This window comes from Balaenoptera borealis (assembly GCF_965194805.1).
Source record: "Balaenoptera borealis genome assembly, chromosome: 20".
NCBI lineage: Eukaryota > Metazoa > Chordata > Mammalia > Artiodactyla > Balaenopteridae > Balaenoptera > Balaenoptera borealis.
This window is the reverse complement of record NC_138879.1, coordinates 24,144,402-24,283,371: the sequence shown is the minus strand read 5'-3', so window position 1 is coordinate 24,283,371 and position 138,970 is coordinate 24,144,402. Positions and strand designations below refer to the sequence as shown.

General features: G+C 51.6%; 4 protein-coding genes and 2 long non-coding RNA genes across 11 annotated transcripts; 2 read left to right on the top strand and 4 right to left on the bottom strand.

Annotated features, from left to right (window-relative positions):
* Positions 1-12,874: 12,874 nt before the first annotated feature.
* Positions 12,875-18,099, bottom strand: DLX3 (distal-less homeobox 3). The gene is made up of 3 exons (XM_082373601.1): positions 17,538-18,099; positions 16,306-16,496; positions 12,875-14,713 (listed from the first exon to the last, which is right to left on the bottom strand). The coding sequence occupies exons 1-3, from the start codon at positions 17,860-17,862 to the stop codon at positions 14,366-14,368; spliced, it is 864 nt and encodes a 287-aa protein (XP_082229727.1). The 5' UTR covers positions 17,863-18,099; the 3' UTR covers positions 12,875-14,365.
* Positions 18,100-61,347: 43,248 nt separating this feature from the next.
* LOC309618266 lies at positions 61,348-70,759 on the bottom strand. Its single transcript, XR_014238390.1, has 3 exons — positions 70,600-70,759; positions 64,689-64,939; positions 61,348-62,845 (listed from the first exon to the last, which is right to left on the bottom strand). It is a non-coding gene; the product is annotated as an uncharacterized lncRNA (long non-coding RNA).
* Positions 70,760-70,905: 146 nt separating this feature from the next.
* Positions 70,906-98,867, top strand: ITGA3 (integrin subunit alpha 3). Of its 3 annotated transcripts, XM_082371736.1 has the most exons (27): positions 70,906-71,022; positions 71,457-71,664; positions 78,989-79,116; positions 79,442-79,521; positions 81,322-81,571; positions 83,095-83,181; positions 83,543-83,750; positions 84,208-84,404; positions 86,114-86,202; positions 86,329-86,465; positions 86,633-86,719; positions 87,666-87,733; positions 87,809-87,945; positions 88,542-88,691; positions 88,783-88,880; positions 89,183-89,330; positions 89,601-89,669; positions 90,286-90,365; positions 90,475-90,552; positions 91,604-91,706; positions 91,813-91,995; positions 92,177-92,299; positions 93,040-93,153; positions 94,110-94,208; positions 97,300-97,425; positions 97,801-97,942; positions 98,699-98,867. In XM_082371736.1, the coding sequence occupies exons 2-26, from the start codon at positions 71,459-71,461 to the stop codon at positions 97,909-97,911; spliced, it is 3,156 nt and encodes a 1,051-aa protein (XP_082227862.1). In that variant the 5' UTR covers positions 70,906-71,022; positions 71,457-71,458; the 3' UTR covers positions 97,912-97,942; positions 98,699-98,867. The 3 variants fall into 3 exon arrangements, with proteins under 3 accessions (XP_082227862.1, XP_082227863.1, XP_082227861.1); XM_082371737.1 differs by lacking the exon at positions 70,906-71,022 and having other exon boundaries at positions 71,039-71,664; positions 97,801-97,932; XM_082371735.1 differs by lacking the exon at positions 70,906-71,022 and having other exon boundaries at positions 71,039-71,664.
* Positions 98,868-99,890: 1,023 nt separating this feature from the next.
* On the bottom strand, positions 99,891-103,863 carry LOC309618267. The gene is made up of 2 exons (XR_014238391.1): positions 103,113-103,863; positions 99,891-101,696 (listed from the first exon to the last, which is right to left on the bottom strand). It is a non-coding gene; the product is annotated as an uncharacterized lncRNA (long non-coding RNA).
* Positions 103,864-103,940: 77 nt separating this feature from the next.
* Positions 103,941-120,126, top strand: PDK2 (pyruvate dehydrogenase kinase 2). Of its 2 annotated transcripts, none has more exons than XM_082371744.1 (11): positions 103,941-104,160; positions 106,016-106,157; positions 113,291-113,362; positions 113,710-113,894; positions 114,372-114,461; positions 114,665-114,742; positions 117,138-117,214; positions 117,306-117,404; positions 117,577-117,684; positions 118,352-118,465; positions 119,038-120,126. In XM_082371744.1, the coding sequence occupies exons 1-11, from the start codon at positions 104,043-104,045 to the stop codon at positions 119,176-119,178; spliced, it is 1,224 nt and encodes a 407-aa protein (XP_082227870.1). In that variant the 5' UTR covers positions 103,941-104,042; the 3' UTR covers positions 119,179-120,126. The 2 variants fall into 2 exon arrangements, with proteins under 2 accessions (XP_082227870.1, XP_082227869.1); XM_082371743.1 differs by lacking the exon at positions 103,941-104,160 and adding an exon at positions 105,452-105,619.
* A 257-nt stretch (positions 120,127-120,383) lies between these two features.
* On the bottom strand, positions 120,384-135,949 carry SAMD14 (sterile alpha motif domain containing 14). 3 transcript variants are annotated; one of them, XM_082371741.1, is made up of 10 exons: positions 135,380-135,949; positions 131,859-131,913; positions 126,804-126,970; positions 126,083-126,371; positions 125,276-125,363; positions 125,112-125,186; positions 124,508-124,667; positions 123,178-123,297; positions 122,935-123,090; positions 120,384-122,079 (listed from the first exon to the last, which is right to left on the bottom strand). In XM_082371741.1, the coding sequence occupies exons 2-10, from the start codon at positions 131,899-131,901 to the stop codon at positions 121,924-121,926; spliced, it is 1,254 nt and encodes a 417-aa protein (XP_082227867.1). In that variant the 5' UTR covers positions 131,902-131,913; positions 135,380-135,949; the 3' UTR covers positions 120,384-121,923. The 3 variants fall into 3 exon arrangements, with proteins under 3 accessions (XP_082227867.1, XP_082227868.1, XP_082227866.1); XM_082371742.1 differs by lacking the exon at positions 131,859-131,913; XM_082371740.1 differs by lacking the exons at positions 131,859-131,913; positions 135,380-135,949 and having other exon boundaries at positions 126,804-130,344.
* Between the last annotated feature and the right edge of the window lie 3,021 nt (positions 135,950-138,970).

Sequence of the window (138,970 nt, the reverse complement as noted above, 5' to 3'; positions counted from 1 at the left end):
GAATGAGGATGCCAGGAGGAGAAACGCCTTCCTCTTCCTCCCCACCGATGCCTTCTCCTGCCCCTCGCCACCCACCCCATCTCCACCGGCTCTCTCGGTAGCCCCAGCCACAGATTCCTCCTCTGGGTCTTCTCTGAGGCCACAGGTCCTCAAGGTGGCTGTTCCCTCCCACGGCAGGTTGCACACTCTTCTTTCCACAGACCTGAGATAAGATCTACCGCTCCATCTCGGAAAGCCTCCAAAGGCGAGATTAATTGGACAGCCCAACAAGAGTCACATCGTTAAAACAACAGCCCAGATTGTAAACTTAAGTAGCAGAAGGAGTATAATTACTCTTCCAGCCAGCGGCCAGCTGAGCTGACAGTGCCCCCTCTTCCCTACACCCATCCATCCTCCCTTTCCAGTGGAAACAGGAATCCTTGTCCACTTGGGAGCTGGTCCAGTTTCCCTGGGCTCCTGACTGCTGATGGGAATGAACTCCAGTGGAAGAGGTACCCCATTCCCTTCCCACAAACCGCTGGAGCTGCAGAAAGGGAGGCTGTGGTTTCTTCCTGTGAGGACACCTCTCTGGGAAAATTGGGTCAATAAGGCAGGGGGGACACTACTGAATGGTTTAGAACTGGGGTTTTGGCCTCCAAAGAGTCCTGCTCTGCTGTGTGACTTTTGGAAAGTTGCTTAACCTCTCTCTCAGCCTCCTTTTTCTCCCCCCTACGATGGGAACACTAATAGGACCTGCTTCCCAGTGCGGTTGTGATGATGAAATGAGATGGTGCTTGTAACATACTTGACATGGTACCTGGAACATAGTAAGCACGTAATAAATGGCGTTTATAGCTGCTGTATGATTATCGAAGAGGAGAGGTCACAGCGATGCTGAATTCTTACCGCCACGGCCATCCATTCACCTCCTGCCTCCAGCCCACCTGCCTCCTCAGGGCAAGGAGGAGAAAAGGGGCTGGAGACTAGAGAACTCCACACATCCCGGGTCATCACCTTTGAGAGAAGGACACAGGCAAGGTCCTAAATGCAAAAGCGCCGGGATCTAGAAGCAGCTGAGCCTGGAGCCCACTCTCTCACCTGCACGGGTCTTAGCCACAGGAAAGCTAACTTGGAGCTGTCCTTCCCTCTCCCCACGTGCTATTTTAAGACATGTCCCCCATCTCTCCCCCAACAAAATGAGATTCAATTAATTCAATTAAAGCAATTTTGGGAGCAGCTCCTGAAGGCTTTCAATGCGAGATAATTACAAGTAATTTGCCGCTGCGAAGAGGAAAAGGGCACACTGGGTCTGGGGGGAAGGAGTTAGCCCCCTCCCCACCAAGCACACACAGATCTAGAGGGATTCCACACTGCCATCTGAACTGCCCTCCCATTGGCCAAATTACTTGCAGGTGGGAAGAGGGAGCTTGTGGTGGTGGGAGGGGGCTGGGAAGACCGAGTGACAGACCGCCCCTCCCCCACCCCACATCTGCCCTGCAAGGTGGGGTGCGGAGCTGGCTGTTCCCCCGACAAAATGTCTGCATAGCCCTAGCAGCTGATTACTCAGCTCCAAACCTCACTTGAGTTTGGATGCCTGAACTTGCCTCTGGGACTGTATCCAGAGTCAATGGAATGTTATCCGGGTAGCTGAGGCCAGTGTAGATGAGGTCTTAGAGATCAAGGACTTCCCCAGAACTTATAAAGGATGTGGGCAGAGCAGGGAAAGGCCAGAGAAGACATACACTGACTTCTTGCTTCCAAGGAGGTGATGATACACCCACTCTCTCTCCTCCCCTGATCTGATAATCAGCTTTCTAGTTCTGCCTGGCATCTAACCTCCTCTCTTGCATTGTAGTGGTGGCAAATCTCCTCCCAGCTTTCTGTCCTTGGGACCACTGAAGCCTCTTCCTTCAGAGAAGCATCTTGCAGGTGTTTCCCACCCCTAATTCACCTGGGATAACTCTTTCCTTGCCAGGGCTCATTTGGCCTGGGAGGAGGTGGAGGTGGGTGTGGTGCCTAGAGGGGACTGGGGTGGAAGGTAGGAGGCTGGGACCAGTGTGTGGGGATGGGCTTCAGGCCTCTGCAAAAACTCCTCTGAACTCTGTTCCCAAAGTACCTGGTTTTCAAGGGTCGAGTGTCCCCCTTCACCTGGGAGCCCCTGTTCCAAGAGATGAGTAATGTTTTAACAATAAGGGTGGAAAAGAAAAATTCACTGACCCTAAAGTATTTCTCTTTCATATCTTCCCTTCTCTCCCATCTGTCTCCTGGCTTCTCCCATCTGTCTCCTGGCTTCTCCCATGCCAAGGAGGAGTGAAGAGGAGGGGCCCTTCAGCTCTAGTCTCCCCTCTCCAGCCCTTTCTCCCACCCCTTCTCTGAGTAGCATTGCTGTTGGACCTGGGACAGCCAGGGAGAAATCCTATCAGCGAGCCCCTGGGCGACTACTGTCTCTCCCCTTCCAAGATGAAAAAAGTTAGAGAGAAAAGTGGCTGCCTCCTCATGCCTCCCCTTCCCCCTTTCCTGGCCAGCCCGGATTGGTTAAAAGGGGGGAATTAAAGTTTCTTTTACCCCAAACCTCAAAGTACAAAGGCCCCAGACAAATGCACAGAGACAGGCAGATGCAAGGACCCAGGCACAGGGACATCATAAGGGCACACACATTGCCATAGAACAAAGTGCATGCACACACACAACAGCATACATGGAGTGGGCAGAGCTGCATGCGAGACACACGTGAGCATGTGTACAGGAAGCCTTCCATGGTTGTACATGGACATATACAGAGAAGTACACTCCCAGGTTATGTATTCACAGAGTGAAGCACAACACAGAGGGATGAACCAAGAAGGAAATGCCCAGGGACTTAAACACATGCGAAAATCGACTGAAACATCCCCAGAAATGCACAGACTAGCTTCCCTATGTGTGAGCTTCTCCTGCTCCCTTCTCATTCCCACCCCCTTTTCCTGGCTGTCCATCTCCTATTTTCTGAGAATATTTCCCTGGTAAGCAGTTGGGGAGAGAGACTGAATGGCCAAGAACCTGATAATTTGATTATAACTTTATTTTCTTTGTTCCCTGAAGCCTTGCCTGCTTCCTTTCCTGAGCTCCAGCAAGAGCTCCCGTCCCAGCCCTTCCTGGCACATCCTGTGGCTCCCAGATGTAGCCATAGATTCCAGCCCTGGCACAGAAACCCAAAGGCTGTCCTCTCGGAGGGCTCCACTGAACCCTCTGCGCCCCTGCCCTGACAGCAACTCAAGGAGGAGGGATCTCAGGGGTCACAGGGTGGTGAGGGAAGCACTGCTTTGGTTACTACTTACTGTGTAACCTTGGGCAAGTTACACACCCCCTCTGAAGCTTAGATAATTTCTCTTCCTAAATCCTGTGTGTGTGTGTGTGTGTGTGTGTGTGTGTGTGTGTGTGTGTGTGTGTATAAGGGGTTGATGTGTATCCACCACCACTTTCCACTCCAGTCTGGGGCATTGTAAAGCACAGCCTGTCTCTCCCATCAGACTGGAGGCTCCCGGGGTACAGGGCTTTGCTTCTCCCCCCAGAATGGATGCCTTCTGCAGCTCTTTTCAGTCCCCATAGTTTGATGTCTCTAAGGTACTCAGCCCCAGTGGCATCCTGGGGGACGTGTCTGCCAGCCCAGGAAGGGAAAGGAGTTGGCTTCAAGCTTCCTCCAAACACCAAGGTTTCTGATTCAACTCTGCGCAGTGCCAGGCCTTCAGTCTCTCTGGCCCCAAAATGGAGAGATTACTTCATTTGCAGGGGAGGGTTCTACTGTCTGTGGAATATATGTGGAATATATTCCTCTGAGCTTCATCTGAACCATGCCCTTTCAGAGTTCAGTTGAATTTTGGGTCAGATCCTTTGGCCAGCCTGTGGACTTCCACTCTGGCTTGTAGCCCCCATTCTCTCCCCCTCCCCACTTCAAGCTGATGAATAACATACAGGCCAAATCATGAGGCCAGGAGCATGGCATCTAGATTATCCCACTCCAGTCATGAGGCTCCCTGGAGGGCATCATTCCTTCCCCTCTCTGCTCAGGAATCCCCTTGGCCCAGAAGCCTATCCCTGCGATCATCTTTTCTGTCCTGTTTTGCCTGACCCATCAGGACTTGTGCTTCTTCCTCAGACTGGAGGTTGCCAGAGAGCAGGGCATTGGCCTCCCCTCTCCGACTGGGGGGCTCTCCCCTCAGTGGTTCCTTTCTCTGCCTGACCACCCCTTCCCCAAGCCTGGTGCTCCCACTCTCTTTGGGGTGGAGGGCCTCAGTGCGTGGGGCTGGGCAGAGGAATAAGTGTGAATGGGGACATGGGATCCTTGCCCAGGTCCCACCCCTCCCACTTCCCACCATGCCTGCCACAGAACCACCAGACCACTCCTCTCAGGCTGGCCCCAGGAGCTGCTTTTTCTGCCCCTGCAAGCTGGGGCCTGCTGCAAACTCCTCCTCCCAGCCCTGGAGCCACCGGGAATTCTTTGCTCCAACAGATCCTGGGGGAAGCCAGACTGTGGAAGGCTGCTGACATGCCTCTGCTGGGCTCCTGTCACATTCCCCAAGCCCAGGGGGATCAGCTGGATCCACCAATGCAGGCTTCTTCCACCCCTGGTGACGTCCTCAGGTCCTCCTACCTCCTTCTCCAAAGCCTGAATCTGCCGTGGGACCATCCCTGGCTTCAACTCCCTCCCACTCCCAGCCCCTTGGCAGCCCCATCCAAACAATAAGAATTATTCCCCCAGCCCCTTGGAAAGTAAAATGTGTCTCCTCATCCAGAGAAACTTCATGGAGTCTCTGGAATGCAGACACACAGCTGAGAGGCCTTGGGCAAGTCACTTTACCTTTCCGGATCTTTATTTCCTCACTGTGCAGTGGGGATAATGATCAGAATGATATCTCAGAAGGTCATGGAGGGGCTTCCCTGGTGGCACAGTGGTTAAGAATCTGCCTGCCAATGCAAGGGACACAGGTTCGAGCCCTGGTCCGGGAAGATCCCACATGCCGCAGAGCAACTAAGCCCGTGCGCCACTACTACTGAAGCCCACGTGCCTAGAGCCTGTGCTCCGCAACACAGACAAGACACCGCAATGAGAAGCCCGCACACTGCAATGAAGATAGCCCCCGCTTACGGCAACTAGCGAAAGCCCGCGTGCAGCGACGAAGACCCAACGCAGACAAAAATAAATAAATTTATTAAATTTAAAAAAAAAAGGAAGAAGGTCATGGAGACAGGGAGAGTGCACTCTTGGTGTATTGTGAAATACACCAGGTATGGCAGGGGATTCACCAGTTATGCCAGGGGATACACCAGGTATGCCAGGGGATATGGTGACCTATTCCTTTGCCCCAGTTCCCCCAACCGCCTAAATCCTCCTCTGTCCCACCAACTTACCACATAAGGGTGAAGAGTATAGTCATCCCCAGGAACACGCACACAAGAAAAAAATGAAAGCCAGAGGCCTTAGTTCAAGTCCAACTCTATGACCATGGGCAAGTTCCTTTTCCCCCCCTTTTTCTTTGTTTTAATTGAGGTAACATTGGTTTATAACATTATATAAGTTGGGGACACTTCCTAACCTCTCTGTACCTCACCTTCCTCATGTGGGAAATGAAGATAATAATTAATAGCATGTGCTTCTTAGGGTGGTGAGAACTAAATGAGTTAAAACAACAAAAGGCACTATAACACAGTCAGGATTCAGCAAGGATTAGTTGTTAGTATTATCTCTGACTGCCAAGCAAGAAAAACCTTCTCTGTCCCTGAGATGTCTTGTCCAGATTTCCCTGTTCCTCTGTTGGTCTCCACCTGTGAGCAGAACCCTAGTCTGATGGTCTTCCCCAAACACCCCACAGCGAGAGGGGTGGGCTGGACAGAAGCTGCTTTGTGAAGAGGGGAGGAAGTTGTGCAGGACACTGGCTAAAGGGTGAGGACTTCTGACTGTGCTTCCAGGACAGCCCTCTGAGCAGCCCAGGTGAGAAGGTGCCTGAAGAGGTGAGATCATCCCTTCCCTGCCTGGATCATAGTTAATGCAGAGGCGAATGAAGTTCCTGACTTCTTCATTCATGAAAGATTACCTCTACTATAACCCCAGAATCCCTCCTGCTAGACAAAAAAAAAAAAAAATCAGAGAAAAAACAAAGGATTTCTTTTTACTGATATTTGATTGTATACCTAGAAAACTCAAGACATCTTAGGGGGGGAAAATCTTCCAGAAGTAAGAAAATTTTGGTACAGTGGCTGGATACAAGATAGATATAGGACGCTGTTCACTAGTCTTACGATAAATGAGGGAAAATATTCCTGTTACAATGGAAACACCAATGAACGAACCACTGCAAGTATACAGATGTGGAGAAGCAGCTCTTTAGCTGATTAGTAACTGAGAGATACAGGCGTACCTCGGAGATATTGTGGGTTCAGCTCTAGTCCGCCACAATAAAAATGAATATTGCAATAAAGCGAGTCCCACAAATTTTTTGGTTTCCCTGTGCATAGAAAAGTTAGGTTTACACTGCACTATAGTTGCTCACACTATACTGTAGTCTATTAAGTGTGCAATAGCATTATGTCTAAAAAAAAATGTACCTTAATTTAAAAATAATGCTTTTGGAAAAATGGTGCTGATAAACTTGCTCAACTCGGGGTTGCCACAAACTTCAATTTGTTAAAAAAAAAAATTGCAATATCTGTGAAGTGCAATAAAACGAAGCACAACAAAACAAGGTGTGCCTGTATTAAACCCTGCCCTCTTCCCTTCTGCTGGTGCTAAGGCCCAGCACATGGGTCTGTCCTGGGTGGCTGTCCTTCCATTACATCTGAAGCATGTGGCAGACTTAGGTTGGAATCAAGAAAGGACTTTCCCAGTAGAGGGAGGAATTCTATATGAGACTTCCCCTCATTAGGAGGAAGGGTCAACTTTGGGCCCATTGAGGGCACCTAGAACTCCCAAGGTCAACTGAGGAGACTCTTAACTGCATACAAGCTGGTTTCATCTAGAACTGACAGTATAGTTTATTGAGCTCCATCACTGGGCCAAGCTTTGTGTTAAGCCCTTTAAATGTGTTATTTAATTTCCTCAGAAATCCTGAAAGATACATATGATTAGCTCCATTTTATAGATGAGGAAAGTGAGCCTCAGAGAGGGCAAATGACTTACCTGAGGATACACAGTGAATAAGCGTCAAAGTCAGGGTTAGAGCTCAGAAGTATCCGTACGTGTGCCTGGGTGTTTGCACATGTGTGTCCTACTTTATGACACCTTGGTGTCTCTAAGGGCACAGGGCAGATCTGGGAACAGGAGGGAAAGCTGAGCCTGGCCCCCTCTCTGCTTTCTCTCCATTTCAGTCTTAGAGGCCATGGGGTGGTGAGAGGCCCACAGGCCAGGGATTCAGAAGGCTAGACTGGAGGACTTTAGGGGAAACTATTAACCTCTTGAACCGCAGTTATCTCACCTGGGAAGTGGGATAATAATGGCACTGCCCTTGCCAGGCAGTTGAGACGGTGCCTGTGAAAGCACCTGGCACAGGGCTTGGTGCACAGTAGGTGCTCCATTAGCATCTTCACTGCTCAGATCTTGGGAGGATCTGAGTCTGCACTTGGGAGACTTCCCTTCCTTACCAGCCAGCCTCGTGCTTCCTCTGGCCTCCTGCTTTCCTCAGCTTTCCCCCTTACCCTCCCTTAGCTGAGGGCATGTCACCCCCCCTCCCCCACTGGTGATTCCTGAGCTCAGGGCAGGCCTGACTGGCCCCAGGGGTGGGCATGGGACAATGCCACACGCGTTGCATGATGTGGCCAGACGCCCTCAGTGCACAGGGAAGGGCACGCTGCTGCTGCTGCTTCTGCCACTGCCAATTGCCAGGTGCGAGATGAACGGCCCAGAGTCGGGGGATACCCCCTCCGCCGCCCCACCTAATCCTCCAAGGTGTGGAGTCTCTGGTCCCTGCCTACTCAGCAGACATTGCCAGTCCTGCTCCCATTTGCGCCAGGAGACAACCCAGGAATTTGGGCCTTGAGGCCCCGCCCCCTCTCAGTCCCCTCCCCAGCTTTGCCTCCTACCAGGGTGTCTATCCCAGCTGCCCTGGGTCCCTAAGTCACTCATTCTCTCAGACAGCCCACCTCGGGGCTCAACAGGCCAATTCCACACTCTGTCCTCTGCCAGGAGGTCTCCTAAATTCACTGCCCCTCCTTTGCTGTGTGACCTTGGGCAAGTAACACAGTCACTCTGGGTTCACTTCCCGAAGAGATGATGCCTAGTGAGGGTGCAGTCACTGTTAGTTCCTGCAGTTGCTCAGAAGCAGCGATTGGTGATTGGGTGCTGGGTGCTCCTCGCATTGTCTTGGTTAACCCCCAACAGCCGAGAGAGGGGGGCAGTTATCACTCCCCCCTCAGCCCCACACTCCCTCATCTGATGGGAGTGGGAGGGATTGTGTGAGGGGTCCCAAGAGCTCTTTTCACTGACTCATCTGGGCAGTTGATGTCCACTGAGCATCCTGCCCTCCAGTCAGCGCTACGCACATGGGGTGGATACACCAAAGCCCCCGCCCTCACGCTTGATATCCCAGTTCAAACCCTGCCCAGCTCTGCTCCCCCAGGACCTTGGTATAAAAGATTTCCCCAGGCCCCTTGCTTTGCAGCCCAGCAACCCTCCCCAGGGTGAACAAAAATACTCCACGTGGTCCATGCCCAGTGCTATAAGTGGGAGGCGAGACAGTAAAGGTGAGGCACAGGCTCTGCCTCCACAGAGCTAGGACTGGGGGCCTGGAAAGAATCACTCAGCTAGCAGTGACCAGCATGGCTGAGTGACAAAGGAGAAAGACAGGGGCTGGAGGTCCAAGAAGGTTACCCTGAGGAACTGACTTCTGGGGGAGGGGGACTGGGCCCCTGAAAAGAGCTGGAGGCTGGCCTTCCTGACTCCCTGGCTCCAGCCTTCTCTGCCATCCCCCCAACCTGCTCCCTCTGGCCCAGGCCCCACCAGGGCCCCCATAAACACTGTCCTCCCGCCCCCCCTTCCCTGGGGCCAAGGAAACTCATCTCCAAGCACTTTTTGGCTTCTGAGCCTCCCAGCCTCAGGCTGCTGGGTGGCTGGTAAACAGCTTGTTAAGGTGATTAACGCTGCAATTAAAGCTGGAAAAACCGAGGCCAGGGTGCTGGCTGAAGGCTCTCCCTTCTCCTCCCCCTCTCTGTTCTCCCCCTGCCCTCCTCTTCCATCCCCTCCGGGCTTGGTTGACGCAACTCAGCCTGACTTGGCGAACCAGAGCCCTCCCTTAGGCTGGGAGGCTGCACACCGAGTGTCCAGTTGGTCTCAGCTGCCCAGAATCCCTTCCCTGCGGAGGTTGGGGGCCCTGCTGGCCTGGGGAGTAAGTGGTAGTGATGGTGTGCTGCTGAGGCGGGTGGTGTGCAGAGGCTGATTTGGGGTGAGGTCTCTAAGATCCACTAGTGCCTGGGACCCCTTAAAGGGAGGGGCCTCAAGGACAGGGGTAGAGACCATCCTTCTCGTCCACTTCCGCAAGTGAGAAGGGCAGGGGCCGTCTCCTTCCAGTCGAGGGGCAGGAGTTTCCTTTCTCCAGGCTCTCAGAGTCAGGGTGGCTCCCAGCGCATCTGAGGGGCTGGGAAGTGCCAGACCCTGAGCCTTGCATCTGGAAAAGGTTTTAAGGACCCACTGGGTCCGTGCCTCCCCTCCCTTCAGCATCAGCTCTAGCAACCCGCGAGGGCCCTCGAGGCTCCTGCTCTCAGGCTCCCCCACAAGCCTCCTTCCTCTGCACCCCATGAGTCCTAGGAGAGGAGTTATTCTGCAGGTGGGGTCTCCAGGGAGTATGTTCCCAGACCCCCATCTCTGCCTGTCATGCTGCCATCCTTCTTTCAAGGCATAATTCAAATCCCACCTCCCCCATGAAGCCTTTCTACGTGTCCTTCCCACCCACCACCAACTGGCCCTGCCCTTTCCTCTGACAACCCATCCAGTCTCTCTGACTGCGTCAGGTTTGTCCAGCTGGGGGCCTGTCCGGGGTGGGCCCTGCTTCTGGCCATGGAGCTCGTAGCCCAGATCTGTGCCTCCCTTCCCCAGGCTTCAGTCATCTGTGGTACCAGCTCCTAGAACAGTGCGTGGAATAGAGCAGGTGCTCAGTAAATATTGGTTGAATCCTTTTCGGAGTGCACCTAGAGATCGGTGGATCGACCAATGTGGTAAGTGCAGCCGGGGGCCTGGGTCTGAATGAGGCACATTGAGGGTGGGATGGGGCAGGAGGATAAGTGGGCAGTAAGCCCCATCTCCCCTGTCACCATCGTCAACAGCAACTTTGATACACCGAGCAGTACGCACCATGTGCTGGATGCCTTGTGAAGCGTTTTACACATATTATCCATTTAGTCCTTGCAACAACTACCTGCCAGGCAGGTAGCATTATTCCTATGTTACAGATGAGAAAACTGAGGCTTAGAAAGGTTAAGTGACTTGCCCAAGATCACACAGTCAGTAAAGTAGTGGAGGCAGGATTCACTCCAGGTCAGCTGACTCCAGCGTGCACATTCCTGACTACAGCATTAAGCTTTTCCAAGGATCAGCCCTGGGGAAGAAGCCCAGCCCCGCCCGCCTCCACTTCTCCCAGGGAAGGACTCAGGGAGGAGGGCTGGAGGGTTGGGGTGGGCACAGCTGCCCAGCTCTCTGACACTCTGCCCTGGCGTCTTAGTAACCTGAGCTGCAGAAAAGCCCATGAAGAGCACCCATTCTCCAGACAGACCAGGGTTCAAATCCCAGCATTGCCATGTATTAGTTATGTGAACTTGACAGAGATTGGACCTCTCTGAGCCTCAGCTTCCCCATCTGAAAATTGAGTACTATACCACCCCCCTCCCTGGCTGTTGCGAGGATAACATGCAAAGTGCCTGGCACAGAGTAGGAGTTTAGCAAATCCAGCCCTTATTAAGGTTTGGAGAACAGTGATCCTCAGGGCAGACTGGGGTTCCCTCGCCCCCCTCTTCTTCCCTGAAGGCTGTCACGAGGCAACAAGTGTAGTCAAGGAGCACCTGGCAGAAGATGGGCTCAGCTGCCCCACCTAGGCACTCTGCCAGGTCCCCCACCCAAGTCCCTGTCCTTGTGGCTCTCCTACCCACCAGGGCTGGTGAAGAGGGCCACCTGCCTGGCCTGGAGGTGAGGAGAGGAGGAAGGGGAGGTGAGGGGCGGGGCTGACCCTGAGGGAGGTCACCCGGGCAGTTAATCCAGCCTGACAGAGCAGGGATGAGCAGGGAGGAATTAGGGAGCTTACAACATCCTTTCATCCCGCAGCAGCCCGCCCGCCAGCCTGCCCGCCCAGCCTCCCTCCTTCCTTCCTCTCTCTTTCTGCCCTTTTTTTCCCTCTCCCTCCCTTTGCTGGCAGCCCAGTCCTAATAAAATGCAGTGTCTCCAGCAAGTCTGCCCGGCTGCCGCCTCGCTGCTCCTGCCTGCACGCAGCCCTCAACCCAAACTGCTCAGCTCAGCCCCGCCTGGCAGCTGCCACTTAACCCTTGCCAGCCTGGCTGGCGTCCGTGGGCTGGAAGCCCTCCTCCCTTCCCCCACCCTCGGGCGTGGTGGGAGGGGAGGCCTATTTTCTGAGAGGCAGAAGGGTGAGGTGAGGGTTGGAGGGCCCCCATGTTCTGGAGCCCTGCTGCTCCACAAGGCCCTTCTGTCTTCTGCCTTCTCATCCTTATCCTGCTTTGTGCCTCACCGTAGCCACAGAGGCCAAAAGGGTGGGGATTGTTGTTCCCATTTGACAGATGAGGAAACTGAGATTCTGACAGAGAGGTTCCAGGCTAAGCTGGGTCACCTTGGCTGCTGGGTGGTGTTGCTGACTCTCCATCCTAGACTTTTTCCAGTACAGGGAGCTGCCTATGCCTGTGTGTGTGTGTGTGTGTGTGTGTGTGTGTGTGTGTGTGTGATGCTCGGGTGACTTGAGCGATGCGTGTGTGCACCTGTGTACCCCTTGGAATGTACGATTTGTATATTTGTGTGACGCTACCATGTCTCAGGTGTGCGTTTGGATCTGTGTACTGGCCTCAGAGGGCAACACGTTTGCCTGAGGTGGGAGTCCGTGTATGTGTGATGGTAGAGAGATGCGTTTCTTGGTACGTGTGTGTGTATAAGCGAGAGAGGTGGCTTCACAAGCGTGTGCGTGCATTCACGCTGTCTCCCATCTGTGCCAAGACGTTTGTTCACACACATCCCACTCCATTCCTACTGCCACCTCCAGCTCTCTGTCCCCAGAGTCTCGGAGTCTGGCAGCTGGAAGAGGAGGGTGGCGGCGCTGCTGGCCCAGGCCGGCAGCCGCGGCAGCAAAAGGGCTCTGAGTCAGGGCCCGAGCACTCCCAGGGAAGGTCAACATGGAAACCCCTTGTCTGTTTCCATGGTCCAGCCTGGATCCCAGTGGCCTGGGGTCCCTGCCAGCTGTGGGAGCAGTGGTGTTCCCCCTGCCTGAGGCCTCACCCTCACCCCCAGCTGAAAGGGATAGACAGGAGGGTGAGGGGCCAGGGCGTGGAGGCAGGGGGTTTACACGCGTGTGCAAGCGTGTCTGCATGTGAGCCCAAGATCAAAGAGCGGCCCTGAGGTGACCCGGCGGCAGTGTCAGATGGCTGCTGGCTGGCAGGGGATGTCAAGCCACCAAGCAGAGTGGAGTCAGGGGGGCCAAGGGCTGGGAGCCTCCACTCCCCAGACCGTGGGGGCAGCCATGGGGTCAGGAGCACCTACTACCCAGGGCCAGGCTCAGCCCAGTCCTTGAGCCCAGAGCCCCAGCAGTAGGTCCCCAGGGCTCTGACTCCCCCAGGAGACCCTGGAGGCTCAGAGGGCCTTCCCCACCAAACACCTTCCCCAACTCCCGGCCCTCCGCCGAGAGCTGCCTGCCTCTAGCCTCCAGTTCAAAGAGCTCAGTGGTTATTTTCTTCTTTTTTATTAATGTTATATATAAAGATGGGTCCAATAAGAAAGCAGAAATGAGAAGACTGGGAGGGGGTGGGACTTGGCTTCATTCCTCTACCCCTGGGGTGGGACTCTTCGAGATCCACCACGTCTCTCCTCTCGCCTGTGCCTCCCACAAACCCAAATCCAGCCGGAGCCCACATCTGTTTCTCTCAGCTCACGACGCACAGGCAGGTACATCCAGGAGGAAAGGGCCACATAAATAGGAAACCACAGTAGGGAGGAGGCTGCTTCTCTCTGTTGCTTTAAAAAAAATACATACTATATATATAGCTACAGTCTTCTACCTCTCCTTTTCTTCCATGTTCGACCACATCAGGGGTGGAGGACGGTTAGCTCTGGGGGGCGTCCGGGCCAGGAAGGGGCAGTGCCACTGACCCTTCAGACAGCCACCCCCTCACCCCTAAAGGCACCGAGTTATAACCCTTCCCTTGTGCCCCATGCACGTCACCCGACATTCTCCGCCGTCTTGGCGGGAATTATCTGTTTCCAAGGCCACCGGAAAGGGGGTGTTTTGGGGTTTGTCTTGCCTTGGAGATTTGGGGTTTGGCGCCAAAACTGCCAACTCACTGGAGGAGAGGAATAGGTGGGGTGCGGGCGAGCAGAGGCACCCACGCAGGGGAGATTGGTCCTATCTGTTAACAATGCCCTTTGTCTTCCTATTTTTCAACAGCTTTTGAAACCAAAGTTGTGCAAAGTCCTGTACATGGAAGAAGAAATGGGTCCTCGGGAAGGATGCCTGGGATCCACCCCTCCTCTCCGACCAAAGCGGGGGAGGGGAGGTGCTCCTTGAGTTCTCTCTAAAGCCACAAATATTAAAAGCTTCCCTTACTTGGGGGCTTTTCTTTGGTTGAACCCTCAAACCCTAATTGAGGGCTAAAAGTTCAGGGCAGGGCTCGTTGAGGTCCCCACCCTGAGTCCCAGTCTCAAGGTTCAATGTCTTTTTGGCGGAGGGAATGCTCAGTTAAGGGGCAGCCCAGGTCCCCGTGGCAGGAGCTTAGGCCTGGCAGGTCCCAGAATCCACAGTGCCTGGTGCCCCAGCCCAGGCCTGACCTGAAGACGCTCCACGGTGTCCCCAGTGCCCAAGGAATCCAGTCTAGGGACTCGGTACTAAGTTTTAGAATCTGGAAGGTGATGAGCCATTTAAAGCCAATCCAGGCTCTTGGAGCAGAAGGGAAACAGCTGTCCCAGCCGGAGTGAAGTTCCCAAACATCTGGAGGGGCACCCCAGTGTCTAGGCAGGGGAAGGGAAATTCAGGGGGCATCCTTGGCCCATGCAAATTTCATCTGGAAGCTCTTGGGTCCCTGGAGGAAGGGGCAAGGGAAGGGGGAAAAGGGGTGTCCTTTCCCCTGTGCTCCCCGATGATTCCTGAGTGTCGGCTAGGACGGAGGCGCCTTCTGCTTGGTCCTGGGGTTCCTTCGTGAGAGGTTCAGGCCAGGGGGGTGCTCAGTACACAGCCCCAGGGTTGGGCGGGGGCCCGGGGGAGGCATGGTGCAGGGTGGCTGGTTGAGGCGGCTGCTGCTGTAAGTGGGGTCCACTCAGGTTCTGTGCATGGTACCAGGAGTTGGTGGGGTCGTCCAGGTAGCTGGGGGAAGCACTGTACGGGAGCGGCGGGGGCAGCTGGCTGCGGGCAGGGGCTGGAGTAGAGTGGGAAGACGTGTCCCAGAGGGCGGGTGACGGTGGTGAGTTGCAGGCCATGGAATCACTGTTATTGGGGCTGTGCTCCAGGGGCGCCTCCCCGTTCTTGTACAGCTTCTTGAATTTGGAGCGACGGTTCTGGAACCAGATTTTCACCTGCCCCAGAGAAGAAAGGGGGAGCTAGTTAGCCTCGCAGAACGCTGAGTGAAAACCCATCAGGGAACCCAGCCTAGAGAGGGCAAGGCCAGCACCCACCGTCACACAAGACCCAGGCAAAACCCAGGCACCCGAACCCCCAGGCCAGCATCATTATTCTGTCGGGGACGGAACTTCGGCCAGGAACTTCTGACTGCCTAGGTCCAAATTTTGCTCTGCCACTTACTAAGCGTGGGACCTTGGGCAAGTTACTTAACCTCTCTGGTTCTTGCTTTCCTCATCTACAAAATGGGGATGATGGCAGCACTATTACCTACCTCATAGGGTTATTATGATGCTCAAATAAGTTAAGACAAATAAAGAACTCAGAACAGCCAGCCATACTACTGACATAGTAAGAACTGAATAAAAGGCAGCCCAGACGGGAGATGGGCGGTTTGTGGTATTTTGTTCACATTGGAAACCCATAAGCAGAGGTGCACAGATACCCAGAGACAAATGCACACCCACATAAGCATCTCCATGCACGGCAATGTACACACTCACAGCTTCACACACGAGACACCAGGCTATAAAGATACACACATGCACAGATACAGCCAGATAAACACCCTGCAAACATGAGCACCCACGTTCACACACTCAGGAGCCCTCCAGGGCTGGCTAGTGGGGGTGACCTGGGGACTCAGGAGCAGGTGAGCCATGATTCCCCAAATTTCCCTTGGGGTTTCTCCCCCTCCCCCTGCTGCTCTCCACCCCATGACTGGTACAAACAATGAATCAGCTCCTCACCGGGTGACCCAGATTCCCAGCGGACCAGGCCCCACGCAGCCGCAACCCAGGCCCGCCTGTCAACACCTGTAGGGAGCCAGGCGTCCGCCACTCCTCCCCTGAGCAGTGACAGGCTGCTGGGGGCTTTAGGGACAGGCTGGGGGTGGGGGGAGTCCCACCTCTGAGTTCCTGTCCCCCTTTGTGGGGAATCTCTGTTCCTGGCTCCCGGCACACACAAAGGGGTGGAGCATTTGGGTGCTGAGCAAGAATGCAGTCTTTTGATACAAGCACACATTTTTGTACATGCACTCACCCCTGTGCCCAGTCAAGTACATCTGCCTTGCCATCTATAAGCACAGTGACCCTTGAAAGGTCTCACTCCTTAAGTGTGCTTTCCCACATGTACACAGATCCATTAGCCTGTGTGCAAATATACATGCATACACGTATATGTACACCTCTTACACACACATGCCTGGCCTGGGGGGAGACACGGTGTAGACTCCTATCAGTGACCAACCCTGTGAGTGACCCACACTGTTGGGGGCCTGTGGGAGCTGGCGATTCTGGGGTACAGGGAGGACACCTCTCCTTGTGAGAGACTCAGTCACACAGGTTCACAAATATGCATGCCTGTACACGTGCTAATGCACAAACTTCCAACAGAGGTTGAGATCTGGGGTTCCCTCCACCCACAGGCAAGGGTTTCAAGGCCCTGCGGGGAACTTAAGAGGCCATCTAGGCTCAGCAGCGCCTGGGGAGTCCCGGGGTCCCGCGGGGCCCCACCGAGTCCTCGCGGCCCTCGACCGCCCACCACTGACCTGCGTCTGCGTAAGGCCCAGCTGCGCGGCCAGCTCGGCGCGCTCGGGCAGCGCCAGGTACTGGGCCTTCTGGAAGCGGCGCTGCAAGGCGGCCAGCTGGTAGCTGGAGTAGATCGTGCGCGGCTTTCGGACCTTCTTGGGCTTCCCGTTCACCATGCGCACCTCGGCTTCCGGTTCCTCCTTCACGGACACTGCGGGCAACGCACGGGGCAGTGGGCGGCTCAGCCTCGGCCTGCGACCCCGGTGCCCTCATGGGCCCCGCGGGACACGCCACCCTCCGGCCCACCTACTCACCCCGGGGCTTCCCGGTTGCTCGCTCCGCCGCCGGCGCCCCGGCTGGGAGCTGCGGCCACAGCGCCGGGCCGGCGGCCGCCCGCGACGCGGCGCTCCCCCGCTCCCAGCTCCGCGCCCCCAGAGCGCGGTCCCGGCGCCAAGCTACCACCGGACGCGCACAGCCGCCGCCTCGCTCTCCGCAGCTCCCGCCACCATCTGCCCGCCGCCCTGTCACCCGCACCACGCCGTCGGTCGCTTCTCTCCCTCTTTCCCTTCCGTCCTCCCTTCCTTTATTGTTCTTTAAACTTTTTATTTTAGAATAGTTTTAGATTTTCAGAAAAGTTGCAGACACATCAGACGCCCTTCTTCCTTCCTTTCTTCACCCTTTCTTCTGTCCCTTTCTTGTGTCCTTTCTCTCACTTTGTCTCTCCACTTTTACGCTGACTCCACTTTTCTCTTTTTCAGTTTCTCCACTCTCCGCTGCTGCTTCCTTCCCTGTTCCGGTAATTCTGAGGGGTCTCTCTCCGTGTCCCCCTCACCTTTCTCCCTCCCCCACCCCAGGCCAGATCCAAAGAGGGGTCGCAGAGCTTCCAGCGCCCGCTGCCTACCCGCCAGCCCTCTACAGCCCCATGGAGGACCGCCTGCTGAAGTGCCCGGAAAGCACCTGGAGCAGGAGGTTCTCTGACATCCACAGCCCCTGCGTCCTCGCCTCGCTCACCCGGATCCTCACCCAGGACCACGGCGCCCCGCACGCACCACGCCCCGAAGGCGCGCAGTCTCGGGACTGGAAGGTCGTCTGTCCCCTCTGGGGGTCATCTAGCCCACCTTCTCTAACTTCGGACAGTACATTTCTTACCCGGGGCGCGTCCCTAGATTTCGGCTCCAATTCCTCGCCTTTCTCTCGCTCGCTCGGGAACCTCCGCGTGTCCCCCACTCTCCCGCGACCCCGTGGTCCTCACCTGGGTCCTGCGCGGGCAGTGGCTGTTCCCGGTAGGCTCCGTATTGCCGGTAGGAGGTTCCGTAGGTATACTCGGACTTGGGCGAATACGCGCCCGTGCCTGCAAGCCCGTTGAGGTTGAACTGGTGGTGGTAGGTGTAGGGGTTCACGGTCTGGCCATAGGGCTGGCCCGAGTAGTAGTCGTGCTGGGGAGCGCTGTAGTAGCCCAGGTCAGTGACGGAAGACTCCGGCAGGGTGGGCGAGTCCTTGGAACCCGCATGGCAGCTGAGCGAGCTGGAGATATCGGTGAGGATGCTGCTGAGCTTGCGATCGAAGGAGCCACTCATCCTGGCGGGCGCCGCGCCACCCCCCGGGCTGGCCTCGGCCGGAGCGCCGGAACGGGCAGGAGCGCGGGGGAGGCGGAGTAGACCAGGCGGGGGTGCGTGTCCGGAGGGCGAGGGGAGGGCCCGGCAGCGTCTCTGGGGAGGGTCGGCCGAGGGGCGCTTAGACCATCGCCGGTCTTCCGGCGGTCGCGGCGCGTTTCTCGTCGCGTCCCAAGCCACAGTCAAATGCTGCCAGCTCCGCCCGGCCAGCGGGTTATAGACTCAATAGTGGAGTCGCAGAGGGAGGCCCCAGCGCTCTGATTGGCTGCAAGTCTTGCCTTCCAGGCAAAACATGCTCTTGAGCTCTTTCGTTCCTCTCTCTCCCTCTCTCTCCCTCTCTCTCTCTCTCCCTCATTCTTTGTTGTTACCCAACACACACACACACACACACACACACACACACACACACACACTCACACAGACCCCTCTGTTCCTCCTCCTGTGGATCCCTCCCTCAGCCCAGATAAACCCCCAGTGTCTCTGAAGGAAAGAGTGGGAGGAGGGTGTCTATCTGTAGAGTCCCCAGGATCCTTCAGTCTGTCTCTCTCTCTGGCTGTGGGTGGAAGGTGGGCTCAGGTGCGACAGAGAAGGAGGGGAATTTGCCTATTGGGTATTTGTGGAGGGAGGTGGTCCAAGGTGTGTGTGTGTGTGGAAATGACAGGCAGACAAACATGCCCAAAGTAGAAGGACCCAGGGCTCATGATAATGTTCTAATTTCTTTTAAAATCAGAAGAAAGGAGAACATTTTAGGTTGAAGAAAATGGTTGAATGTATATTAATATATTTATTATCTTTACAGCAATGCAGTCATAAAGTGTAATTTTAAAAAAATATTCTTAATGGAGGAAGGGGCCCATCAGGCAAAAGTGCCTTGGGCCTATGAAAGTCATCATTGGGTCCAGGGAGGGTCCTATTGGAGAGGGCCTGGTAAGCAGGTGTGTGGATGAGGGGCTTATGGAGAGGGTGGAGGTGCACAGCCTGTGTGTGGCGATGTTAAAGCTATCTCTAAAACTTTCAGAGATGGCCTAGGCTTGCTGGAGGGAACAGGGAACCTGGGGTCCCCATGAGGATGGGTGGGACACAGGCTGGATATCTGTGTGCTTCGCTAAGTTTGGGGGCAGATTCTGTGTATTTGGGACAGCACTGGGGGAGTGTGGGCATTTTTAGAGATCAGGTGTAGGGGACGGGTGTACTTGAGGTGTGTGACGTGAGGATTTCAAGTGTTCCGCAGAAGATACAGAGTTCATTTACATGCAGAGAATGTATGTGAGTGCAGGAGTGTGAGTGTGAGAAAGTGTACCAGTGTATATGGGGGTGCTGTAAGCAGTGTGAGTGGAGGACCATGGGATGGGGTGTCTGTGTGTCAATGTGTAGTTGTGAACCTATGTACATAAAACTCTCAACACCTTCCCGATCTCCGGTAGTTGGGAACCATGATGCTCCACTGAACCCCCTCCCCCCAAGAAAGCTCTGAAGAAGAGGCTCTGCTCCCTGGGGACCCCCACCTCCTAGTTCTGTCTGGCCCACAAGGCCAGGCCTCTAGGGCATCCAAATTGTTCCCAACGTTTTTAGCCCATTTATCCATTCCACTCTCAATTCTGTTCTCCGCCTTTCTTGGTAGGGGGAGGGGGAGCTCCTCCAAATATCATTTCCTAGCCGCATAGAACATTCACGCAGGGCTCCCCGTCAATTCTTCTCCTGTCCCCTTTCCCTGCCTGGCCGGCTGGCGCGTCCCAGAGACACGCAGTGCCAGCGCGCCACCTTCTGGTCAGTCCTGGCCTCTGCGGCCTCCCCAAGTCTCGCCCATCCCCGAGGGAGGGTCTCCTTCATAGACTCTGTCCGCAAGAGAAGAGTGCAGGGGGCTCTGTGCCCCTTGCCAAAGTCAGACCGCCAGGGCGGGCTGCCAGGGTTCTAAGGGCTTTGAGAGCTGCCGTTGGCTGAGACAGAGGGCTACAGTCCGCCGAGGGGCAGGAGTGCATGCCAGGTCCAGGTGGCTCCAGGGAGGCCGAGGCGTGGGAAAGGTGGGGGCGGGGGGCGGGCTAGGGGAGCGCTATCTGTCTATCTCCGCGTACCCCCAGCGCCTATCGCCCACCGCTCCGAGCCCGTGGCGGGGCGAGTTACCACCTGCTCGGGATGCCCTCTGTTCTGTTGCCAAGAGGACGCCTAGAGAGCCCGCGGCGCTGGGGGCAGGAAGGGCACTGGGCAGGCCGGCTCCCCCTCCCAGGATGAGAGCGGGGGGAGGCGGGCAGGGCCTGCTTTGGAGCCCCCAGCTCTCCAAAGCGTCGGATAAGCCCCTTCTCGGGGGCTCATTCATTCATCCATCCATCAACTGAGACAGAGAAGGGCCAGATAATTCAGAGAAAGCAGAGAGTCGATATTCCTCACGCGGTTCTCACAAAGGCCTCACTCCCTTCCCTCCTCACTGCCACTCCCGAGTAAAGTGAAGGAGCACTGGGCTGGGAGTCCGGAATCCTGGAATCATGAAAGGGTGGTGGTGATGGTGGGTTATGTTAGGATAATTTCTATGCTGCATTCTGCTCTGAAAGTCCAAGAGTTCTAGAAATGGATTCAAACTGCAGCATTAGGGACTTAAGAGAGCAATTAAACAATTGTTTGGTAATGTGAGGTTAGTATCTGGTGCCCCATTGCCTTCTGTGCTCCAGGACACCAGGGACTGCATCTGTCCAGTTCACTACTACCTTCCAGTTACCTAGGGCCGGTCCTGGCACACACAACCTCAGTGCTCAGTAGATGTTTGTTGAATGAATAACTGAGACTCCCTAATACTGGAGAGGGGCTGAATCATCTTGGCTGGGTATGCTTGTGGGGTTAGGAAAAGGGGCGGCATGGAGCAGGCACCGGCGTCAAGCTGTCCCACTCTAGGGTAGGAGCAGGAGCAGCTTCCCAGATGGGGCCATATGGCCCCAAAGGAGCCTGTCACGCCAGCAGGACTGGAGCCACCAGCCACTGGGCTGGCACCTGCCAGCTCAGGGTGGCGAGGTTGCCAGAGGATACAGTGGGACCGGTGCCACCCACTGCACCTCGCCTGAGCCAACAAGATGAGCAGGTGTCAGTCTGGCCAGAGTCCTGCCCCTGGTGGAGGGGTGATGGAGGGCAGTCAGGTGCCTCTGGGAGGCTGGTGGGAGGGAGAAGGGGCAGTGCTGGCCAATGCCCAGGTCAGAGTCCATGGCCCACCCTCTCTCTGGCATGAGAACAGGTACCTGTTGAAGCAAGCTGTTCCCTGAAGCCTAAGTATTATGCCACCTGGGCACGGCCACAGCAACTGGGCTCACAGAGTGCCAGGTCTGAGGGGAGGAACTTAGGAAGGAGGACAGAAGCAGAAGGTGAGCCGGCCAGCCCTTGCTCTCTTCATTGCCTGGTGAGCTGGCGCCATCTAGTGGTCACTGTGAGGAGGTGAGTCCGGCTCTACTGGGGAGACCTGGGAAGCGGGCCACCTGTGGGACCCCACCATCATATCCAGAAGGAATGTTATCTTTACTTATTGTAGGAGCCCTATCAATGCTAAATATTCACTTTCATCATCACCTTGCCTTACTCTGCAGCTGCCGCCTCTCCCTCCTCCCACGCATCCTTGTCCAGCCAGTGGCTCCTTCCTTTAGGTTTCTCATTAATAAATCAAAAAGTGGATTATTAGATGGCCTCTGAGGTCCCTTCAAGCTCTGATGTTCTAAGATTTTTAATTCTAGAACTCTTGTCTCTTAAGGGGGAAATTCCCCCTACCTTTTCACCAACTCCCTTGGAGATCCACCCCAGGCCTTCAGCACTTTGCAGCCTGGATGTTTTTCTTCCTTCTGGGGTCCTTCATCCATCCAACAAATCCTTCCTGAGCTTCTACCATACTAGGTTCTGGGGATGGAGTAGTGAACAAGGCACACACAATGGCCTCCTCCACGGATCCCAGGGTTTAGTGGGGGAAGTGGATACACATGCAGCCAGTTTCACTACAGTGAGTGTGGTATGTGCTGGGATGGGGGTAGCACACGCTGCTGTGACAGCCCAAGGGGGCCCAAACACTTTGTGGAGGTGGGAGGATAGCTGAGCTGAGGCTTGAAGGATGTGTGGGCCTTGGCCAGGAAAAGCAGGGATGAGGGGATGGAGAGCGTTCCCGGCCAAGGAAAAAGCCTGTGCAAAGGCTAATGAGACTTCCTGGGGCATGGCTCTGGGGCTGGAGTGGAGTCAGAGCCCCAGAACACAGAGCCCCTGGGACTCCAGAGCAGGAGGGTGGGCTTTATCTGGAGGCTTTAGGAAATCACTGAAATTTTTTAACCAGGGGAGATTGGATTTCCATTCCAGAAGGGTCCCTCTGGCAGCCGTGTGGGGTTGACGCAGAAGGACAAGACTGGAGGCTGGGAGGCTGCTGCAGAAGCACGGGAGAGGGGGGAGCTGGGTCTGGGTTAAGGAAGAGGCAGTGGAGGTGAAGAGAAGTGGGTGAATTTGAGACATGGTTAGAAGGTAGAGTGATAGTACTTGGCTTCGAATGACAACGAGCGGGGAACAGCAGGGAATAACATTCAACTTCTGACTTGGGCAACTGCGTGGAGAGTTGGGACCATTCTCTGAGAGAAAGAACACCAGGGAGAGGGGGTGCTTGATGGGGAAGAGGATGTGTCCTGTTTTTTTCAACTTCTCATTGGCGTATAAAATTTATGCAGAAAAGTGCACAAACCACAATCAGGGATTTGCACAAGCCAAACATGGCTGTGTAACTAGCGCCCAGGGTGAGTACCAGGTTGAGAAACATCACCGGCGCTCAGATGCCCCCTCCTGTTCCCTTCAGCTACTGCTCCCCAAGGTCTTAACTCCTAGCACCACAGGTCAGTTTTGCATATAATTGGAAGTGTACAGTGTGTACTCCTTCATGTCTGGCTTCTTTTGCTCAACATAATGTTTGTGAGATTTATCCATATTGTTGGATAAATCATTCATTTTCAGTACTGCAGGCGGATATTCTAGCATATGAATGTGCCAACATTTATTTATCTGTTCTACTGTTGATGGGCATTTGGGTTGTTTCCAGTTTGGAGTCCTCAGGAACAGTGCTCCTGTGAGCGTTCTTGTACATGTGCTTTGGTGCACATATGTATACACTGTTGTTGGACACGAGGAGTGGGATTGCGAGCCACGGCGTGGGCGTGCATTCTCCTTTAGAAGATTCTGCCAAGTAGTTCTCCAAAGTGATTGTGCCATCAGCTCCATTTTGATCATGCTGAGTCTGAGTGTTTCTGAGACATCTAGCAGGAGCTGTCCAGCAGGCAGTTGGCTACATGGATCTGAACAATCAGTAAGGAAGCTGGGATTGAAGATGTAAACTGGGGGCTTGGGACAACTTGTGGTAAGTGAAGTTTGATGGCATGGGTCTGATGGTCCAGGACAGGGGGGTGGGGAGAGAACAGAGGGTCGAGGGTCTCAGGGCAGCACCTGTGAGAGAGTGACCAGAGAGTGTGAGGCAATGCAGAGGGAGGTGGCCCTGAGTTTGTGGGGGGCTGGGAGAGTGTTTCAAGGAGGACGGAGTGGTCAGCAAAGTCAAATCCTGCTGTGAACGGCCAGATGGGGACTGAGATGTGCCCACGGGATGACATTTGGAGGCATTTGGTGATATCAAGGAAGAGTGGGTTCAGGGGAAGGGAAGTTTATGGCCGGCTGAAGGGTAAGTGGGAGGGAGGGTGTGCAGAGAACAAGTGAAGTTTGACTCTGAAAGGAAGAAGAATGGAGAGGGTGGTTGCTGGAGGGCATTTGGCACATGGGGAGGGGTGTCTGTGAGCTTTAAATGGGAGGAAGTCTGTTTAGAAGTCAATTACAGCAGCCAGTAGAGAAGACTTGGGAAAGGATCTGGAAGCCCACCCAAGGGGTTAGACTTACAGCAAGTTCTCTCTTCAATTGAGTCAAGAGGAAAGATGACCCGATAAGAGCTAGCTTTCACTGAACATTCTACGCATATGAGTTTGTTCACTCCGCCCACCACCCTATGAGGTGGACACTCTCATTTCTACCTTTTGACAGAGGGGGAAACTGAGGCACAGAGAAGCTAAGTAAATGCTGGATTCACAATTTGAGCCCAGGCAGTCTGGCTTTTAACCTCTGTGGGTCATGCAGGCACACTGGCAAGTTTGGAGTCAGAAGGTAATTTGATAGAGTTGGGTACTGGACACATGGGTGTTAGCTACTCCGTTCTCTTGTACTTTTCTGGATGCTTGAAGCATTTCAGAGGAAACAGAGTTGTTCAAGACATTTGGGGGTTCCTGTATAGGTGTGTATGCAAAGTAGGTGTGAAGTTAGTAGCTGAGGAGAGGGGAGATGGTGGATGGTCCCAGAGGTTTAAGGACAGTGGAGAAAGGTAAGTAAGTCCCAAGTGCAGATGCTGCCATGGGGACCGGGAAGAGGACTGACCAGGGGAAATGGAAGAATATCCAGGGGCCCCAGAGCCCTCTTGCTTGTGAGAGGTCATGGGGTTGCAGTGACCCCAGGAGGCATGGTGGGGGTCCCAGGTGCTCAGCACCAGCTGTGGGCAGATTGTTGACCAGGTAGAGGTTGCTTAGCAGGCAAGGGAGGAGCGGACATTAGCGAGGGTTGGTTGCTCAACTGGTTTCCAGGGGACTCTTAAGTTGGGCAAGGAAAGAAGTGGAGGGTAGAGTGATTGGCGGAAAGTGGAGGAGAGTCCAGGCTGGGGTCCCCACGAGGTCAGAGGGAGGCAGCAAGGAGATCACAGAGGGGACGCTCTTGTGGTCAGAGAGCCAGAGATTGGAGTCTATTCAAACTGCGGGGGAGGGGACAGTGGGGAGAAAATCTTGAATGAAGCTGGGGAGGGAGGGTACAAATATAAGAGTTACACCACACTTCTCAGAAACCGTGCGAGCAAAATCAGAGTGGGGTGAAATCTTTTTTCAAGTGTGGAAAGAAAAAACGATAACAACATAGAATTTTTTTCTTTAATTAAGTAGCGTTGATTTAAAATATCATGTTAGTTTCAGGTGTAGAGCAAAGTGATTCAGATATATATATTTTTCCAGATTATTTTCCACTATAGGTTATTACAAGATATCGAATATAGTTCCCTGTGCTATACAGTAAATCCTTGTTGCTTACCTATTTTATGTATAGCAGTTTGTATCTGCTAATTCCATACTCCTAATTTATCCCTTCCCCCTCCCTTTCCCCTTTGGTAACCATAAGTTTGTTTTCTATGTCTGTGAGTCTGTTTCTGTTTTGTAAATAGATTCATTTGCACTATTTTTTAGATTCCACATATAAGTGATATCATATAATATTTGTCTTTCTCTGTCTGACTTATTTCACTTAGTATGATATTCTCTAGGTGCATAACAATATAGAATTTTGTATCTAGTGAAATTATCCTTCGAAATTGAACATACATAAAGACTTTTTCAGACAAACAAAAATTAAGGGAATTTGCTGCCAGTAGACCCGTCTTGGGAAAAAACGTTAAAAGAAGTTCTTCAGAGAGAAGGAAAATGATAGATATCAAAAACTTAGTTCTATAAATAGAAAGGAAGACCATTAGAGGAAGAATAAGTGAAGGCAAAATAAATATTTTATTTTTATTATTCTTAATTGATCTAATAGAAAATGGTTTACATAATAATAGCAACAATACTGGGTGATTATGGATAAATGAAATGAATTACAGCAAAGTTATAGGAGACAGGAGGGAGGAATAGGGAATACTCTGTGATGACGTACCTGTACTAGCTATGAAGAAGGATAGTGTTATTTGAAAATGGACTTAGATCACTTAAAATATATATTACAAACTCTAGGGCAACCACTAAAAACATTTTTAAAAGAAGTATAATTGGTATGCTAAGAGAGAAGAGAAAATGGAACCATATAAAATGTTCCATTAAAGCCAGAGAAGGTAAAAAAATAGGGGACAGATTAAAAAAAAAAAACACCAAAAAACAAAAAACAGAGAACAAGTACAATAAATAGAAAAGAGCTACAAATATGGTAGATATTAATCCAACTATATCAATAACCATTTAAATATGAATGGAATAAATACACCAATGAAAAGATAGTAACTGACAGAGTGGATAAAAAACAACACCAAACTCTATGTTGTTTACAAGAAACTTACTTTAAACATAAAGATACAGTAGATTAAAAATAAAGGAATGGAGAAAGGTAACCATGCCAACACTAATCAAAAGAAAGCTGGAGTAGCTATATTAATTTCAAACAAAGCAGAACAAGGAAAATTATCAGGCATAAAGAGGAGCATTATATAATGATAAAGGGGTTAATTTTCCAAGAAGACATAACAATCCTTGAAGTACATACATCTAACAGAATTGTCAAAATATGTGAGACAAAAAACAATTGAACTGCAAGGAGAAATAGACAAACTCACTTTTATAGTTGGAGACTTCAACACAACTTCATTAGTAATTGAAATTGAATTACTAATGGCTTTGAAGAACAGCAAGGGGGCCAGTGTGGCTGGAGAGAGAGTGAGAGAGAGTGCTAGAAGATGGAGTCAAGAGAGGTGATGTGGTAGGGGTGGTGGGATTATGAAGGACCTTACAGGATATTGTAAGGACTTTGAATTTTGCTCTGAGATGAGGGGCCACTGCAGAATTTTGAGCAGACCAGTGACACAGTCTGACTTGTTTTTTGTTAGAATGTGTCTCAGTTTGGACCTTTTCAAGTTTATCTTACTTGGAATTCTTTGAGCTTCTTGGATGTGTAGATTCATGTCTTTCACCAAATTTAGGACATTTTTGGATGTTGTTTCTTCAAACATGCTTTCTGTCCCCCTTCTCCTCCTGGGACTTCCATAATGCATGTTTGTATACTTGATGTGTCCCACACGTCTCAGGCTCTGTTCGTTTTTCTTCATTTTTTTCTTCCTTCCTGTCCTTCATCCTGGATCATTTCAATTGACTTTCATTCACTGACTCTTCTGCTTGCTCAGAAATACTGTTGATCCTCTCTAGTCAGTTTTTCATTTCAGGTATTGTATTTTTCAGCTCCAGATTTTCTATTTGGTTCCATTTTATAATTTCTATCTCTTTACTGATATTCTCTATTTGTTTCTACACCATTCTCTTGGTTTTCTTCAGTTCTTTATCCATGCTTTTCTTTAGCTCTTTGGGTGTAATTTTTAAAACAGTTGATTTAAAGTCTTTGTCTAGTAAATCCAATGTCTGCTTCCTTAGGGATGGTTTCTGTCAATTTCTTTTCCTGTGAATGGGCCATATTTTCTGTTTCTTCGTATGCTGTGTAATTTTTTTGTAGTTGTTGAACAGTAGACATTTTGAATTTTATAATGTGGTAACTCCTCTGAAAATCAGATTCTTTTCTCCTCCCCAGAGTTTGTTGTTGTTGCTTGTTGAGGGATATAGTCATCCATTTGTCTAGTGACTTTTCCAAACTATTTTTGCAAAGACTATGTTCCTTATGATGTGTGGTCACTGAAGTTTCTGTTCTAATATCTCAGTGATCAGTCAGTGACTTGATCGTTTTTTTTAAAACTATGTTTTTAATACTAACTTTATTTATTTATTTATTTATTGGCCACATGGTGTGGCATTTGGGATGTTAGTTCCCCGACCATGGGTCAAACCTGTGCCCCCTGCATCGTGAACATGGAGTCTTAACCACTGGACCTTCAGGGAAGTCCCAGTGACTTGATCTTAAATGTCAACATTTAGCATTTCCTTTCTTTTTTATGCCCTCCTCTGAGAGCTGTAAGTTTTTTGCTAGATTTCAGAGTTCCAAAAAAGTTGATTCTGTCAATTGTCACTGGTTGCTTCAGTGGGAGGGCTGATTTTTGGAGCATCCAACTGTACCATTTGCCTTGATGTCATCCCTGATTTGTTTTTGAAGCTTACTCTCTCCAAGATATATTGTTAAGTAAAAAAATAAAGATGGAGAGAAATGTGTATAGTATGTTACCAGTTACCTAAAAAAGGGGGGAGTATATTTGCTTATAAACAGTGAAAAGATAAACCGTAAGATTAAAAAAGAATAGTTTTTAAAAACAGAACTACCATATGACCCAGCAATCCCACTACTGGGCATATACCCTGAGAAAACCATAATTCAAAAAGAGTCATGTGCCACAATGTTCACTGCAGCACTATTTACAATAGCCAGGACATGGAAGCAACCTAAGTGTCCATCAACAGATGAACGGATAAAGAAGATGTGGCACATATATACAATGGAATATTACTCAGCCATAAAAAGAAACGAAATTGAGTTGTTTGTAGTGAGGTGGAGGGAACTAGAGTCTGTCATACAGAGTGAAGTAAGTCAGAAAGAGAAAAACTAATACCGTATGCTAACACATATATATGGAATCTAAAAAAAAAAATTGGTTCTGATAAACCTAGGGACAGGACAGGAATAAAGACACAGACGTGGAGAATGGACTTGAGGACATGGGGAAGGGGAAGGGTAAGAAAGGACGAAGTGAGAGAGTAACATTGATATATATACACTACCAAATGTAAAATGGATGGCTAGTGGGAAGCAGCTGCATGGCACAGGGAGATCAGCTTGGTGCTTTGTGACCACCTGGAGGGGTGGGATAGGTAAGGTAGGAGGGAGCCCCAAGAGGGAAGGGATATGGGGATATACGTATGCCTATAGCTGATTCACTTTGTTATACAGCAGAAACTAACACAACATTGTAAAGCAATCATACTCCAATAAAGATGTTAAAAAAAAGGATAGTTTTTAAATGAATCTTTAATGAATATAGATACAAAACTCTTTATCAAAATATTAGCAAATAGAATTCAGCATTACATAAAAGAATTATACACCATGTCCAGGTGGGACTTATTCCAGGGATGTAAAGATAATTCAATATTCAAAAATCAATCAATGTAATCTACCATATTTACAGGTTAAAGAAGAAAAATCACATGATCATATCAATTAAAGCAGAAAAAAGCATTTGACAAAATTCAGCACCCATTCATGATGACAATTCTAAGCGAACTAGGAGTAAAGGAATTTCCTAAACTTGCTCAAGAACATCTACAAAAAAAAATCTGTAGCTAACATCATATTTAATGATGAAAGACTGAATGCCTTATCCCTAAGATAAGGAACAAAGTAAGGATGTGCACTCTGTCACTGCTACTCAACATAATGCTGGAAGTTTTAGCCACCTCAGTAAGGCAAAAAAAGGAATTAAAAATAAATACAGATCAGAATCCAAAAATATATTAAAAGGATCATACACCATGATCAAGTTGGATTCATTCTGTGGTCACAAAGATGGTTCAACATATGCAAATCAATCAATGTGATATACCACAATAACAAAAGAAAAGACAAAAACCACAAGATCATCTCAATAGATGCAGAAAAAGCATTTGATAACATTCAACATCCATTCATGATAAAAAAAAAAACTCTCACCAAAGTGTATATAGAGGGATTATATCTCAACATAATAAAAGCCATTTATGACAAACCCACAGTCAACATAATACTCAATGGTGAAAAGTTGAAAGCCTTCCCACTAAACTCTAGAACAAGACAAGGATGCTCACTCTCACCACTTCTTTTCAACATGGTATTGGAAGTCCTGGCAACAACAATCAGACAAGAAAAAGAAATAAAGGTATCCAAATTGGAAGGGAAGAGGTAAAATTGTCATTATATGCAGTTGACATGATACACTATATAGAAACCCCTAAACACTCCACACAAAAACCTGTAGAACTAGTAAATGAATTCAGCAAGGTTGCAGGACACAATATTAGTATACAGAAATCGGTTGCATTTCCTTACACTAACAATGAAATATCAGAAAGAGAATGTAAAAAAAAAAAAAATTCATTTAAAATTGTGTCAAAGGAAATACCCTGGTGGTTAGGACTCCACGCTTGTCAGGGAACTAAGATCCCACACGCCACATGGTGCAGCCAAAAGAAAAAGTGTCAAAAAAAAAAAAAAAAAAACAAACTAAGAATAAACCTAATCAAGGAGGTGAAAGACCTATATGCTGAGAATTATAAAACATTGATAAAAGAAACCGAAAATGATTCAAAGAAATGGAAAGATATCCCATGCTCTTGGATTGGAAGAATTAATATTGCCAAAATGGCCATACTACCCAAAGCAAGCTACAGATTTAATGCAGTCCCTATCAAATTACCCATGACATTTTTCACAGAACTAGAACAACAATCCTAAAAATTTATATGGAACTAAAAAAGACCCAGAACTGCCAAAGCAATTTTGAGGAAAAAGAAAAAAGCTTGAGGCATAACCCTCCCAGACTTCAGATAGTACTACAAGGCTACAGTAATCAAAACAGCATGGTACTCGCACAAAAACAGACATATAAATCAATGGAACAGAATAAAGAGCCCAGAAATACACACGTACACCTATGGTCAATTATTCTTCAACAAAGGAGGCAAGAATATACAAAGGAGAAAAGAGAGTCTCTTCAGCAAGTGGTGTTGGGAAAGCTGGACGGCCTCATGTAAACCAATGAAATTAGAACACTCCCTCACACCATATACAAAAATAAACTCAAAATGGTTTAAAGACCTAAATATAAGACATGACGCCATAAAACTTTTAGAAGAGAACATAGGCAAAATATTCTCTGGCATAAATCATAGCAGTATTTCTTTTTTTTTTTTTTAATTTATTTATTTATTTATTTTTATGACTGTGTTGAGTCTTCGTTTCTGTGCGAGGGCTTTCTGTAGTTGCGGCAAGTGGGGACCACTCTTCATCGCGGTGCGCAGGCCTCTCACCATCGCGGCCTCTCTTGTTGCGGAGCACAGGCTCCAGACGCGCAGGCTCAGTAATTGTGGCTCACGGGCCCAGTTGCTCCGTGGCATGTGGGATCTTCCCAGACCAGGGCTCGAACCCGTGTCCCCTGCATTGGCAGGCAGATTCTCAACCACTGCGCCACCAGGGAAGCCCCCCATAGCAGTATTTCTTAGATCAGTCTCTGCTCCCTAAGGTAAAAGAAATAAAGGCAAAGATAAACAAATAGGACCTAAACAAACTTAAAACCTTTTGCACAGCAAAGGAAACCATAAACAAAATGAAAAGACAACATACGGAATGGGAGAAAATATTTGCAAACAATGCAACAGACAAGGGGTTAATTTCCAAACTATGCAAACAGCTCATAGAGCTCAATATCAAAAAAAAAAAAAAAAACCCACTAAAAAAATGGGCACAATACCTAAGTAGACATTTCTCCAAAGAAAACACACAAATGGCCAACAGGCACATGAAAAGATGCTCAACATCACTTGATTTGGTTTGATGCAAATCAAAACCAAAATGAGGTATCACCTCACACTGGTCAGAGTGGCTATCATCAAAAAGTCTACAAATTATAAATGCTGGAGAGGGTGTGGAGAAAAGGGAACTCTCCTACATTGTTGGTGGGAATGTACCTTGCTGCAACCACTATGGAAAACAGTATGGAGGTTCCTTAAAAAACTAAAAATAGAGCTACCATATGGTCCAGCAACCCCATCCCTGGGCATATATCCAGAAAAGACAAAAACTCTAATTCTAAAAGATACATGCTCTCCAATGCTCATAGCAGCACTATTTACAATAGCCAAGACATGGAAGCAATCTAAGAGTCCATCAACAGATGAATGGATAAAGAAAGTAAATATAATGGAATATTACTCAGCCATAAAAAGAATGAAATATTGCCATTTGCAGCAACATGGATGGGCCTAGAGATCATCATACTAAGTGAAGTAAATCAGACAGAGGAAGACAAATATTATATGATATCATTTATATGTGGAATCTAAAAAATAGTGCAAATGAATCTATTTACAAAACAGAAAGAGACTCACAGACATAGAAAATAAACTTATGGTTACCAAAGGGGAAAGGGAGGGGTGGGAGGGATAAATCAGGAGTATGGGATTAACAGATACACACTACTATATAAAAAATAGATAAGCAACAAAGATTTACTGTATAATACAGGGAACTATATTCAATATCTTGTAATAATCTATAATGGAAAATAATATGAGGGACTTCCCAGGTGGTCCAGTGGTTAAGAATCTGCCTGCCAATGCAGGGTATGCAGGTTCGATCCCTGGTCCAGGAAGATCCCACATGCTGCGGAGCAACTAAGCCCGTGTGCCACAATTACCAACCCTGTGCTCTAGAGCCCACAAGCCGCAACTACTGAGCCTGCGCGCCACAACTACTGAAGCCCATGTGCTCTAGGGCCCACATGCCACAACTACTGAAGCCCATGTGCTCTAGGGCCCACATGCCACAACTACTGAGCCCGCGCTGCAACTACTGAAGCCCACGTGCCTAGAGCCTGTGCTCCACAACAAGAGAAGCCACTGCAATGAGAAGCCCGCGCACCACAATGAAGAGAGTAGCCCCCACTCACCACAACTAGAGAAAGCCTGCACACAGCAACGAACACCCAGAGCAGCCGAAAAAATAAAAATAATTTAAAAAAAATCTTTTTTAAAAAGAAAAGAATCTGAAATATATATGTGTATATATACACACACACACACACACACACACACATATATATATATGTATCTGAATCACTTTGCTGTGCACCTGAAACTCACTATTATAAATCAACTATACTTCAATTAAATAAATACATACATACATACAGAGCAGAAAGGAAGAAATAAAGCTGTTCCTATTTGCAGGTGACATGATGTATTACAAGGAAAATCCAAGGAATATATTTTTAAAAACCCTCCTAGAACTAGTGAGTGAGTTCAGCAAGGTCACAGGATATAAGATGAACATATAAAAATCAATCGTACTTCTATATAATAGGAATGAAAACTGAAAGTAAAAATACAATACCATTTACAATTGCTAAAAAAAGAAATACATAGGTGTAAATCTAACCAAAAAAAGTAGATGTAAATGTAGCTAACGTTGTGTCGTCAACTGTGATTTGTGGTTCACACTAATGGATCGTCATCATTGCATCACTCTGAGTGACGGCACTGAAGTGAGTAACTTAAGAGACTTTAGCAGTCTGCCTTTGACTTGGCCTGTGGATTGAGATGGTGATAGTCTAATTTTTAACAATGTGAATATTGTGACCATGTATTTTAAGAGTTCAGATAATGAAGATGAGAATAATTACAGTGCAATACGAATGACACCACCAGGTGAAAAAGGCTAAAGGACTGTGATTTTTTTTTAAATTATTTATTTTGAAGTCTACTTAATTTACAATATTGTATTAGTTTCAGGTGTACAGCAAAGTGATTCGGTTATACATATATATGTGTATATATCTATATTCTTTTTTTTAAAAATTCTTTTTCATTATAGGTTATCACAAGATATTGAATATAGTTCCCTGTGCTATTCAGTAGGACCTTGTTATTTACCCCTTCTGTATATACCAGTTTGCATCTGCTAATCCCAAACTACCAATCCAACCCTCTCTTGCCCCCTCCCCCTTGGCAACCACCTGTCTGCTCTCTGTCCCTGATTCTGTTTCTGTTTCACAGATAGGTTCATTTGTGTCATATTTTAGATTCCACATAGAAGTGATATCATAAAGTATTTGTCTTTTCTCTTTCTGACTTACTTCACTTAGTATGATAATCTCTAGCTGCATCCATGTTGCTGCAAATGGCATTATTTCATTCTTTTTTATGGCTGAATAGTATTCCATTGTATATATGTACCACATCTTCCTTAACCATTCATCTGTCGAACATTTAGGCTGTTTCCATGTCTTGGCTATTGTGAATAGTGCTGCTATGAACATAGGGGTGAATGTGTCTTTTTGAATTATAGTTTTGTCTGGATATATGCCCAGAAGTGGGATTGCTGGATCATACGGTAATCCTATTTTTAGTTTTCTGAGGAACCTCCATACTGTTTTCCACAGTGGCTGCACCAACTTACATTCCCACCAACAGTGTAGGAGGGTTTCCATTTCTCCACACCCTCTCTAGCATTTATTTGTAGACTTTTTAATGATGGCCATTCTGACCGGCATGAGGTGGTACCTCATTGTAGTTTTGATTTGCATTTCTCTAATAATTAGTGATGTTGAGCAGCTTTTCGTGTGCCTATTGGCCACCTGTATTTCTTCTTTGGAGAAATGTCTCTTTAGGTCTTCTGCCCATTTTTGGATTGGGTTGTTTGTTTTTTTGTTGTCGAGTTGTATGAGCTGTTTGTATATTTTGGAAATTAACCCCTTGTCAGTCGCATCTTTGCAAACATTTTCTCCCATTCTGTCGGTTGTCTTTTCATTTCGTTTATGGTTTCCTTTGCTGTGCAAAAGCTTGTAAGTTTGATTAGGCCCCATTTGTTTATTTTCGTTTTATTTCTATTGCCTTGGGATACTGACCTAAGAAAACATTGGTACAATTTGTCAGAGAATGTTTTGCTTATGCTCTCTTTTATTTATTTATTTATTTATTTATTTATTTATTTATTTAATGGCTGTGTTGGGTCTTGGTTTCTGTGTGAGGGCTTTCTCCAGTTGCGACAAGTGGGGGCCACTCTTCATCGTGGTGCGTGGGCCTCTCATTATCGCGGCCTCTCTTGTTGCAGAGCACAGGCTCCAGATGCGCAGGCTCAGTAATTGTGGCTCACGGGCCTAGTTGCTCCGCGGCATGTGGGATCTTCCCAGACCAGGGATCGAACCCGTGTCCCCTGCATTGGCAGGCAGACTCTCAACCACTGCGCCACCAGGGAAGCCCCGTTTATGCTCTCTTTTAAGACTTTTATGGTGTCATGTCTTATATCTAAGTCTTTAAGCAATTTTGAGTTTATTTTTGTGTATGGCGAGAGGGTGTGTTCTAACTTCATTGATATACATGCAGCTGTCCAACTTTCTCAGTGCCACTTGCTGAAGTGACTGTCTTTTTCCCATTGTATATTCTTGCTTCCTTTGTTGAAGATTAATTAAGCATAGGCATGTGGGTTTATTTCTGGGTTCTCTATTCTGCTCCATTGATACATATGTCTGTTTTTGTGCCAACACCATGCTGTTTTTTTTTTTTTTTTTTTTTTTATTTTTTTTTTTATAGTTTAGACTAACTCATATTGTTTATTTATTTATTTATTTAATTTATGGCTGTGTTGGGTCTTCGTTTCTGTGCGAGGGCTTTCTCCAGTTGCAGCGAGCGGGGGCCACTCTTCATCGCGGTGCGCGGGCCTCTCACTGTCGCGGCCTCTCTTGTTGCGGAGCGCAGGCTCCTGACGCGCAGGCTCAGTAATTGTGGCTCACGGGCCCAGTTGCTCCGCGGCATGTGGGATCTTCCCAGACCAGGGCTCGAACCCATGTCCCCCGCATTGGCAGGCAGACTCTCAACCACTGCGCCACCAGGGAAGCCCCACCATGCTGTTTTGATTACTGTAGCTTTGTAGTATTGTCTAAAGTCTGGGATGGTTATGCCTCTTGCTTTGTTCTTTTTTTTCAGGGTTGCTTTGGCAATTCTGGGTCTTTTAGGGTTCCATATGAATTTTAGGATTATTTGTTCTAGTTCTGTGGAAAAGGTCATAGGTAATATGATAGGGATCGCATTAAATCTCTAGGTTGCTTTGGGTAGTATGGACATTTTAACAATATTAATTCCATAAGTTTGTTTTCTATGTCTGTGAGTCTGTTTCTGTTTTATTCATTTGTACTATTTTTTAGATTCCACATGTAAGTGATATCATATAATATTTGTCTTTCTCTGAATGACTGTGTTGTTTTAATGACAGATAGAAAGACACATACAACTGGAATGGGGAGGTAAATAATCAAAACAGAGAACTGCACAATATGCAGAAAAGAATTTGGGCTTGAAGAAGGGGCCGTGAAGCAAACACAGAGACTCATATATATGGAATCTCAACAAATTTGGGATGAGTCAGGCAAGTAATTATAAATCAATCAAAAGTTTTTCATCTCCCAAAAGACACAATCCTCAGTCACAAATAGTGGCTCGGGCATCCTACACGAATGAACAGGTATCATCATATAGTTTCCTTGACGGCTCTGTGAAACTGAGTGAAGTTACATTACCTGATTCAGAGAGTGCAACTAAAATGTCCCCTGGGAGAACAAAAGGGGATGTTTCGATAACCTATGTCATGACCTCCAACAGTAGAGAGCTGATTTTGTTAGATCTCACCAACAGTCATGCCATGTATATCAAGTCTGAATCATGGCAACAAAAAGATGTTCCACCCCAGCTCTTAGGTACCTTGATTTGAAAAACGGAGTTTCAAATGGTCATCTTGATTTCTATGAAGGTTTTTAAAAATCCACAGAAAACACAAAACTAAAGGTTGTTGATATCTTACCCATATACAAACTAATCTTGCTCATCTATCTTGGGTATTCAGCAGACAGGGCAAATGTAAACTTTGGCAAATTCCATTCAGTCTGGAAACTTCTTACCAAAAAATAGAAAAGATCTTACCTGCTAAATGGACCGCACCTCCTGTGCACAGTGCTGTTGAAAGGAGTGAGATTTACTTTTCTGTGATATTGAGGTTTTCAAAATGAATTTTTTTCAGTCACTTTTCAGTTTTCTCAAAATGTGCAGAAGCAGTTAATGAGATCACTTCCTCAGACATATGCCTACAAAACAGCTCAATTGCTGTCCATGGCAGAGATATTAGAATGTTGACCTGCTGTAAAATCATATTTTTGAAGAGTGAGATAAAAAGAATGTCTCTAATTTGGAAATACATTAAAGAGGAGCATGGAGAAAGGGATTACAGTAAAACAGATGTTTATGCTGTTTCTCCAGAACTGCTTGATGATCTTTGAGAGGCCATGAGGAGCCTAGAAAGGGATGAGCCAACTGCATCTGAGTTGTTCAATGTCATTCGTAGGTTGTGATAAAAACTCATTTACAGAAAAAAAAAACCCTCATACTTTGGAAATAAGACTGCTTCAAGATTTTCTTAATTTCTCTACTAAAACTTTAACTTATTTGAAAACTGTATTAGTCTGGGTTCTCCAGAGAAACAGAACCAATAGAACATTAGATAGATATCTAGACAGATTAGATAGATAGATAGATAGATAGATAGATAGATAGATAGGTAGATAGATAGATATGGGCATCCATATCTATCTATATCTATTTATCTATATATAGATATATACTTATTCATTATAAGGAATTGGCTCACGTGGTTATGGTAGTTGAGAAGACTTCTGTATCTGTAGTCAGCAAGTTGAAGACCCAAGGGAGATGAGGTATGGTTCCAGTCTGCATCCCAAGACCTGAGACCCAGGAGAACCGATGGTGTAAGTTCCAGTCTCAGTCTGATACTCAGGCTTTCAAAGGACTGGATGAGGCCCCCCACGTTGGAGAGAGCAATCTATAGAGTCAGTTTACTCAGTCTACTAATTCAAAGGCTAATCTCATTCGGAAACACCTTGACAGACACATCCAGAATAATGTTTAACCAAATATCTGGGCACCCCAAGGACACAATCCAGCTGACACATAAAATTAACCATCGCATAATTTCAACTTTGATTTCACAACTTCAAATTACCTCTGTGCTTTATTTTCCCTGAGAAAGAAGCTAAACTTCTGGTGACATCTGGGTATTTAAAAATGATGGACATTTTGGATACGGTTAGTCTATATGATGAATTCATAGATGCAAAAGACTGGATTGATAAACAGCTGGTCGACCAAAAGTCTATAGATAAAAGTAGGACATTTCTCAAGAGCTATAAACTGATTTCCACAAGTCTAAAAACCTGTTGTTGTCAGTAAGTAAAATCCTAAGTATTCCACTCTCAAATGTTTATGTTGAGAGGATTTTTAGTTTCACGTCATCGTACTGGACTGACACAAGGAATCAGTATAATGTGGGATTGATAAGAGCAGAGCTGTAGGTCCAAGTGAATTTTACATTTGCCTGTCTGGAGTTTGCACTATTACATAAAAGAAGAGAAGGCCATCCTAAATAAAGACCTCAGGCAGTTCAGTTACTGGAAGAGAAAACAGAAAAAGTCAAATTACCTTACCATGCCATGGGACAGGAAGAAACATGTCATTGCTCTTTTTTAAATTAAATATGGGTAATATCTGTTTAATTTGTCCTATTATATTTCTGTTCTCCTTTTTAAAAGCCTCACATTTATGTATCTTAAGAATACACAGTAATAAGGACTTCCCTGGTGGTGCAGTGGTTAAAAATCCACCTGCCAACACAGGGGCACAGGTTCGACCCCTGGTCCAGGAAGATCCCACGTGCGGTGGAGCAACTAAGCCCGCATGCCACAACTACTGAAGCCCGCGCACCTAGAGCCCTTGCTCCACAACAAGAGAAGCCACCCAATGAGAAGAGCACTGCAATGAAGAGCAGCCCCCACTTGCCCCAAGTAGAGAAAGCCCGCGCATAGCAAAAAAAACCCAACGCAGACTTGTACAAGCCTCTTAGACAGCCTAATCCACCAGAGGGCAGACAGCAGAAGCAAGAAGACTACAATCCCGCAGGCTGTGGAACAAAAACCACATTCACAGAAAGATAGACGAGATGAAAAGGCAGAGGGCTATGTACCAGATGAAGGAACAAGATAAAACCCCAGAAAAACAACTAAACGAAGTGGAGATAGGCAACTTTCCAGAAAAATAATTCAGAATAATGATAGTGAAGATGATCCAGGACCTTGGAAAAAGAATGGAGGCAAAGATCGAGAAGATGCAAGAAATGTTTAACAAAGATTTAGAAGAATTAAAGAACAAACAAACAGAGATGAACAACACAATAACTGAAATGAAAAATACACTAGAAGGAATCAATAGCAGAATAACTGAGGCAGAAGGACGGATAAGTGATGTGGAAGACAGAATGGTGGAATTCACTGCTGCAGAACAGAATAAAGAAAAAAGAATAAAAAGAAATGAAGACAGCATAAGAGACCTCTGGGACAACATTAAACACAACAACATTCGCATTACAGGGGTCCAAGAAGGAGAAAGAGAGAAAGGACCCGAGAAAATATCTGAAGAGATTATAGTCGAAAACTTCCCTAACATGGGAAAGGAAATAGCCACCCAAGTCCAGGAAGCGTAGAGAGTCCCATAAAGGATAAACCCAAGGAGAAACATGCCAAGACACATAGTAATCAAATTGGTAAAAATTAAAGACAAAGAAAAATTATTGAAAGCAGCAAGGGAAAAACGACAAATAACATACAAGGGAACTCCCATAAGGTTAACAGCTGATTTCTCAGCAGAAACTCTACAAGCCAGAAGGGAGTGGCATGACATATTTAAAGTGATAAAAGGGAAGAACCTACAACTAAGAGTACCCTACCCAGCAAGGATCTCATTCAGATTCGATGGAGAAATCAAAAGCTTTACAGACAAGCAAAAGCTAAGAGAATTCAGCACCACCAAACCAGCTCTACAACAAATGCTAAAGGAAATTCTCTAAGTGGGAAACACAAGAGAAGAAAAGGACCTATAAAAACAAACCCAAAACAATTAAGAAAATGGTAATAGGAACATACACATCAATAATTACCTTAAATGTGAATGGATTAAATGCTCCAACCAAAAGACACAGGCTCACTGAATGGATACAAAAACAAGACCCATATATATGCTGTCTACAAGAGATGCACTTCAGACCTAGGGACACATACAGACTGAAAGTGAGGGGATGGGAAAAGATATTCCATGTAAATGGAAATCAAAAGAAAGCTGGAGTAGCAATACTCATATCAGATAAAATAGACTTTAAAATAAAGAATGTTACAAGAGACAAGGAAGGACACTACATAATGATCAAGGGATCAATCCAAGAAGAAGATATAAGAATTATAAATATATATGCACCCAACATAGGAACACCTCAAAACATAAGGCAACTGTCAACAGCTATAAAAGAGGAAATTGACAGTAACACAATAATAGCAGGGGACTTTAACACCTCACTTACACCAATGGACAGACCATACAGACAGAAAATTAATAAGGAAACACAAGTTTTAAATGACACAATAGACCAGATAGATTTAATTGATATTTATAGGACATTCCACCCAAAAACAGCAGATTACACTTTCTTCTCAAGTGCGCACGGAACATTCTGCAGGAATGATCCCATCTTGGGTCACAAATCAAACCTCAGTAAATTTAAGAACATTTAAATCATATCAAGCATCTTTTCTGACCACAACGCTATGAGATTAGAAATGAATTACAGAGAAAAAACGTAAAAAACACAAACACATGGAGGCTAAACTATATGTTACTAAATAACCAAGAGATCACTGAAGAAATCAAAGAGGAAATCAAAAAATACCTAGAAACAAATGACAATGAAAACATGACGATCCAAAACCTATGGGATGCAGCAAAAGCAGTTTTAAGAGGGAAGTTTATAGCAATACAATCCTACCTCAAGAAACAACAAACATCTCAAATAAACAATCTAACCTTACACGTAAAAGAACTAGAGAAAGAAGAACAAACAAAACCCAAAGTTAGTAGAAGGAAAGAAATCATAAAGATCAGAGCAGAAATAAATGAAATAGAAACAAAGAAAACAATAGCAAAGATCAATAAAACTAAAAGCTGGTTCTTTGAGAAGATAAAGAAAATTGATAAACCATTAACCAGACTCAAGAAAAAGAGAGAGAGGACTCAAATCATTAAAATTAGAAATGAAAAAGGAGAAGTTACAACAGACACCACAGAAATACAAAGCATCCTAAGAGACTACTACAAGCAACTCTATGCCAATAAAATGGACAACCTGGAAGAAATGGACAAATTCTTAGAAAGGTATAACCTTCCAAGACTGAACCAAGAAGAAATAGAAAATATGAACAGACCAATCACAAGTAATGAAATTGAAACTGTGATTAAAAACCTTCCAACAAACAAAAGTCCAGGATCAGATGGCTTCACAGGTGAATTCTATCAAACATTTAGAGAAGAGCTAACACCCTTCTCAAACTCTTCCCAAAAAATGCAGAGGAAGGAACACTCCCAAACTCATTCTATGAGGCCGCCATCACCCTGATACCAAAACCAGACAAAGATACTACAAAAAAAGAAAATTACAGAGCAATATCACTGATGAATATAGATGTAAAAATCCTCAACAAAATCCTAGCAAACAGAATCCAACAACACATTAAAAGGATCATACACCATGATCAAGTGGGATTTATCCCAGGGATGCAAGGATTCTTCAATGTATGCAAATCAATCAGTGTGATACACCATATTAACGAATTGAAGAAGAAAAACCATATGATCATCTCAATAGATGCAGAAAAAACTTTTGACAAAATTCAACACCCATTTATGATAAAAACTCTCCAGAAAGTGGGCATAGAGGGAACCTACCTCAACATAATAAAGGCCATATATGACAAACCTACAGCAAACATCATTCTCAATGGTGAAAAACTGAAAGCATTTCCTCTAAGATCAGGAACAAGACAAGGATGTCCACTCTCACCACTATTATTCAACATAGTTTTGGAAGTCCTAGCCACAGCAATCAGAGAAGAACAAGAAATAAAAGGAATGCAAATTGGAAAAGAAGAAGTAAAACTGTCACTGTTTGCAGATGACATGATACTACATATAGAGAATCCTAAAGATGCCACCAGAAAACTACTAGAGCTAATCAATGAATTTGGTAAAGTTGCAGGATACAAAATTAATGCACAGAAATCTCTTGCATTCCTGTACACTAATGATGAAAAATCTGAAAGAGAAATTAAGGAAACACTCCCATTTACCATTGCAACAAAAAGAATAAAATACCTAGGAATAAACCTACCTAGGGAGACAAAAGACCTGTATGCAGAAAACTATAAGACACTGATGAAAGGAATTAAAGATGATACCAACAGATGGAGAGATATACCATGTTCTTGGATTGGAAGAATCAATATTGTGAAAATGAATATACTACCCAAAGCAATCTACAGATTCAATGCAATCTCTATCAAATTACCAATGGCATTTTTTACAGAAGTAGAACAAAAAATCTTAAAATTTGTATGGAGACAGAAAAGACCCCAAATAGCCAAAGCAGTCTTGAGGGAAAAAAACAGAGCTGGAAGAGTCAGGCTCCTGGACATTAGACTATACTACAAAGCTACAGTAATCAAGACAATATGGTACTGGCACAAAAACAGAAATATAGATCAATGGAACAGAATAGAAAGCCCAGAGATAAACCCACGCACCTATGGTCAACTAATCTATGACAAAGGAGGCAAGGATATACAATGGAGAAAAGACAGCCTCTTCAATAAGTGGTGCTGGGAAAACTGGACAGCTACATGTAAAAGAATGATATTAGAACACTCCCTAACACCATCCACAAAAATAAACTCAAAATGGATTCGAGACCTAAATGTAAGACCGGACACTATAAAACTCTTAGAGGAAAACATAGGAAGAACACTCTTTGACATAAATCACAGCAAGATCTTTTTTGACCCACCTCCTAGAGTAATGGAAATAAAAACAAAAATAAACAAATGGGACCTAATGAAACTTAAAAGTTTTTGCACAGCAAAGGAAACTACAAACAAGATGAAAAGACAACCCTCAGAATGGGAGAAAATATTTGCAAATGAATCAACGGACAAAGGATTAATCTCCAAAATACATAAACAGCTCATGCAGCTCAATATTAAAAAAACAAACAACCCAATCCAAAAATGGACAGAAGACCTAAATAGACATTTCTCCAAAGAAGACATACAGATGGCCAGGAAGCACATGAAAATCTGCTCAACATCACTAATTATTAGAGATATACAAATAAAAACTACAATGAGGTATCATCGCACACCAGTTAGAATGGGCATCATCAGAAAATCTACAAACAACAAATGCTGGAGAGGGTGTGGAGAAAAGGGAACCCTCTTGCACTGTTGGTGGGAATGTAAATTGGTACAACCACTATGGAGAACAGTATGGAGGTTCCTTAAAAAACTAAAATTAGAATTACCATATGACCCAGCAATCCCACTACTGGGCATATACCCAGAGAAAACCATAATTCAAAAAGACACATGTACCCCAGTGTTCCTTGCAGCACTATTTACAATAGCCAGGTCATGGAAGCAACCTAAATGCCCATTGACAGATGAATGGATAAAGAAGATGTGGTACATATATACAATGGAATATTACTCAGCCATAAAAAGGAACGAAATTGGGTCATTTGTAGAGACGTGGATGGATCTAGAGACTGTCATACAGAGTGAAGTAAGTCAGAAAGAGAAAAAGAAATATTGTATATTAATGTATATATGTGGAACCTAGAAAAATGGTACAGATGAACTGGTTTGCAGGGCAGAAATTGAGACCCAGATGCAGAGAGCTAATGTATGGACACCAATGGGGGAAAGTGGCAGGGGTGGTGGTGGTGGTGGGATGAACTGCGAGATTGGGATTGACATGTATACACTAATATGTATAAAATGGATAACTAATAAGAACCTGCTGTATATAAAAAAAAGCCGACGCAAACAAAAATAAATAAATAAATAAATAAAAATTTTTTAAAAAGAATACACAGTAATATAGCCCACAGAATTTTAATATCCAATAACGAGTTTTCAGGAGTTAAAATAAATTTATAAAATTATATGAGGACAAAAAGATGTTATAAAAATATTGTTATATTTTTCTCGCACATAATTGTTTGTTTAATTGGTCTCACTATCAATTAGTACTAATCTCCTCTTTTAACTAGTCCTATTGTTTTTTTGTTTACATAACAGCATTTATGGACCAGAAAAGTAAATAACAGAGAATAACATATAATTTCAAATAAATAACTATTTTCATATATTAATGTTAAAGTCATAAAACATGTATATACTATATATGATTTTATTATGCTCTTATACATTTTGTCTGGTATGACTGTGTCCCAGGTTGACTTTAAAAAATTGGTCACCCATACATGAGGTGATTCCCTGCCTCTGAAAGCCAGGGCCCACCCGGGTAGAATTCATTTCACAGAGCTCAGATGATGTCGCCAGGTCCACTCTGTTTCTCTGTCTGCTTTCTCTGGTTCCCCCTGCAGCCTGCGCTTACATTATCCTCACCCAGCAGTCCTAGCCAGGAAAGTACTGGGACTGGGTTTCAGCACATGCCCTGGACCACTTGCATGGTGGTGTTCAAAGGGAGTCGCCAAGCCTGGATGTGCTCACCCGAGTAGGAGGGAGGCTGGAGGGAGTCAGCTCCCTCAAACACTGGTTACGGGAGTGGAGAAGTGCTTCCCTAAAGGGAAACTGAGGGGCTCTTACCAGAAAGGGGAATAGATGATGCGCAGACAAAAGCATCCTCAGCTGTCCATTACCCGGTCGGCTGCGAGCCAAAGTGCTTTCCACTAAATCGTTTTTGTCCAGCTCCCTGGAGCCAAACAAACACGCATCCAATTTATCACTTACCATATTATGTTGAGATGATCTATCGATGTGTCTCTCTTACCGATTTGACAGTGAGTTTCTCAAGGTCAGGGACTACGTCTGATTCCTGCTCTGTCCCCAGCGCCTTGCACTCAGCCAGGCACATGGTAGATGCTCAGTAATGTCCTTGGGATCCTGCTCTTGCCTCTGTTCTCAGCTCTCACGTCACATGTGCCTCGCACAATCTCTTCCACTCCTATGGCGTTCAATCTGTAGCTCCAGCACAGACCTTCCCCCTGACTTGGTTGTCCCAAAGGCAGCTCAAACTCCATCTGTTGGAAATTGAACTTGCCGTCTTCATCCTAAACATTCTCCTTCACTGCTCCTCTTCTCAGCAACGGCACCATGTCACTCAATGTACTACGCTCCCATCTGCCACAATCAGTCATTCCCCGAGTGTTACTGATCCTGCCTCCCAAATACCTGTCAATTTTCCCACCGTTCCCATCCCACTGCCCTGCCCCCCACGCCGCCCAGGCCTCAGCATCCCTCCCCAGATGTCCTGCACCAGCTCTCCCTCAGCCTGCCCCTCCTCTGTAACCATACTCCAGCTCAAAGCCCTCCGGTGCATCACCTTCACCTTCAAGCCCACACCAGCAGCACTTCAACCCTGCAGGCTCCAGCCCTGCCAAGATCCTTGCATTCCCTAGGGGCCAGCTGGGAACACGTGCCCCTCTAGGTGTCTGTCCTCCTTCTTCAGGTGCTAACCCCCTCTTGTCCTTGGAGACCAAGCTCACCTCCAAGAAGCCTTCCATGATACACAGCCTGGTCCCCTAGCTGAGAGCCTTGCCTCTGGCTTCCTAGGTTCTCTGAGCTTTTCTCTTCCCTACCTGTGTGCCCGCTGTTGTACTCGACAGCAATTTGGCTTCCTGTGGTAAAACCTCTTGGTTAGACAGGCGGTCTCTCTACTTACCAGTCTCTCCCTCTAGACTGTGAGTGCCAAGAGGGCAGGATGATACCCCTTATCGCTGGGACTTCAGTCAGAGTTTATCACAGGGTTGGCACATAGTAGGTGCTCATTAATTGTTACATGGATGATCGGCGGACCAGGGACAGCAGAGATTGGCTAACTTTGTAAAAGGCCAGGTAGGAAATATTTTAGTCTTTGCAGTTCCTATGGTTTCCATTACAACAAGAAAACAGTCACAGACAATAATAAATAACATGTGTTTGCAAAGTCAGGCAGCAGGCTGGATTTAGCCTGTGGATTATAGTTTGCCAGCTCCTGAAATACAGGGATGAGCTCTCCCAGTGCCTGGGGACAACTTCCACCTCACTTTCGTGCCCAGTAAGACCCATGCCTACTTGCTGTTCTGACCAGCATCCCTTCTCAGTCCAGCTCCCAAGGCCCTTCCCCCACCTTCCGCTCTCACCCTCCCAACCCATTCCACTCTCTGTGACTCATCACCTCCTTCAGGCTCAAAGCTACCTGTGACTCAGAATGCAGCCTTCTTTCCCTGGGGCTCCTCCTGCCCAGACACTGGGACTCCCCATCATTCCCACCTTGACACAATGACTACCACTTTGGACAAAGGAATGACAAGCAGATATTTACCATGAATAGCATTTCCTTAGCTGACCAGAAGCACTTTCCTTTGCAAAGCAGTTTACCTGCAGTATTCCACTCTTTTGTCAGCCCCTGCCTCTCTTAACCTTTAGCTGGGTTCCCTGAGGTCTTTCCCCTAAAGGCTTGGCTGTCCTGGTCCCTGCCCTGGCAGAGGCATGGCGTGCCAATCAGCAGCGTTGGTCTCCAGGAAGATGAGCACTTGGAGAGGGTTAGTTGCCTCTCCAGAAAACCGGGGAGGGACAGGTGTAGAAAAAGCATGGGGGGTTTTGTTTTATGATAGGCTGGGGGGGTGGAGAGAAGATGTTAGCCAAGGCATCCGTCCTTGCCCAACCCCACGGCCTAGGCTGAGCTCCTGATTAGGCAGGTGGCAGGAGCATTTATGTGAGAGACTTTGAGCCTCTGAGCCCCAGCACAGCTGCTGTGGGGCCCATGCATCGGAGCTGAGCACCTCTCTGGCACCCAGGGGCTGGCAGTTTGAGGAGCACTGGAAGACAGCACCCTGGGAAGGACACTGGTGTTCTCCCCAGGGCACCATCCAGTCCCCTTGGTGTGGTTTTGTGGGCAAAGGAGCTCAGCTGGAGGGATGGAGTGGGGGAGGCGGAGCAGCGTGGGTGCAGCCGGGCACCCACTGCTCGGGGAAAGGTTTGCGCTTATTCCTGGGCTTCCCCTCCGGAGATTCTGCTGTCCCCAGTAAAAGTGGGGTCTGTGACCAAGGGGGAAGGGAAGAGTGGTTGTCAGGGGTGGGCAACCAATGATTTCACCACACTGGGGTGTTTCCTTACAAGGACAGAAAGAAGGGGACATCTGAGAGGTCACCATTTGTTCTGCAGCTGGCCCTGAGGGTGAGGAGCAGGACAAGGAATGGAGAGGATGGAGACAGCTACGGAAACTGGGCCAGTGGAAGGAGGGGAGACACGCCATAGACGTCAGCCAGGTATGGGGAGGCAGAGGCACCCCCAATTATACAGATGGGGCAGCTGAGGCTCAGAAAGGGCCCGTGACCTGCCCACAGTCACACAGCAATGCCTCCCATCTCCAGGCCGGGCATTTCCCCATGTTAGAGCTGCCGAGTTCATCACAGGCCCTGGTGGGTCCCCATAGCTATGTGCTCTGTGAGGTGAATGGCAGTGTGTCTCTGGGCTCTGGGTGCCCAGTGGGGCTGCCCAGACCCTCCAGAGCAGCCTGGAATCTGCCTTCTTCCCTCTGAGGAGGAAGAGGCCAAGTTTTCTCATACAAATGGAGAGCGGCAGGAGCCAACAACCCATCCTGGCACAAACCAGCCAACTTAATATATTTAGAAGTCGAAGGAGAAACCGGCAGACAGACAGAATTCCTGCCAGTCCAGGGCCTGGCCCCTCCTCAGGCTGACCATCCTGTCTGGATGAGGGGACAGGAGCCCTCTTATCCTCTCAGTCTTTCTCTGTCTTGAGGATAAGAGGTCAGATCATAGGATTTTCCAAGGGGCAAAGGTGAGGGAGAAATCTCTTTCCTTGGAGATTTTTAAAAATAAGAGAAAACTGCCTAAGTGTGCTGGAAAAGAAGGGGGTGTGGTCTGGAGGCAGGAGAAGGGTCAAGGTGGCCCTTGGATGAGTCTTAACCGTTGCAATCCAGGCTTCTGCGGTTTGGAGAAGGGCGATGCTGGGCCCTGACCGCGTGCTGCAGTTAGCGCAATAACCACCAGGTGGCAGGGCTGTCCATTTCTAACGGATGAGGACTCCGGCTGCTGGGAACTCAGATGGGTTACCGCATTTGTTTATTCATCCATCATTTATTCATTCGTGGTTTTTATTCCCCAAGCACTTTGGACTCCTCATATGTGCCAGCAGGCATTGTGCTAGGTGTCAGGAGGAAACAAAAGTGGCCGAGACAGGGGCTCTGTTCTAGGCATCTCGCTCAGCTCCTCTCTACTCAGCAGCCCGTCCCACGCGCAAACGAGGGTCAGTAAGGGCAGCTAGGTGTCTGTGGGTCAGGCCTGCTGCCTCGGTCGCTTCCTACTGCAGCCACGTGGGATGGTGCCCCTTGCCTCTGTTCTGCAGCGAGAGCCAACGGGCAGTGGGCCCTGAGCGAGGTTTGGATGGCCTCCCATCCCTGTGTCAGGTCGCTCGCAGCAGATCTCAGGTGTAGCCGCACAGAGATTCCCGGGGGGCTGCGGTTTTCTCTATCTCTGTTCCTCCTCCAACCAGGCCCAACCTCCAGCCACCAGCCCCTCCCCTCCCCTGGTCCTCCCATCCACGGCTCTGTTCTGGCAGCTTTCCTCAGAAATGTGCATCCAGAGAGCAGAAAGTGGGCCCCTGGAGCAGACCCAGGTCTGCTGGGTGCCCTGGGGTCACTGTGCGCCTTCTGCCTTCCTGAAACCTGGCTCCTACCCCACCCCCGCTCTGGGTAGCCAGGGCCAGTGTTTACCTCCAGAGCACTGGTCTCCTGTGTGCTGGAAGCATTGAGTCTTGGCTCTTTACTCCGTCTGCACCTGAGATACAGTCTCAGAAGGGCAGGGACTTCGGCTTGCTCCCCATCAAAGCCCCAGGACCTTGCACAGTGCCTGACACATAGTCACCTCAACAAACGTGGGCTGGGTCACTCAATGGAGGTGACGGAATGCAGCTATGCAAAGGCTTTGAGGTCTTCAGTGGGAGGCCCCATGGATCCACAGGAAGGCAGGTTGGGCAGGTGTAAACTTGGATGCTAAGAACACACCCGAGAGGGTCCATGTGTCCAAGTAACTGCCTTGAATTGAATCGGAGGACCCCCCTGGACCAACCTCAGTGAGGACCGCAGGAGCCCCAGTCTGCTCCTTATGCTCCGGAACTCCAGACCCAGCAGGGGTGTGGTAGCACCCACTGGGGTCACTTTTTGGACAGGGCCCCCAGATGGCTTCCTTGACCAGCAGCCACGGAGCCCTGTCCTCTGGAATAGTGCCAGCCACTGTTTGGCCTTGCTTCCCACTCCCCTCTCTTCCTGCTCCAGCTTCCCTGGCAACTGGGAACCCCCTCACTCAGCCCAGCCCCGTGCCTTCTGACTCATGGTTCAGCTCAGCTAGAAAGCATCTGGCCATGCCCACGGCCCTGGCATCTGGCCCGTTGCCCTACATGAGGAGCACCCCTCCCTCACACCTTCCATGCAGTTCCTCCATTAGAATTATATCTATTGGAAACTTCCCGACTCTCAAGAAAATCCCCTCTGTAGGTGGGGGTGGCAAAGCACCCCAGCCCCAGTACTCAGTGCCAGGTAGAGTGGGAGTCCCGATCTTATCAGTTCATCACATTCCTAACATTCCCCACGGGCAGGGGAGGAGGGGAGGACAGAAGAGGAGAATGCTGCTTGACTTCAACATCCTGTGTCTCTGTTTGCTCCAGTTTCTCCCCACAACCACCACCCCCAGCCCAGGGCCCAGGTCCCCTCCATGTGCCTCCCAGGCCCTCGAATCTTGGACCCCATGTCTAGTTCCTCATCCTTTTCTAGTCTCTTCTGAGAGTTCCCCCAAAGCCCCCTTCCAAACTGCACAGGACCAGAAGTGAGGGCCAGCTCCTCCACCCACCTCCCACATCCACCAGCCCCGGCCCCCCTTCCTCTCTTTCCAGAGGAGGGGCTGCCTACCCACCTTCTTTACACAGCATCTGTGGATATTCGGACAAAGTTGTCCTTTACCTAAAACACATACACATCCCTCTGCCCTCTGGCCACCTCCCAACTCCTGACCAGAGAGCAGTGGCTGAAGGGGGGCTGGGATACAGGAACCCCGAGTTCTAATTCTGGCTCCTGCCAATAACTTACTGACCTGAGGCTTGTCACCACCCTGCTCTGAGCCTCAGTTTCCCTGAGGAATGACAGGAATGGACTTGTGGTCTCATGTTTCTGAGCCTAAGGGGAACACCTACTGACCCCTTAGACTAGACTAAAGCTTGGTGGAGGACTTGAAGGGAAGTTATCAAGGAGGTGCTCCCCCTTTGGAGACAACTCCATTTTGGTTTTTGAGTGAGGAGCAGGCCATTCCCAGGGGTGCTCCTCCCCCAAGTGTTCCCCACCCCAGGTCCTCCTCCTCTTGTCAGAAAAATGTGTCCAAAAAAGAAGTACCATGAAGAGTATCTCCAAACAAACACACACACACACACACACAGAGCCAACATCAAGCTTCATGGTGAATTACTGAAAACTTTTCTACGAGATCAGGAATGAGACAAGGATTTCACTATCACCACTTCTGACTAGCACTACACTTGGAAGTCCCAGACAGGGCAATGAGGCAAAAAATAAAAGTTATAAGAATTGTAAAGGAAGAAATAAAACTACCAGTATTTTTGGGTGGGGAGGGGTGTTGAATCATTTATCTTATTTTTCTTTTTATTGAATGAAAGATTCTTTAAATTCTATAGTGCTTTACAATTTTCAAAAGTTTCACACACATAATTCATGTAATCCCATAATAACCCTTTTTCTCCCTACCCTTAAATTGCCCCTCCCCCCTTCCCTCTCCCCACTGGTAACCACTAGTTTGTTCTCTATATCTGTGGGTCTGTTTCTTCTTTGTTTTATTCACTAGTTTGTTGTATTTTTTAGATTCCACATATAAGTGATATCATACAGTATTTGTCTTTCTCTGTCTGACTTATTTCATTTAGCATAATGCCCTCCAAGTCCAACCTTTGCTGCAAATAACAAAATTTCATTCTTTTTTATGATTGAGTATTCCATTGTGTGTATATGTGTGTGTTTGTGTGTGTTTGTGTGTATCACATCTTCTTTATCCATTCATCTGTTGATGGACATTTAGGTTGCTTCCATACCTTGATAATTGTAAATAATGCTGCTATGAACATTGGGAAAACTACTAATATTTAGATGACATATGATACACAGACAAAATCCATAAAATATACAAAATATTAGACTAAATAAGTGAATTTAACAAGGTCACTGGATACAAGATCAGTATAAGAAATCAAATGTTCTTCAATATACTATCAATGTACAATTAGGGAAAGGAATTTTTTAAAAAACACCATTTATACACCTTAAGATTAGCAAATACCTACCTAGAAATAAATCTAACCAAAATAGTGCAAGAATAGTCAATACACAGAAAACCACAAAATATTACTGAGAAATACTTTAAAATACCTAAATTAACAGAGGGGTATACCATGTTCATGGATTGGAAGACTAGATATTGTAAAGGTGTTCATCCTCCACAAATCAATCTATAGATTCAATGCAGTCCCAATCAAAATCCTAGTGAGAATGTGTATGTGTGTGAGTTTGTGTGTGTAACTTGGCCAGTTGAATCTAAATTTACTCCTATAAAAAATAAAATAAAATTTATACAGAAATGCAAAAGACCAAGAAATGCCAAGACACTCTTGAAGAAGAGCAAAGCAAAAGAACTCCAGCACCAGATATTAAGACAGCGTGGTATTAGTGCAAGAATAGACCAGATAGAACAAAATACAGAGCCCCAAAACAGATCCATACAAATATGGCCACTTGATTTTTGACACAGATGATACTGCTATGCTATACTGGGGAAAGAATGGTCTTTTCAAAATGGTGCTGGGTCAATTGCATATTCATTTGGAAAAAAAGTATCTTTTAAAAATTGAAGTATAATGGACATACAACATTATATTAGTTTCAGGTGTACAACATAATGATTCTACATTTGTATACATTGCAAAATGATCACCAAAATAAGTCTAGTTATTATCTGGAAAAAAGATATCTTGATCCCTATTTCACGCCATACCAAAAATAAATTCAGGATAAGTTTAGTTCTAAATATAAAAGGTAAGGAAACTAGAAGAAAGCATAGAATATCTTCATGCCTTTGGGGTGGGCAAAGATTTCTTAAACAGGACTCACAAAGTACTAGCCATAATGGAAAAAACTTGATAAATTATTCTCCACTAAAACTAAGAACTTCTATTTATCACAAGTCACCATTAAGAAAGTGAAAAGGCAAACTACAGAGTTGGAGAAGATATTTGCAATGTAAAGGGCTTGTGTCCAGGGCTTGTCTTGCAGATCAATAGGAATAAGATGGACAACCCAACAGAAAATGGGCAAGAGGCTTGAATAGGCACTTCACAAATAAGGCTTTGCAAATGGCCTGTAAACATATGGGAAATGCTCAATATCATCGGTCACCAGGGAGATGCAGACACCATAAGGAGCTAAAATGAAAAAGACCGACACTATTAAGTATTGGCAGGATGTGAAGCACGTAGCACTCTTGTACCCAGCCAGCGGGAGTAAGTTGGCACAACCACTTTGGAAACCTTTATGGCAGCATCAACTAAAGCTGAACTTATCCAACCCCTATGGCCTAACAATTTCCCATCTGGGCATGTATCCAACAGAAAAGCATACATTATGCCCCAAAAGACAGGTGTAAGAATGTTCACCACGGCACTATTGTCAGCAGCCACAAATTTTAAAAGCTGGATGTCCATCAGCAGTAGAATAGACAGATAAAGGGTGGTATGTTCATATGATGGTGTATTATACAGCAACTCAAAGGAACAAACTACAAGAAACAACATGGAGGATCTCACAAACTTAACGCTGAACAACAAAAAAAAGCCAGACACAGAAGAACACATATTGTATGATGCTGTTGATAGAAAGTTCAAAACCAGGCCAAACTACTTTGTGGTGGTAGAAGTCAGGGTGGTGATTACCTTTAGGGAAAGCAGAGATTAGGGGAAGACAAGAGGGGCTTTGGGGGATGCTGGAATTAATCTTTTTTTTTGAGCTGCATTCTGGTTACATATTGTGTTCATTTTTTTGTTTCAGAAGTTTGATTTTTTGTTGGTGTTGGCCGTGCCATGTGCCATGGGGGATCTTTTATTTATTTATTTATTTATTTGGCCGCGCCGGGTCTTAGTTGCAGCATGCGGCATCTTTGTTGTGGCGTGTGGGGTCTTTAGTTGTGGCATGCAGACTCAGTTGTGGCATGCATGTGGGATCTAGTTCCCTGACCAGGGATCAAACCTGGGCCCCCTGCATTGGGAATGCAGAGTCTTAACCACTGGACCACCAGGCAAGTCCCACATATTGTGTTCATTTTGTAAAAACCCATGCACTTTTCTGTCTGTATGTTACACTTCAATAAAACATTCACATTACAACAAAATTAAATGGTGGCCCAGAGAGAACTGTGAACTTGCTCAGGGTCACACAGCTCTTAGACCGGCAGTTAAAGTCCTAGGTTCTTACTCCTGCTTTGTTCCCCCACCCCATCTATGTGGAGTGGGAAGAAAACAAAACCACAGTTGCTGTTATAAAAGCTGACAGCAGAATTCCCCTGAGAGGAGGCTCTGCTTGGGAAATAACTTGCTGGGCTCTCTCTGGGCATGAAAGGAAGAACAGCATGGCCCCAGCTAATAGCCTGGAGCACTCTGGGTTTCAGGAGAGAGTTCTTGAAGAGAGATGTGGGTGGGGCGGGAGGGTGGGGGGAGACAGAGAGACAGAGAGAGGCTGAGAACCAACAAGATAACAAGATGGTGGGTGACCAGGGCGAGATGAAAACATGGCGGCCGGCCGTGAGAGGAGAGGGCAGCCGTGGGGCTTGAAGACCAGTGGTATCTGATATTCATCACTCCCCTCCCTCCTCCAGCACCCCCACCCCGCAGGAATGATCCTCCACCTTCACTGCCTTGGGTGACTAGTATTCAAGGAGGAATTAAGGAAGGAGGGTGTGCATTCCACACCTGGGCTGACAAAGTGCAGGGCCAACAGCCCACAGGTGAGAGGCAGAGAAGACGTAGAGAATTCAGCAAAAGCCAGACCCTCGGGGTGGGGGGCTCATGCTGTTCCAGTATGATTTTTAATGTGAGAAGGGGAAGGGTGAGCCTAAAAATTTGGAGCACTCGAGTTCCCTGGGTGACTGACCCTTGGGTTTCATCTGAACCAGGCAGGGGAGATTGGATGTGGTTTAGGGCCCATTGCACTCAGCTAACTTCCCCAAGCCCTTTCCTGCCCTGGTGCAGGCTGTAGAAGGTCAGACCTTTCAGCCAGATGTTACACAGACACACAAACACCGTGGAGGATGTCAGTGACCAAAGGCCAAGATGGCTGGAGGAGGCCATGGAGATTCACATCGCTGACATCTGGGAGCTTGAAGGAGCCCCTCTTCCCAACCCACCCCCACCCCTGCCCTGTCCAGGCCTATCCTTGGGTGGAAGGACTCTGACACTCAAAGAAACAGGGGTCTAAGGCCCCAAGGGAAGAGTCAGCAATCCTGAGGAGCTGAGACTGAAGGAGGTGGGGGGGGGGCTTCAGCTCCCCCCAGGGCAAGTGGGAGGACGTTTACCACAGTATCTCCTTTGCCTCTCACGACTTAGAAACCCCAGTCACCTGCAGTAGGTCTAGTTTGTTTGCCCAGAGGGGCAGGACCTCTCTTCTCTCAGACCTGTCACTCACATGACCCCAGTCGATCAGCAGGAAGGCTGCAGGAGGCAGTACTAGACCATTTATTTCGCACTGATGAGGCTCTGAGAGGCTCCAGCCCAGACACAGCTGGGAAGTCATGGGGGTGCAGGAGAGGCCGGCCCTGGGTGAGGTGGCAGCAGGGCAAGGAGCGTGCTTTGCTCCTGGTGGTTACGGAGGCTCCAGGTCGGTGTGGGAGTGAGGGGGCAGCAGGGGTGGACACAGCCCCCAAGAGACATAGGACCCTCCTCATCGAGGCCCATCTCCAAATGTCACCTCCTCCAGCAGGCCTTCCCAGATGCCCTCCTTAAAGAGGCTGTCCCCATTCTCATCCCCAACCTGCACTCCCAGAACACAGGCACACCAGCCCCCCATGTGAGTGGTGGTCCTGCTTTACCTGTCTTCCCACTGAGCACTGACTGACCTCTGAACAGCAGGGGCAAGGGCTCCTCTGGGTCTCCCCCAGGCTGCCAAGGTGCGCTCTGCACAGGGCAGGTGCTCACCAGCACTTTCTGAGTCAACCAGAGAGGGGTCCACGCCACCTGGAAGACTTCCTGAGGGAGGGAGCCCAGGAGAGGCAGGAGGACCTTCCAGAGTTTAGGGGAGAAGAAGGGGTGCTCAGATCTCCTATGACACCCATATGCCCACTGAACCCTGATTCTAGGGCGGACCTGCCCTTGCTGCCCTGGCTGGGGACCAGCCTATCCCCATAACTAGTCCCAGCCAGGGAAGCCCAGGTCTGGGGAGGAGAGGCTGTGACTGGGCAGAGGGCCCGTCCTTCCCTGGAGCCCTTGGACCCACAGGGTCTGGAGTCTCTCAGGCCCACAGCGCCCCCGACGCTGGCCAGAGCCGAATGGGGCTCCCTAGGAGGCAGGCGGTGAGGCTTGCCCCTCTGTCCCCAGGGATGTTCGCAGGGAAAGGGTGGCCTTCAGGGAAGGGGAGCAGGTGTTTACCTGGTTGGGAGAGGCTTGGCTGAAGTTCAAGTTTAGCTACTTAAACATGCCAAGGGGGAAAGAGATGTTGTTTGCTCCTATGTTGCTGCCTCAAACCTCCCAGGGCACGGGTGGGGCCGGATGGGACCGAGAAAGCTGAGTGTCTGGGTCCTCAACACGCTGTGGGGATGCACGACCTCTTCTCCTGGCCTGGCCCCTCCTCCCACCAGACCTCTCTTGGGTGGGTGGCACCTGGATTCTTGTCCCAGCCTGTCTGTGCAGAGATGAGAGATGAGGAGAGAGGGGACAGAGAGGCAGAGGAAGACAGGACTAGAAGGCAGAGGTGGGTGATGGGGGCAGAGGAGGGGACAAGGGAGAAGGCTCCAGAAGGCACTCAGGCAGAGGCCCTGGGAGTGGAGCAGGGCTGCCCATTTTGCTGGCCCAGAGGGAGGGAGCTACACAGGGCTGGCCCCTGTACACTGCCCAGAAAGAGTATCGTAACTTTCTGGGGGCCGGCCCCTGCCTCTCGCGCCCAAGGGCAGTTCTGAGGGTGTGTCTGAGGCTGCCGCGCAGGATGGGGCGGTGTGCCCTGGGTGGGGACCGCCTGTGAGGCCGACAGGCCTGGGACGGCACCCCCAGCCCTGTCAAGCTCCTTGATTGTTTTTTCCTGTCAGCTCTGCCTTCAGGGACGGCCTCCCGCCCAGGATGTAAGGCAGGCAGCAGCTTGTCTGACCCAGCCTGGCCCTGGGGGAGCCCCCCCTCCTAGGGGGCTGAATAACCTGAGCCAGCGTGACAAGAGAGACTCTTCCCACCGCCATCCTGGGGGCCAGGGAGGCCCCCCTCCCTGCCCCCAGCTCTCCAACCTCTCCTCTGAGAGCAGGCCGGGAGCCTTTGGGATGCAGCCAGATTCCTGCTGGGCTGGCGGGCTGTGGGAGGATGGGCAGGGGGCTACTGATCTCTGCATCTCCCATCCCCCTCAAAGGGCGAGCCAGGCTCCTGCCTCCTCTGGCTTCCCCTCCCTGCGTCCAGGGCCTGCTTGCCTGAGTGAGACAAGAGTAATGGATGCAGCCAGGGCCTGACCCAAGTTCCTTGGCTCTGGGCCCAGCGCCAGGAACACAGTCCGTAAATATTTGGGGAGTGAATGGTGCCCGCCCCTCCCCACACAGCCGACTCACATAGCCACAGAAGGCTTGCAAGAGAAGGAAGCCTTGGTGTCCGTCTTCATCAGCCTTGCTGATGGATGTTCTTTCTAAAATCTAGCCTCTGTCCTTCAGGGGCCCCTTTACTTGGTATTGGGACCGAAATGAACTGGTCTGGCCTTTGGAAAGTTAACCATGGTCCTCACCCTGCTCCACTGTGCCCCCTCCTGGACAGTTGTCTGCCCGCTGTCACCCTGTCTGGAAGGGCTCAGCCCTGGGTGGGTGCCCCAGAACTCCTTGGGAGTCCCCTTTCCTGCCCTACCGGGAGCCTGGAGGGGAACAGCAGCCTTCAACTCCCCCTCTCCGGTGGCCTCAGATCAAGACAACAAGGATGTCTTTTGAAGGAAGTCTCTGGACAGTTCCCATGCCAGGCAGCTGGGAATTGGAGGGAACCAGCAGCCGCAGGCTGCAGGGGGATGGCTGAAGTGGTCCCACGGTGCTCCCTGCCCCCACTCCTAGAGCCTTGGGACAGGCTATGGAGCAGGAAAGCTGGAAGTCAGGGCGGGCAAGAAGGTGCTCGTGTGTGCTTCTCCAATTTTGCTCTGTTGGTCTGCCCTCACTTCATGATACTCCCTTGGCCCACTGTCTTGTCGTGTAATATGCATGGGATAGAGTATACAGTAAGTATTCAATAAATGTTAACCATTATTACTAAGACTTTTTTTTTTTTTTTTGACTATACTTTATTTTTTATTTTTTATTTTTTTTCACACACACACTGTATTTTATTTTTACAAGAGATAAATCGACTGACACCAAGCATTGTACATGGATGACCACAACAAAAGCAACAATGATTGCAATTACCAAACATGAAACACACTCATACTATGTCATAGTATTGACATTCAGTCCAGTAATCCTCCACTGTAACAGCTCCTTTACTTTGCAGTGAAAATTGGTTTGTATATTCTTTGCCTCTGAGTCCTTGTGGAATTTTTTTTTTTTTTTTTTTTAAATTCAGACAGAAAGTCACAAAAATTATACTCATCCTCATCAGTTCACTCAGTCCCATGTAATTAATGTTTTTTTTCATCTTGATCTTTTGTTAGCACTTTTATGAGTTCATCAGTTTTTCATTAGAGTTCTGAAAATGCTTATTCATTCAGTTCAGCAGTACAGTCCGTTAACTAAGACTTTTAAGACTCAAAGACCAAGCTCTCCACGTTCCCTCAGCCCTGAGTTCTGGGTGTGCTTCTCACTGCCTGGGGGAAGGAAGGCTGTGTAGGAAATAATATACTTTGGGACTGGACAAACCCCTGCCCCAACCTGCCTGCCCTGAGCAGGCCGACCTGCTCCCATCCACTGTTGCCCTCCCCACCGGGTTCTCATGGGACCCCAGATCTGGGGTCTTCCTCCATACTCCTCCAGCCTTGCCAGCCTGGTGCCCATCCCACTTCCAGGAAGAAGGACATAAACACAGCTGAGAGAGATTAGAGCCCCCAGCATCCTCTCCGGAAGCACCAGGATAGTTGGGGTTCCTGTCTGGGGGGTCTGGGAATTCCTAGGGCTTGTGTTAGGGAGCCCAGGGAGTAGGGAAGCACCCCTTCCAGGAGCTAAGGAGAGGGGGAGCAGGGTGGTCCCACCCAAAGGTGGTGTTCAGACCCCTACCACCTCTGTCTGCATACCTAATGGGTGTGAAGGGGTATCTCCTTGTGGTTTTGATTTGCATTTCCCAGATGACTAATAATGTTGAGCATCTTTTTTAAAGCGCTTATTGGCCATTTGTATATCTTCCTTGGCGAAATGTCTATTCAGATGCTTTTTAACCACCTTGCTGGCACCAAGCCACTAGGCTGTCCTGCCTGCATCCATTCTCCCCGTAGCAGCCTGTCCTTCGCTAAGTGAGGCTCTAGCCAGGCTCTTCCCTGCTTAAACCTTTAATGACTCCCCACTGCTTGCAGCTGAACTTGCCAAACTGTGCTCTGTAAAAAGCGTTTTGGGAGAGGTCAGGAGAGGTTCCTTTGAAGATGGTTCCATGGTCACATTATGGTCACAATTTGGGGAAATGCTACGTCCTCTCACCCATGCCAGGAGTTTGCCAACACATGTTGGCCCAAGGAAGTCCCAAGGCAAACATTCCCCTCCTTAACCCAGCATTTCCCAAATGAATTTGATGATAAATTCACACTCTCCTCACCTTGTATTTTCTTTTTTACAGCTTTATTGAGATATAACTCACAAATCATACAACTGACTCATTTAAAGCATGCAACTGAATGGTTTTTAGTATAGTCACAGAGATGTGCAGCCATCACTAGTATCAGTTTTGGAACATTTTCATCACCCTCAAAAGAAACCCCATACCCCAACCTGCCCCCCTTATCCCTCCCTCTCATCTCTGGGCAACTACTAATCTACTTTCTATCGCTATATTTGCCTGTTCTGGACATTTCATAGAAATGGAATCATACTAGATGCAGTCTTTTGTGACTGTCTCCTTTCACTCAGCAAAATGTTTTCATGGTTCATCCATATTGTAATGTGTATCAGTACTTCATTCATTTTCGTGGCCAAATAATTGTCCGTAGTGTGGATAAGCTACATTTTGATTCATCACTTGATGGACATTTGTGTTGTTTTTACTTCGGAGCTATTTTGAATAATGCTGCTATGAACATTCATGTACAAGTTTCTGTGGGAACGCGTGTTTTCATTTCTCTTGGGGTATATACTTGGGAGTGGAATTGCTGGGTCAAATGGTAACTCTATGTTTAACTATTTGAGGAAATTCCAGACTATTTTGAAGCAATTGCATCATTTTACATTCCCACCAGCAGTGTATGAGGGCTCCAATTTCTCCACATCTTTGCCGACACTTATCTGACTTTGTGGTTCTAGCCATCCTTGTGGGTGTGAAGTGGTATCTCATTGTGGTTTGATTTGCATTTCCCTAATTATTAGAGATGTTGAGCATTTTTCATGTGCTTGTTGGCCATTTGTATATCTTCTTTGGAGAAATGTCTATTCAGATCCTTTGCCCATTTTTAAACTGGGTTACTTGTTTTTTTATTATTGAATTGTAAATGTTATTTATACATTCCAGATACAAATCCCTTATCAGATATATGATTGATATTTTAGTTCATTCTATGGGTTATCTTTTTGCTTTCTTAAAGGTGTCTTTTTATTTATTTTTATTTATTTAGGCCATGCCACGTAGCATGCAGGATCTTAGTTCCCCTACCAGGGATCGAACCCACGCCCCCTGCCGTGGAAGCACGGATTCTTAACGCTGGACCACCAGGGAAGTCCTTAAAGGTGTCCTTTGAAGCACAACTTTGATTAAGTTCAGTGTCTCAATCCATTCTGGCTGCTATAATGAAATATCTCAGACTAGGTAGCTTCTAAACAACAGAAATTTATGTCTCACAGTTCTAGAGGCTGGAAGTCCAAGATCAGGGTGTCAGCATGGTCAGGTGAGGGCCCTCTTCTGGGTTGCAGACTTCTTGTTTTAGCCTCACATGACAAAAGGGGCTAGGGAGCTCTGTGGGCCTCTTTTATAAGGATATAATCCCAGTCACAAGGGCTTTGCCTTCATGTCCTTATAACCTCCCAGAGGTCCCACCTCCGAAAATCATTACCTTGGGCATTAGGATTTCAACATATGAATATGGGTGGGGGGGTGGGGACACAAACATCCAGACCACAGCATTCAGTTTATCTGTTTTTTCTTTTGTTGTTTGTGCTTTTCGTGTTACAACTAAGAATCCATTGCCAAATACAAGACCACAAAGACTAACCCCTATGTTTTCTTCTAAGAGTTGTATAGGTTTACCTCTTATATTTAGGTCTTTGATCCATTTTGAGTTAATTTTTGCATATGATCTGAGGTAGTGATTCAACTTCATTCTTCTGCATGTGAATATCCCAGTCCTCCCCTGCGGCCCCCCTTGTATATTTACAAAACCTCCAGTAGCATCTCATGGAACCCTGGTGCTTCAGGGAACACCAGTTGGGAACTGCCAACCTATATGATCAGGTCCAAGTGTCTCAGCCTAGCCAAGGCCTCTCACCATCTGCCCCCAACTGGCCTCTTGCTGTTCCTTAGACTTGCACTGGGTTTTTCTGCCTCCAGGCCTTACTATATACTGTTCTAACACTTCGCCCAACCACTATCACATTCACACACATCATCCACCTTTTCCTACTGAAATTCACTTATCCTCTAAGGGATAATAATAGCTAACATTTATGGAGCACTTGCTACGTACCACTTTCCTAAGTGCTTTATTTGTAGTATTATCTCATTTAATGCTTACACTAACCCTATGATGTATATACGCCTATTATCCTCATTTTATAGGTGAGGGAATCGAAGTTCAACATGGGTAAGTAAACTGCCCAAGGTTGCACAGTTAGCAAGTGATGGAGGGAGAATTTAAACCCAGACCGTCTGCCTCCAGAGGCCCTGCTCTAACAAATCACTGCCCGCCAATCAACCTTCGTTCATCACCCCCACTCTGCCCACTACTTCACTGGTACCAAAATATATTTACTGAACTCTACTATGTATTTTGCTGAAATACCAAGTTAGCAAATGAGTAAAAGAATGAATAGAACTGCATTGTCAGAGCTGGAAGGGCCTCAAGCTTCCTGGAATGTGGGGTACACTCCAGGATAACAGGCCCTGTGACTCACCCGGGGTCACAGGTGGGGCAGAAACCATAATCAGGATGAGGTCTCCACCTCCTGCCGGTAGTTTTGATGCCATGCCTGCTGTGTCTCCATTCAATACACATTTACTGAGTTCCTTGCCTGTGCCAGGCCCCAGTCTGAGCCCCATCTGAGACAAACAGAACAAGACCCCTGGGACCCTGCCCTGTCTCTCTCCCCGGGGACAATGGGGCTTAGGCCTGGCAGGGCTCCTCCCGGGTTTCAAGGGCCATCCCCTGGGTTCCGACCCAGCTTTCCCTGTTCCCTTGGAGGAAGCGCTGAGAATGGGAGATGGCAGGCAGTCAGGGGCACAGAGCTGGCCGGGAGGAAGGGCCCCAGGTCCAGTTCTTTTCCTGGCACCCTTGTTTGCCGCGTGCCCCTGACTTCCGGTGGTTGTTTCCGCCCCACCCATAACCTCCCTGGCTGAGTGGGCAGCTGGCCTGGGACTGGAATTCTCCCACCCTCCTCAATTTCAGCTGTCTCTTGGATGGGCAGTCCCTCAAAGCCCAACAGACATGGATGAGAATCTTGCTCCCTCCACCAGCTGCATGACCTTGGGCCTGTCACTTTGCCAGTCTGAGTCTTTGTTTCCTCTTCTGGAAAAGGGGACAATGGGACTGACCTCACAGGTTTGTCATGAAGAATAAAAAACATAATATACATAAGGGGCCAGGCACAATGAGACTCCCAATACAAAATGTTATCTCTTTTCTCAGCCTAGCTCTTCCCACTTTCCTCCTCCAGGAAGTCTTCCAGGATGCCCTCTTTCCCCTGTCTCCCCATCCCTGTGTTGGGGTCCCACTCTGAGCCCTGGGGAAGGCCAACTGGGCTCCTGTGTGATGGAGGTGCTATGATGGGGTTCTCCAGGTGCTGATATCTCCACGAGCTCTCAAGTGTCCATTTCTCTCACATGGACGTGTCCATGTCTCATAGGGAATGGGGCTGAAGGGGACCCACAGGGAACTTCATGAGTTTTTCAATGGACCAGTTCAATTCAATGCACATCATTGACCTCGACTCCAAGCAGAGCACTGTGGTAGGAGCTAACGGCAGGGTGGAGAGAAAGGGGGTCTGAGCTTACTTTTCCTGGAGTATTGAGCTATAGGGGGAGAGATAGCCACTGCCACCCCCACACCCATCGCAATAAAAAATAACATTTATTGAGCTATTACTATGTGATAGACATTGTGCAAATTCTTTTACTCTCCACAACGACTCTATGCTTAGGGTGCAATTTTAAACTCAATTTTACAGATATAGAAACTGAGGCACAAAGAACTTAAGCAACTTTGCTCAAGTGAATAAGTGACATCTGGCCAAATGTGACACATGCTCTATCAGAGGGAGAAACAGGGTTATGCTGGAGCAGAAAGCATCCACTGAGATCCAGGGAGCCTGGGAAGACGATGGGTTTCAGCTGGCCTTGAAGGAAGAGGGGCTGTTCATGGGCAGGAAGAAGTAGGAGCGCTGCTTGCAGGCAAAGGCCTCAAGAAGGGGGCGAGCAGGCATGTGGGGGATGAAGATCTGCCTGGCAGCTGGGGCTGTGTGGGGAGGACGGGAGTGCGGAGGGCAAGGGCAGAAGGTGAGCAGGACGGTCATGGAAGACCTCAAGCCCCCGGCTGAGGACCTGGGCTTCAGGTTTGGTTCTGCAAGGCATCCAAGGTAGTGTTTTCAGTGGAGTCAGATCAGAGGAGAGGAGGAGGGCCTCCTGGGGCCAGGTGCCAATGGTCTAGGGGGAGAGAAGGGAAAGGTATGGTGGGTAGCCCGATGCCAGGCGCTCCCCGTGTATGATCTGTTAGCCTCCCAACAGTCCCTAGAGTTGGGCATGATCATCACCTCTTTGGAAATAAACTGAGGCTCAGAGCTGACGAGAGGTGGGTTAGCGGCTAATGGCATTGGGGTGGGGGCCCCTGTTCCCTAAGGTGAGGCCAGGCCCCAAACCATGTCTGCCCACTGGCGGCGAGGGTGGGTGTGCAGTACTCTGAGGTCTTCTCAGGGTGTCTGTGGGTGCAGGGAGGAGGGTGGGCATGGAATGAATGAGGTGGGGCTTCTGGGGTTACAAATGGGGTCACCAAGAGAGCTAGAACAACAGGGGGCCAAAAGGAAGGAAGGGCATAGCTGAGGGGCTGGAGCCCAGGGTGCAGGTGGTGAGAGGCCTACGGGGGTTGGGACCCCAGGGGTTATCTTCAGTGAGTTTGTTGTGGGCCCGGCTGACCACACAGAACCAGGCTGGCATGGCCTGATCAACAGCGGAGCTCAGGCTGGTGCTCTTGGGGGAAGGCCTAGGTTTGGGGTACAAACCTTGGGGTCCCTCCTGGACTCTGGCCTCCATGTCTATCTCTAGCCCTGCCCTGGGGCCTCGGACAGATTGCCAGCCAGACCTGCACCTCCACCTAGGAGGCCCTAGAGGTCCCCCAGACTCGCTGGCTGTCTTTACTGCTGACTTCTCCCGTGTGCCCTGCATCCCATCGCCACCAACTCCTGCCCACACTCCTCATCCAAATATCTCGACAGTCCACCTACATCTCTACAGTAAGGCAGCCCCTCACCCCTTCTCACTTCTATCCCCACATCAGCCCCCAGATGGGTCTCCCTGACTCCCAACCAGAGGAAGCTTTTGAATCCACAAAGGCTGTCAGCTTACTCCAAGGCAAGAACCCCTCATTTCTCTTCAGTTCCAAGGCCAGCAAGCTGATGCCCAAACTCCAGGCTCTAGTGCATTCCTGAGCGTGTCCCTTACAGCCAGCTGTACTTGTGATTGCTGCCCACTGTCCTACCTACTGCATCTCAGTGCCCCCCACCTCTCCACACTCCACTCGTAAGTTCCCTTCTCAGCAGCCATGGCGGACTGTGCTCTCACCCTACCTCAGGGCTACACCTGTCAGGGGCGTGACCCAGAGCAGTCCAGCCACTTAGGGAGTGACCTTGACATCCTCCAAGCCCCATCTGACTCTTTACCTCAGATGAGTCCCTGATGCCCAGGACAATCTCCCAGAGGGAAAAGGCCAAGCCCCTCGGGGATCGTTTTACAGGAAAGTGAAATCTCCATCATTGCCCTCATCATGCTAACAGTTAAGCGAAGGGGGCAGTGCCAGGGCCTGTCTGGAACCCCTGCCTGCCCCGCCCACTCCCCACTAAATCATTCTTTGTCCCAGCTCTTCCCCCAGCACCATTTCCTCCCTGCCCCCCACCCCCCACCCCACCTTCATGGCTGCCTGAGTCATTTATACCCCAGGGCCCTGGTTTCTGTGTGCGATGCTGTAACATCCTGCCCCATCCCTGCCAGGTAGGGCTCCCTGCCTTTTAATAGCAACCTTCAGGAAACAGGCCTTAAGCCACAAGAAGGTTGCCCAGTGGTGAGAATTTCTGTGATCCTGGCAGGAAAGGAGAGGGCCATGAGGAGGAGGAACTTCTGCTGTCTCCCAGATCAGAGTCCAGAAGGGTGCCCTGCCTTGCACATCAGACTCTGGGTCCTGAGAGCAGGCTTGCACCTTCCCCCCTCAGTCTGCCTTTTAATCTACTCTTTAGCTCGCTGAAACGTGCAAGCAGATTTCAAATTAGCGGTAACTCACCCCACTGCCCTTCTTGCCGCTGCTGGCCACTCAGGGGTGAGGTCCCAAGTGAGGGGCTGGTTGGGGACGGGGCGGTGCTGGGATGAGGGGCGAGAGCTGGGAGGAGGCTACAACCTGTGTTACTCAGGGCCCTGGCCCGTCCGGAGCAGGCGGGGAGGAGGAAGTGAGTCAGTGGGCACAGCAATTCATGCCTCAGAATTCTGACTTTCCTTTTCAACCCACTGAGCCAAGACGTTTGTCCCAACAGGATCCTGCAGTGGGGGAGGGGAGGGGAGGGGAGGGGAGGGGAGGGGAGCAAGAGGATATTTATGAGACAGAGCTGGCCTCTCACCCACCTCTACCAGGTTCACTTTTTTAGGGCCATAAACAGTATGTGGCCAACTGAATTCAGCCAGACATGCAGTGGTTGAAGACCTACTGTGTGTGAGGGACTGTCATGGGTGCTGGAAATACAGGTGTAATTGACAGTGAGCACAACTAGTACTTAGTGAGCGACTTCTGGGTCCCAGTTCTGCTGTTTTTCAACAAACCTGGGAGTCTGGTATCTGTGTCCAATTTACAGTGAGGAAACTGAGACTAAGAGGTGAAGGGACTTGTCCAAGGTCACAGCCCTATCAGTCTATAATCATACTATGAGCCCAGCCTACAAGTCAGTGCAAGGCCTGGAAGATGCAAGAGTGATTACATCTGTGTGTGTGTGTGTGTGTGTGTGTGTGTGTGTGTGTGTACACAGGGGTGCAGGGGGCAGGGGTGAGGGAAGAAAGTGAAAACTCATGAAAGATTCAAAGAACAAGTGGATATTTTCCAAGTGAACAAGGGGGTGTAGGGCATTCCAGGCAGAGGGATCAGCCTGTGCAAAAATCAAGTGGCACGGACCAGCCCTGGCGTGTCTGTGGAATCCTGCCGGGGGCAAGGCACCGCGACAGAGGCTGTTACAGGGGAGCAGGCTGTGGGGACAAGGCGGAGGTGCTGAGCCAGTTCTGGACGCTCAGAATCTGGGAAGCCTGTGGGTGGCCAGCTGGAGGTGACTGGCAAGAGTTGAACATCAAGGCTGGAGCCTGGAGGTGCTTGGGTGGGGGTCATAAGCATGCAGGAGAATGGTTATGCACAAAGGGTGACCTGGGGAGGCAGAGGGATGAGCGTGAACAGCAGCCCAGGGTGGGCTGGTGAATCTCGCAAGGGGGTGAGGGTGCTGGGCAGAGATAGTGAGGGAGGAGGGCCAAGAGAAGGCGCAGAGGGCAGTCAACAAGGTCACGGCTGCCACCCCAGAGAGGTCAGGGGCAAAGAACCAAAGACTACTACCGGGCGTGCCCCTCAGAGGAGGCTGGTTCCCAAGTGGATAAGGTTTCAGTGAGATGAGGGGGCTGAAGCCAGGCTGGGGAGGTAGAAGGGACCAAGACAACCCAAGGGCAGAATCCCTACTCCAGGGAGAGCAGACAGGTGACTGATCTCAAGGATGTGACTTCTAAGCTGTGTGTGTCCTGGAAGAACAGAAGGCAGCCAAGATGACTGGGGGATGGGGGAAGCGGGGTGCCTGGTGGAGATATTCACACCTCTTGCACCTTGGGCATCTCAGTATTTTCAGCTGTAAAGTGGGAGACATCTCCACCTCATAAGGTTATTAGAAGATAACATACATAAAGGGCGGGACACACAGTAGGTGCTCAATAAACGTAAGCTTCCCTTCTGAATTCAAATGTTCATAAAACATTCAGAGACACATAGTCACATAGGCAAACAGGTATGAATGTGCAAGGGACCATGGGCACAGATACATGTTCCAATCAACACGTATATAGGAGTGCTCCATGGACAACCACACATGGCCCTCCACCCTTAGCAGTATCTCTAGGAAGTTAGTAGGAGTGTGTGGAGGAGGTAGATGAAGCCCCCCACCTGTCCAGATTTCCCACCTGGCCAAGAAGAATCCTGCCAGTAAGAAGGCATCTCCCCAAGAAATGGCAAGGCCCTAGGGGGCTGGTGACTCAGCTCAGCTGGGGCTACCAAGTGGGCCCCCGTGGCCTCCCAAACTTGAAGAGGCCACCTTGGCATGAGGTAGAGAATGCTATAGAGTCCTAATCTCCCAGCCAGGAGGGCAGGGCTTGTGCAGCAAGGCCAGGTCGTGGTGGGCAGCAAGGGGACCATGGAGAGGGTTGAAGGAACTAGAAAGACAAAGGGGTTGGCCAGCAGGGAAGTTTCCTGATGTCTGCAGCCTGCTTGCCAGGCCCCTGTGGGGGTCACTGCCCATTTATCCCTGGAACCCCTCTGCTCCTTCCCTCCCCCACCCACTGCATACCCCACCACACATGTACCTGAAGTCCAAGTCAAATCAGCGCCCTGGGTCCTTCTCATTCACTCTCTCCCTCCCTCTCTCTGCCACTGTCCCTGCTCAGCCCACTTCACCCATTGCCTAAATTATTACAGCAGCCCCTTCCTGCTCCCCAGCCCAGTTCATCTTGGCAATGCCAACTTCATGCTGTTGCCAAAATGTTCTTTCTAACACCCCCATTGTTCCATAATCAGCAGCCCTGAAACATAATGCAATGTGGGTTTAGCCTGTTTAAATTTGAGAGCTTTCAGAACATGAGGCCAGGATGAAACCCTGGCCTCCTGAAGATGCTCTCGTTCATCTTTGAACCCCTGAGGGTTCTCAGCTCTGTGCCAGTACATAGCAGGTTGTCAAGGAATGCTTGAAACTGACAGATTCTGAGCCGGAGAAGTTGCCTGGCCTGGATGCCGTCCTGCCCCCACATCTGGGGCACAGGAGAAAGGAAATCTGATAAACCCATTCATGCTTCACTGCTCCTCCCTCCCTCCCCAGCAATTTGCATTTTCAATTCAAGTCGGAGATAGAGACCTGAGTCTTAGTTCCATACCTGAGATCTGGTCCATTTAGTTCAACAAATACTAGGAGCCTTGGGACACAAGGGATGCCAGGTGAGGAATAATAAGGGATTCCTTCCAGCCCTTTCGTTTCACAGATGGGGAAACTGAGGCCTGGAGGAGGAAAGGAACTTGCGCAAGGTGAGAGGGCAGAAGACAGCCTGAATCCAGCCCTCGTGGAACCACAGTTCCACTCCATCCATATCTCTCCATCTCTGCGCTGACCTTCCTGTGAGAAGTGAGTGAGCAAGTGGTCGGCTCTGGGAGAGGGAGATGGGGAGGTGGGGGAGTGTTGTGTGTGTGCGGGGGCAGCAGCAGAGGAAGGCTGGTATGAACACACTAGGCACTGAATAAATGGAAGGTGCCTTTACAGAATATGACGTTGTCATGTTACAGCTGGGAAAACTGCACCCCAAGTTAGGCCCCAACTCTTCTGCGTTCCTCTCTTGAGGCTCCCTCTTGCTAATAATCCTTTCCTTCTCACTTGTCCAGATATTCCTCCTCCAGGAAGTCTCCCTGACTCTACAGCAGAACCCACAGTTTGTATGTTGTCATGTTTGCCCACAGAGGCAGATGGACCCCATCCAAGATTTGGTTCAATGTCAAGACTGATGATGCCACATGCACACTAAGAGGGAATGAAAAGGTTTATTATTTACATAATTGAGGTCTCTGGAGGAGCAGGGCTGGCTTCAGGTCCAAAATGGCTTGAGAGAGTGAGGAAAGGAGATTGGCCTGGGTTTTTACTGTGGTGAGGGAGTGAGGCCAGGTGAGCATTTGTGAGGAAAGGGGCTTGCATAGTTCGAATCTCCCATGGACACCAAGGGAGGCAGCACAGCACCCAGGCTTTCTTATGAGCTTGTCCAGGTGGGAGGCACAAGGGGAAGAGGGAGAGGGGACGGCTTAAAAGGTGTCAGCAGTCAAACATCAAATAATGGGCTCAGACTCCTCATTACACATGTTATTCTCCGTGTTTACATTTCTAGGTGGGTCCCTTCTCTACAGGGAAGGGTTGGCATGATAAGGTCAACTGAGGGATGAGATGAGGCTGTGGATGGTAATGTCACTTACATCAGAGGATTTTGGACCTTTGGCATGAACTGGGGATTTCTCTTTCGGCATCTCTCCAGCCCAGAGACCCTTCCAGTCCCTTCATCCCTCCATTCCCATTCCATCTCCCCCAGATCTGTCTGACACTCCCCCACATTCCTTAGCTTGGGCCCTCCCCCTACCAGGCACCCCTGCTCCCGCTCCCACATTCCCTCTGGACACTCCCCCAGAGTGGAAAAACCATCCCTCATCCCTTTCCTGCTCCCAGCCCTGGGATCGGACATGCTGGTCATTCCTGTTTGGGATGGCCAAAGAGATAACACCTGGCATGGAGCCCATCTGTCATCACAGAACTCTCAAAGCTGTTTCAGGTGGGACCCCTGTCCACACTGAGTGTCCACCCTGGCCCCTAGGCTCCTGGTCCTAGCTGTTTCCCCCTTCTCTAAGAATGAGGTGGAGGACCCAGCAGCCAGTTGGAAGGAGAGCAAGGTAACTGTTCAACTTCCATCCTGGTCAGCTTCCTGTTACTTGGCCCCACATGTCCTAACCCCTGGAGGCTCTGGGCCACAAAGCAGATCATGGAGAGAGGCTGGGCAGCTCTGAGAATCAAAGCTTGGGAACAAGTGCTGCTCCAAGGGCAGACAGGGATGAGTGTCCTCTCCCCAAACACCGCAGAGAACGCTGCTATCACAGCTGCTTTTGTTTAGGTATGTCTGGCTTTCTGACCAACATCTGGAGTTTGTCTCTTAAAGACACAGCTGTGGCCAGTGGCCTCCAGTCCTAGCTCTACCTCCCATGAGCTGCGTGACCTTGGACATCCAGGTTCCTCCTTAAGTCCAATGAGGAGTCAAATGAGGTCGGGAGAATATGAGAGTCTGCAGGTGAAAGGATTCATAAGCACAAGTTCATCCTGAGTCCCTTCCCAGGCTCTGAATCTAATTTTGTACTCTTAATTCTTTATCCTTTTCCTTAAAGAGGGCTCCAAACTGGACAAGCTTCAGGCCCCACAAAACCTAGATCTGCCCTGAGTATGGTACAAATGTTAATTATTAGCATAAGTGGTCAAGAAGGGCCCTGGGCTCAGATAACACAGGATTAAAATCCGAGTTGCATAGCCTTCAAGTTGCTTAACCTCCCTGAGCCTCAGTTTTCTCATCTTAAAACAGAGATAACACCTCAAAGATTGCCGTGAGAATTTAATTTAATAATATTTGTAAAGCACTTAGCATAGTTTCTGCTGCACAAGCACTACTATATGGTGGTTTTCTTATTTTCATAAACTCTCAGAGATAGGAGCTCTAAAATGAATTTCAAGGAAGTAAGCGCTGAGAACTGAACTCCTGGACCAAAATAAGAAAGCTGCTTTAGCCTAGAAAAAAGAATGGTCAGGGGAAATGGGTCTTTGTGCTGCAATAAGGGAAATCTTAGTCAGACCCAAGAAAATACAGAGTGATCTCTTGAAGTTCCCTTTCAGTTCGATTCTTCTGCGGACAACCAGACCTTTGGGCCTCGCCCACCTAACTCCTCCACCTGGCGCCGCCCACTACACACCAGTGGGGGCTGGAGTCCCCGCCGTCTCCAAACACTCAGTTGGAGCCTGCGTGGTTGGAGGAGGCCTTTGGGATTCTGCTGTGCTGGGCCCTGAAGGCAAGGGTGGATGAGAAATGCGTACAGTCTGGGCCCAGCTCCCTGGCCACGCAGACACTCTAAAGAGAAGGGACTTCTTTCCACATCGACCGGATATTCATGATACAAAATAGATATCAGAAGGCGCAGCCCTTTGGGGAAAACGCTGCCTTGTTGCTAATTACAGTTAGCGATGCTTGGTTATTACCAATGCTAAATACCTGTCTGATTTTGTTGAGACACCATTCCCAGCTCTGATCAGGGTGGGTGGGAGCGAGTGGGCAAAAGAAATAAATCTTGACAAGGACAGTGAAGGGCTGGGTACGAGGAAGAACGTCCAGAGACCGCTAACCTTCTCGCAGGGGCTCACAGCGCGGCGGAGGCGAGGGCATTCCAGCCAGTGGCTTGCGGATGTCGGCTCCCAGATGCGCCAACGCCGGGCCTCTCCAGCCGGACCCACAGAGGTGGCCGCGTCCGGAACGGCCTTTCCAGCAGCTGTAGCCTCCGCAGCAAAGCAGCGGGACAAATCCCACCCCCGGCCCCGCCCGTCCAATCCATCTTGCTCGGGAGGCGACGCTTCTCGGGAGAAACAAGGGCCGGGGAGGGGTAATCCAAGCCTTCGGGGGCTCCGGACAGGTGTTTGGGGGAGAGGGCGGAGCCGGGTTAGGGAGGATGGAGAGGGAGGGGCGGTGCTGCCCCTTTAAGAGGAGGCGGCCGAGCCGGGACCTTTTCTCTTTCCCCGGAAGGAAAGCCTAGACCCGGCTGGGCGCGCAAGGTGGGGAGGTGCGGGGCTGGGCGTGGAGAGGCGGGGCGCGCGCGGGGGAACCCCTCCTTCCCGTCCTCCTTGGGGTCGACCGGTCTGCCTGCCCAGATCCGCTGCCGAGCCCGGATCGGAGGCGACAGTGCGGCCAAGTGGGCGCGGCCGGCACGAGCTGGGGGGCAGGGTGCCCGGGGCAGGGGAGCGGTGACCCGGGACAGTGCAGGCGGGAGAACAGACCCGCGGACCTCAGAGGGGAATCTGAGAGCTCAGACCGTGAACGGACGTGAAACTGGCCAGGGCTGGGGGCCAGAAACTGGTCAGCGCTTCGGGGCTCAACTAAGCGGACGCCAGAGTGTTCTCCGGTGGCGCGGGGGAGCAGGTGAACAGGTCCTCACTCCCAGCTCCACGCCCTCACGCGCTCTCGCCCGGGCCCCGGCTCCCGTCCGCAGCCATGGGCCCCGGCCCCAGCCGCGCCGCCCGCGTCCTACGCTCGATGCTCTGCGCGCTCGCCTTGATGGTGGCCGCCAGCGACCGCGTCGCCTCCGCCTTCAACCTGGACACGCGATTCCTGGTGGTGAAGGAGGCCGGGAACCCGGGCAGCCTCTTCGGCTACTCGGTCGCCCTCCATCGGCAGACGGAGCGGCAGCAGCGCTACCTGTAAGTGAAACTGGCCGGGGTGGGGTGGGCGAGTGTGTGTACAGGGTGCGGATCCCGAGTTGAGTCCAAGCCCTGGGCCAGCTGGCTTCCAGGCTCGCAGACCTCCAGCTCTGGGGAGCGACGATTAAGGGAGCGGGGACCTAGGCAGCCCTTCTGCTGCCGAGGCTTGGCGGGAAGTAAAGGGATTGGGTGTGGGATGGGGGGGCAGTAATTATTGGCAAGTGCTGACCCGGGCAGAACGAGTATAGACTCAGCCCCTCAGGCCTTTAAACCTCTCTTGAGAGTAGAAGTGGGGGTCCCCGTTTCCTGAGCCCCCTCCCATTCTGTGAACTGAGTACTTAGTATACCGAATGCCTCTTCTCTCCAGGGCTGGGAACTGGGGAAAACTGCAAGATAAACACCTTTCCCCTTTCCTGGGAAGAACCTACGGGGACATGCATTTAAGTCCGCCCCCACCTCGCACATAGTCTGCGGCCCACCAGCCACACCCTCGGTAGAACCACACTGAAGGGCCTTCTCAACTGCTTGGCGGTTGGAGAGTGAAGAGATGGGCGAGTCTGGGCGTTTGGAGCTGTCCAGGCGCTCCTTCTGACCCCTTGAGGATGAGGAAGTAGAAGTGAGAGGAGCAGCTGTCCCAACTCTTGCTTGGTCTTCTGCAACCTACCCCCACCCCCAGCAGTGATGCCCTCCCACCAGACATCCTCCCCGCATTCCACGGATTCATGTTGAATCTTCAACCCTGAGTGTGTTTGTTTTGGTCTCAGGAGGGAAATAGTGTTTTTCTCTTTCTTCTGTTCTCCTTCCCCAACAGCTGCAAGGAGAAGGAGGAGAAAGAGCTAGGCAGAGGGGAGAGAGGGGAAGGAGAGCATCCAGCTGCTTGTGTTGCCACCCCCGCCCCCCTTACTCATGCCCAGAGGGGCGTGTCCAAGTTTGAGAAGTTTCTCTGCATGGGCTCAGTGTGCTGAGGTTGGCAGTTAGGGGAAGAGGGCAGCTGGGGAAGGTGAGGCTGCCCCAGGAGGGAAGGTTGTTAGGACGGGACAGGCAGGCCCTCTTTGGGCAGTAGCTCTCCTGGTTGACCTACTGAGATGTCAGACCCTGCTGAGCAAGAGGACATGGTCAGATAAAGGGTGTGTTGAAACCTTTCTCAACTCTGGCTGGAACCTGCAGAAACTTGAGGAAGTTGGAATGTCCAAAGTTCAGACTGCCCCAGCCTTGTTCCCTGCCCTCTGGGCCCAGCCCCTGCCCAGGCCACCTACCTACTTGGCCTCAATTCCATCTAGCTTCTGCAGAGGCTAGGGCCACCACACCCTTCCCAGCCTGGCCCCAGCAGCTGCGGTCTGGCCTTAGCCACTCCTCCATCTTTTGGAGACCCTAAGTGACCATCAGCACACGTTTCTATATTGGTGCTCTTTCTGCCGCAGCCCAGAAAAAGATTTTCAGATTTTCAATGCTGAATCTGCATGATATAAGGCAATGTAGTGTAAAGAGAATATCAGAAAAGCAAGGGTAAATAATGGAAAGCTGGAGTAAATAATAGATTCTGTAATAACCCCCCCCCCCTTTTTTTTTTCCGCTATGTGACCTTAAGCAGGATATTTCCCTTCTCTGGGCCAGTTTTCCCCAAGGAGAGGTTGGGTCTGGATCTATATACTCCTTCCTGCCTCTGTTGGCAACTTGGCATTGCGGAGAAAGAAGAGGCTCCCAAGTCCCATTGCCAGTTTCCTGTCTTGAATCTGTCTCTAATACCTGAGTCTTAATTATCTTACATGTCAGGGGGAGGGGAACCACATGCCTTCTTCATGGGGTGATAGTGGGCTTTTAATGAGATAATTTGTGTAAAATGCTCTGCATCTGCCTACTTCTCCCAGGAGCAGCTGAGGCCTCTTGTGCTGAAGCTGGGACCTGGATGCACCCTCACTAAGCAAGGACCTCACCCAAGATGGCTGAGCAGAGGGGTCCTACTTCTCTTCCTGGGCGGCTAGAGATGACATTAGGCCTGCCAGGAGCCCAGAAGTTTCTAAAACTAATGAATCTCGGAGAGGCAGGTAGTTCTAGACAGCGTTCTGGGTGACTCACTTGGGTATCCTCAGACTTTTCCAGGGGTGTTTCTACATCTTGGGTCATCTCCTCAGCTCACTGAATTCTGCCCCATGACCCTTTGGGAGAATCAGCTGGGCCAGCTGGGCTTAGCTGCAGCCAGCTGTGTAGCCAGATGTAAACAGCTGCCTGAGTGCACAGCTCAGGGGAACCAGCAAGTCAAGTGGCAGTTCTGTTAGCTTCAAAGTCCCTTTGGAAAAGGGGGAGGGTTCATGCTCCCGAACAAAGTCTTAGCCTGGAGTTCACCGAAGGTTTTTCAGGAGATGCAGGGATCCTGGAAAGTGTATGCAAAATCTTGCGTGTTTGTGCATTGTTCTGGGGCCTGGAGGAGGGGAGAGCATCGCTTTCATTATATTCTCAAAGAAGGCCTTATTCCAGAAAATGGTTAAAAACCCAGGTGTGTCTTTGTTCCCCATCACCTTCATCTCTAGACTGAGGTTCCATGCCCACAACATCGGAGGCTTACTGAAACCCCGACCCCAATTTCGCAGTCTCTGGAGTGAGGGGTCAGGAGCAGGACAGGGAACCAAGGTTCTCTGGGCTTCTTCGTGAGATACATGAGGACCCCTGGGGAAGCAGAGGGACTGTTCCTCGGGGAGATGGTCACTGACCTCCCCCCCCCTTCCCCCAGCAGCTGTTCTGTCATTCCCTCCTGGGAATCCAGGTGTCCTGGTCTGGCCTGACCTTGTGGGCTATGGGAGATACCTCTGGGGCTCTTGCCTGGAAATGAGGGTGTCTGGGAAGCCTGGGGCGGGGGTGGCCGCAGCTCCTGGAAGATGAGCTCATACCTGAGGTAGGCAGGAACTAGGCTTACTTGCTCTCCTAAAACATGTTTCCCTGGGCAGAGCAGGTACCTGGCAGCCTCCAGGGCTCGTGCCAGAGGAAATGGGCATAGCAGCTGCGGCTGCAAGCAGAAGGCCTGGATGCATCGTGTCCTTTTTCTCTGGCTCGCTCCAATGACCAGGCCAAGGCAGAGAGTTTAAAACTGGGCAGGAGGTAGGGGAAGCCTGATCTTGTAGAAAATGAAGTGAAAGGAGCTTGGTCAGAACTAAACAAAGAAGGAAGAGGATGGCGGTAACAGCAAGGGAGATTGAGGTTAGATGACATGAAGAATGCCCTAAGGGATCAAATGTGGAAAAAATACTAAGGAGCCAGGGAAAGGGAGAAGAAATGAGAAAAACAGCCTTGTTCTTTATTATTGGAGACTTGAGCAAGGCCTCTTTCTCCTGTCCTCTCTCATTCTCTCCCTTTCTCCAGCTTGTTGCTCTGATTCTAGGGCTGAGTCACCAGAGGGGAAAGGGGGCTGGGGGGCAGCGTAAGGAGAAGTAAGGCGGGGATGGAGAGGGCTGCAGTTTCAGCTACTGCAGGAGAAGCCTCTGGGGACATGGATAATTCAGTCAGGAGGATTGGCACAGAGCTGGGATCCAGGCATCTGAGAGCTGCCCCCAACCCACCCCAGGGCTCAGAGCTGGAGTGGGCCCCTCCCAACTGGCTTCCTGGCCTAAGGAGTAAGGCATGGGGGCCCGCTGCCTGAGTGCTGGACCCATTGCACCCTCCTTGTTAACTGAAGTCTTTCCACTGGGGCTACCCCAGTGCCTCCCTGAGGTGAGGAGTCTGGGAAGTTGAATCTTACAGGCTGTTTCTCTGAGCATCACCCCACCCCAGTATCCCTCAGGGGGCCTTCTTCTCTGGGGTGAGCCAGCCTGGTGCCCTGACACCCCTGGGCCCCATTCCCCTGCCTCCTCTGATTCTACTGCTTTCTACTTGGCTGTTTCATTAGCTTTGAACTGCCCCAGGAAGAGTGATGGGGCAGGAGTGAGAAAGTGCTTCTCCAGAACTTGGAGCTCAGGGGCCTCCACAAAGGCCAGGAGGGGCTGTCTGGCTGGAGCCGAAGGATAAGGTGAAGAGGCAGCTGTTTGAAAGCCCCTGAGAGGTCATTTTATTCATCTCCCTACCTCCTGGAAGGACACCTACTCCCACCCAGCCCAGCCTGACTCCAGGAAAGAGGCAGTCCGGTCTCCTTTCTTCCTCGCTCCAAGAGCTGGGCAAAGCATCCCACTTAGCATCCCGCTTCTGGCTGCTGCTGGGAGGGTGACCTCAGTGGTGGTTTGGGAGGGATCAGCTTCTGGACTCTTTGATCTGGACCAGATCCAACAGCAGGAGCAATGTGCTCATTTGCATAGTAACTTACATTCATTTACATACCAGTAATATCTTTCCCACCCTCTGGATTTTCCCACACCTGACTGTGGCTGGAGGAAGCTGGACCCGGCCCTCTGTACACCCTCCTTCCCCCATCTACTCCCAGTCCTCTGGCCGTAGACGCATTGGATCCTGGGCTGGGAGCCAGAGGGCCTTAAAGGGCCTCTAAGCGGGCCAAGTAGGAGCTAAAAATACTCCAGGGAGGTAGGGGGTGCTCCCTGTGGAATCTCTGGGGAGGGAGGGGCCTGGGATGCGGGGCTGGGATTAGGACCCTGCCCCACCGCCCATCAATGGGCACAAGGCTGGTGCGGGGTGAGAGTGGAGAGGGTATAGGTGGTGAGGGGATTTATGTCAATCCAATTGCTGTTCATGCCCAGCTCTGCCTGCTCTGTACCACAGGAGGCAAAGAGGAGGGGTCCCTCAGGCCACTCCCTCTGAGATGAGGGAGCTGGGAAGGCGTGGCCACCCTTTTCCTCAGCCGCCTCCCTCCCACCCTGACCACTTGCGCCCGGAGAGCTGTAGGCACGGCGACACTTCCCTTGCATTGCACGCCCTAGAATGCAACGTGGGCTCTCCAGGGACCCCTTGCCCACTGAGGCCTGGACCCACCCCTTCAAGTTCATTGTAGCCAACCCCCAGCTGCCACCTCCAGCCAAATCTGAGCTCCCACCCTAGAATGACTAGCTGCCAGTGCCCCACCCCCACCTGACTGATTGCCTTAGGCCGTGGAAGTGTTACTTCTGTCTCATCCTCTGCCCCATCTAAACACCTGAACTAGTCTGCTCTGTGCCCTCTGCCTCAGGTCCCCTAACCCAGTGGGGCAGAAATTCCTGGGTGCCCGGAGCGAGGCCTGGGGGTGTGCTAGGGCCAGTCCTGGTGCCACAAGAAAGCAGAACGACAGTGCTCACGTTGGCCTCGGCTTCATAGTCAGGAGGCCCTTTTAAAGAATAAACCCACTTTTTCCCCCAACAACCCTGGAGGGTGGTGGGACAGCTGCTGTCCCATTTTACAGATGAGGCACTCACAGCTCAGAGAGGGAAAAGAAATTGTCCCTTGAGGCAGAACAAACCTAGAACCAGGCCCTTCAGCTCCAAGGCTGAGATATTTCTTTCCCACAGGCAGCAGCTCCCCTCTCGCACCTGTCCGGCTGGGGGCAGATGTCCATGGGTGGTCAGGCAGCGGACTCGCTAGGCACCCTCCCCAGCCCAGACAGAGGGTGACTAACAGGGCCTGGCTGCCACACTGGCCCCCTGCCAGCCTTTCTGCCGGAGCTCCCAGCCCTGCTCTGCTTAGAGAAGCTATACCCCTGCCCCCAGGAACCCTTCCCCAGGGTGAGGTCTGAGCTGAGGTGTGAGGTGCAGGCAGAGGTCCCCTTCCCGGCACCCCCAGGCAGCACATTCCTGACACCCAGTGGGCCGAGGCACCCAGGCCCTGGCATGCCCACTCCCTGCAGCCCTCACTCTCAGGTCCCAGGCAGGAGCTGCAGGCAGGGCTGTTGCTCTGCACATCCAGACTCTGGCAGGGGGCCTGGCACTCAAGTTCTGAGCTGGGCACCTCAGGTGACAGCATTGCTGGGGCCGGATGGAGGGGTACCTACCTAGGAGGTGCCTGCCACCCAGGAGGCTGGGTCCAGCAGGACTGAGGAGGTGGTCTTGGCGGAACGTCCAGAGGCTGCTGACAGATGATGCTGGGAGAGCAAGGGGTGGTAGAGCTGGGTTCTCAAACTGTGGTGTGAATATTTGGGATGCATGTTATTTATGCAGGTTCCAGGGCTCCACCCCCAGATTCAGTTCAGGTTGTCTGTGGTGGGCTGAGGAATTTGCCTTTTTAACAAATATCGCAGGGATTTTTGATTCTGGTGGTCCAAGAACTGTCTTTTGAGATAATATTTCAAGGCTGATCACCCGCCTTCCTCTCCTCTAGTCACCTCTCTGGTATGGGAAGGGCTGCTAGAGCCCTAAGAATCCTTGCAGGGACTTGCAGTTGGTGTCCCTAAAGATGGGTTCCAGGCAGGCTGGGACAAGGTGATTTATAGTCCTCACCCATCCCCATTCTCATGCCCACCAGCCAAGAACTCTGCCCTGGGGCCACATTGTCCAAAGTGTCAGGTACCCAGCTCCCCTGCCACCACCCCTATACCTCATATGTCTGTCTCAACATGGTAGGGAGCGGGAGAGTAGACATCGCCCAGGTCACTTAAGGGCCCTGCTGACCTCAGCTCACCCAGCTGTGGTTTAGGGTCAGTTGTCCTTTCCTGCCCACATTCTTCAGTGCCCGCCCCCAGATCTAAGTCCTCAGATGGCTTAAAGGGGTAGGACCCAGGTCTCCAAGCACCCACCCCTTCCCAACACCTCACACAACTTCTCCTCAGGCCCCTGCAAGTTGAACCCTGTGCCAGGACTCCTCCAGCCTTGCTCTCTTCCCCCCTACCTTCATCTCAGAGGCCAAGCATTCCTTCCCAAACCCAGATCTGATTATGTCACTCAGATGCCAAAACAGTCCTTCCAAAACCCAGATCTGGCCATGTCGCTCCCTTGCTTAAAATCCCTCCATGGCTCCCTTTCGCACCCTGCCTCTTGTCCCTCCCCGTGTTTCTGGCCTCCAGCTGTACCGAGGGCCTTGCAGATCCCTGAGTCACTCTCTTGCTCATACTTCCTGGCTCTTGCACATGCCAGACCTTTGCCTACAGAGCCCCTCCTCCCCTTCTTCACATGGTAAGCCCTGGTCATCAGACTCAGGCCAGGGTCCCTTCTTCTGTGGGCCTCCCTGATTGCCCCCCACGCAGAGTCTGGGCTGGTTTGCTCCCCGCTTTCCTCTCATGAGGCACTGACCACAGGTGTCTGTCTCCTTGCCTGCCTTCCCCTACCCTGGGCACTCCTCGAGGGCAGGGGCGGGGAGCCATTCATCTCCCGACGGCAGAGCCTGGCACAGAGCAGATGCTTGGCCCATGCACGTTGAGCAGGGAGTTGTTTGAAGCGGGCTTTGGAGACTGTGAGCCCGGGTCTACCTACCTTCCTGCCCCCAGGCTCCTGGCTGGCGCCCCCCGGGACCTTGCTGTGCCTGATGGCTATACCAACCAGACCGGTGCTGTGTACCTGTGCCCACTCACTGCCCACAAGGACGACTGTGAGCGGATGGACATTGCAGAGAAAAGTGAGGAGAGGGCCTGGGAATTGGCACTGGGTCAGGAGCCTGGTGGAGGGGGTAGCACAGAGAGAATGACCGGAAGAGACAGGAGGCTCACCTGGGGAGCTTCTAGTCCCTTCTCGCCCAGCCGGGAAGAGGGGGTCCTAGAGGAGAGTGGGACCAGACGGGATTTGTGGAGCTCCGACTATGATGGGCTGGAGAAGGCGGGGAGGGAGGGCTGCCCTGCTGGAGTGGAAGATCCGGGAGGGACCAACCCCTGCCCTCTGGAGGCTCTGGACGCTGGGAGGGTGGGGTGAGGTGCCCTGGCTCATGACCCCTCTCATGCCCACAGGTGACCCTGACCATCACATTATTGAGGACATGTGGCTCGGGGTGACTGTGGCCAGCCAGGGCCCTGCAGGCAGAGTCCTGGTAAGTGGGTGCTCACCGTCGGTCCCCCCCCGCTCCAGCCCTCTCCTTCATCTCCCAGGAGCTTCGGAGGGAAGCAGAGGGCAGGAGAAGGGTCCGTTGTGCATGAGCTGGAGCCTTGCAAATGTCCATTTCTGTGGCTGTATGTCTCCACGGCATGTGTGTCCCTTCATCCTGCACTTGTAGCAGGGGGTGGGGGTGGGGAGGGTGTCTGGCGCTCTCCAAGGGCCAGCCTGGGTCCTGTCTGAATCACCCACTGCACCCCCCCCCGGGGGGGGGTGCTCACCCTTCGTAGGAATGAGCTGAGGGAACTGCGAGATGGAAAGGGCAGAGAGGGCCTCAGGCAGTGCGGCCTGGGCGCGCTCCTCCCCTCCTTCCGGGGAGGCCGGCTGGCGGAAGAGGTGCAGTCCTGCTGCCCCAGCTCACCCGGCTGGGGTTTGGGGGCCGCTCCCTGCTGTCAGCTGTCACCTCCTGCACGCATTCATCGGTGCTGGCTCCTGGGATCTCAATTTCTGAGTCCCAGATAGACAATTTATTTTTCATCTTTAAATTCATGTAACATTTACATACAGTGAATGTACAGATTTTGCTTCAGTTGCGTTTTGACAAATTATACCACTGTGTAACCAACACCCATTAAAGAAATAGCATATTTACATCATTCCAGAAAGCTCGCTCCTTTCCAGTCAACCATCACCCCCATAGCCGTCACCTTTGAACACTGTCATAAGCTCCGGGTTTGACCAGTTCACTGAAACACCCTTTCTAGTCTTTTGTTAAGGATGGTGTGGGTCCAGGTTTCCACTTAAGTCAGTTCTAGATCCTGGGTCCTTCAGCAGTTTTCTGCTCACCCATCCATTCATTCAGTCCGTTTTTGGTGAGCACGTCCTTCGTGCCCTGCACTGAGCCCGCACTACAAACTTTGTAGTGACCCGGGACAGGCTCAGGCCAGCACGAGCATGGGTTTGGCTCACAGCTGGACGGGGACACAAATGGCAAGCAAACAAGAACTAGGCCTGGTTCTGGGTTTCCCCTGGCCCCGGGCTGTTTTACAAATACCCTATTCTGATTGATTTGCCCAATAACTCTTTATGGAGCACCTCCCACGTTCAGGGAGAAGCTTCAAGAGAGGTGGCACAGCCTGATACTTAAGAGCTCAGACCCCGGAGCCCGACAGCCTTCGTTTGAATATCCCCTGCCTCTCTCTAGATGTGAGATCTTAAGCAGGTTTCTTAGTTCTCTGTGCCTCAGTTTCCTTATCTAAAATGGGGAAGATAATTATCCCTACTCCATAGGGCTGGTAGGAGGCTTAAAAGAATTAATAGGTGAAGAGCTCAGACTTGTGTCTGGCATACAGTAAGCACTCAGTAAGTGTTAGCCGCTGCTGCTATGGTTGTTGTTGTTATTCTAATATTGATCCTTTTATTAAGAGGGCAAGGTCATCAGGGGACAGCAGAGAAGCAAATTCCTAACCTGCTCTGTGTCTAGCTCCTTTTAGACCCAAGGGCCTGAACCCCACATTCCCTCATCCTTTTCCCTTTTTGTTTTGCCAAGATATCTAAGCCACTCTCAAATCCAGTACCTTCTGGTCTTCCAAAAAGTGTTCCCAGCCTTCAGAGCAGGTTTTTGAATTCTGGAAAGGCAATGCAGGTCCAGGCATCACTGTGGGAAGAAAGAAAAGCCGGGAGACCTCTTTCCACTAATCTCCTGCAAAGCCAGAGGTGCACAGGGCTGTGGAGACACTGCTCCTGAGTCCCTGCCGCGGGCTCAGCTGTGTGCGTTGGTGGGGGCTGGGGTCCCCAGGTCTGTGCCCACCGCTACACCCAGGTGTTGTGGTCGGGGTCGGAGGACCAGCGGCGCATGGTGGGCAAGTGCTATGTGAGGGGCAACGACCTGGAGCTGGACCCCGGTGATGACTGGCAGACCTACCACAACGAGATGTGCAACAGCAACACCGACTACCTGGAGACCGGCATGTGTCAGCTGGGTGCCAGCGGCGGCTTCACCCAAAATACCGTGTACTTCGGCGCTCCTGGTGCCTACAACTGGAAAGGTGGGGACCGTGGGGGAAGGGAAGAGGAGCAGAGGCCACCACCCCTGTTAGGCCCTGGGGCAGCCTGCCAGAGCCTCCACACGAGGGGGCAGAGGAGAGCATTCGTTTGCCAACGTCAGCAGCTACCTCGACCTCTGCTATTTTAAAGTGCTTACTAGGTACCAGAGGCTTTACACCTATTATCGTAATTAATCTTAAAATACGAGTATTATTATACTCATTTTACAGAAAATTGAGCCTCAGGGAGGTGAAGTAAATCACCCAAGGCCAACAGTAAGTTCTGAAACCTGTATTGGAATGCAGGTCCATCTGACTCCGGGTTAACCATTTAAAAACTTAAAAAATAAAGCACATTCCTGGTACAACTACTAAATGGTACAGTAAAATAAAGAGGAAAAGTGCCCTTCTTCTCCCCCATCTTCCTTGTCCCATTTCCCAGTGTATACGGCTAAGTGTCTTGTGGATCCTTACAGACTTATTTTAGAATGTATAGGTATCTTAACACACACACACACAAAATCACATTAAACATACTGTTCTGCTACTTCCTTTTCACATATCAATAAACTGTGGGCATCTTTTCATGTCAGTACATACAGGGCAATCTTTTGGGAGGGCTGCAGAGATTTCCTTGTATCCAAAGTCATGCTTGTATCTGCCACACCACATACTGCCTCTCAGGAGTCTGACGGCTCACACCCCCTCCACCTGCCTCTCTCCACCACATAGGCTGTAGCAACAGTGGCCCCTTTTCCCTTACTGCACCTACTATTGCAGAATCAACAGACAGAGGGAGCCCAGAATCTTGTTTTGTTTTTTTGAGTTGCAGTATAGTTGACATACAATATTTTGTTAGTTTCAGGTGTACAACATAGTGATTCAACATTTAAGTACATTATAAAATGATCACCCCTATAAGTGAAGAAACAATCTGTCCCCATACAAAGTGATTACATTATTATTGACTATATTTCTTATGCTCTATGTTACATCGCAATGATTTATTTATTTTGTCCTCTTGACCAACAGGTAGCCCAGGGCGTAGTCACAGCTCTAGGCTTGCCTGAGGCCGAGGCCTCTGCTCACCGCTAGTCTTACCTCCCACCCCTTGGTCCTTTAGAATCTTGGCAGGGCCACAGGTACTCTCCAGCAGCAGCCCTGGGGAGCAGGGTAGGGGTAGGCAGCCTGAGTTTGGGGGCAGGATTAGGAGGAGATAATGGTGTGGAGTCTGGCTTTGGTGTCTAGGGTGAGGGAAATGTCATCTAGTATCCGGGTGCCTGGATGACTGGATTCCAGCTGGACAACTAGCTCTCCATCCCTGAGCCTCACTTTTCTCATCTGCAAAATGGGGGTCATCATTTTACCTCACAGAATTGTTAAAATAAAGAGGAAGTGATTTGCAAATGGCAAAGTACTCACAAATAAAAGGGGTTATTATTATCCTTATCTGGAGGTGGGGGGCCTGGACAGAGTGGAGGAAAGGAGTGGTGACTTATACTCCTCCTCCTCAAATCCTTGTGAAGGAAACAGCTACATGATTCAGCGGAAGGACTGGGATTTATCCGAATATAGTTACAAGGACCCAGGGGACCAAGGCAACCTCTACATTGGTGAGTCCAGTTGTGGTGGCCCTTTGGGTGGAGAGGAGGAAAGGGGCTCAGTGGCCCTCTCACCTTCAGTGTCTGGTGGAAGAGTGAGGCCAGGGTGCAGTGCGACTAGCGGCATTTAGTTCAGCTAGCACACAATTATTGACCACCACCTGTATGCCCCCAAGATGCAGAGTCATGACCCTCGTGGAGCTCACGGTCCAGTGTGCAGGCAGGACTGGGGGCTGGGCATCCAAGGTCCACCTTCTTGCCCAACTTAGAATAGAGGAATAGAAGATAATAGGGGGATATTGGGAGATGGGTCCAGAGTAGAAGGGGACAAAACTTACTGGAGCCTTGATTGACCACCTTCCCCGCTTCCCAGGCTACACGATGCAGGTGGGCAGTGCCATCCTGCACCCCACGAACACCACCATTGTGACGGGTGCCCCTCGGCACCAACATGTGGGCGCTGTCTTTTTGCTGAGCCAGGAGGCAGGTGGAGACCTGCGGAGGAGGCAGGTGCTGGAGGGCAGGCAGGTGGGCGCCTATTTTGGCAGCGCCATTGCCCTGGCAGACCTGAACAATGATGGGTGAGAATCCAGGGACATTTCTCTGGGGCCAGGAGAATGGTGAGGGGGGTGGGCTTGCCCAAACCAGGGCAGAGAAATGGAGGTTTGCAATTGTGCATTTCTTTGCATGCTGTTTGCAGGGATTTGCTAGTCAATTTTGCATGTTGATTTGCAATCAGACTTTATGGGATTCTGGGTGCTTGCATGTCAATTTCATGAGGCTTGCACCTCTTCGTCTATGCCTGTCATTTGTATGGCTCTAGTGGATGTGGGCTGTTTGGGTGTGATCTGTGTCTACATGGCTTCTCCACACATGTGTTTTCTATTAGACGAGTCACAATGACACTTCCTTGTCCTTCCCACGACCTATGGCCAGAGGCGCCATTTGTAGAGTCATGTGCCCTGCCTGGCACAGTTGTGTCTGCTAAATAAGAGTTATGCTGCATGTCCCATCTCCACCTTCTTCTCTCCTGTGCAGGTGGCAGGACCTCCTGGTGGGTGCCCCCTATTACTTTGAGAGGAAAGAGGAGGTAGGGGGTGCCATTTATGTCTTCATGAACCAGGCAGGCACTTCCTTCCCGGCCCACCCCTCCCTCCTTCTTCACGGCCCCAGTCGCTCTGCCTTTGGCTTCTCCGTGGCAAGCATCGGTGACATCAACCAGGATGGATTCCAGGGTATGAGCCAACACTCCTGCCCCAGCATCCACTGACTGAGAGCCAGCTGCATACCAGGCTTGACAGGGTCCGAAGAGAAGACAGGCTGGGGCCCAGGCCTGGGGCGCTCACAGCAGTGCTGGAGACACAGCGTGCAAAGGGAGCCCCCACAGAGGCGAGCTTGGTAGACCTCCTGGAGGAGTGGACGTACCACCAGGCATCAAAGGCTGGGCTGAGTGTGCACAGTGGAGGGAAGAGAAGGGGCACAATATGAGTGTGGTACACTTGCCTGATGTGCTCAAATCTAGTAGGTGTGGGTTGTTCACATCAGAGGTGAGGCTGGAGAGGTAGTGTAGGGGTGGGGTGGACGCTTTGAAAGCCAGGCAGAAAAACTAGGGCTTTATATTTGGGTTATGGCAGAGGGGTGTCCAAAAAGATTTGGGGGCAGGGATTTGATATGATAGCTTGGTACCTTGCAAGATGATTCTGGAGGGAGATGTGGGATGGATGGATGTGGGGAGCAAGGCTGGGGGTGTTAAGATCAAGAATATAGTATATCAGGTGTGGGACGTTAAGTGCTGGGACAAGGTAGAAGTCCCAGATATAGGGGATGTCGTTAGTGCTCTGCAGGACTTGGGGACCAATCAGACCTGGTGTATCAAGGAGAGGGACAAATCAAGGGGTTGAGCCTGGTTGCCACGGGATCACCTGGCGTACCCGTAAATCATTTCTCTGACAACCTCAACTTCCCAGAACATACCTGAAAACCAAGAGGAAGGCAGAGGCGCCGCTAAAGAGACCAAACAGGTGCTAGAAACTCCAGTTAATGAAGCCCAAGCACTTACTGATAGAAGAGTTGCCCAGTTGTCACTCAGGACCTACTTACTTTTCCTTTTCTAACAAGCTTGGCTTTCTGGTTACCTAGACCTTATCAGATCAAAAGCAGAAAACTAGAAAGTTTAAGAAGACAAAACGTTTTGGATTTATTTGTGGAAATAATGGTTCGAATTAAAAAGCCTGGCCAAAAAAAAAAAAAAAAAAAAAAAAAAAAAGCCTGGCCATTTTAACAAGTAAAGTTCACTAGAGTGTTGTGATTAAAATCCCAGCCCCCACACAGAGACAGACATGGGCTTAGAGCCTCTTCTGTACTCCTTAGCTGTGTGACTTTGGGTTTCCTGAGCCTTTTTCCTCATCTATGAAGTGGGGACAGTAGTACCTACTGCCAAGAGAAAAAAAAAAAAAAAAAGTAGTACCTACTGCCAGTACTCTTGTGAGGATTGGATGAGATGAGTGCTTGATAACTGCGTGGCAGAGTCACCAATGGGGAACACCTGCTTCTGTGACCCTGCTGGTAAATGTCATTAGAAGAACCAGGTGTCTGGGGGGGCGGTTGGTGGGGGAGAAGGAACGCACTGCAATAAGGGAAAACAAACAACAGCCAGTGGTCAGAAATCTGGGGTTGAGGCCTGCCAGAGACTTTAACTTGCTGTGTGACTTTGGGTAAGTCACTTCCCTCTCCTGGGCCTAATTTCCCTCATATAAAAGAGGCAATTGGGCACCCAATGGTCCCAGTTTTAATCCTGAGCCACAGAGCTCTGTTCCCTGATGCTCTGAGCACTGTCTGACAGGGAGGTCAATGCCACGCTGGACTCTGTGGCCTGGAGCACAGGGTTGGGGAACTGTGGGGCCCATAGTACACGGGGTGACCCTGTACCGTCTCTCTTCCCCAGACGTTGCCGTGGGAGCCCCTTTTGAGGGCTTGGGCAAAGTGTACATCTACCACGGCAGCTCCAGGGGGCTCCTCAGACAGCCCCAGCAGGTATGGATGGACAGGGATGGAGGGGCCCTTCCTCCTTTCCCTCATCCACTCCTCCCTATTCCCCCTGGGCCCCACTCCCTGGAGCCTACCCCAGAGCCTGTCCCCACCACTTCCCTCTGCCTCCAGGTAATACACGGAGAGAAGCTGGGACTGCCTGGCTTGGCCACCTTTGGCTACTCCCTGAGTGGGCAGATGGATGTGGATGAGAACTTCTACCCAGACCTGCTGGTGGGGAGCCTGTCAGACCACATCGTGCTGCTGCGGTGAGCCAGGGCAACAGTGGATGGGGGCCTTTCTCTCCACCATCCCTGTCTGCGTGGAGCCCCAGCTCTGTCCACCTTCAGCGTCATGTCCATGCAAACCTGAGCCCCGACCCCAGCCTGGCCTGGGACAGGCCAGAGGCATTGACGTCTGTGGGTTTTCTATGCAGGGCCCGGCCTGTCATCAACATCCTCCACAGGACCTTGGTGGCCAGGCCATCTGTACTGGACCCTGCACTCTGCACAGCCGCCTCCTGGTGAGACCCTCAGGCCCCTGCCCACCCATTCCTCCTGATGTATGGGAAGACTCTCCCAAAACCCTCCCCTGGCAACTCCTGATATCCCACCATTAAAGGGTTGATTCTTGGGTAAGCATGGCCCTCCCTACTCAACCTCATTAAAAAGCAAAACTCCTTGCAGGAGGTAATGGGTGAATTGGGGGTGGGGGCAATAGGGCACGGTGGTTGGGAGTGGGAGCTCTGGACGGCCTGGTTCAAATTCCAGCTATGCCCATTGCAATGGTGGGGATGGGCTCTGGGGAGTGAGATCCTGGAAGAGGAGGGAAGAGAAAGACACTTAAGTGATGGGATGTGGGGAAGGAGAGAGAGCCACCTTGAGCAAATTAATCTCTCTGAATCTCAGATTCCTTGCCCATAAAACAAAGTTAATAACCAATTCACAGGGCTGCTGTGATAATCAAATGAGATAATATACAAATAGCCCTTAGCATGGCTCTCTATAAACCCTAAGTGCTCAAAAAATGTTAGTTGCTAAGATGGTTACAATAATGATGGTGCTGACCCCAAGGTCTGTGTGTGAATGAGGGTCCTGGATCAGAAGGCAGGGGGAGACAGGGCAGGGAAGCGGGGGGCGGGGTGGGGAAGGAGATCTGGACTGGGGATCCTGCCCAAGACTGGGCTGGGCCAACAACTGACTAATGACTTCAGGCAACTCCTTCTGCTCTCAGGGCCTCCGTTTCCTCATTGGTGCCCTCTAACCCTGTTTTCTATGGCTCTGATGAGAGTGGGGAGGGAAGGGGCCAGGGACACCCCAGCCCAACCCTGTGGACTCCCCAGTTTTGTCCCTGCCTTTTTCCTGAAGGGCCCTGTTCCCCCTTGCCCAGGAAAGGGGGTGAAAGCCAGGGCCTGGATATCTGGGTCCCACTGTGACCAGACCCTCCTCCATGTCCCCCACCCTCAACAGTGTGCAGGTAGAGCTGTGCTTTGCTTACAACCAGAGTGCCGGGGACCCCAACTACAGGCGGAACATCAGTGAGTGCTGGGCTGCAGGGCGAGGGGGAGGGCATGCTCACCTGGTCACTTGCTGACCACACTGTGCACCTGCAGCCCTGGCCTACACTCTGGAGGCCGATCGGGACCGCCGCCCACCCCGGCTCCGCTTTGCACGCAGTCAGTCAGCTATCTTCCATGGCTTCTTCTCCATGCCCGAGATGCGCTGCCAGACGCTGGAGCTGCTCCTGATGGTGAGGGAGGGGCGAGGGGTGGCACATGGGCTCCATGGTCCCAGGAAGAGGTAGCCAGAGTCCCCAAGGTCAAGGGTGAGGGAGTGAGGTCTCCCCAGAGACAGAGGTGGCAGGTCGGCCTGGAAGGCCATAGGTAAGTAGAGGGTACAGTGCACAGCACCCAGCCCATGGTAGAGGGGAGAGAGAGACCCTCGGAGTGCGGATGGGGGCCACAGTGAGGGTGTGAAATTCTTGCCTCAGCTCACCTCTGGGGAAAAGGCATCCGTTAGTAGGGGCAGGCTCAGGCTCTCTCTGGGACATCAGGGTGAGAAGGGAGAACTCAACCTGGGAACCCCAGGGATGAAGGGAAGCTCAACTCTCCCCCAAGAGGGATCCCTGGAGAGGAGGAGCCCCACCTTCTCACTTGTGGGTCAGGGTGGTACCAGTGGGGTCAATTTGGTGATCAGACGGGAGGGGGTTCAGCCTTAGAGGGGGTTTTCAGGGTTGAGGCGGGGTGGGGGCCTTCAGCTCCTCCCTAGGGGTTCAGGATGGTGTGAGGATTCAACTTGGTTTGGAGGGCAGTGCAGAGCTGGGTTCAGCTCACCTTCCTTTCCCAGGACAACGTCCGTGACAAACTCCGACCCATCATCATCTCCATGAACTACTCTTTACCTTTGCGGATGCCTGAGCGCCCCCGACTGGGGCTTCGGTCTCTGGACGCCTACCCGGTCCTCAACCAGGCACAGGCTCTGGAGAACCACACGGAGGTGGGTGGGGCCGAAGGACAGGGGCCCGGAGAGCTATGGGGCGAGAGGGCGCTGTGGGTGGTGGTCCCTCCACGCCTCCGACCACCCCCAGGTCCAGTTCCAGAAGGAGTGCGGGCCGGACAACAAGTGCGATAGCAACTTGCAGATGCGGGCGGCCTTCGTGTCTGAGCTGGGGCAGCGGCTGAGCAGGTGCGCTCTGGACCGCGGGGATTGGCCAAGGGTGGGGCGGACTTCACAGGCTTTGGGGAATTGAGGGGCGGGGCCCTATTGGTCTGGAAGAGGGGAGAGAACTGGTAAGATCTGAGGGGAGGGGTCTCAGAGAGAGGCGAGCCGGAGAGGAGGGACCTTAATTAGCGAGGTGGGAGCTGATAAGACTGGCTGGCCTTCCCTGGCCAGAAAAGGGGCTTTATTCTGGGGGGCGGGGCCTAACAGGTCTGGGGCGGGCCCGGAGGCGGGGCTTTGGGCTCAGCCCGGGGCTCCTCCCCTCTCAGGCTCCAGTACAATAGAGACTTCCGAAAACTGCTGCTGAGTATCTACCTGACCAACACCCCGAGCCGGGAGCGGGCTGGGGAAGACGCCCACGAGGCGCTGCTCACCCTGGCGGTGCCTCCCGCCCTGCTGCTGTCCTCAGTGCGCCCCGTGAGTGCCTTCCGCCCTCTCGGAGCCCAATCACGGCTCCACCATGTATATGCATCCTTCATACATGTCGTGTACATGTGTTGTCATTTGCCATGTGTTCCCCCCCCTCCCCAACTCCTGTAGGCTGGGCTTCCTCAGGTGCCTGCAGCGTCTCTGCTGCTAGGGGAACTCGGTTCTCAGGCCTCTAGGGCTTCAGGCCCTGTACCACAGGAGAGGGGCGGGACAAGCCCTAGTCTGACCACCCAGATCTGATTTGTCTTCTTTCTTCAGGCTGGAGCCTGCCAAGCCAACGAGACCATCGTTTGCGAGCTGGGGAACCCCTTCAAACGGAACGAGAAGGTGAGCGCCGACCACACCCTTCCCAGGTGTGGGGTCCCAGGCTACTCCTCTGATGAGTTCCGTATCTTCACTCTGCCTGCCTGCTTCCCAGGCTTCCTTGAAGCAAAGAGCCAGAGTGGAGGAGGGGGGGATACAGTAGGGGGTGGGGAGAGACCCAGAGACAGAAAAATGGGGCCACTAGGGAGCTATGCACAAAGCTAGAGGAGGTGGAGGTGAAGGTGAGGAAACCGATTTTGCTGAGCACCTACTATGTGCGAGGCCCTGACCCCAAGGCTGTGCTTCGTTTATATGATATAATTCTCACAACCTTCTGAGGAGGTAGATGCTGATTTACAGAAAGGAAACATGGGCTTAGAAAATTTCAGTGATTGCTCAAGGTCATGTGACTCAAAAGTAGCAGAGCTGTTACTAACAGAAGAGAATGGGAAAAGGGAAACAGATGAGGCTAGGAAAGTGGAAGAGTGGAGACAGGTGGCAGTGGGAGACCACACCCTGAATGGGAGGAGGAGGCCAGAGAACCAACTCCTTAGCGTAGCATTCAGCCCCTCGCTTCCCCATGGCATCACCCCTGCCTGGCCCCAAACGCCCCTCTCTGCCTCCCTCACTGTCATGGCAGATGGAGCTGCTCATCGCCTTCGAGGTCACTGGGGTGACCCTGCACACAAGGGAACTCCAGGCACAGCTGCAGCTCTCCACGTGAGTGACCTCGAGAAGCCAGTCTATGTCAAGGTTGAGATGTCCTGGGCCCCCCCACCCCAGCCTCAGCTGACACATTCCTCCCCTACCCTCTGTATTCTTTCCCCAGGTCAAGTCACCAGGATGACCTGTCACCCATGACCCTGACTCTGCTGGTGGACTACACGCTCCAGGCCTCGCTCAGCATGTGGGTACCACTCCCCCCAACCCCAACCTGCTGGGCCTGAGCTAGGGTCTCCCCTCCCTAAGGTGTCTCTCAAGCTCCTCTGAGACACCTCTCTTGGCTTAGAATCCTTAGGCCAAGACATAACAACATCACTATCATTATTGTTACTATTATTATTATTCTCCTTGCAAAGCAGGTAGCAGTGGAGGAATCAGAAACTCTGGGGCTAAGGTGTTGGTGTGGCCCTACCATTTCATGAGAGCTTGTTGTGCTAAGGATTTTTTTTTTTAAACATCCTTATTGGAGTATAATTGCTTTACAATGGTGTGTTAGTTTCTGCTTTATAACAAAGTGAATCAGCTATACATACACATATATCTCCATATCTCTTCCCTCTTGCTTCTCCCTCCCTCCCACCCTCCCTATCCCACCCCTCTAGGTGGTCACAAAGCACCGAGCTGATCTCCCTGTGCTATGCGGCTGCTTCCCACTAGCTGTTTTACGTTTGGTAGTGTATATATGTCCATGCCACTCTCTCACTTTGTCCCAGCTTACCCTTCCCCCTCCCCGTATCCTCAAGTCCATTCTCTAGTAGGTCTGTGTCTTTATTCTGGTCTTGTCCCTAGGTTCTTCATGACCATTTTTTTTTTTTTTTAGATTCCATATATATGTGTTAGCATATGGTATTTGTTTTTCTCTTTCTGACTTACTTCACTCTGTATGACAGACTCTAGGGGAAGCAACCTAAGTGTCCATCAACAGATGAATGGATAAAGAAGATGTGGCACATATATACAATGCTAAGGATTTTATATACATCATCTCATTGTCTTCTCACAACAGCCCCATTATATAGTGACCCTGCTTAACAGATTAACCCCACTTTACAGATGAAGAAACTGAGGCTCAGAGAGGATAAATAACTTGCTTGAGGCCATACAGCTAGTAAATGCTAGAGCTGGGGTTTATCTCAGGTCTGCCTGATATCAGAGGAGTTGTAGTTAATCTTGGTGCCCCCCCCCGCAAGGGCCCCTCCCATCCCCTGTGACTCCAGCATCTTTCTTACCCCTAGGGTGAGTCACCGGCTACAAAGCTTCTTTGGGGGGACAGTGATGGGCGAGTCTGGCATGAAAACTGTGGAGGATGTGGGAAGCCCTCTCAAGTATGAGTTCCAGGTAAGGGGACATCTGGGTCCAGGGTCTGAGGGTGTGAGGGTGGGGGCTGGTGAGATGGAGGTGGTTTTCCAGGAGACAGTGGCCATGACACCCCTTGTACCCACAGGTGGGCCCAGTGGGGGAAGGGCTGGCAGCCCTTGGTACCCTGGTCCTGGGGCTGGAGTGGCCCTATGAAGTCAGCAATGGCAAGTGGCTGCTGTACCCCACGGAGATCACGGTCCACGGCAATGGGTCGTGGCACTGCCGGCCACCTGGAGACCTTGTCAACCCTCTCAACCTCACCCTCTCTGTAAGGACACCAGGGGAAGCGTTCACTTGCATCTCATTTCCTTTGCAAGCTGCAGGGCAGAAAGGCCAGCGTCTTCCTCTCCCTCCCCTCCTACATCTCTGGGACCTGCCCCTCCACCTGCCCTTTCGTCCTCTCCTCACCTTTGATCCTCCCTCCAACAAATCGCCTCTTCCCCCTTCAGGTTCCTGGGGACAGGCCGCCATCTCCACAACGCAGGCGGCGACAGCTGGACCCCGGGGGAGGCCAGGGCCCCCTGCCTGTCACTCTGGCTGCCGCCAAAAAAGCCAAGTCTGAGATCCAGCTGGTGAGTGACCAGGGCAAGGTTGGAGGGGATTGTGCCCACCCATCACAGGGTGGGTGGGCACCTGGGGACACACGAAGCAAGGGAGATAGGTGCTACGCTCCAGGAGAACCCAGTCTGAGGAGGTGATGTGGCCCCTGCCTTCAGGAGCCTCCAGTCAGGGGGAGGGACTCATCTGCTGCCCTCAGAGGGACCCCGCTGCCCTTGCCTTGTGTTGGGGAGCAGCCAGTACGGTGGACTAAAGGAAGAAATACTGATTCTGTTCCCAGGAGCCCCCACCTGTTGGGGGTGATATAGCTGCTCAAAGATTTGTTCATTAGGGCTGGGAATGGGGAGAGGCAAGATGAAGATGGGGTGCAGGGCGCCCTCTGTCACAAGGGAGAGGGGAGCAGGCCTGGGCAGCAAGTTGAGGTCTAGCTGGGTAGAGAGGGAGGAGTGGCCTTCCAAGTAGAGGGAGCCGGCAGGAGCAAAGGCTCAGCGTGGGAAGGCATTGGAAAGGTGGCGTTTGGGATTGGGCCCCATTTACACGAACAACGATCAGATTTCCCGTTCTCCCTGTCGCTGGCATCTATGTATGCTTGGCCCAAAGAATGTGCCTTAAACACATAAGTGCAGTGTGCATGAGTGAAGGGATTAGGGCAGGCCCCTTCAGGTCAGCCATGGGTGGGACAAAGCCAGGGGCGAAGCCTGAAGAATCTAGAGACCCAGACTGTCTCGTGTTCTGTGTTCCCTGCCCACCTCAGAGCTGTGGCAGTGACCACACCCGCTGTGTGTGGCTGGAGTGCCAGATTCCTGATGCCCCCGTCATCACCAACGTGACAGTGCAGGCACGAGTGTGGAACAGCACCTTCATCGAGGTCAGTGCCGGGGTCTGGAGGTCTCCACTACCACCCACCCGGGCAGGGAGAGCAACAGGGAGAGGATGAGGCCAGAGTGCATGTGTGTGCCCGAGTGTGTGTCAGTGACTGCATGGAGATTGATACATGCTGGGTTGTGCACCTGTTACTGTGTGCTGTGTCAGTGTTAGTCTGTGCATCTGTGTGGGGGATATGACATAATTTTGTCTCTAGCCAAGATGACCTTCTCTCACATGTCCATTATTCTGTCACGTGTCCATTACTTTCCCATCTCCCTGCTTTAGCCCATGCTGTTCCTTCCCGCTGGATGCCAGCTCCCCTCTGTTATCTCTGCATGTAAACTTCTGTTCAGGCTTCACAGTCTCCCTCAGAGACCACCAGCGAGGTCTTTTCTGACTTTTCCAGCTGAAAATGACCTCTCCCCTCTGGACACCCACAGAACTTTCTCAGAAACCACGCATGCCACTTACCATGCTCTGCTCTGGGTTGCAGTGCCAGCCATCTCGTGCCACCTAGACCAAACTTTTTCTGTAAATGACTAGATTAAACATCTTTTCAGCTCTGTGGGCCACGTGCTTTCTGTTGCAACTACTCAGTTCTGCATAGTAGCACAAAGCTGCCACAGACAATACATAGATGAATGGGCGTGTCTATGTGCCAGAAATACTTTATTTACAAAAGCAGGTCATGGGCCAGATTTAGCCCACAGGCCGGACCTAGACTGTGACCTTCATTGTCTCTGCTGTCCCCAGCATCCAGCACAGGACCTGATGCACAGATGAATGAATGACGTGTGTTCGTGTGTGGAGGAGAGGCCTGGTGTCAGGTCCTTTTGGGTGCTGCTTAAGGATAGGGGGATGGTGTCCTGGGGGTTGTTGTTGACCCTGAGGGAGGGTCAGGAGAGAGGCTCAGAGCGGCTTCAGCTGCTTCTTTTGACCCATCCTTCCTCCCTCCAGGATTACAAAGACTTTGACCGAGTCAGGGTAGCCAGCTGGGCCACCCTGTTCCTGCGAACCAGCGTCCCCACCATCAACATGGAGAACAAGACGGTGCGGGTGAGTGATCGTGCTAAGGAGACAGCAGCGCCTGGCCAGGGCATGGGAGAACAGGGCATCTTTTCAGAGCACGTTCACACGCTTTAGCTATGTGGTCTCAATCTTGGCAGCACATTGGAATCCTCTGGAGGACTTCTGGTGTCTGGACTACACCCCTGATCAATGAAATCTGAGTCTGTGGAGGTGGGACCCCAGTGTTGGTATGTTAAAAAGTACCCCCTAGTGATTCTACTGTGCAGCCAGGGTTGAGAACCTCTGCTTGAGCTCATTTGATCTGCACGACATCTCTGTGAAGATGTTCCATCTCTGTGGAAACTTGAAAAGAAAGTTCCCAAACTTGATTCTGAGTTACATACGGAAGAATAAATATGACAAAATTGCTAATAATTTGTTATGAAAAGGATATAAGTGGAGATATGAAGGGGATAGGTATAGGAGGTGAATGAAGTTTTGGTTAAATACATTATGGTACATTTCCTAAAATAAATTAAGGTAGTATAGGAAGGACCAGAAAGATCAATGGAACAGGATAGAAATTTACTTTATTATACAGATGGCATTTTTAATCAGGAGAAAAAGGTAAACAAGTAGTATTGGGAGAATACATTTGGAAAGTAAAGGCAAACCCCTGCCTCACACCATAAACAAAAACACATTTGAGTTAGATTAAATATTTAAATATAGGAAATAAAATCTATTATACCAGAAGAAAATTCAGGAAATAATTTAATAATAAGCTTTAATTATGGAGAAAGGGAGTTATTTTATTAAACCCAGAAGTCACAAAGGAAAAATTTGACAAATTAGACTATATGAAATTTTATTTTATTTTTTATTTTTTAAATTTTTATTGGAGTATAGTTGATTTACAATGTTGTATTAGTTTCAGGTGTACAGCAAAGTGAATCAGTTATAAGAGACTATATGAAATTTTAAATCTGTGTACAGCAAAAGAGATGGTAAGGAAACTAAAAAGGCAAATGATATATTGCTTTTTTAAAAAGTTTATTGCATACATGACAAAGTATTGATAGACATATTTTTAATATGTAAAGATAAAGGGCAGCATAGAGATAAACAGGCAGTGTACATAGAGTGAAATACCAATGTTCAATTCAATAGTAAAGAAATCAAAATAATAGCAATAAGATTTTTTTCCTATCATATTAGAAAATATTAAAAAGAATAATGCTGTCCGGTGCTGATGAGGTAGAAGGAAATGCTATTGATTGGAATATAAATTGATGGATTCTTTTTGGAGATGAATTTATCAATATCTATTGAATTTTTAATTGCACATTTCCTTTGATCCTGCACATGATAATATATCTTAAGGAGCTAATAGGACAAGTTTGCAAACATAAATATATGGGGATATTTTTAAAGCATTGTTTATAATGCCATAAGATAGGAAACAATCTAAATGTCTTTCAGTAGGAGATTGGTTCAATAAATTATGGTACATTTCCTACAATGACTATGCAGTCATCAGAAGAGATTAGGTTGATCTTTATTAATTGACATCGAAAGATAATGAAAAAGGTCGCAGAAGAGTGGGTAGAGTACACACAGATCCCATTTATGTGGAAGAAAAAATATATATGTTTAACACATACGTTTAAAAATATGGAAAGAGGACTTCCCTGGCGGTCCAGTGGTTAAGACTCCACGCTTCCAGTGCAGGGGGCGCAGGTTCAGTCCCTGATCGGGGAACTAAGATCCCACATGCTGCACAGCACGGCCAAAAAAAAAAAAAAAATATGTATATATATATATGGAAAGAGATTCAACAAAATGTTGAAGATAGCTTTTTCTATGGAGTAAAATTACTGGGAACCTTTAATTTTCTTCATGTCATCTTTTAAAAAAAATAATCAAAATAACTTTTTAAGAAATAATAATAATGTAGCGTCAGAAAAAATATTTTTCTATATATAAATGTATATTTAAAATATATGAAATAACTTCATATTATAAAACATATATAATAATATATATATTATATATATATATATCTTCATTGTAGGGGAAGAAAAAAATTGTACTATAGGCTATGCACTCTTTGTTTTTTTGTAAATATTTATGGAGTGTTGCTGTGTACCAGGTATTGCTCAAAGCAGTTTACTCATATTAAACACATTTAATCCTCTCCAGCAACCTATGCTGATGTAGGTATTATTAGCATAATCCGCATTTTACAGATGAACAACAGAGAGGTTAAGTGACTTGCCCAAGGTCACACAACTAGTGAATAACACAGCTAGGGCTTGAACCCAGGTAGTCTGGCTCCAGAACCCATGCTTTTGGTTTTACTTTTGGTTCTCTACTGTATTATGAGGTAGGCATTATGATCCCCTTATCAGAGAGCATGAAATGGAGATTCAGAGAGGTGAAATTACTTGTCCAAGGTCCCACAGCTTGTGAAGGATGGAGCTGGTACCCAAGCCCAGATGTGTGGGTCGCAAACACAGACTCCAGGCTGCCTCCCAGATCTGAGGCTGCTCCTGTGGAGAAAGGGGAGGATGGAGGAATCTGCGGCTGTCAGTGGGTGGGCAGGGGCTTTTCCAGTCCCTGAGTGCCCCCTACTGGCAGTAGATCAAAAAGCAGGGTCCTGCGCAGATGTACTAGAGAATGAACTTGAGGACACCGGGAGGGGGAAGGGTAAGCTGGGACAAAGTGAGAGAGTGGCATGGACATATATACACTACCAAACGTAAAACAGATAGCTAGTGGGAAGCAGCCGCATAGCACAGGGAGATCAGCTCGGTGCTTTGTGACCACCTAGTGGGGTGGGATAGGGAGGGTGGGAGGGAGGGAGACACAAGAGGGAAGAGATATGGGGATATATGTATATGTATAGCTGATTCACTTTGTTGTAAAGCAGAAACTAACACACCATTGTAAAGCAATTATAGTCCAATAAAGATGTTTAAAATAAATAAATAAATAAAAATTTGAAAATAAATAAATAAATATGTACAACTAAAAAAAAAAAAAAATAGCAGGGTCCTGGGTCCAGCTGGAACAGCAGGGATGAGCTCTGGGCCTAAGGGCATGGATACAAGGCTGAGCCCCTTCTCACCCCCTCCAGTTCTCCGTGGACATTGACTCTGACCTGGTGGAGGAGCTGCCAGCCGAGATCGAGCTGTGGCTGGTGCTTGTGGCTGTGAGTGCCGGACTGCTGCTGCTGGGGCTGATCATCCTCTTGCTGTGGAAGGTTAGGACACCCAGCCCGCCACTGGGATGCCCACTCTGGGACCTCCTGCCAGCAGACCCTCACCAACTCTCCCTTCATCTCAGTCCTCACTTCCATCTCACCCCCCATCCCCCAAGTCCCCCCTACCTCTTCCCAGCTCCCAGTCGCACGCCCTGCCCCATCCTCATCTCACCCAGGATGCTCCTGCCTGGGTTAATGGGGGGACCTGCAAGCCAGAAAGGGGAACCAGGAGCTCTGGCTCCTGCTACATCACCAAGCTGGGGCTGGGACCCAGGCATCCGGGCTCCCCAGCCCTAAGCCCCAGTTCATGAGTGCTGCTGGCAAGGACCCCCCAACCCCCCCTGATGGCCCCTCCCCACCTCCTCCCCTCCGCAGTGCGGCTTCTTCAAGCGAGCCCGCACTCGGGCCCTGTACGAAGCTAAGAGGCAGAAGGCGGAGATGAAGAGCCAGCCATCAGAGACAGAGAGGCTGACGGACGACTACTGAGCGGGGCAGCCCCCGCCCCTGGTCCGCCTGGGTAACGCGGCCTCCGGGCCCCTTCCCCCAAGCCCCCAGCTGGCTGGGGCCTCTGACTCTGTCCTATCTGCTCCTCTTCCTTTATGGGCCCTCTCTGCACTTCACTCTGTCCCCAGCACCACCACAAAGAACAGGCCACTCTGTCGGCCTCCTTCTCCGTACCCTGGGAGAGCTCGGGGTGTCTGCTCTCACCAGCCTCCCCACTGAGCCCCTCAAGGACTTGGGACCCCCAAGAGGGAACCATAAAACCCTCCCTGTGCCCCCTCTGCTTTCTGGGGATTGGAAAAGGGTCAAGGCCAAGGCTAGGCCCCATCTTTGTAGGCCACAAGACAAACTTCAGAGTGATTCCACACCCCCATGCCCACCTCTAGAGAAGGAGGGGACTAGTAGAGTCCTTCTTCTGGGAACCAGCCCTTTTCCTCTTGGGAGCCCCCTGGGGTGACAAACTGACCCCTCCCGACACTGTGGTCAGGGTAGATCAGCACCCCTCCTAGCCATTCCGTCAGCAGTCTCAGCGACTGCCCCTCTGTCTCCATCTGCCTCTCCCTCTCCTCTCTGCCTTCCTCAGCTCCTCCTTCCTCTGGGGCCTGGGATGGGGAACCTTGCCCTCCCTGTCTCAGCGCAGGGAGATGGCATTGTGTTTGGGTAGGGGTCCTGGCTTTGAGGACCTCCGGGTGGGGAAGGAAGGGGCTGGGCACATCTTCCCACTGGCGCAAAAGCTGGATGCTAAGGGCCTTTCTCTTCTCCCCTTCTCCAGTGTGACTTCTTTAAGCGGACCCGCTATTACCGGATCATGCCCAAGTACCACGGGGTGCGGATCCGGGAGGAGGAGCGCTACCCACCTCCAGGGAGCACCCCGCCCACCAAGAAGCACTGGGTGACCAGCTGGCAGACTCGGGACCGATACTACTGACATCCTCCCTGATCCCACCCCTGCTCCCCTAGTGTCCCCTTCTTCTATTTATCATAAGTTATGCCCTGACAGTCCACAGGGGCTACTGCCTTTGGCTGGCACCAGCAGGCTCGGGCACACACACCTCTTCAAGTGTATGCACGTGCCGTCCGGCCATGGCCTTCTCCCCGAAGGAGGGCTGGGGCCGTGGAACTTGCATTGCTGAGCACCACAGCCCTGTGCCCTGGACACATATGAGCACATATGGGTCCCACTGCTTGTGGAGTGTGCTTGTGCACCCCAGATGGTGCATGGACATGCGTGTCCCAGCCTCTGCCTGTGCCATAACCAAGCCAAAGGGCCTCCACCAGAGCCAGGAGGAAGAGGCCCCCAATGTGGTGACACCTTCTCTGTTCACACTGGACCCATCGTGAGCCATAGTCACTGGATTGACTCTGTCCTCAAGATGAAAACTACTGACAGGCCCCCGGTGCAGCTCCCAGTACCCATGCCAGAGAGTCGGAGCCTGCCTAAGGTTGTCCAAGGGGGTGTTCACAGGACCTGGCATGCTCAGACCCAAGAGCGGAAGGAACTAGAAGGAAGGTCCCCAGGATGGCTTTCTTTCATGAATCGTTGTGAAACCTCTGTCCTCAGCCATGGCCATTCCATGCACTGGCAGGAAATTCAGCCCTAAGAAGCAAAGATGGACACAGTGCTAGACAGGCAGGACACACTGTGCTGGGACTGCCCTGGGAGCACGATGGAATCCTCAACAGAAGAGGGGACTGGTCCTGGGCCAAGGAGATGTTGGAAGGATACAGAGCAGATACCACTTTTCACCCACATTACCATCCTGGCCTGGAGGGACCCCCACAAGATCACAGAGGGAGCGACACTTGAATGTAGAACAGGGAGGGAGCCCCATGATGCCACATCAGCCAGACCCCACTCTGCCCCCACTGACCATGGGTTGGAGACCTAGAAGTGGAGCTCTTGGCTGCCCTTGGCTTTCAGAGCCAGGTTAGCTCTGCCTTCTCCCCTGTGGCCCATTCTAGAAGTTGAGGCTGGTTCCAGAAAACCTCTCCTGACCCCTGCCTATTGGCAGGCCCCCCCCCAACCCCTCCCCACTTCCATGGTACTGTAGCAGGGGAGCTCCCTCCCCCTCCTCGTGCCTTCTTTGTATATAGGCTTCTCACGGCAGCCAGTAAAGAGCTCCCAGTTCGTACACGCTGCATCTGCCTCCATCCACCCCCATGCCTCACCAATGCCATTTGGTCTGACGGATCATGCTACCTAGCTGACCCCCAGGTGGACAAAGCCAGGTGCAGGGCTCTTAGAGGTTGGGAGGGTGAAACTCTATGGTGGAGATACCTGCTCCTGTTCTCAGGGGTGTCCCAGTCTAAGGGATGGTCATGGTCACATAACTGAGATCCAGAACATGAGATGAGAGAAAAGACCTGAGTAGACTGGATGGAATCCAAATGGCTTCTTGGTGGACAGTGCGCCGGGCCTGGGGAAGAGGTGGTGGTGTGCAGGGTCTGGAAGAGGCAGGAAGCTACTCTGCTGTAGAAGCAGGTAGTCCCGGGTAGTGGTGGAGCGAGGCTGGGTGCACGGGTGGAGAGCCGAGAGCCCTCATCTGGTGGCTAAATTCAGACAAGAACCTGCTTTACTGCCTCAGGTTCCCCACAGCCAGCCCTAGGCACCATGATGAGTCAATCAGAAGGTGGACCAGTGACCCAAGCCCGGAAAAACTGAAAGGTCATAGTATCCATGTCCTAGCCTCTGGGCAGGAGTACCTGGAGCCCTAGTCTGCGGCAGTTCCTCCAGACGTGCTTCTGTCCTGAGTCCACAGCCACAGCACTGGGTCAAGCTCTCCGCTGCCTCCTCTGCGCTAAGGTTGTCCTAAATTGTGGCACAGGTCCTTCTGTTAATTGTCCCTAAGGCGGTGACCTTTGGCAAGAAAGAAGGCCGGAAATTACTACCCAGAGAAGCCTAGAGACTAATCTTCAGTTCAGCTACTCAGAGCCCTCAGACCCAGCCGCTGTCTCGGTCTCCTCCTGACGTGTCTGCCTTCCTGTGCCAGCTGTCTGCCCTCCCCACTCTCTACCTGAGCCCACCCCCTCACTTTCTGTGCTGGGATTTGTCACTGATTGACAGTGAAATGTCCAATTCCTCCAGGAAAACCCCAGCCCCTACCCAGAGCTCTCAGAACCAGTAACCGGAGACCTCAGTTTGTTTTCCAGAATCTGGGTTATTCACTAGGCCAGGAATAATACACGTGTGGGCTGCCAAAGCCCAGCTCAGGTTGAGCAGAGTTCCGTGCAGCTCGGTCCAGTCCTTTGCAACCACTTCCTGCTGAAGAAAGAAGGGGGATCTCCACATCCCTCTGGCCAGCTTCACAGGCCCAGCCCCCCACCTCCTGTGAGCACCTGTTTGGATAAGAACACACCGTCTGTCTCACACACACAGTTGTGAGAATAAGCAGTCATTTTTCAGGACTGGTGCAGCTACCCTTTCATGAAAGAAACATACTGGCAGAGATACAGCAATGTCCACTTTATAGAAAAGGACCCTTTATAATGCCAAGCTTCTTGAGCTCCTTGGAGCTGCAGCACCTCCGAACAGTTTCAGAAGAGGGTCTTGGCTTTTATATCAGTAAAAGAACTCATAAGGGCATTCTCTTCTCTGGTCACAGGGCTGGATTGCATTTCCTGGGCCCTCCTGGTTGGATGAGGCCATGTGAGGCCATTCCAGCCAACGAGTTGTCTGCCAGAGGGAACGGAATCAATTCTGGGCTGAGACAGTTAATTGCTGGGTGAGACTCTCCCAGTTCTGCTTCTCCTAACTCTGCTGCTGTGGAAGCCTGTGTTGAGATAAAGCTTTGTCAGTCTGAGTCCTTGAGAGCCCCCCACCAACCCACGTTGTACATTTAGTGGGAAATTTGGGAATTTGGGGGGTTTTGTTACCTCCCATCACCTAACCTAGCTTGACACCACACCACACCACTCCCATTACTACCCTTCAGCAATCTCTGCAGGAGGAATTTAATCCAAGCTCAGAGCCCCATTATGGAAGTCCAGCTCTAAGGGGACAATCATGGGAAATCTCTTTCTGTCGCTTACATGTAGCCTCAGAGGTCATGGCCTTTTCCTTGCTACATTAATTTTGATAATAATAGTAATAGCTGTTATTTATTAATTATTTACTGTGTGCCAGGCACAGGGCTTGGCTTTTTACATATAGTATTTCATACACTCTTCTGGGCAACTTGAAGACTGAACTCACCAACATCGTCAATGACCTAATTGCTAGCCTGAGGGATGTTCAGTGGTCCTCCCTGATACCTCTGTGGCCTGTCTTCCCGGTGACCTCAACTTCTTTTTTCTCCTTCTTTTCCGTTCAATGTGCTGGGTGCTGTGCCTGGTGCTGGAGACAGAGTGCTGAATAAGACCAATACAGCCCTGCCCTCGTGGAGCTTAAAGTCTAGTTGGGGAGACAGATGAGTCAGCAGATGATTACCACTTGGTGTGATAAGAGCTAAAATAGTGCTAGATCAGGAGGCCTAAGGAACTTTTGGAGGGAGCCCATAACCCAGCCTGGGGGGTCAGGGGCCTGAAGAATGGGTAGGTGAAAGTGAGAAGAAAGCATGATCCATGGGTAAGAGACAGCATTTGCAACAGTGGGGAGATTGGAGGCTGGTTCAAGGCAGTAGATAAGTATGGCTGGGAGTTGAGCAGGGGAATGTGGAGAGATGAGGCTGGAGAGTTAAGCCAAATCAGATCATGTGAGAGCTAGAAAGGCTCCAGTAAGAAGTGGAGAGCCATCAAAAGGCTGTGAGCAAGAGAAGTAACACCTTCAGATTTGCAGTTGAAAATGATCCCTGAACCTCTTTCCTCATCTATAAAATGGGGATAATAGTAGCACAGTAGAGCTGTCTGGAGAATTAAATGAGATGATGCATGCAAACAGTGCCTGGCACATAGGTTATTATTCATTCAGCTAAGAGAGTCCCTTCCATTGTGAAGCCTTGCACATAGCTCTGCATTGGCTGTAATTGCATTCTGTTATAACTATTTAATTATTTACTTATGCAGCTCTCTCTCAAACTGAGAAATGAAATAATCAAGGGAAAAGATCATGTCCCAATCCTGTCTATGTTTCCCGTTCCCAGCGTATAAGCCTAGCACCTATTAGGCACATGGTGAGTGCCAGCCAAGGACTGAAGGGTGAAAAACACCTCAAAGGGGCAAGTGGGAGGGGTGGGGGGAACAGGACTTACCGCGTTCGACCACAAGAGGGCGCGCTATGTTCCCATGGGAGAGCCGGGCTGCTGGGCAAGGGTGTGCTCTCGGCCTCCAGCACAAATCACCTTCAAGGACCTTTCTCTAAGGAAGCCCAGTGCGGAAAAGGTTGCTTTCTCAGGTCAAATGAGTAGGGAGTAATAAAATAAAAGTGTTCTGAAAAGTTCATTGTTAGTTAGGGGGTTGGGTGTTTTTTAACTGGAAAAGCAAAATGCCGCCTTTTCCTGAGCTCTTGGATATTTGTGGAAGTGGGTGGGTTGCACGTCTATATGAGGGATTAGCGTGGGCTTGCATCCCGAACCCGGAGTTAGCAAACATTCACAGTCTGAGTCACTCATCAGGACTGGAAACCCACCAGACCCCTGAGGGAGAGCAGGTGTGTGGAATTCGGGACAGGTGAATCAGACCCCTTTGGGAGGAAAGGAATGCGTTCAAAGCTACCCGGACAATCTCAGGGAAGGCAAGTGAAGGAGATTCAGGGAGGGAGCGGGGAAAGGAAGGAGTGTAAGAGGAAAGGGAATGACGGGCCTCTGGGGAGCAGAGGCAGGGGTTAACCCGGGCTAGGCCGGGAGGAGGAAAGCGCGTGGTGACGCCCGGGAGGCGGGCCCTCGGCGCGGCCTCTTGAAAACACCAGGCCTCTCAGGGTAAACAACGGGTTAAGGGGGCGGGCCCAGGGGCAGCCACGTGCCGGGGCGAGAGACTACTGGCTCTCCGGGAGTTGTTTGTGAGCCGCCATTGGCAACGTCGGGGCGCCGCGACGAGCCGATTGGCCGGGATTCGGAGCCCCGCCAGGACAGGGGTGGGGAGTAGGCGGCAGCTGCGACGCTGGGCCCGCCTGGGCCGAACGGAGCGCCAGCGCTGCCCGCGCGGGGACCGGAGCCCGAGCCGGAGGCGCGGCCGCTGCCGCCATGCGCTGGGTCCGCGCGCTGCTGAAGAATGCGTCCCTGGCAGGGGCGCCCAAGTACATCGAGCACTTCAGCAAGTTCTCCCCGTCCCCGCTCTCCATGAAGCAGTTTCTGGACTTCGGTACGAGTGGGCAGGAGGCGGCTGGCAGCGAGGGCCCGCGGGGGGTGGGGGTGGAGTGAAGGAGTCCTGGCCATTAAGGATTAACACGGAGGGTAAGGGAGGCCGAGTGACATGGAAGGTTTGCTTGCAGGGGTCCAGACAGGAAAGGGTTAACGGGGAGGAAGGGGCCGGCCGCCGGGCTTGAAAGGGTTAAGGGCACCGTGACTGAAGAGACTGAGCTGTTAGCGGGAAGGGGGGGGCACTGAGAAGGAAGGGTCCAAGATGTCTTCCCGGGCTTTGTGAGGGGTCTTGGAGAGGAAGGGGCAGTGAGGCGGTGATGTTGGAGCAGGAGGGTGTAAGCAGGCACTAAAGGGTTACTGGGGGTTGTCCTGGCGACTCTAAAAGTGAAAGTCAGAGAGGAAATGAGGAGGATGCTGGTGGGAGTGACAAGGCAGCCCTGGGAGGTGTAGCCATCTGGAAGGAGACCTGCGCAGGGGTGGACGTGGAGGGGTCGGTTGGGGGAGGGGGCTCTTTCAGATGAGTCAACAGGAGAGAGGCCCTGGCCGGTACACCTCCGCCCTCTGAAGGAGCTGGCCCCCAGCTGTCCTAGAGGGCAAGGACACTTGCAGATCAAATCTGCTGTGGCCTGGCCATCTTACCCCAGCCGGGCAGGGGTCCGGGGCACCATGAGATGGAGTTAGGTAGCTTGTACCCATCCTTGGCTGCCCCCTGGGTTCCTGGGCCAGGGTCGCCTACCATCAGTGTTCTGGGGGTGGCAAGGCTGTGCCAACGTGGGGACTGAAAGAGGCATTGTGTGGACCCTGTCTGTTCACACGGAATTTCTATGGTGCCAGCTGGGGATTAAGAGGGGTTGCCCAGGTCTCTCAAGAGTCAAGGAGACAGAGCCTGGCTTAGGTTACAGCTTTGTCACTGATGGGACAGGGCGGGGAGGTGGCAGCCAGGACACAGAGCACCTGTTCCCCAAGACTTGTCCACCTGCCCCCCTCCCTGTTTGAGCTCCCCCCATGTAGGAAAGCCTCCTGAGCCCACTCCCAGCCCCCAGCATCTGTCCGGTCCAGACTGGACCACAGTTGACAGAACTGTCACAGCAGGGAGGAGCCCACAGTAGAGTTTGGTCCCCCACTTGGAGTTCAGTGAGGGAAATAGACCTTCAGAAGGATGGTGACATGCACTGGATGACAGTTGAAAGCAGAACCTGGACTTAGAACCCAGGTCTCCTGACTCTAGACCATGGCCTCATTCAGTCCTCTACTCCCTCTTCATTTTCAAGCCAGACCAAGGATCAGAGTATTTGGGCCCCGGTTCTCAGGCCCTGTCTACCTCACAGGTGGGCGGGCATTAACGTAGGGGCAGCTCTACAATGGGCATAAAGACCAGCTGGGCCAGAGATGACGCCGGGACCCTGCAGCTGCGGTGGTCCGAGTATAGCTCCCCTCAGCCAGGGGGAGCTCATCCCAAGGTAGGGATGGATTTCCCAGGCCCTTCTGCTCACCTGGATCAACCCCCCCAAAGTGAGTGTCTACTAGGAAGGAAAGAAGGAGAAGAAGTGAGATAACTTGGGCTGGAGGCAGCTCCCAGTGGGCCCAGGGTGGCCCTTTTCCCTGTGGTTGAAGGCAAGCAGGGTTCAGCTGGGGGTGGGGAGAGGATGCAACCTCCCTAAGGGTTAGGCTGGGTGGTGTGGCGGTCAGTGCAGGGGTCAGGAAAGGCTCCTTGTCCCATGCCTCCATCTCTTCTCTTCTGAACCCTCAGGAAATGAAGGATTTAGTGACCTGACCCCGCCCCCCCCCCCCCCCAAGATGTCCTCTGGCTCCAGTGCTTTGTAACTCTGTGAGCTCACCCTTCCCTCTCCCACCAGGGTCCAGCAATGCCTGTGAGAAAACCTCATTCACCTTCCTCAGGCAGGAGTTGCCTGTGCGCCTGGCCAACATCATGAAAGAGATCAACCTGCTTCCCGACCGGGTGCTGAGCACACCCTCGGTGCAGCTGGTACAGAGCTGGTGAGACCCCTGAATAGGTCCCCGCACCTCCCACCCCATTGTCAGATGCCCCCTGCTCCCAGGAACCTTGAGGGAGGTGGGGAAAGAGGAGAGGCACAGGGACTCCGAGAGGTAGGGGAGTTCCTAGGGTCAAGTGGGAATCCTAGGCCAGAGCAGGGACTCAGATCAAGCTCATAGCCTCCATGTCTATAGGACAGCCCTCTACTCACCACCCTCCATTCTCTGGAAACACAGGATCCGCCTAGGAAATCATCATTTTCACAGCCAAAAACCCAAATCAGGCTAATGTCAGCATTTGCCACCAGCCCTGGTCCTGAAAATCTAGCACCTGTTGGATAGTATTTACCTGAAGCAACTTTGTGGGAAGCAGAAACAGGAAGAAGCTAATCTTCAAATTATATAATCCAAACAAGTCAGCGTGTTTTGGATGTTGGAAAACACTCGAATAGACACAAAGATGGCACAGTACCAACTCCAAAGAGCTTTGGACGGGCAAAGACCAAAAGTTTATTGCACAGAGCAGCAGTAGCAGAGAGAAATCCTCAGTAAAGTTTACTCAAAAATTCTGTCCAGGGATAAGTAACTGAATGACATTAGCCAGAGGCCAGTCACATGAAGAAGGAACAAGAATTTGCTCTGTAACTGGGTATGTAAATGCGTAATCATGGTTGATCTTCAGTGGCATGTGTGCAGAAATCTTTTGCCCTTGCTTCTGGCTGTGGCAGGTGTGGTATGGCTGTGGTTTCCTTTTGGATTCGCGACAACCACACCTACTTCGAGCCCAGTGCCCTGTTAGGTTAAAGAAACAGTAGCAGCAGCTGCCCTCAGGGAGCCTGTGATCTCACGGGGAGAGTAGAAGAGGGCAAACTAAGAGCTACATAGTGGCAGGAGCAGTAAGCTGCTGAAAAGTTAGTTTTATTTAAATTAAAAGCAAAGTATTATTTTAAAATAACATTGATTGGGTTTTTTCCCCTCGTTGCAGAAGTATGACATGTTCACTTTGACATTTGGAGAACACAGAAAAGTAGATAAAAGGGAATGCCAACTACCCTCCACCCCTTAACCAAACACTGTTAAGGTTTCGTAAGTGCCCTTTATTGATGCCCTTCCAGCTTTTTTCTATGCATGAATATGCATATGCATGACTTACCCTAATTAAATGAGGATAAGGTAAGGAAGGACCAGGCACACGATCTATGCACAGTGAATTTCAGTTGAATCAGAAAGTTGTGCGGAAGTTGAAATGGACGCAGAGAGGAGGTGACGTGTCACTGGGCCTTACAGGGTGCCTAACTGAACCCTGACCTAGAAGGGAGGGAAGGGCATTCCAGGCCAAAGGAACTGCTTGTGCAAAGGTGCAGAGGCCAGAGAGGGCCCGGCTAGGGCATCTGAGCGCTCACTTTGTGGATATAGTGCTGTTAGTGCAAGCGGTGAAGGTGGATGGGGGGACAGAGGGCAGAGCCTGATTTGCATGTAGCCCAACAAGGTCACCCCTCGCTGGGCCCTGTCCCTTAGAGGTCCAAGACCTCTGAGCCAACCGGCATTTCCTGCCATCAGGCAGTGTGGAGGGCATGGGGAGGGACAGAAGGTGCCATCTGTTCTCCCCAGCCCTCCTCCAGATCTTTCCAGCTGAGTGACCTGACCGCCTCTCCAGCTGGTCCCTGACTCCAGGACAAGGCTTCTCAGGCCCCTCCCTGGACACCGTGTTCCTAGAAGAGTCAGGGGATGTGGGGAGGGAGGGCAGGGAGCTGCTGAACTGCCCGTGATGCCCCCGAAGCCCACAGAGTCCCTTCCTGAAACTCAGTTACACGTGTGGGGGGCTTGGCCTGACGTTATTCTTCCCTCAAAGCTGGGAAGTAATGTCCGGCAACAGCAGGAGGGAGTGAAGTTAGACAAAAGGGAATACTTCCCAGTGGATGACTCGCTTAGAGGGGAGCAGGCCAAGGTATTGCTAGAGTGTGCTGACGCACTGAAGAGACCGCCTGCTGAGATTGTTTCGAGAATGGGCATCAGCTGCAGCAAGAGAGACTGTGGTCTGAGGGAAGGAAGGACTCTCTGAGGCGGCTGCCTGTGAGAGAGGGCAGAGCTCCCTATCCAGGGGAACCCCCTTGCCAGCTTGGATGATGGAGGCGCTGGAGGTGGGTAGAGTTTGCAGGAGAGGACGGGGACGACCTATCAGAGAGCCTGGCAAGAGGCTCACTAGCCTCAGAGTCTGATGAGTGAGGAGCAAAACCTCCCCTTTGGAAATGGACAAGCCCTGTGCACCTGCTATCAGTAGGAGCAGAGGTAATAGTTAATCTGTGGCAACAGCTAATGGAGTTTCTATTCAGCTGGGGAAAGGTTCCAGACAGGAATCACTGTGGGCAAGTGGAGAATTCCTGGCTCTAAACAAACCTGATGTATTATTTCAACCGGACAGACTTGGTGTTGTGGGAACTTGTTTTGGAAGTGACTGGAAGGTAGAGGAAAGCCCTGGGTGTGGCGCCGGCATGTCTGACTCTGAGGCTTGGCTTTGCTGCTTGCTAGACACTTAATGTTTGGCCAACCACACGGCCCCTCTGAGCCTCGGCTTCCTCATCTGTAAAATGGGGATCCGTTCTGTTTCTAAGGGTCAGGTGCCACTGCTGGATGTGAAAGTACACGGAACTCTCTAAGCGTGCGTGATGTCTGCGAGCTTCTGGCAACAGCACCTCCAGGACAAAGATGATGTGCTGTGGCAGAGGTTCTCTTCACAGTGTAGTAATAATAATGATGACGATGACAGAAGCAGACCTGCCTGGAGGGCCTGCTGGCCATCAGGAGCTGTTCTAAGCGTGTCCACGTATTAATTCATTTAACTTCACAACAACCTGATGAAGTAGGCCTTGTTATTATCCCCATTTTGTAGATGAGGAAACTGAGGTTCAGAGAGATTAAGAAACTTGTCTGAGCTCATTCAGGTAATAAGTGGTATTCCACTGGGATTCCAGCCCAGGCTGTGTGATCTGGAGGCTGCGTTCTTGAAGGGAAAGGAAAGAACCGCACTCTGGGACAGTGACCAGGAGTCAGAGATTTCTAAGCTCACAGAGCAAGTTAGTGGGAAAGTAGATTTTCTTTACAGAGATTGTTTGATGGCTAGTATTGTGGGGGCACAGAGCGGTAACCTTGCCTCCTCTCAGGAGAGAAAGACAGCCTGAGGAAGGGCGTGGAGTCGGTGGGGATGTACTTCGAGAAAATGGAGGGTTGAGTGATAGTTGCAGACTAGAATCAAATGACAGCGAGTCACTCCTGTCACCAGTAGAGCCTTTGCAGGGGTGTAAGGAAGAGGGTGGCAGGGGGTATCACCAGCACCTTCTTATGAACTTCCCTTGCATCAGCAAGGTATGTAGACCGCAAACCCAGTCCTTGTCCTTGAAAAGAATGACCACCTCACAGGTTCCGGGCACCCAGGGCCAAACCCTGCCATTGAATCCCTCAGCCACCACTTATGTAATCAGAGTGGAGACCGGGCACCAGCATCATCTCCTCTAATCCGCACCTGCTGCTACGAAGCCCACTTCACACGCGGGAACCTGAGTGGCACCGCCAGCAATGGGACCCAGGTCGGCCTGGCTCAGGGCCGTACCCACCACCCCTCCACAAGCAGCTTCCAGATAGATGGAGGACACATCTGCCCCCTCTCCCCTCCTCACAGGGCCTTTGCCTTGTTCACACCCCTGGTCCCCAGTGGCTGTGGACACTAGTACGTGGTGCACACACACCCGCAGGCGCCCAGACTCACACTTGCTTACTACTCCTCTGCGCCCACGCAAGGCTGCACACGCCTCCTCCCCAGCTGCCGGGCACTCATTCCGACACCCACGCTCGCTCACACACACACACACACACGCACACACACACACACACACACAGACACACACGCACACACACACACACGCTGTCTCGCTCCCTCCTCTCCCTGTATTCCACTCCTCCCACCTCCTAAGTCCAGGGCTCTGGAATGGCTAGAAAGCCCCAGAAGGCAGGGTTTGGGGCTTCCACAGTACCTCGGTGGAGGGGAGGGGAAGGAAGCTCCAGATCTCACCCAGGAAGTCCTGGGCGGCCTTGCTTACTGTTGAGGTCGGCAGGCCAGGCCTTCCCTAGGGCGTCACATTGGCCCCACTGCCTGCTCTGCCAGGCCCAGGGCAGGTTGCGCATCTGTCATTGCACCACTGGTCCAGACCGCCTGTGTCTAAGCCCAGCTCTTTCTCTGGCCCTCGGGGGTGGGCAGCCCAGGAGCCAGCATCACTCCCTCCCCAGCGTCTTTCCCTTTTTAGGACCAAGATCTGGCCCAAGGGTGAGGTCTAGTCTGCCAGGCCCTTGGGGGGCTTCAGGCCAGGGTCAAGGTTCCCCTGGGACAATCTTTGTCATCCTCTCCTCTTCCTTCCAAGAGCACACTCAGGACAACTCCCCTGAAGGAATGGCCCTGCGAGAGAGGCAGGTAGGGATTCTAAACCCTGCTTCACAGTCAGGAGACTGAGGCCTGAGGCTGCAGCTCTCCCCAGAGCCCTGCGGGCGGGAGCTGCTCATTGCCAGTCCAGCCTGGTGCCCTTTGTTCTGCTTCACTGGCCACGTGACAGCGCCCTCTATGGTTCATTAAGCAGCCACAGAGGGGTGGGGCCAGCAGCGAGAGCTCTCATCCTACCCTTGCCCCCGCTCCTGGCCAAGCTGGTCGGGCCCCTAGCTCTCTCTGCTTGCCTCCAGGGTCTTGGGAAGGGGTTCCAGGGCCCCCACCCCTCAGCTGGTCTCCTCCCTCTCCTCTCTCTGCCTGTCCCCACCATTGCATACTTGCAGGTCCTCCTCCCAAATCCCCCCTCCCTCTAAGAATCACATGAGCATGAAGCTTTCTCCTGGGTATGGTCAAGGAATGAGGGATTTGGAGTAACACAGGCCTGTGAGAGAGGATCCCAGCTCTGCATGTTAACTTCCTCATCTGTAAAATGGGTCTAGCGGTAGCACCCTCACCCCCCCGTCACAGGGTCATTGTGGAGGTTAAAGTAGGGGAACACAGAGCAGAGCCCTGGCACAAGGCCGGCGCCAGTAAATGCTGGGCCGCCTTCACCATCAGCATCACTGTTAGGACCGGTGTAGACAGTGAGCACTTGGCCATGTGGTGTAGACTTGGAATCAGACAGACCTGGGTTGGAATCCCAGTGCGAATGCTTACTGTGTGGCCTGGCGCATATTACCTGCCCTCTCTGAGCTGGTTTCCTTGTCTGAAAAAGGGGGGAAATGCCACATGCTCACGAAGGCTGCTGGGAGATGAGAGACCCTGTGTAGACTCTGAGCTCTAACGGTCACTGGGTAAGTGTCGTCTGTTCTTATTCTCCAGGGAGCCCGAGGTGAGGCTGAAGGAGGGCCGCTCTGACTGTCTGCCGGGGCTGCGGGGACAGTGAGGGGGCACTGAGGGGGAGCTGATCTCCTCTGCCCTCTCGGCTCCTCCTACCAGTGACTCTGCCACCTCTTGCCAGGCGTTGTGCTGGGCCCAGGGTGGGGAGGGCAGGCAGGAGCAGCGGGGCAAGGACGGCCCCAGTCCTGCCATCAGTGGCTGTCCAGAGCGTGACAGATTCAAACATGGCGTGATTCAGAGTCTTCGCCCAGTACAACCAGGAGGTGTGTGTCATGCGCCACCTGGGGACTCAGAGGGTGCACTCAGCCGTGGACAGTGTCTGAACCACTGTTCGAAACAAGAGCAAACATTTAGAGAGTGCTCACTGTTTGCTAGGCGCTCTGTTAATTATCACGTTTAATTCTCACCAAAAAGCCGTGATAGCAGTAGGTACAAAACCCTCCCTTTCCTGATGAGGAAACTCAGGCCCAGAGAGGTTCCATGACTTACCCAGAGCCACGCAGCTCCAAGTGGAAAAACCCAGCCTGGAACTCGGCAGAGCCAGCTTCACAGCTAGCTCTTTTACCCTCTTCTCTACTGGGTTAAGCAAGAGAGGGAAGAGTAGCGGTTAGTGGGTGAAGGGGGCAGGGCGTTCCAGGCAGAGGGAACCGCAGGCCCCACGGGCTGGGCATTTTGAGCAGCCAGCACTGTATAGTGGCAGGAGCGCTGGAGGCCGGTCTTCACTATGCTACCTCCCAGCTGTGGAACTGCTTCAGGCCTCAGTTGAGGAGACTGTGAAACGGGGCTAATTACTGCCGTTCTTACCTGTCAAGGTCAAAGCACTGTGTACCTGGGAATGCTTCTGACTGTGGTGGGGGCCTCTTCTGGAGAGACTGTTAGGCCCCGGGGGCCCTCCCCCCCCCCCCCCCCAGAGCTCTCGGTGGCCCCTCCTTCCTGCCGGCTGGAAGTGTTTCTGCCGGAGAGAGGCTCAGCTCTCTGCCTTCCCCAGGACAATGGGCTGTTGCGGGCTGAGGTGTTAGCAGGGAAGCAGTGGCGTCCTGCCTCGCAGTAGGGGCGGGGGCACAGTGGCTCCAGGTTGGCACCATCTGGGCAGCCCGGGTCCCTTCAGGCTCTCCGTGGGCTCCAGCCCTACCCAGTGTCAGAGCTGGGCATGCCCACCCCACCCCGAGTCCTTCCCACCCACCATTTAAAATCCAGTTCCCTAGGAGATTGCACAGCTCCTGGTGCCTGGAGTCGGGAGTATGAGGCTGTCGTCTTCCTCCCTGAACCCCTGCTCTGTGAGAGCTCTGGGCTGGCCACTCTGCCACCTGTGCCCGTGGGATGCAGCAACAACCCTGCGGGACAAACACTAAGATCTGCTTCCACGACGGGCCCTGGGGAGCTAAGTGCCTTGCCCCAGCCTGCTCTCACTGCTGGTCTCGGGCAAGGCCTCCTCCCCGGTCTGGGCCTCAGTCTTCTAATCCTGGAGACCTGTGGGTAGGGTGGTTACCAACTCCCTTTGAGGACTGCTATTCTAGGATATCAAGCAAAGGCGCTCTAGGTACCAACAAATTAGAGACTTTCTTGCATAACTCGCGGCATCGTTGGGGAGACTCACGTACGGAGGGAGCAGAGTGAGAGCATTTTTGACGCAGCTTGTGAACCCACGCGGCCCAGCTCTGGGCGGTGCCCACTGGAGGCACAGGACGGAAGTAGGGTCAGCAGAGTCGGGTGTGCCGGGGCCCGGCCTGGGGCTGAGGCGTCCCCCGCCCCCTCCCGCACACAGGTATGTCCAGAGTCTCCTGGACATCATGGAGTTCCTGGACAAGGACCCTGAGGACCATCGGACCCTGAGCCAGTGAGTGAGGCCTTGGCTGGGGGCGGGAGGGCAGGTGTGGGCCACAGCCCCGGGGGCAGAAATGCCAGCAGGATGAAGGAAATGCCCCCGCCCTCAGGGGTCTCCAGTCTGAGGGGGCAGACAGCCCCCGATCCTTGGTGTGCCCTGAGTCTGACAGGGGGACCCAGGCCCTGCCCCTGTGGAGCTCCCAGGCTGTCAGGCAGGCAGTGGGAGATTTGGGGTGGGCTTCCAGAGGAGTGGGCTGGGGAGAGTCGAGTGGGCGAAGGCACCGTGGAGAGAAGCGGGGAGAGTCTGAGGGTGTCCCAGGGCTGGGGCGAGGTGAGGGCCAACATCTACCCCCATCGCAGGTTCAGCGACGCCCTGGTCACCATCCGGAACCGCCACAATGACGTGGTGCCCACCATGGCGCAGGGCGTGCTGGAGTACAAGGACGCCTACGGCGACGACCCCGTCTCCAACCAGAACATCCAGTACTTCCTGGACCGCTTCTACCTCAGCCGCATCTCCATCCGCATGCTCATCAACCAGCACAGTGAGCGGGCGCAGGGCCATTCACTGTTCAGATGTTTACAGAATGCAACACTGTGTCGCCTCTTTACGTGGTATTCATAAAAGTCTCGTTATGTTAGGACACAGGTTGTTGTCCAGTGTTTCTTACTCCAGGAGTATTAACTATGATTGTTGAGAAATCGTAGCCAGTCATTAATTACACAAGAAGGTAAAAGTTATTTTTAAATGTATAGCAAAAGAGAAGAATAAATATAATGTAGAATGTATGGGGATGAAACTTCTGAGAAGAATGCTTCAGGCCTACAAAGGTCCAAGACTGGCCTGAGCCAGGGTTGGAGGGGCCAGGGGTCAGGGGAGAGAGGGTAGGAGGGTGGGGAGGGGGTGCAGCGTTAGGGTCAGAAGTGTTAGAAGTAGGGGTGGAGCGCTGGAGAACGGGGGGGAAGAGGGAGCGCTGGGGTTGTGTGGCCCCGCTAACCGCGCCCTCCCTTCCCACCCGCAGCCCTGATCTTTGACGGCAGCACCAACCCAGCCCACCCCAAACACATCGGCAGCATCGACCCCAACTGCAGCGTCTCTGAGGTGGTGAAAGGTGAGCTGTCCCCACCATGCCTGGCCCACAGAGGAGCCCCAGTGACCCCCCAATCTTACCTGGCCAGACGGTGACCCATTCCCCAGTGGGTGAGGGCCACGTCCCCATGAGTTCAGTGTTGGTGAAGCCCAGTGTTGGTGCCAAGAGGACTGCCTGCTGGGGGGAGGTCACCCCATTCCCTGATGACCCCTCTCTTCTCTCAGATGCCTACGACATGGCCAAGCTCCTGTGTGACAAGTATTACATGGCCTCACCTGACCTGGAGATCCAGGAGATCAATGGTGAGGGAGTGAGGCTGTGTGTCTGCCTGTCTGTCTGTCTAAGGGCTGGGCACATGGGAGAGGAAAGTGAGGTGGGACTCAGGAAATGAACTGTTACCTGGATGAGGGAGAAGCAGAGCTATTATTGTATTATTATTATTATTATTATTAATTTATCTGGTAAATATTTATTAAGCAGTAAACACAACAGGCAAGGTCCCCGTTCCCACGGAGCTTACATTCTCCGTACTGGGGAGGTTGGGGAATGGGACCTTTAACCAATGAACAAATAACAAACAAGATAATTTCAGGTCATGATAAGTGACAGGAAGGAAACACAATGGGGTAACATGACAGAGATGGATAGGAGCAGTGTATTAGATGGGATATCAGTTTGGCTGTCTTCCCAAAATCCAAAAACTGGTTTAATTTGAGAGAGAGATTTCCCTCTCCCCAGCCCCTAGGGTAGAATGGTTAAAGCTGGCCACCCACCCTCATGTCTTAGCTCCAGCCTGGAGAAGGGGAAAGAGGATGTGGAAGGCAGGGCCCAAGAGCTGAACATAGCACTTTCCTAAGTCTCCCAGCTGCAAGGGAGGCTGGGAATTTAGTCTCTAGCTGGGTAGCCATGTGCTAGTCAAAACTTTGGGGGAGAGAGGCGTCTATTACTAAAAGAAGAAAGGGAATGACGGATACAAGAGGATGGCTACAAGGGTCCTACTTTGGATGGGGTAGTCGAGGACCAGAAGGACCAGTGTGGTGGGGTTAGGAGATTAAAGGGGTGATGGGTGGGAGAGAGGCTAGGCATGCAGGGCCAGTGGACCACAGACAGGAGCTGGGATTTTGAGAGCAGCAGAAAGCCACTGGAGGTTTGAAGCACGGTGATGAAAGGATCTGAGTAATATTCTAAAGATATTTAGAGGGGACTTCCCTGGCGGCGCAATGGTTAAGACTCCGTGCTCCCAATGCAGGGGGCCCAGGTTCGATCCCTGGTCAGGGAACTAGATCCCACATGCATGCCGCAACTAAGAGTTCACATGCCACAACTAAGGAGCCGGTGAGCCGCAACTAAGGAGCCCACCTGCCACAACTAAGACCCAGTGCAATCAAATAAATATTAAAGAAAAAAAAAAAAGATATTTAGAGGTTGGAGGAGGCAGGAGAGGACACAGGAAGACCAGTTAGGAGGTCATTGCGGGTTCAGGCAAGGGGAAGGGAAGGCAGCAGAGAGGAAAAGAAGGGGGTGAACTGGATAAATACCTTGAAGGTGGAGGAGTGAGGAGGATCAGGGCCTCTACCCTCCCCTCCACCCACCTGATCCTCAGCCACCCTGGCCTGTGGGCCAGAAACCTGAGGTGTTCATGCCTCTGTGCCTGGAAGTCGCACTGCCCACCACATCCTAGTCTTTCCTTAAGACCCGGTTCAAGTCCACCTCCTCTGAAAAGCCTTCCCGGACCTCCCAGGAAGAGTTAGGCACCGCCTGCCCCAAGCGTACCTCTAAATTGCACTGTTTGAATTACTTGGCAGAAACCAAAGGGCAGAGACAGGCCGCTTTACTTCAGGATCCCTGGGGTCAAGCCCAGGGCCTAGCACACAGCTCTGGGTACAGCACCTAATGTGAAAGTCAGTTGTGCGTTTCTCTGTCTAGACTTGAATTTCTGAGAGGGTAGGATTGAATTTTATTCAACTTTATGTCTCCACTGCCCAGCACAGGGCCTGAGTTTCCTTCATTCATTGATCCACTGCACATTTATTGAGCTTCTGCTACATACAAAGCTCTGTGCCAGGCACCAGGAAGAGACACTCAGTCTCTAAAACCAAGAAAACTCTCCAGGATAGAGTGATTCTTGGGAAGTAGCATGCTCGTGTCAAAATAACCTGGGCAGCCCCCTCCCCTCTCCCCTGGGTGAAAAAGCTCTACAGGGGATTCTGGTATCAAGGTGAATGCTAGTAGGCTACATTTAGGATAGACAGATATTATTTGGGTGGATGAATGATGGATAGATGGGTAGATAAACAGGGGATGAATGGAAGGATGGATCTGTACTTTGAATGAATGGATAGATGGGAAAGATAGATGTTTGAACAGATGCATAGATTGAGGGACAATTCGATGGTTGGATGGACATTGAATGGGTAGATAGAGGAACGAATAGATATTGAATGGATATGATTGATGAATGGATGGATGGCTGGACGGACAGACAGATACTGTATAATGGATGGATATTATACGGAGAGATAGATGGATGAATGGACACTGAATGGATGGATAGATGGATGAACGAATGAGCAGATGGATGGACGATGGATGGACAATCGATGGTGGTTGAGTGCTGGGTGCTGGATGCTGGTGAATGAATGCTGAATGGTGACCTCTTGACAATTTCCTGATCTTTGGTTTGGACTTCCCTGGCAGCATCCAACTCCAAACAGCCAATTCACATGGTCTATGTCCCCTCCCACCTCTACCACATGCTTTTTGAACTCTTCAAGGTGAGGAGGCTGGGGGATGGTCCTTTGTTGGGGGGTGGGAGTGGTGAGGTCTAGGTTGCTCTCACTGTGTCTTACCCCTTTTCCACCACAGAATGCCATGCGAGCGACTGTGGAAAGCCATGAATCCAGCCTCACTCTCCCACCTCTCAAGGTCATGGTGGCCTTGGGCGAGGAAGATCTTTCCATCAAAGTAAGTGACCCTTGACTTTGGGGGCCAGAGAGCAGTGGTGTGGAGACTTCCCTCCTGCCGGGAGATGGGTTAAGGGAAGCCCCTGGGGGTGAGGAAGATCTGAGAAGATCAGGGGTGGGGTGTGGAGAAAACTGAGGTCTGGAGACACCCTGACATGTCCCATGTCCCCCAGATGAGTGACCAAGGTGGGGGTGTTCCCTTGAGGAAGATTGAGCGACTCTTCAGCTACATGTACTCCACGGCCCCCACGCCTCAGCTTGGCACCGGGGGAACCCCACTGGTGAGATGGCTTCACTCTGGTTCCCCGCACTGGCCTCCTGAAGAATGCCTGTTGGTCTTCTGGTCTCCTTATCAAATTGTCACTCTTGCCCATCTCTCGCTTCCCTACCTCCCATGATCCCTCCGTCCTTGTGTGGCCGTGTGTGAGTCTGCGTCTGGGCCTCCCTGCTCCTCCTGTCTCTCCCCAGCCTGTACCTACCTACCTATCTGTGGGTGTCTGTCTGTCACTGTTCCTCAACTCTCCCTTCCCCTCTCTCTCTCCACAAGTAACTACCTCTCTCTTGGAGTTGTTCAGCTCACCAACACCTCCCTGTCCATCACCAGCAGAGTAGGCGGAGCTGGGTGTGCGAAATTGAGACAAAGAGGTGCCCCGTGACCTGCCCAGACCCCTGGCTACCAGTCTCGAGCCCCCCTCCCTGCCCTGCTTACTGCTCCCCACCCGCCCCATGCTCCGCAGCCTTCCTCCCTCTGCCAGACCGATTTCCTTTATCCCACAGTCCCCATCTTGCCTCAGAGCTGTCCCTTTCTCATGTCCCCTCCCCACCCCAGTTCTGGGAGTCCCCCTGCACGACCCCAGCCTGGCCCTTCTCACTCAGCACATCAGTCCCTGCAGTTCCAGGAAGCCCAGGGCCAGTGTCTCATCACGCTCCCTTCTCACCCCCTTGCAGGCTGGCTTCGGGTATGGGCTCCCCATTTCCCGCCTCTATGCCAAGTACTTCCAGGGGGACCTGCAGCTCTTCTCCATGGAGGGCTTTGGGACTGACGCTGTCATCTATCTCAAGGTGAGGGCCCCTGCCTGCAGAGTCTGGCTGGGGGAGTTTGCTGATAGGTCGGGCCTGTTATTAGGTTTCTTTTCCATCCCTCCAGTCTTTTCCTGATTCCAGACTGAGAATCAGAGCAAAGCTATAGTTCCCAGCCACCAGGCACTTCTAAGTTGGCAGGCAATTTCAGGGAGTCTGTGGTTTGCATGAGTAAGACCCTGTTCTGGGAACCGTTGACTTGCTAGACTCAGAAGGAAAGGGGGGAACCACAGAGAACTCCTGATTCAGCTCAGGGGGAGACTGAGGCCCAGAGCTGGTGACCTTGTTCAGGGTCACAGAGCCTAGCCTCCTTCCTATCCCTCCCTGACCTTTAAGTGAGCAGCCTTATTGAATGGGCAGGAGCAAGCCACAGAAGGGACAGACCCTTTCATGGGTCTTTCTGGGTTAGTCATCTCAGCCAGTGTCTGGCACTTGGCTGGGCTAACACGTGGGCCACAATCAGTGGCCACCAGAGCGTACCGGGGCAGGGCTGGTCTGCCGAGGAGTGGGCAAGGCGCAGGGAAGCAGGAGAGGCTGACCCTGATGCCCTTCAGGCCCTGTCCACGGACTCGGTGGAACGCCTGCCCGTCTACAACAAGTCAGCCTGGCGCCACTACCAGACCATCCAGGAGGCCGGTGATTGGTGTGTGCCCAGCACGGAGCCTAAGAACACGTCCACGTACCGTGTCAGCTAGAGGCCACCCCACTCATCTGCACCCAAGAGGATGGACTGCTGTCTCTGGAGCTGGCCACCATGGTGACCCTCCCTGTCCCCACCCCAGGTTGCGGGAGGCTCTCCCTGATGACCAGCTTCTTGTCTCTGTGGAAATCACCGCGGTGACCGGTCTGTGATGGCCCCTAAGTGCCAATCTCTGTCCCTATGGAGACTCCTAGGTGATCTCCCTGGGTCCAGTCTCTGTGGGCAGTGCCTGAGGATTGGGGGGTGTCTCCACCCTGATAGGGTGTCCCAGAGATACGTTTCCATGGCATTCTTCCTCTCTGAGCCCAGAGCTGCCACTTCTCTGCTGGGGGTCCTAGGTCCCCCTCACTGCCTTCCACAGCCCTGGCCTTCCAAGTGGACACCCCTGCTTGCCTTATTCCCTTGGCCCGTGCCGGTACCCTGGCCCTGGTCTGGTGTCAGTGTTAGGAAGGGGCCAGGTACCCGCCACATCTGGCGTAGTGGGAGGGGACCCTTGGTTGGGGACCTGGTCCTACAGTCTCTTCCTCCACTCTGAGTTTAAGGTCAAAGTTAAGAGGGAGGGGTTTCTCACCTGGGGCTCACCCCTAAAGCCGAGGAACCTGGGAGGACCCAGAGGTTGGCCATCCAACGAAGCTGCTTGAAGCCTGCAGGTGGCCCCAGCAATGTTTCTGCCACTTCCCGAGCCCTTCCCCTGCATGTCCTCACGTGCCTACACCTGCCTGCCACACACGGTCCCCCACTGAGCTCCAGACTCCAATTCCCACTGTGCCCACGTGTGCTTGGGGTGGCTTTCTCCCTAGAATGTTCTGTGTACATAGCTAGTTTTATAGCCCTGAATGCCCCCACCCTTTCCCTTAGCACACAGGGGGTTAAAGTTGTGTGCTCCTCCCAGTGGCTGTGATGGTGACAGTGGCATCCACAGTAAAGAGGAGATCGAATGAGACTGCAGCCCCACTGCTTTCCTGGGGGAGGGAGATCCTCACGTATAAACGCATACAGACTGCAGTCCCTGTGACCAACACATGACGCTCTCGGGACACCTGATCCCAGCTCAGGACATGGTTCAGTGCGTGCCGAGTATACCAGCGGCCACAGCTGTCCATTCAGAGCACTTGACAGTGCAGCACCCAGGGACAGAACTGTGGCCTCCCACATTCGGGGCCCAGCCCAACCCCCAGCTGGGGCAGACAGAAAGGTCACTGGCACATCATAAGTGTTTATTGAAATAAACTGAGTACCGCCTCCCCCTTCACATGCAGGTGGGCACCCAGATAACTCCTGATGGCTTCAAGGACCTGGGAACTTTTCACCTTCCCCACTGGCCCCTCCTGTGGGCCCAGGTGGTACTGATGCCCCCATATCTCAGTCCCCTCTCTGAAGCCCCTCTCCCGGCACAGATAGCAGAGAGGAGGAAACGACTGAGACCCAGGAATAGGGGTAGCCCTCAGGCCACAGCGCTTGGGCTGGAACGAGGGGAGTAGGCATGCATCGGGTCCTGTCCACCGCTCCAGGCGGATGGGAGGAGGTGGAGGGAGGTCTCTAATTGGAGGCCCCTGGCCTCATTGTTAACTCCGGCCAGTGCTCCAGAAGCTGGGCTAGCCTCTGGCCAGCACCGTACCTGCACACTCCCTCCCTACAAGGACAGATGGCTTGCTCTGGGCTGCTGGGATAGACTCCACCCCCACCCAGGGAGCTGGCCCCACTCCTCCCTGTGGCCCAGGAACTGGAGCCCGCACCGTCTGCCAGTTCTGGAACCCACTGAGGCCTCGCTAGGGACCAGGGCCAGATGGGGGATGGCTGATGAACCTTTCCAATTTAGCAGCTTCCGGGGGACCTCCCAGATTTTGCCTCTCTGCTTGGCTGGGATGAGGATTCACCAGTTCAGGACCATCTAGGCATTGGTAGGGGGTGTCTTCTGTGGCCACCAGCTCCCAAGTTTGCTCTGTCCTCAGGGAAGGCCCAGGTGGCCTCTGAGGGAGCAGCAGAAGTGGGCCCAGCTTGGAGAGTGGGTCAAAGACCAGGCTTTGAATGGGCCTCAGGAGGGGCAGACCTGCAAGGGCATTATCTCACCGCTGAGACCCACAGGACAGGGACAGGGAAGAGGAGGAGCTTTGCCTCCTCCCTTCCTTCTCCTAAAGTCCTTGCAAAGATGATGTGGGGTAATCATGCTGCTTTCTCTGCTCTCCTGTTGAGGAGTGCAGACTGGGAGCCTACCTTGCGTGCAACTTGCTGCAGGCCCACCAGCCTCCCTGCGGAGCAGAACAGAGCTCTCCTGACACACAGTCACCTGGGAGAGCTGGAAAGGAACTGCTTTATCTACCTGCTCCTGCAGAGATGCCCAGCCCACCTCTCTGAGCCCAGGGCTTCTGGAAGGTAAGCAGGCCTCCTAATTCACTGCTGGTCCCAGGACCACCATGGCCTGAGGGCAGAGGGTCAGAATGACTCAGGCACTTATGGGCTCCCAGACTTGCTTCAGCCCTGGCTTCTCTGCCCGTAATCTGCCACTTCCCCCAGGAACTCTGTGCCAAACAAGTCCTTGAAATGGGATTTATTACTGGGTCCTCCCCCTGGGGTCTCCCTTTCTGAGGAATCTGGGTCCAGACAGAAGACAGGGTGAGAGGGCTGTTCCTCCTGAGAGCATGGGGCCAGGCCAGCCCAAGCCTGGTGCCCAGGCCCCACTTCCCCGGGCGGCCTGTGCCCTCAGAGCCCAGCAGCCGCCAGTGCCCGCCCGCCCGTCCCCCTAGCTCCTCTTGGCCTCCTGCTCCCTGCGCCGGAGCTTCTCACGCTGCCGCGCAGCTTTCTCCTGGGCCTTGCGCTCCTTCTCCGCGGCCGCTGCCAGCTCCTTCAACTTCCGCTTCACGAGCGCCCGGTCATGTGAGTGGCTGAGCCCCAGGCTCTGGGGGAGGAATCCAAGGGTGAGGGGGAGAGCCCCGGAGCCACCCGGGCCTGGCCAGCCCAAGCCCCGGGTTCTCTGTGCCCCAGGTGTACTCTCTCTGGAGCTCTGCCAGCCCTCAGCCTCCACCTCCCAGACCTGCTGATGGATCAGAACCCTCAGGGCAAGAATTTGGAATGGGAGTGATTGGGAGAGATGAGGGTAGAGGGTTCCAGGGCCTTTGCCCCCTCCCCACCCCAATCCTTGGCTCCCACTCCTCCACTCAGGATTTCAACCTTGGCATGACCCTGCCTGATCCCCTGAGGCCCAGAGACGGGGAGCAAAATGTCCAAGGTCACACAGCTAGTCAGTAGCTGAGTCCCCTCTCCATTCCAGAGACTTCCTGGGGGGCTCTTCGCACCACTGCTTCCCCAAGCAGCTCAGCAGAGGGTGCACGACAGGCCAGAAACCCCCAGTACAGAGATGAGAGAGACACCCCCTGCCGCCCCCCGCCCCGACTTCCCTCCCACAACCACCAGCCTCCAAGATTCTTAGTCTTGGAGACTAAGACTCCAAGAATCAGGTGAGATGACCAGGGGAGACTGATTAGAGTCAAGAGTCAGATGATAGGATAGTCTTCAAGGTCAGAGGTCAACCTGGAGATTGGGCTGGAGCTTGAAGGTCAAACTGAGGAATTGGGCTGGAGTCAGACTGGGAACCCATGCTAGAGAGCAACAATCAGGCCGAGGATCTTGCCTAGAGGTCAGAGGCCAGGGCAGTGGTCTTAAAGAGAGTGGAAAGGTCAGGACGAGGGGAATCCTAATTCTTGAAGGTTGCCTTAGGCTCCGGCTGGGTCGTGGCCCTTCTACTCTAACCCACCTTCAGTTTGCTTCCATCCAGCTGCAGTAGCTGCGGCCCATCCACCTGCCTCGCAGCAAACTCAGCGGCATACTGCTCCAGGTTGAGGCTGTGCAGCCACTGGCCCACCTGCTGACTGGTCCAGTGGTAGATGGTGGGGAGAGGTTCATCCAGAAACTGGGGCGGAGACCAAGGAACGTGAGGGGGGAAGGCGTGGCCTGTGGCCCGCACACCTGGCTGTGTCAGATGTCAGGGCCTGCTTACCTCGTCCGAAGACTGGGACAGTGTGTGGTAGGGGTAGGAACACTTGGCCGCCTGCCGGGGACCACTTGGAATCTTGGGGCTGCTGCTGGGGGGTGTGGAGTCATCACTCAGAGTGGATTCCTAGACAGGAGGGGGGCACGCTGCTGAGGAGAGATCTCACCTCCAAGCGCAAGGCAGTCACCCCCGACCCATCACCCCCATCCAGATGAAGCTGAAGTCCAGGGCTGGGCACCAGGAGTTGCTCAGGGCCCTTGTACATGAACCAGGAGCTAGGCGGGCACACAGGGCGTGGTGACTCGTGCGAGGCATCGGATCTGAGGCCTCTGGGAGGATGTGGGGCTAGAACTGAGCCAGGCAGAGTAGTTAGCAGGAATGGAGGAGGTCAGACTGGTGTCGCTTTCTAGACAGCTGACTGGGGTTCCCTCGCGCTGGGTCAGACGTCTCTGCCTTGTGCCTCCCCAGCATGGCCTCTAGCACCCTGGCTTGTAAAAACCTGGTTAGATGTCTTTGTCCTCACTGGACTGTGAGCTCTGTGAGGGCCTGGGCTGTGTCTGTTCACCAGGGCCCAGCACAAGGGAAGGAAGAAAGGGAGGGACCCCTTCTCCCCTGAATTTCCAGTTTTCTGATCTCCTCTGACCCGGCTGTCCATAAGGAACAGAACCACAGAACAAGCACAGGGCTGGGGGTCATAGAGCCTGGCACCTAAATCCAACTGAGTCTGTAGGCAAATCCCTTCAGTCTGGGCCTGCATTTGCTCATCTGTACAATGCGGGGTGAGTGTGTCTGCCTTCCCCACTTCACTGAGCCTTTGTGAGAGTAAAGCAAAAACATGCACTCGGAGCTTTGTAGACTGCGGAGTCCTGGTGAACATAAACATGCTCATTCTTGCTCCTGCTACTCGGTCTCACTTGTCCCACAGGGTTGTGAACTTTCTGAGCACTAGCTAGGTTGGGGTCCTGTTCATCTCTGCTTCCCCTAAACATCTCCACACCACACATGTAGCCCAACTCCTAAGACAGGACATGGGGCCAGAACTGAGCCAGGCAGAAGAGTTAGCAGGGATAGAGGAGCTCTCAGGCTGGGTGTGTACTAGGGGATCATGGAGGCAGCAATGAACGGATCAATGAAGGAACCACTCAGCATATAAACAAGTGAATGAGTGAATGCCTGAACTCAGAAACTGGATGAATTAATGGATCACTGAATGGCTCCATGGACAGACAGATGGACTCCAGGGATGCCTGGATCCCAGCCCAAGCCAGGGTGAAGTATGTCTTCATGTCACCTGAGTCTGGGGGCCAGTATGGGGGCCAAAAGGCCACGGACTCACCTGAGAAGCTGACTTCTTAGGGCTGAAGCCCCCGTGTTTAGGGGAGCAGGCCGGGGAGGTGGTGCTGCCAGAACACGCCGAGCCCTTGCCACTGTCTGTGAACCAGGAAAAGGGCAGGAACGGGGAGCCCCCTGACCTGCCGGACCCCTCCACCGACTCCCTGTGGAGAGAGTGCCCTGCATGGGTGTGGGCACCAAGGCAAGGGCTGGGGCCCACAGGGAGCTGGGGGCAAAAGCTGTGGCTCGGGGCTTCCCTGGTGGCGCAGTGGTTGAGAATCTGCCTGCCAATGCAGGGGACACGGGTTCGAGCCCTGGTCTGGGAAGATCCCACATGCCGCGGAGCAACTGGGCCCGTGAGCCATAATTACTGAGCCTGCGCGTCTGGAGCCTGTGCTCTGCAACAAGAGAGGCCACTATAGTGAGAGGCCCGCGCACAGCAATGAAGAGTGGCCCCCACTTGCCACAACTAGAGAAAGCCCTCGCACAGAAACGAGGACCCAACACAGCCATAAGTAAATAAATAAATAAATTTAAAAACATTTAAAAAAAAAAAAAAAAAAAAAAAAAAAAAAAGCTGTGGCTGAGGGGCTGTGGGTACCTCTTACCTGCTGCCCATGGACAGGCGGTTGCTGCCCTTCTCCTTCCGGCTCTTGCTAGTGGATGCTCGGCGTAAGGTGACCCTGTGGCGAGGGCAAGGGGGAGTGGGACGGTGCTGCCCGCTATGCTACCCCATCCCCAAGCCTTTGTTCTCGGCCCCTCGTCCACTCACCCCAGGTCCAGGAACTTTCGGCGAGTCTTCTTATCCAGGCCAATGGTGGGGCTGGCGGGCTCAGGTGGGCTGGCATCCCGGCTGTCATCTTTTGCGGAAGAGAAGGAAGGAAGTAGCCTGTGTGGTGGCTTGTCTGCCTCTTGCAGCTGCCAGTGAGGTGGCAGGAATTCTCTCGACTTAGAATCAGGCAACCTGGCTCTGGTGCCCTTCACTAGCTGTGTGACCTAGGACAAGTCACTACCTTCTGAGCTTCCTGCATCTCAAATATGGGGATAATGACACTGCCTATTTCATGAGACCTAATAGGATGTTGATGAAAGCCTTATACAAACAATAAACCACTCTGAAAAAGTAGGGACCACTACTCTTTCCTGTTAATTTTATCTTGTCCAACTTGTAGCCAACCTTCTCTCTTGGCTCACATGTCACTTCCTCAGAGAAGCCTTCCAGGATGCTCTCAGCTGCTCCCAGGATGCTTTCACGCTGATACATGCTCTCCCGCCCCGCGCACTGTTTCTCACATGGCACTTAATACAGCTTGTAACTATACGTTTAATCAATGGATGATTTGATTGCTTCTCCTCGAACCTATAAGCCCCGTGAGGACGAGAACTGCATCTGCTTGCTCTTTTTGTCTCAGTGCCCAGCAGTGTCTGGCACATATTAAGGCGCTCGGGAAATGAGTGAAAGAACCGTGGTCTTTATTCCCCACCTTCCCCAGCCACCCTGCCCCTCGAATCCCGCCACGCACTTCGGCGCCCAAGGGACCGCTTGCCAGCAGGGGGCGCCGCGCCGCCCACCGCTCACCTTCGCTGTGCGGCTTGGCGCGGGGATGGCGGCGCACGAAGCTGGGCGAGCTGTCGGACGAGGGCGCGGAGCGCGGCGGCGAGCAGGAGGCGGCGGCCAGGCCCTCGTGCGAGGTGGCGTTGTGCAGGGGCCGGTAGCGTGTGAGCGGCGAGGGCGGCGGCTCGTCCTCGTCCAGGCTGCGCCGCAACCCCGGGGGCTCCAGGCAGAAGGAGCTCCCGGCTGGGGACCCCGGGCCCGAGTGCAGAGGCGAGCGCAGCCGGTGCAGGGGGCTCCCGCAGCCATCGGTCACCTGGGGAAGGGGCAGCCGCTCACCGCCAACCCTCCTCCCCTCTTCCCGGAGGGGAGCCCGGGCTCCTAGGTCCTTACGGGGCCTGGAGGGAGGGTTTCCTCGTGCCTTGGGCCGAGAGGTGGCTGAGCAGCGAGAGGTGGGAAATGGGACTTACGGTCACATAGGCTGGGGCTGGATCCCACCTCCTTCACTTACTAACTGTGTGACTTTGTTAGTGAACCTCTCAGAGCCTCAATTTCCTCGTCTGGAAGATGGGGATAATACCTTCCTTGAAAGGATGAGATGAGCCAGAATTGAACTGCAGCTAATATTTGTTAGCCTTATTATGTCAGAAGTCTAGGGGTGTGGTTTCCCTGGAAGAGTGGTTTGGAGGGATTATCCAGGGGCAAGAAGGGTGGGTGGGGTATGTGCGATTGGGTGGATTGCCCCAACCTTGCCTCCGGGCCCATCGGAGCCTTCACCATCCTCTGCAGAGCTGGCACTGTCCCGAAGCCTCGAGCGGGAGGGCCTGTGTCTCCGGCCCTTGGCCAGTAGTTGGGCTCGGGCCTTGTGTAAACTGCTGTCCAGTCTGACGGTCTCTGGCACAGCCAAGTCCAGGTCTGCAAACCGGGGAAGAGGGGCAGAGACCAGACACATGAGGACAGCAATCCCGGAGGCCCACCTCAAGTGGCCACCTGCACTCACACACAGGCATTCAACAAATGTCTCCAAGCGCAGGGCACTGATAGTCCTATGAGATGGAGAGCTGGGTCTTTCACAGTCTCGCAGGGAGCTGGACATGTCAGCTCATACATACAGTGTGTGATGGAACCTCTCACAGGTACAGAGGACAGGATGGCTCTGTTTGAATGGGTTGGAGGAGGAAACACCAAAGCTGGGTCTTAAGGTCTGGATGGGAGTTTACAAGAGAGGAGGTTGGCAAAACTGGTATATGCAATGCTGGGAGGAAGGGAAGATGGGGGGGTGGGGGGCACCTCCAGGGCAATGGGAGGGCAGGTTTGTGGAGGGAAGGACTGGAGGATGAGGCCGGAGAGAGCATGGTTGTAATTGCTACCACTGAAGAAGTGCCAACTACACGCCAGAACGTACATACATCACCTTGTCTACTCAGAACAACCCGCAGGCTAGGGACAGCTGTTATGTACATTTCACAGATGAGCAAACTGAGGATCAGAGAGTTTAAGTCTCTTGACTGAGGCCAGCAGCTAGCAATGGTCTGGGATTTGAGCCTGGCTAGTCTAGCTCCAGAGGTTGGCCGTGCTGGGGACACTGGCTTGCTGTGCCATGCTCAAGGTCACACTCAGAGACAGCACTGCTGAGCATCTAGAGGGCTCACAGTTAACTGGAGCAGAGGGACCCCCATAAGCTAGTGGTGGTGGCAGAGAGGAAAGCCTACAGACCCCTGAAGCCTATCTCTCCCATCCTGGGGTCCGTGGCCCAGGGCTAGGTCCTGGATGAGGACATGGCGGAAGAGTAGGCAAACCCAACAGATTATGCATAGACCCTACTGCTCCAAGTTTCACTTTCCATTTGCTCCACCGGAGAATGCAGCCTTCACTCTGCAGTGACCCTGAGCTTCTCCAGGCAGAACAGGTTCTTCCCAGACCTCAGCAAGGGTTAAGACCTTTCTTCACCACTCCACCCCTCATGATCTCAGGGACCCCATCCCATCACTCAAGGCCCTGCCTTGCCTGCTCCTCTTTCTCTTGTCTGCAGACACCCCCTAAGCCACCCCAGTGGCTGAACTACTACCTATACCTATTTCCAACTCTGATCCCTCCCCTGAATTCCAAGTCTGGGCACCTCAGCACCTGCCAGGGAACTTACCATGTCAAAATCACCCAGGGACCTCAAACTCAACCCATCAAACGAACCCACCACCTTGCCTCAAACTGGTTCTCTGTCCCTGGCTCACTGAAAGGCCCCACTGTCCACCCAGTCACTCCTCTCAGACCCAGTTGGTAATTCATGTGTCCAGCTGCCTACTTGACACCTCCACTTGGATGTCCAATGGGCATCTTCAACGAATATGTCACAGTTGGACTCCTGACCTCCCCACCCCCTAAGCTGCCCGGTCTGCCCATCTCAGTGAATGGCATCTCCATCCTTCCAGCTGCTCAGGCCAAACCCCTGGAGTCACCTGTGACTCCTCCCTCTCCCTCTCACCCTGCAGACTGCGATCCATCCACAATTCCTGTTAGCTCTACTTTGGAAATAGATCTAGACATGCTGAAATATTTATGGTGAAATGACATGATGTTTTGGGTTAGGTTCAAAATAATCCAGGAGACTAGGAGTGGAGAGTGGAAGGGGATATAGATGAAACAAGACTGTCCAGGAGTTGATGATGGTTGAGGTTGAGTGATGAGTACGTAAGCGTATGATGGGGTACATTGTGCTAGTCTCTCTACTTTTGACTTCCCACAGTAAAATATTGTGTATATGTGTCTGTATATACACACACTTACATACATGCATACATGTGGGGGGAAGGAGGAGGGGAGAGGAAAGGAGAGGGAGAACACACAGCATTCCTGGTCTAGGTCACTACCACCTCTTGCCTCCATTATTACAGATCATCCCGGCTGGTCTTCCCTCCGCCTCCCTTTCCTATTTACAGTCTATTTTCAACCCAGCAGCCAGAGTGATCCTGATAAAACATGTCAGCCCGTGTCACTCCTCTCTCTGCCCAGAACCCTCCAGTGACTTCCATCGCTCACAGAGTAAGAAGCCGAGTTCTTACCACGGCCTCCAGACTCAGGCAGCTCAGTGACTCTCTCCCTCTTCTTCCTTCTGCTCCAGCCACCCTGGCCTCCTGGCTCTTCCTTACACCAGCTATCCTGCACCTCAGGGCCTTTGTACTTCCTCTTCCCTTTCCTGCAAGGCTCTTGCCACCGATTTCTGCACAGTTCTCTCTCTCACCTCCTTCAAGTCTCTGCTTAAATGCTTTCTCTCACTGAGAGACCACCCAATTTAGAATACCCCCCAGGGGCTTCCCTGGTGGCGCAGTGGTTAAGAATCTGCCTGCCAATGCAGGGGACACGGGTTCGAGCCCTGGTCTGGGAAGATCCCACATGCCGCGGAGCAACTAAGCCCGTGAGCCACAACTACTGAGCCTGCGCGTCTGGAGCCTGTGCTCCGCAACGGGAGAGGCCGCGACAGTGAGAGGCTCGCGCACTGCGATGAAGAGTGGCCCCTGCTCTCCGCGACTGGAGAAAGTCCTCGCACAGAAACGAAGACCCAACACAGCCATAAATAAATAAATAAATAAATAAATAAATAAATAAATAAATAAATAAATAAATAAATTTATTTAAAAAAAAAAAGAATACCCCCCAAACCCCCACTGCTAAATTTTTTCCTATATCATTTGTCATTCTCTGGCCTACCATATATTTTACTAATTTAGTTTATTGTCTCTCTCCACCCATTAGAACGTCAGCTCCATGAAGGCAGACATTTCTCTATTTTGTTCATTGCACCAACACAGGCATAGAATGGTGTGTGTGTGACACGTGTGTGAGAGAGTGTATGTGTATATGAGTGTTCTAAGTGTTTTACAATTACTAGCTCATTTAAACCTCCCCACAACCCAAGGAGGAAGAGACTCCAAGAATCCCCAGGGCAGCCTTAATTTGCCTGAGGGTATAGGGCTGGTGAAGGGCAGGCCAGGGTTATAGGCCTTCCGGCTCCGGATCCAGAGGCTCAGGGTGTAACTACCAAGCCCTCTCTACCTCCTCTGAGGCAGAGATGGGAGTGACTTGTGAGTCCAACCCCTCACTTTACAGGCCCTTACTTTCCTTGGAGAGGAAGGTTTGGCCCAGGGTGCAGAGGGAGTTAAGGACAGTAGGCAGGGCTCCTGGAGGGAGCTGATGAACATCCTCGACCAGTCCAGCGCGCAGCTGGTGCCTAGCCGCCCTGGGCCATGGAGAAGGGCTCTCTGCACCTGAATCTGGGCCACATCAAAACCATGGTCATCTTACCGTGGAGGGTCTAGGGAGCAAAGGAACTCCTAAGGGGCTTGGGGCTTTTTGAGGCAAGGTGGGGCCAGCCTCTCCTCTGGTCCCTTACTCTACCAGGCCCTCATCACCTTGTCCATCCCTCCCATCATCTCGCTGTCCCTCTCCCTCTCTCCCTGGGAGTTAGCCCGGCCCCGGGCAGTGGGAAGTCATGAATATTTCATCACCTTTCTCTTCAGGAAGGCCGCCAGGCAGGCAGCTACCTCAGCAGGTAAGGTAGAAGGAAAACAGGAAGGGTTGGGGGAGTGGGGGGGTGGAGGGGTGGTGGAGAGGGGAGCGGAGGCCAAAAAGCCCAAGGAATGGGGAGCTCGCCTCTGCCAGGCCAGAGGTCAGGCTGGGCCTGTGTGGGGATGGAGAGACTCAGAGTCCGAGGCCCAGAGACAGTTCGAGGCTGGGGGCGTCCCCGAGGCAAAGCCTCCGTGCACAGGCCCCAGGGAGGCCAGTCTGGGAAGCAGTTCCCCAGGAGCCCGGAGGCAGCAGTTCTGGCGGGTGGCGTTGGCATTGCCAGGGCCTGTGGCAGCCACAGGGGAGAGAGAGGTGAGCGGGGAGGGGGGAGGAGGAGAGGGCAAGGAAGGTAGAGATGAGAGGCAGGGGAGGAGAAACTGGAGGCCCTGTGGCATTCCACAGCTAGGAGCCCCTCCCAGCTGAGAGTCCTGAGGGCTGCATACTCGAGCTTTCTGCCTCCACCGCGCCCTCCACGTTCCTCCACCTTCTTTTGCTCACTGACTCCTCCACCGAACCCAGCTGGTAAACAGCCTTTCCACCCCAGTGCATACTGGGAACTCTGCCCTGTCAGTGGTCTTTCTCTAATCCACACAATAGAAAGACTGCAGCGGGTAAATGATGGGGTGTGGGGGGTGTCCATGCACCCTAGTGAGAACAGAGGGGGGTCGGTCTGGGGTTGCCCCTGGGGGTGTAGATGCTGAGTGTGTGTTATGCATTTTTGATTTCCCTGCACATCCATGCAGATGAGGTCCCTTATTTATGCAGCTCGGAGGTAACCTGTGTCACCTGTGCTGGGGAATACTGGTGTACAGCACAGTGGCTGCCAGTAGGGAGTTAGGCAGTCTGGAGTTTTAGTCCCAGCTCTGCCACTAACCTGCAGTGTGATCTTTAAAGCAAGTCATTTCTGTGCTCCGTGTCCTACGCTTAGGACAAGTGGGCACACTCCTTAGCCTTGCTGTGAGGGTTAAATGATACAGTGCATGTGAAATGGGGGTGCTAGCCTAGCACCTGGCATGAGACAAGCAGTTAATAAATGGGGACCCTTATTATCATCGTTGTTGTTGTAATTGGATATCTACTCAGATAACGGTGACAAAAACTCAGCCTGTAAGGCCAAAATACACACACACACACACACACACACACACACACACACACACACACACACACACTGAAGTTCCCAGGACTCCTCTTCCCCAAAGCCCGATAGCCTTGGCTAGAGATACAGCCAAACAGAACTTACCAAAAACCTCATCCGCAGGTTCTCGGAGCTTTGAAGAAGCCATGACTTAAGAGAGCTGGGAGGACAAGAGGCGAAAGAGGAAAAAAAGACCATGGATAAGAGGTTCAGGTTGGTGCAGGCAAGGGAGCTGCCACTGGCTACCTGCTCCTAGCCTTCTGGCCCTCACCTCTCCTTACAACTCTTTCTCTGGCCCCTGAAAGAGAAATCATCTGAACCACAGCCCAGATTGTTGGGGCAGGCAGGAGGTAGAAGCAAGTCCAGGGTATAGACACAGGCTGTCCTGTAGCCCTGGTCCGAGCTGATTTGCTGAGTGCCTCCACACGGGTCACTGAACTTCTCCCCATCACTGTCTTGGGCCCCTCCATCATTAGCATTCCCTAAAAGCTTTTAATCATCATAAGCTGTCCAATATCAAATCTGGGAGAAATCTTGGAGGCTATTAAATCCAATCCTCTCATTTTACAAATAAAGAAAGAGAAAGGAGAATGACTGATCTAAGATCACATAATAAGTTAATGGCAAGATCAGAATGAGAACCCATGTTCTTCCATCCGCCCACCTACTTACCTCCCTACTTATCCATGCATCTACTTGCCTATTCACCGTCCACTCATTCACCCATCCATCATCTGTCCAACCATCTATCTTTCCAGCCACCCATCCATCCACCATCCACCCCGTCCAACCATCCACCCATTTTTACATCCGTCAATTTATACCATCCACCCATCCATCTTCCCATCCATCACCCAGTCCTGCCTCCCCCCACTCTCATCACTGGTGCACTCACCACCTGTCTCCCTGAACATGAGCTGTTCAGGAAGCTGGCATCATCAACAGGGCCACTGTTCTTGACAAAGTCACAGTTCTCACAGTTCAAGACAGACTCACAGATGCAGAAGGGTATAAAGAGTACCCATAGCAGAACAGTGTAGAGCCAAATCTCTATGATGCATCAAATATGTTCTGGGAAGAAATATGGATGGATAGGGGTTTTGTTTTGTTTTGTTTGCGGGAAGTAAGAAAGGAAGGGCAGGTGGGAAAGCAGGATATATGTAGCTGAAACAATTTGGGCAGGCTTCCTAGCAGATGTAGGATTGCAGCATCCCTAAACCAAAGCCTGGGTGTTAGAGAAGCAGGGGAATACCAGATGAGGGGAGAAGGAGGAAGCTCAGGGTTAGGGGCATACTGCATGCCTGGGACATGATCTCCAATTACTTCTAACACTCAGGTCCCCATGGGGCAGAGCACTGCATTAGACCGCACATTTGACAGGTGTAGGAAAGCTAGGCTACATGCCTGCTTGGTCTTTTCCGATTCTCCTCTTCTGTTATTACATAGATATCATCTCACTGTGAACTGTCCAGGCTTGGGATTCTTAGTATCCCCACTTTACAGATGGGAAAACTGAGACGCAAGAGATAAGAGGCAGAACTCAACCTTGACCCCAGTCTCCTGCCCCTCAGCTCTATCCTGGGTGGTGATCTGCAGTTTTGGAACCTGCTCATGAGGAAAGAACACTGCTGGGAGAAGGGACAGGGGTAGAGGTAAGGGAGTTGATCCATACTCGCTAGGACCGGATAAGCTTCAAAACTACCTCCACCCCAGGCTCTGTGGATGCTTGGGGCTGCAAGCAGGAAATGAGGTGTGAGAAGGAGCCAGGATGTGGGCCCTCCAGGAACCCTCCTGTCATTCTTCAACCCTGGGTGCTAGTAACAGAGAAGTTCTAGAACCTCTCTTCCTGTCCTGAAGGGGTAGATGGGAAGAGAGGCTGCCCCTAAGAATGAACCAAATTCCCTCCTTCAATCACAAAGCTCATCTGACCAGGACCTAGCTGCCACCTCCTCCAGAAAGCTGTCCTAGATAGCCGTCACTCCTCTCATTTGTCTATATAATTGCTAAATCCACTCTTCCCCACCACTAGGAAATGAGTAATTTTTCATACTTCGTTGATTCCCTAACTGGGTCATATCTCCCCCACATCAGATGGGAGCTCCTGAGGAGAAGGGTCAGTATTCCCCATCAGAAGAGGGACTCTCTGAAGATAAGAACTGCCTCTCCCATCAGAATGGAGGCTCCCTGAGGTTGCTTCCTCTCTTAGACCACCTGAGAATGGAGAGCCCATGTGCTCTTTATTCAAGGTCCCAGTTTAGGGTGGAGGCCCTCTTGTGGATGCCATCCTCTTTCAGGTACCCTCTGGGGTGGGCTGGGGCTTCCAGCTCACATCAGTGCCGAATGAATTCTGATTCAGCACAAACTGCTTTCTTCAACAACTAACTCCCTGGGGTGTGTATGGGAGACCCTCCCTACGCTGTCCCTTGGGGAACTCTGGGAAGCATGACATCAGAATGTCACCAGGCCCTTCCCACCCCCCCTTCCAACACTGAACCTTGGAAAATTAGACATCCCCCCCATTTACACTCCTACAACATTATACTCCTACACACACATGCACGCACACACACACACACACACATGCCACACTCATACATGCACATTCAAACCAGGTAACCGCTACAAGGTGGAAATGAACCTGTTCTCTGGACACAGTCTGGGCTCTGACTCTACCAGGCCACTCCTTCCTCCCAAAACTTCCCAATTCCCAGAGGAAGAACACCAATAACCTTTGACCCTTCCCTATGAGAAAGGGAGGTAGGTGAACTCTAAGTTTCCTGGGACCCAGGGGAAGGAGAAAGACAAAGAAAGGGTACACAAGCCCTGGAGAGGAAATGGGGAGCAGGACAGAGACAGGTTGGTGGAAAGTCAGTCTACAGAGCTGCAGAGAAGAGGAAGAAAGAGCAAGAAGGAGATGAGCCTGAGAGCAGCAGCAGCGGGGCCAGGGGAAGAAGCCGTAGAGACAGGGCTCCAGCAGCCCTGAGTGAGGCCCCGGGGAGGCGTGGAGAAGAGCGGAATCGACTGCCAGGAGAGAGGCGGCCCTCAGTGGGGAAGGAAAGAGGAAAGGGGCCCTGGAAGAGGAGAAGGAGCCCAAGAAAGAAGTGCAACTGGGGAGGGATGGTTGGGAGAGGAGGCTGGGGCAGGGGGAGGCAGTGTGGAGCTAGAGAAAGGGGTGACCCCCCTCCCATAAGGCCCAAGCTGGGGGCATCCAGCAAGCACCGCTGGAGATGGGGTGGGGGTGGAGGACAGGGCACCTTCTGAACTCTCAGGGCCCCTATCGCCCAATCAGAGCCAAGTGGCTAGTTCTGTCCGATCCATTAGTCCAACTCCGCACCAGGCAAGAAGGGGTTAAGCTCTCCCCCCTCCCCCAACACCAGTTTTTTTAAAAAAAATTAATCTCTCCGGACCTCGGGCAGAGGGAGAGGATTAGGGACACAAATCCTATCTCCACTCCATCTCCTAACAGCGCAGAACCCTAGCTCTGTGCGGGCCCCCCTAGGGACAGGGGAAGAAAGGTCCTTGTCTCTTCGCCCCATCCAACCCCACTCGGGTTCCCACCGCAAGCCGGAGACCCCCAGCTCCGCTTCCCCGTCCACCTTGGGGCTCTTGGGGTCCCAATACCTCACCTCCAGCATCTGTCATCTTCAGCGTCCGGCGCCTCAGAAACCCCTCAGGCCCATGGTGTTTGGGGCTGGGGCCAGGCAGGAGAGGGGCGGGGGACAGTCACCCCGGCCTCGGGGGGCTCCGGGCTGGCTCCATCCGCTCCATCCCGGGAGCAGGGGTAGGGGTCAGCGAGGGGGGTCTTGGAACCGGAGGGAATGTGGGGGTGGGGGTGGGGGAGTTCGGAGAGAGAAGGAGAAGGTTTGCAGGAAGCAGGAGGCACGGCGGGAGGGGCTGGACCAGGAGACCTGACGGGAGGATGCTCCGTGCGTGTGTGTGCGTGTGTGTGCGAGTGTGTGTGTGTGTGTGTGTGTGTGAGAGAGAGAGAGAGGAGAGGAGAGGAGAGGGAGGGAGAGAGAGAGAGAGAGAGAGAGAGAAACCGTCTCGCCTCCCCGCCCGGCTGGACGCGGGGTCCCCCACCTGGCAGGCAGATACTCTTAGCGTCGTGTCAGCGGGGATCCGCGGGGGTCCCCAGGGAAGGGGCGATGAGGGGGCGCGTGGCGGGGAGGCCGGGCGCCCGGGAGACAAAGAACGGGAGGGAGGGAGGGAGGGAGGGGCGGAGGCAGCGGGAGCACGGGGGAGGGAGGAGGCGGCCCTGGCCGGCGGAGCCGGGCGAGGGGATTCTAGTTACCGCTACTCCTCGGCCCGCGAGAGTCGGGGCCGGTGTGAGCGGCCGGAGATGCGGCCGCACCTTAGGACCTACGGGGCTTTTGCCTCCTCTGCAAGGCCTGTGAGGGCTCCTGATTCATCCATTCAACAGACGTCCACAGAGCAGTCGGATGCGCCGAGGCCCGAGGGGACCGTGGAGAACAGAGCCGACCTGGTCCGGGGCCGTCGTGGCTCGCAGCGTTGTCAGGGGGACGGACGGACGAGTGGGGAGGCCCTCACGAGAGCGGGTGCTGTGAACCTTGGTTCACAGAGGACACTTCAGCGCGGGGAGAGCACACCAGAGGGAGCCAGGCCTCGCCTGGGGGCGGGTGAGGATGGGGGCGGGGGCTGTGTGTGGAAGTGATCCAGGAGGATTCCTGGAGGAGGTGACCTGTTGGCTACTTCTGCAGGCCAGGCCAGGGTAGAAGTGCTAGTGGGACTTGTGGGGGTAGGGAGGAAAGGAGAGGAAGATGAAGGATGTGGAGGGTGGGGGGTGGGGGCTTGCACTTTATCCTACCAGCCATAGGGGGAAAAGTAACAGAGGAGTGAGGGGCTCTGATTTGCATTTTAGGAAGAACCCCTCGGCTCCTTTGGAGAAGGCTGCCTGAAGGCTGAGGCACCACTCATGAGGCTGTTGAGAGGTGATGGCAGTGGGCAAGAAGATCAAAGATCATGATGAGGAATATTAAGGATGTAGAAATGAAGAAATTGACAGGATTTGGGGACTGGCTGGCCACAGAGGGAGAAGGAGGGGTCTAGATGACTGCAGGTCTTGGCTTGAGGCCCTGTAGGTGGAGGGGGTGTGGGGGGATGAGGTCAGACTTGGACCTGGTGAGCTGGAGGTGGTGGCAGGCCAGCCAGGGGAGAGAACACAATGATCAACAGCTAGCTACGGTCCCGAGATGGTGCAGGGGGTGCCAGACACTGTGCTAGGCACTTTTCTCAGATGATTAATGTCACCCTCACGATAAACCCATGAGGTAGGTGTTTCTGTTACCCCCTTTGTTTGTTCAAGAGCAAGTGGTGAGGTTGGGCAAGGGGGTCCAGAGCTCAGGGGAGCGGTGTGCAGTCTGTAGGGATAGAGTTCCCTGATGGCCAAAGTCTCTGCAGTCCCAGGTCTCTGAGGGGCATGTTGAGCCCGGATGGTCTTGGGACCATGGGTAAGGACAGAATTAATAACCCTTAGGGGCTGAAGATCCAATGAGATTGTGGGAGTTTTGGCATCTCTGGGTGTCTTTAGAATCTGCTGGCAGCCATGGGTTGCTGGCTAGACTGTGGAGATCTGGGGAGGGAGTGGTGACTCTGGAGGTCTTATTGGGGCTGTGTCTGGGGAACACAGTTTGTGGGCATTTGGTGAAATCTGGGTGGTAGGCTGGAGTGGGGGATTGATTATATAGCCCCCGTAGGGAGTGGGGAGATGATAGGTATGTAATGTCAATGCTGGGGGCACATTCTATGGGAGGGTGTCTATAGACCATAGGACCCAGGACGACCCCCTAAATTTCTGGGAGCTGGGAAACTCCCCTCATCTGAGTTCCCTCCCTTGTGGCGAATGTTGGGGCTGTGGCAAACCCACGCAAGCTCCTAAGAACTGGCAGGGCTGGGGTAATGCCTCACACAGGCTTGCCCATGGCCACTTGACATAGCCCCAAACATGGACATAGCTCACAGGTGAGTCACCTCTCAGGCCTGAGGAACTCGCAAAGCTACACACGCCGTCCCCAGCCACACACCACACTCAGGCTTTGACTTGGGCTACTTTCCAAAGGGATTCCACCTTTTGGAACATATGGCGTGCAAGCCCCTCACCTAATACACAGGACAGACGGGGGCAGGACCCCACCCTGGATGCTCTGCTCTGGTCAGATCAACAGAAGCCCTCATCACAAACCCCATGTGTGCCTCGCCACCCAGGAAGGTCCAGCCACTTCACTCCTTGGGACTTTTATTTATTCATTTATTTTTTAATTTTTGTCCGCGTTGGGTCTTTGTTGCTGCATGCGGGCTTTCTCTAGTTGTGGCGAGTGGGGGCTACTTTTCGTTGCAGTGCACGGGTTTCTCATCACGGTGGCTTCTCTTGTTGTGGAGCACAGGCTCTAGGCTCACAGGCCTCAGTAGTTGTAACACGCGGGCTCAGCAGTTGTGGCTCATGGGCTCTAGGGCACAGGCTCAGTAGTTGTGGCTCATGGGCTTAGTTGTTTCGCCGCATGTGGGATCTTCCCGGACCAGGGCTCGAACCCGTGTCCCCTGCATTGGCAGTTGGATTCTCAACCACTGTGCCACCAGGGAAGTCCTCCTTGGGACTTCTTGGCCAGGTTGCCTGAGCAGGGCCCAAGTCACCTGTAACTCTGGAGATATGACCTGTGACCTTGTGGTTTGGTGGTTTCTGATCCTGGGATTCAGCCACCTGGATTTGTCTTCCCAGCAGTGTTCCAAGGAAGATCCACTTGTAAGAGAAAATGCCTAGAGAGGCATGGCCACCATCTCCAGGTTGCCAGGTGATTCTTAGGTGGGTGGCAGAACTGGACTGGTTATATATGGCCCTGAGGTGTAGAACTAGGATTTTTAGAATGAAGCTATGGGAAGCCAGAATTTGGCTTGACGTGAAGGAGACTTGTGTGACAGAGCCATCCAGAAGGGAGTGGCCACCACAGGAGCTGACTGCCACTGGGAGTTCTGGTGGAGGCCACTCATCTCGGGTTTGTCAGGGACCCACCAAGGTGACTTTGAAGGGCCCTAATGTTGGGACTTCCATTCTTGAGGGCAAAGGGGACTGTGAGAATCCTCTTGGTGGCCAGGCCACTGAACACAAGTGTCTTGTACTTTTTTCTCACACATAGCACACAGCTCCCAGAGCAAGGAGAGGCCCCACTGCCCCCTGCTCTCACCTCTGTCTGGGATTTCACTAA

What these genes read in the sequence shown, in the direction of transcription:
- DLX3 (XM_082373601.1), bottom strand. Translation starts at nt 17,862, where the DNA reads ATGAGTGGCTCCTTCGATCGCAAGCTCAGCAGCATCCTCACCGATATC. An exon ending in ACTGCCCGCGCAGGACCCAG is followed by an intron (nt 16,497 to 17,537) that starts GTGAGGACCACG and finishes CGTTGCCCGCAG; the next exon opens with TGTCCGTGAAGGAGGAACCG. An exon ending in TGGGCCTTACGCAGACGCAG is followed by an intron (nt 14,714 to 16,305) that starts GTCAGTGGTGGG and finishes TCTCTGGGGCAG; the next exon opens with GTGAAAATCTGGTTCCAGAA.
- ITGA3 (XM_082371736.1), top strand. Translation starts at nt 71,459, where the DNA reads ATGGGCCCCGGCCCCAGCCGCGCCGCCCGCGTCCTACGCTCGATGCTC. An exon ending in CAACTACAGGCGGAACATCA is followed by an intron (nt 87,734 to 87,808) that starts GTGAGTGCTGGG and finishes GTGCACCTGCAG; the next exon opens with CCCTGGCCTACACTCTGGAG. An exon ending in CGCTGGAGCTGCTCCTGATG is followed by an intron (nt 87,946 to 88,541) that starts GTGAGGGAGGGG and finishes TTCCTTTCCCAG; the next exon opens with GACAACGTCCGTGACAAACT.
- PDK2 (XM_082371744.1), top strand. Translation starts at nt 104,043, where the DNA reads ATGCGCTGGGTCCGCGCGCTGCTGAAGAATGCGTCCCTGGCAGGGGCG. An exon ending in GAAGCAGTTTCTGGACTTCG is followed by an intron (nt 104,161 to 106,015) that starts GTACGAGTGGGC and finishes CTCTCCCACCAG; the next exon opens with GGTCCAGCAATGCCTGTGAG. An exon ending in CGTCTCTGAGGTGGTGAAAG is followed by an intron (nt 114,462 to 114,664) that starts GTGAGCTGTCCC and finishes CTCTTCTCTCAG; the next exon opens with ATGCCTACGACATGGCCAAG.
- SAMD14 (XM_082371740.1), bottom strand. Translation starts at nt 127,151, where the DNA reads ATGTCCAGCTCCCTGCGAGACTGTGAAAGACCCAGCTCTCCATCTCAT. An exon ending in CGAAAGTTCCTGGACCTGGG is followed by an intron (nt 125,187 to 125,275) that starts GTGAGTGGACGA and finishes CCCTCGCCACAG; the next exon opens with GGTCACCTTACGCCGAGCAT. An exon ending in TGGATGGAAGCAAACTGAAG is followed by an intron (nt 122,080 to 122,934) that starts GTGGGTTAGAGT and finishes TTCCTCCCCCAG; the next exon opens with AGCCTGGGGCTCAGCCACTC.